Raw genomic sequence first — 144,179 nt, 5'->3', positions numbered from 1 at the left:
CAGAATGGCTGTAATCACATCAGGTAATAACAGGTGTTGGTGAGGATGTGAAGATATCAGAACCTTCAATACATTGCTGGAGACCATTAAAATGATGAAGCCACTCTGGAAAACAATCTGGCAGTTCCTCAAATGATTAAGCATTACGATATCACCCAGGAATTCCACTCTTCAACATTTACCTTAAAAAAAAAAAAAAGAAAAGAAAGAAAGAAAGAAAGCGTATGTTCACACAAAAACTCATACACTAAGGTTTATACCAGCATTACTCCTAATAGACGAAAGACCGAAGTAACCCAAATGTCCATCAATCCATGAATGGATAAAGAGCTGTGGTATAGCCACACAATGAAATATGATATGACCATATAAAGCAATGGGAATAAAGTAATGATACATGCTACAACATGAATGCACCTTGAAAACATTAGCTAAATGAAAAAAAAAAAAAGTCACATGTTATAGATATTTGCATTGTTAAATGTTTGCCTTTTGTTCATGTCATGATCTCCAGGTCCTGGGATGGGGACCTATGTTGGACTCCGGGCTCAGCAGGGAATCTGCTTCTCCCTCTGCCTCTCCCTCTGCTTGTGCTCTCTGTCTCTCTTAAATGAATAAATACAATCTTAAAAAAAAAACGAAATAGAGATAGAGATGACAAAATAGAGATAGGGATAGAGATGACAAAAAAAGGGTATGAGTTTCTTTGTGAGGTTCTGAAAATGTTCTAAAATTGACTGTGGTGAAGGTTGCATACCATGAGTACGTTAAAAAAGATTAAATTATAGATTTTAGATATATGAATATTGTACTATATGAATTAGGTCAGTAAAGTTGTTTATAAAATAGACAGTGACCTGAGAAAAAATGATAATAAAGCCAAAAAAAAAAAAAAAGGACAGACTCATTTATTTATTTATTTTGTCTACCATACTCTCATATTGCAGCACCCTCAGTATGAATCTAGATACACCGATTAGTATCTGCAAGGTATGTGCTCAGAAAGGAATGTTCAATGGTTATCATAGATAAATACCTTGTAGCCTTTGTTAGAGTAATGAGGCTCTTTAAGCTGGAGAGACTGACTTAAGTATGACAAACACATGCATTCCGTTATTCTTATTTAGAAATTAAGTAGAATGTTAGAGGTTATGTACATTGTAAAGAAACCATCAGTTTTTGAATCAGTTTTCTTATTTCATAGTATTTACTGATACTCAATAGAATAATAAGTTTAGGAATATGGAAGCAAACTGGAGTGTTCTACCCTACCACCATTTTAACCCCACCTACTACAAAGAGTCTCAGAGAGCCAAGAGGGCCTGGATTAAAAAAGCAGGATAAACCACTCCCCAGATCTGGCCTCTCTCAATGAGGCCCCACTTCACCCCTTTTCTGACATCCCAAATAGATATATGATTTTATTTTACATGGAGAGTCAAAAAGGAGCTTACGTGAGTGTGAAAGGCAGGGTGTTAAACACAGTGACTAGAGCCTTGAAAAGAAACAATGTGTTAAATCTTTTAATAGAATGGTTGAAAACATAAATGCTGTTTATACTACATTACACACAAGGAGGATGGCCATTCCTGGGTAGTTGTTTTCACTTTGTTTTACAACTCTAAAATATATGCTTGCTCAATTCAGGTTCCAGGAGCATATTTATTTTTCCAAATAAACTATTTATTGCATTGTTTTGGTATGCAGTTTATTCTAAAACTATTTGCTATGAATCTATTGCTATTCTATTTTATAATTCAGGGCGGTAGTACAGACTCAGAATATTTATATATTTCTAATATCAGACTTACAAGACAAGTTCCTTTTCGTGGCATGCCTATAATTGACTTTACTCTTTTAGCCTTCTATCAGATCAGTGTGTTCTCTTTTAATCAGGATATTCTTTTTAAAAGAATAATGAGGGACCAAAAGAAGGATATGATATTATATAATTGTAATGTGTGGAAAGCTATTTCTTAGATATCATAAACTAATAAAAAAAAAGCAGATTTCATCTCCTTTCAATATTGAAAATTAGTTTCCTATTTAATTCATTTCTTGACAGATAGATATTAGTAATTGACAAAGGGGTGGGTAAAAAGACTAAAAAGGCATTATTTCTCTGAAATAGAGCAAGAAGGGGCGGGTTTTTAAGTGGAAAAATCATATATGAAAAATCAGATTAACATTTCCTTATAGGTATTAAATGATTCCTATTATGAAGTCAGAATTTCATCCTAAAGGATGTGAATTATATGTTACTTTATTATGTTTGTCATTAACAATTCTTTCATTCTCATCAATATGTATGTTAAAACTGGGGTGCCTGGGTAGCTCAGTCCTTAAGCACCTGCCTTTGACTCAGGTCATGATCCCAGGGTCCTGGGATCCAGCCCCACATCAGGCTCCTTGCTCAGTGGGAAGCGAGCTTCTCCCTCTCTCACTCCTCCTGCTTGTATTCTTACTTTCACTCCCTTAACATTTAAGATGCCAGGTTTACCAGTCTGGTCTTATTTTGTCTGTTTTATTCTTTGTAATATGAATCTTGTAGATTATATTAGGTCTATATTTGAAAAAAAAATTAAGACTGCTGTGTTCCTTTCCTTACAATTTTTATAGGGTTTACTTAATTTATTTTTCTCTTTATAATTTTCATTACAAAATTGAATAGAAATACTAATATGAGGTCAGATTGCAGGAATGCATGTTTTATTCCTGACCAAAAAAGAATTTTTCTAAAGTTTCATCATTGAATATTATGTTTTAGCAAGAATTTTCTTGTTATTAAATATCAGTTTAAGAGTGGTCTGGCCTATTAATATCTTCAAATGAGTTTTATATCAAAAGAATATTAAAACATATCAAGGAATTTTTAATCTACTGAAATGATTTTGTTTTTCTTCATTAATCTGTTAATATATTAACTTTTGTTAGTTCTTTAAAACCATAAAATTTTTGAATAACCAATTCCTTTCTTTGAATACAACTTTATACCAATGTATTCATTTAAAATGTTTATTATTATATTTATGAATAATGTAAGACTGTCACTTTACACTTACATTCTCATACTATCCTCATCTGATTTATCAATGCAATACTAGCATTATAAAGTTATTCGAAGGGGATTCCCATATTTTTTATTCTCCTGCTACCTATGTGGTTCTTAGATGGGAATTACCTATTATGGTAGAACTTGTGTTTTAAAACATCTTAGTCTTTATGGCAAGATTCTTTTAAAACATTTTTATTTTATTTTTAAACCATAAATTGAATTGTATGTAAAAATTAATTATTTATTAAAATAAAATTTATTTAAAATTTAAATACAATTCACCAACTTTAACTGTACAGTTTTGGCATGTACATTAGTGTAACCACCACTATAATTATGTTATTGGCTTATCAAGTTCCCTTGTTCTCCTTTACAGTGACTCTCTTCCTCCACTTGCCCTCTGGAGACTCCTGCTCTGCTTTCCATCACTGTGAGTTTGCTAGTTCTAGAATTTGATACAAATAATCTTAAATTATACAGTCTTCAGTGTATGACTTCATCCACATAGCATTTATGAGATTCACCCATATTGTTGCATGTATCAATATATTTTTTTTAATTTCTGGATGGTATTGAATTTTACGTATATATTGAAAATTTTTGATTCATTTACCTGTTGATGAGTATTTGGATTGTTTCCAGGTTTTACATTTTGAAGAAAGATTCTGGGGATTTTAAAATGCAACATATGTGTTTATTCATATCTTGTTGTTACATTTAGATCTGATATATTTAGAGTTGACTTTTGAGTATAGTATGAGGTCACGTTTGTAGTTTTTAATTTTTCATATGATAAGCCCATTGCCCTGCACCATTTGTTGAAATGACTATCTTTTTCCTATTGAAGTAGCTTGGCATGCTCATTGAAAATCAATTGACTACATTTATTTGGGTCTGTTTCTAGACTCTCAGTCTTCTTCAACTGATCTGTTTTCATCCTATGCCAATGTCATGCCATCTTAATTAATGGAGCTCTCTAGTAAATCTTGAAATCAAATCATCTAACTTCTCCAACTTGAAGGTTATTTTTCAAAATTTTTGTCTATTAGGGGCACCTGGGTGGCTCAGTGGGTTAAGCCTCTGCCTTTGGCTCAGGTCATGATCCCAGGGTTCTGGGATCGAGCCCCGCATCGAGCTCTCTGCTCAGCAGGGAACCTGCTTACCTCCCTCTCTCTGCCTGCCTCTCTGCCTGCTTGTGATCTCTGTCTGTCAAATAAATAAATAAAATCTTTAAAAAAATTTTTTTTTGTCTATTATGAATTTTGTCTAGGGGTGCCTGCGTGGCTCAGTGGGTTGGGCCTCTGCCTTTGGCTCAGATCATTATATCAGGGTCCTGGGAATGAGCCCCACATTGGGCTCTCTGCTCAGCGGGGAGCCTGACTCCTCCTCTCTCTCTGCCTGCTTCTCTGTCTACTTGTGATCTCTCTGTCAAATAAATAAATAAAATCTTTAAAAAAACTTTTTCAAATATTATCTTATAATTTCCATATACATTTATAAACTATTTGGCAATGCAAACAAAATAGAATACCACGATTCTGATTGAATCTATAGATGAATTTATGGAAAATTAACAACCATGTTAAATATTCTAACCATGAACACAATATAGTTCTCTATTATTTAGATCACCTTTATTTTCTTTCAGAAATGTTTTGCAGTTTCACTCTACAAAAGTTGTACATATTTAGTTAAGTTTATCCCTAACTTCTTTGATGTTGTAAATAGTTCTTTTTCTATTTCAATTTTGATTTATTTTTTATTAGCATAAAGAAATATAGTTAACTTCTTAACAGACAAATGACCTATTCTTTAAAGCATATGGATTCAGCTTTCCTATTACTTTAAAATAATCATTTCAATTCTGTAAAATTATAAATTGCTAGTAATTCATTCATTTAATCTATCAAAATTTGCTACAGCAGCCACAGGAAACTAATACACTGCCATTCTCACCCTTCTTATGCTTGTATAACATGATAAATTCCACACATTTTTCAGAAGTCTGGATGAGTATCATAGCAAAGCATTCATTAATCATGCAAATAAATGTTAAGGTGTGATAAATCATGCAAATTAAAATTCACATTACTGAAGAAAATATTAGTGATAGAGAAACAAATTTATCAAAGTAAAAATATGTTTTAATTTAAGTCATTTCCATTAATTTTCTATATAACAATTTAGCAAAAATATTTTATGCATCAATACTTTTCTATTCATACAATTATAATTTTAAATAAAGTGTTTAAATTTAGGACCCAATAATTGAATTTTTTCTTGATATAATTTATTTAATTTTGTATTAACAAATTTTAAGGCTAAGAATCAAAAATACCATCTTCTTTATTTACAGTTAACTATGAAGTGTGAATGTGTTAAAAGTGGTAAGTTAACAAATATAAAAATACTAATCAAAATCATGGCTATCATCCAAAATGAAATGGCCTACTTGGTTTCAAAAGCAACAAACTGAGGGTTGCCGGGGGGAGGGGGTTTGGGAGAAGGGGGTGGGATTATGGACATTGGGGAGGGTATGTGATTTGGTGAGTGCTGTGAAGTGTGTAAACCTGGTGATTCACAGACCTGTACCCCTGGGGATAAAAATATATGTTTATAAAAAATAAAAAATTAAAAAAAAAAAAAAAAAAAAAAAAAAAAAAAAGCAATTTACATTAGTATTTCTGGAATAAAATTTATTTGGTAATGATATAAGTTTTAACATTTCAAATATTATAAAAAATATATAAAGTTACAATATGCTTTGCAAGTATATACATATATAAATACTTTTATTTTGTTGTAAAATCTAAAAGAAAAACTAAGAGAGATTTTGCTCACTAAGACTATAAGGAAACATTTTATTTTTAAAGAATTTAAAGTGTCATAAATATATGAAAATGAAAATTTGTGAATATGATTTCTTTATTTCTTGAACAAGTTTTACAAATCCCCTTTTATGTGACAAACTTTGTTGGTTGTTGGTGGAGACACATTAGTGAACCAAACAGCAAGTGCCTGTTCTCATTGTGTTTACATTTCAGTGAGTTACAAAACCAAAATGAATTTTAAAAGTGTGTTTTAAATAATGATTTTGAAAATTTAATTTACTTCACTGAGAAATCATTTAAAATACAATTTCAGAAGATACTGCTTTTTCACCTAATATAATTATTCTTTGTTCTTTTTTCTTTAAGAAAAGTGGGGTTTTTAAAATGATCTCTTTATACTATGTGAATGACAGCTACACCAGTCATTGGTCACAGATTTGATTTTTCTGCACTAATCCCTAATTCAACCTATTGGGGAATAACTACTTTCAGATACATGACTGACATAAGCGCAAAGCAGTATCACTGGGCTGAAATCAAGAGAAGAAGAAAGATGCTCTTCCCTAGAGGCTCTAGGGGAGAATCCATTTCTTATATCCTCCAGTAGCTGCCATCATTGCTTTGTTTGTGGTTATTTCATTCTCTCCTTTGTTGATTAAATATGCCTTCCATCATGGTAAATTTTATGTCTTACTGTGCCTTTACCAAGATTTCTTGTATACCAGGATACCCAGATGTTTGGCTAAACACATCCGTAAGCCACTTTGAAGGTATTTTTAGGTTAAGGTTAAGTTCCTTCGAAGGCATTTTTGACATTTAAATCAGTAAATGAGTGAAGAAAAGGGCCTATCACACGTGGGTAGACTCCATCCAATCAGTCAATCAGATGAAAGCTTTAAGAAAAAGACTGACTTCTCCCAAGAAAGAGAGGATTCTGTCTACAGACTGCCTTCGGACTCTAGCTACAACATCCACACTTCCCTGGAACTCTAGCCTGCCACTGTATTCTGCAGATTTTGTACTTGCTTATGTATATTTTTTTTATACTAAATATCCTGGGTTATCCCTGGATATCTAGGCAAGTCCTACATGGAATCACATGTGTACTCAGAGAGTCAACGGGAGACAAACAGAAGAGGACAAGGTTTATTGATCACAGAGAATGTCCTAACTCAAGATCCTTAACTTTTTGTATGTATCCGCAAAATTCGTTTTCTATTGCACATTCACAGGTTCCAGGGATCAGTGCTTGGATATCTTTTGGGGAGCCATTATGCAGCCTACTCCACCTAGAATTGAAAAGTTTATCCTTTCACGAAACAGTAATAGTATCTTCATCAAACTTAAGTGGAGAATGGAAACTGGCACATTAGTTTTGCACAAGACATATTTAAGTTATAAAAAAAGACTTAATAATCTGTTCTTCAATCTTTCAGTTCTACTGATATGCATGTAAATCTCATGATCATTTTAAATATTTCAATTGCTTTTTAATATATTCAGAAAAAAATGAGAATATGAAAGACAAAAAATCATGATAGGTTTTTAAGGTATGTTTTAAAAATAGTACCAATTATGAATATAAGCTTTTATTTGCTGTATCTTATATTCTATAGTTACCTAAATATTTAAGTTTTAATTAGGTGGACCTGAATAATTAAATCAGTTACATTATATAAGAGTGTTGTTTTATGGAATACATAAGAACTATGCATGGATTTTTCTATAAAAGCAAATTTTGAGTGAGAAAGAGATCCTAAAAATCATAAACGAGAGTACTGGTTAAGTGGTAGTGGGTTAGTCAATGACAATGAATGGGACACAATCACCCTGACAGCAAGATCTGAGTGGAAAAGGGATTAACTGAAAAATGCAAATGAAATTGCAAGAGGAAACATAAGTCATCTTCATTCTTCACTTATTTCTTTGAGAAGAACTCCCTCCCCAGCCTAGTTGCCAAAGAGTTTTAGAAGAACAGAGGTATGAAAATGAAGATTATTCCTGTTTCATTCCTTTTCATTTTGTAAAAGTGCCATTTCTGTTAAACAGGTGCTTGAATAAAAGTAGCTATTTTGCATTTTATGCATGCATAATGTTCTGCCATAATAATTTCATCTGAAGACTTAGATTAAATCTTTTAATAATGTCATATTCTCTAAATTCAGAACTTCATTAAATGTTCTATTTAAAAATTGTTAGGTGTTCTTTAATGCATTTATCTTTTTTCATGTGGTCAAGTAACACTATGCTGCATTTAAAATCTTAAACATTTGTAGGATACTGGGAACACAATAAAGAATTTGTTGGTTAGATCTAAGTCAATCATTGTTGGGGCTCTTTATTTCCTAAGAACCATGTTTTGTTTTGTTTTGTGTTTCTATGTTTGATTTAGTTTTTATTTGTCAAAAGCCTGAAAAATTGTTATTAAATCATTTAATCTCTTGTACCTCTTAAAGAATTTGTAAAACCAGGAAAAGAAAAAAGTGTAAAACCTAGAGCTATGACTTGTAATTAGCATTGCTTTAAGAAAAGGTTGGGGGTGGTGGGCTTCTTGTAAACCAGAAGTCAATTTCATTTGCTTTTGGCAATTCTAAGCACAACATTTTAAAAATGGATCTTAACGAAATAAATTATAATATTATTTATATATTTTGTTGAGCAACAAGACAACATAATGAGTACATAAATATTCTTAAAAATAAAGCAAAAGAGAATTTCAAGTAGAATTAATTAATAACACTATTGCAACAAAAAGTCAATTTACTTCTTCAACCGTAGCATATTTCTGTCAAGCCTCTTACTCAGTCCCATAAAAGATTATGGGGAAGATGAGACAACAATGATAAGCTTATTCATTACCTCTGAAAAGCTGATCTCAGTAAAACAGATATCTAGATCAAATAATACAATGGATTCACTATATTACACTCCTGTGATTTGTGAGGAAACTTCTACTAAATGTTTTTGTATTAACCTTTAAAATTGTTATGCTTAATATTATAAATGAAATTTCTACTTTTATTACGTTTCAGATTTAGAAAGCAATATTCAGAGCTCAGTTTAAATTGATATCTGGCAGACAGCCTGATGCAACATCTCTTAAATTCTAACCAAAATGCCTATCAAAACAAAATGAGAGCTGGGCTCCTACATCTCTACCCTAAACAAAGACTGCCGAAGCCCAACAACAGAATGGAATAGGATCATCCAGGTAGCTTTAAATTCTATGAGGGTAAATTTTGCGATACAAGTTGTGACCCACTCATGGATTTTCGTGTGAAACAAAATAGACCAGTCATCCAGTAAGAAAACAAAAGGCATTCAATCCATTCTACCTTGCTTGTTCCTTTGACTCAAAGACTTTTAGTGTTTAAGAACAAAATCCTGGGCATTCATCCATGCTTTTCACCTACATACACACATGTGGTGAAAGGTAAGTATCCAGTCACTCTTTCCTCCTCCATTCAAAGAAGAAAGCCTTCAGAAATAACTGGACATAAAAGAAAAAGATTGGGAGATGCTGACATGCCTGAGATGATTCAGGTTTCCACACACCCTTAATTTAGAAAGTTAAGTAACTAGAAATGAAGCTAAAGAAAAACCAAAATAGAATACAGATGAACAGATTTAATGCTACTATTATATCTAAAATGGGCTGTGGCCCACTCACATAAATTTTCTGGATTCTTTTGTTGATAAGAGAAGGAGAAATATCAACAACAGTGAGGACAAATAAGTAAAACTGATGTAAGTCAATATTTTTTTGGAAAATTTGAAGTTCAAATAAAATTTTTCTTTTTCAAGAATGAGTAAATGGGGAAAAAGCAAACACAATAAACTTAATTAGTCTTAGAGATAGCTAATACTGTCCCATTATGAATTTAAAAAATAGAAGGAAAGAACAATCTACCATAAAAAGCAAGATGGGTGAGAAAAGTAAGCATGGCAGAATGCTGTAATGTAAGATAAATTAAAGTCAGCCTCATAGACAAGTTGGAATTGGCAGAGTGGTATTTTAAATTATTAAGAAATCAAACCTAATGTCATTCAAAGTGCGGAGGACAAAGGTATTAGGGTGAAAAACAATAAAAGCAAAAATAACAGGTATCAAGGGAGAACTCTACTTAAAGTATTTTTTTCTATTATTGTGAAGGCAAATTAAACTGTAAAGACCAAAAGAGAATAGAAACATGAAGTATAATATTCTAAGTTTACAGAAGACATCCCAAATTATTTTTCAGATTTTCAGATGCTGACTTTTTAGATACTGTAACAATATGATAGATACTTGTTGCTTTTTATTCCATAACTAAAATAAGTCTTCCTATAGTTAGGGAGGGTACAAATCTTTTTGAAATACCATGTTTTAGGGACAAGTGATGAAAGAGGTCCATTTTATTTACCCAAAGCAAAAATTTTTAATGCTAATACTAAGAAAGAAAGTTACCAAAAATTGACAAAAAGCAGACTGTCTTTAAACCCGTTATCTTAAGGCTGAAAATGAAGAACTATTTAAAGAATATTGAGAGGGAAATTGTGATTCTAGAATTGTATAATGTAATCAAGTTGTCACTTCTCTATGGCAATAAGCAAAAAAGGCTTAGACTGGCCCATTTTGGAGAAAGATAACAACAAAAAATAAAATATACTTAAATATAAATTTTAAGGAGCTGAAATTCAATATTTCAGAATAATATAAAATTGCTCATGATTAATACAGATGGTTTTTACTTTCAGAATTAAATTAAATGTGAGGTAAAGCCTAAAAACTAAATAAATAGACCAAAATATTTCTTAAATGTAAGTTTTATAGATCAGAAAACATTAAAATGATAATAATCTATGTGGAATATACATTTATGTCCATAACTAAAGGAAAATATCATTAAGTGTCAAAAAAGATATAATTTGCAAAAAGAAATACCTTTTAAGTTGGCAACAGTTTCTGACCACAATTAACTACAAGAAGAATTTAATAATATAGCATTAAATCTAATCCTCCCACATCCTTTTATATTTAAATATATTTTTGTAACTTTGCTCAATGAGAAGAAATTGAATGTGCAGTAATGGGCTATGTATAACAAAGTAGCTTATCAAACATATGAAAAACTATAGAAATTACTTTAGTCCACAAATTTATTCCAAACATTTACTGGTCTACAAAACACTTTTGAGTACATACTTTGTTCCATGCATCATCCTAGCTTTTTCTCTACTATAGTATGGAACATAATAATACTATCTTACCTGATACAGTAGAAACACAAAAAATTATATTTCTTGGCCTAATATCAAGTTTAGAACTCAGGAAAGTAATGTGTATGTAGTAAAAGACTGCTATCAAGAATGACTGGTTTTTGGTATGTTGGTTTTTCTTTCTAAGAGTTCACAGAAATGATGATGGGAAAGATCCTCTGATACTGTCACCATATTATAAATATTTGTTGTCTTTTCATTCCATAAGGAAGGCAAACCTTCCTATAGTTAGGGTAGGTCATATAACTGCACTCTAGCTGGAGCTATAATAATAAACCATACATAATTACGATTTTATGCAACTGTTGACCTTGTAAAATTACTTAACCTATCTGAACTCACTTAAACTTTCTTCATGCATAAGTAAAAGAATTTGAACTTAGTTTCCTTTTTTATTTGCATTTTTAGGAGGTTTGTTTTAATATAGTCAATAAAATAACATACATAAATGAGTTATAAATCCAAAACCATGCAAAAACATTATTTTATTATAAATTTGTTATTAATAACAGCACAAAACAGCACTTAATACTATGTTGCATTTATATGATGAACAATGTAAGCCATTACATCGGATGTAAATATAAGGGCAAGGACCTGGAATTTGGCCTACAAGGATAGGTTGAATTTGAATAAGACAAAGAATATAGACCATTTCAATCAGCAGAAAACAAAAACTTTATAAAGACCCATAGAAAGGGTCAGCTAAATTTAGGTTAAAATGACCTAGATTTAGGAAAAAGAACTACGTTGGCTATGTGGTGACCATGATAATGTCAACTACAGACCCCTTTGTACAGAACGTAAACTTAATCAAGCTACTATATGCTCACATCCATCCCAGTGTTTCAGCAGAATACAAACCTTCCACAGGCTGTCTTCACCAATGACTTAGTGTGGAAGGGATATTAAAGTATACCTGTACCTGGGAGAAACAGGAAGCCTTTGTCTGAGTTGTCTTCCTTTGTTCAAGGGATTCCTAATGGCTTTTCTAAATCGTCTGTGGAGGGCTCAGCAGTGTAGAATGCTCACACCCAACCCTTTCTCTTTGTTCCTTCTTTTGGGGTTGGACTTGCTGGAGGTCAGAGAGCTCTTCCAGCCTTCACTGGCGCGATCTATCTTATTTTCTTTTGAACAGGCATCTCCCCTCATAAAATCCTGACATGTTGTCTGTATCTCAGAAGACACCAGGTGAAAGATTAGTAGAATATAACCTTTTTAAGGGTGGGGAAAAAAAGCTTAAAATAGTAGGGAAGAGAAGATTATTCAAGTTTATTCAGTTATTCAAGTTGAACATTATAGTGATGAGATACAGTCATTTTAACTAATTGAATTTTCATGATAATAACAGTAATGCATATTTATTACAGAGAACTTGGAAAACAGGATAGAGAAAAGGCCAAAAATATCAACAAGAAAGAAAAGTTGTCACTAACATTTTAGTGTATTTAATTACTCTTTTTTAAATGCATGTTTTTTTTACTTAAGTTCACAGTGGAAAAAATACATTTTACTGAAAACATGTCTTAGGATTATGCTACAATGAAAAGCATGTAAGAAAATTAGGAAAAACAAAAAATGTGCCTGAGGTGAGAGTTTTTATGACATTGTAAATTTTTCAAATTTCATTGAGGAGTTTTAATAATTTTATTCTTTGTAGAAGATTTGATAATCACAGTCATAGTAGAAATTTAAAAAAAAATTGAAAGACAGAATTGGTAGAAAAATCTTCTGCCCTTTATGTCTCATGAGCTCTGAGGAAGAATTTTATAATGGATATTAAAATTATTTCCACTCTTAGTTGCACGGAAGTAGGTAAAAGTTCATAGAACTAATTATTACAAAGGTGTTAGATGGTCTGTTGTTAAATGGATGACATTTGTTTCAGAGTGATGAACTTGTTTCAATGACTCCCCCTAAAAAATTCTTTAAAGGTATGCTTAAGAAAGAGTAATCCTCCCTTCTATGTAGGACGTATATTCCAAAACCTTCAGAGGATACCTGAAACTGTGGATAGTACTGAATTCTATACCTTAGTATGTTTTTTCCTACACATACATACCTATGATGAAGTTTAATTTATAAAATAGGCACAGTAGATTAATAAAAAATTAACTCTAAACAAAAAGAACATAACAATATACTGTAATAAAAGTCATGTGAATGTGGTCTCTCTCTCTAAAAATATCTTATTGTACTATATTCACCCTTCTTCTTGTGGTGATGTGAGATGATAAAACCCCTATGTGATGAGATGACATGAGGTGAGTGGTGCAGGCATTGTAATGTTAAGCTACTATGGACCTTCTGACCATATACATAAGGAGGATCATCTTCCAGAACATAGGTATCTGAAATAGCAGAAAGCAAAATCCTGGATAAGTTAAATAGGTATCTAGATTCATTTTAAGGAAGTATATTACAATTCACTATGCTGTTGATAATGTTGATTTTTGTCTTCCTCAAACAAAAGCAGTAATTCTCACTCTAATACTCCAATTGTCTTAAGAATGAATGACCTTGATTTCCTAGTCATCGCACTCTTTAAGTGATCCAGAGAAATTGTATTAAATATATATATACATAAGCATGTGATAACAACTTTCTATTCTTTAGACAAAATTGGCAGAGAGCTGAACATTTTAGTTAAGATGAAATTTACTTTAAAAAGCCAATAACAACGTTTATTAAGCTTAATGAAGGATAGTAGGAAAATCCAAGTACAATTGGAACTATAAAATTATACAAGTTGTTCAAATAGGACAATGAATGCAAGTTAGAAAATTCTTAGTGATGCATAACTGTATTTATTCTGTGGGGGTCAGTATTATGAAGAATGTAAACTTTTACTCTGATTTGATTCTTTCCTAAACAAGTATTTTTCTTCAGTTATTTTGGCTTCAGAAATCATCTTTCATCCTTGAAGTGAGAGTCATAAATTTGGGGATGAATTTTAAATCCCCTCAACACTGACATCTATTGAGTCTTCTTATTTGAGAAATGAGCTTGTAGCTTGGACATGTAATAACCAAAAGAAATGAATCTTGAAAGCCTTCAACAGTCTTTTGGAAATTTGGCTTTCCTCAATGTAGAAATGCCATTCCATTGATTAAGCAGAAATAAGGAATATGAAAAAATAAGCAGTTTCTGCTCATGCTCTACATCTAAAGTCTACATCATTTGCAAATATGGCACATTACTGGCTTTGACCTTTGTACTTTCTACTTTTTCTTATATTGGATTCTTGACTCTGAGGATTTTTTTTTTTAATTTGTAAAATTAAATTAATTATCTATTTTTCCCACATTTAAGCAGAAATACCTCCACAAGTTAATTTAACAGGGGGGATTTAATATAAAGACCCAGTTAAACAGGTGTAAGAAGATTAAAAAAAAGGAAAATCAGAGTCCTGAGATAACACACAGAGTAAGGCTGCATGAGGTACGACCCTCGATGGGGGATACACATGCTGGAAAATGTGGCTGATTCAAGAACCAAGAACACGAAAATCGGTTCCGACAAGGTTGAGGTCCAGGTCCCTGAGAACAACTGACTGCCTCACTTCATGGGGTGCTCACTGAGAAAGGTTCAGCACATTTTCTAGCCCTCATGCTAGAGCTAAATGCTGCCAAGGGAAGGAAGTACTTATTTTAGGGCAATGCGGGTAAGTATTGAAGACAAGCAGAACACAGCACATCCTCATCTTGCCTTCCAATCTGATGAGCAGGTAGACAAGAGCGAACAGCATCATAAAGTTGAGTCCAGAGGATAGATTTGAGCTAAAAGACAATGGCTTAATAACTTTACCCAACTTGTTTGAATTATTACTATTATTAGTCACTGTTCAAAGTAATAAAGCACATCATTTTTCTGCTCAGGCTTCAGTGAAATAGATCTTTCTCAGTCACACTTGTTATTTCAGGATTTCCATTAATGTGCTCTAGAACCACTCGCTAAATTATACCTAAGACTTTTTTTTTTTTACAATGTTTATCTTTTTGTTTATTTGTTTATCTTCCTCCTAACCTAAAACAGATGAAAAACGTGGCTCCATGCCATTAAATTTGGAAGCTTATGCTGTGTTTTCTGGGTATTCGTTTTCCCTCTGGCATGCTAACACACTCTTTCAAGCTTCTACCTATTGGCAAATATCACAAATTATAAAATCTGGGGAAAAAATAGACTCTGCCCTGAGAGAAAAACTGAGATTGGTGCCTTCTCTTCATTACTGTCACTCATACTAACTCTGACCTTCAAAATTCTGGATTCACCTTCTTATACCTTGACATTCATGTTCAGCTGTTTTTCCAATGTCTAAATACTGTCTCCTGACTTTTATGGTACTTAAAGTTTTCTTCTCTTGCATGAGTTCCCTTGGAACTTCAGAACTCCCCTTTTTTTGTCTTCCAAACTTCCATATAATCACTTCATTCCAGGTCTCTCTTGCTTCTCCTCGCTTCTCGGCAACCCTAGTGGGAAAGACCCATTTGCTTTCCACTCAATCAGGCAGGTTTTAATTGCTTTCTTAGCACTTCAAGTAGCTGTTTTTGTATAAGATTTTTCCCCCATTCATTCCTACTTGCTAATATATCTCTAATCTCATGGAAAAGCAGAAAGACAAGGACATTTAAATCATCATAATGCTGCTGAGGTACATAAAACAACCGACACTTCTTTCTCTCCTCAAAAATAAATCTCTTCTTGTTTTCATGGAGAAGTTACATATTGCTATCAGATACTGAACGTAGGAGCCATTGATGATTGAATAAAAGTAAAACCACAGCAATAAACATTCTAATTTATGCATATTTTTGTAGAAGTTCATTAGCAATTATTCTAGCGTTTTTCCATCTTACCTTGCTATCACTGGTCTAACTTGTTTTTATTTACAACAGAAAGTTCACCACAAGAGAAGATTGTAAACAAAATGGAGAGTCACTTCTTAGTGTGCATATGTTTGCATATGTGCTATTTGTATGAATTGTATTAAGTAATGAATGTATTAAGTATTAATACATTCATACATCTTATATCTAAATATTATATGTCTATGTATGCACACATATTCGATAACACATATACATCTATGACAATGTGATACATTTGTGTTGTGCTCAGTTTCAGGATGCTTTGTGCTATGTAGATAGGCTACAGGGTATTATTCACCTAAAAATGCTTACTAGATTCATTAACTTATTGGGACTTACAAATATATAGTGTTATGCTGTTCCTGTATTTTAACGCACTGTGAAATGTAGCAGCCGTTGATCATGGATCAAGGTCCAAACAAGCAGAGGCCTCAATACTCAGGAAATATAAAATCTTTGCTCTAGATATTAAACTAGAATTCATTTCTCCTCTCTCAATTCTCACATAATACCTTTAGCCCCTAGTAAACCTATTTTTAACTTGATTTGCATTCTTTTGTTTACAAGCCTTTTCCTCCATCGTTTTGTAAGTACTTTGAAGATAAGGACCATGTTTGATGTTTTAAGACTGCAATTTCTAATCAATTTCCATATACATCCTCAGTATTTATTGGCTTTAGTTGCAATAAGACAGGAAGACATGATAGTATTATTTAGCATCTTTAGATATTTCTCTATTTTTATACATGAATTATAGAGCGCTTATACATTCGACAGTATCTGGGACCACAAAATTGCATGCTTATTTGGAACAGCTTGGTAGGTTAAAATAATAAAAACAAAAAACAAAAAGCAAAGAACAACCTTCTGTTAAAAGGAACATTGTGGGGGCCACCTGGGTGGCTCAGTGGGTTAAAGCCTCTGCCTTCGTTCAGGCCATGATCCCAGGGTCCTAGGATCAAGCCCCGCATCGGGCTCTCTGGTCAGCAGGGAGGCTGCCTTCCCCTCACTCTGCCTGTCTCCCTACCTACTTGTGATCTCTGTCAAATAAATAAATAAAATCTTTAAAAAAAAAAAAAAGGAACATTGTGGGGTTTTGGGAATTTTTTTTAAAGGAACATTGCTGATCATATGGTAATTTTCCCATTCTATATCTTCACCTAAAATGTTCAAATGAGTGAAAACATTGTACATACAACTAACAAGGTATTGAATTTATAAATTACAATCAGAGAGTTTATTTAACCAATTTGGGTAATAATAAATAGCATACTATGACATGGTGGTTATAATGGCCAGGTATTATTTTAAGCACTTTACATAAACGAATTCATTTAATTCTTAAGACAATCCCAAAAGGTAGATATTATTATTTCCTCAATTTACAGATGAAAAGAATGGGAGCTCTGGTGGCAGATTTGAACACAGGAGCCTGGCTTAAGAGTTCATGCTGTTAAGTACTGTATCTATATATGCCTTGTCTTAAAATAGTTAATTTATTTTGGTTATTTATTTATTCGGTTATTTTTTTCAGATATAGAATATCCAAATTGAGATAAATAAATATCATCATCCTACTTATACTTAAGCATTTTGAGTAACCTTCTGTGTATCTCCATTTTCAAAGATTCCTAGTATGGAAATAGAGCAGGCAGAGATTTAGGAAGGCAAGGGCATCAGAGAACTGGAAACTGTTGCACTCCCTCTGCCCTGGGTGTCTTCTATTGGGTCCTATGCCCTTAGCAATATGCAGTGAGTGATAGATTTATGACTGAAATTCAGAAAATAGTCTCTTTGGTCACACCACTTACTAGATTGGGAATTCAGCTTTCCAAATATTTTGTTTCAACTCTCACCTTGCAAAAATACCAATCCTGAATATTAACAAGCCTCTGTGAATAACACAGACTACAGCTTGAGAAACAAAAAGGAGAGAGAAGTAAGCATATTTATATCCTATGAGGAATTCCTGCAGATTTTAAATGTTTCTATAATTTCCTTTTGTGTAGTAATAAAAACAAATTAGGCTCATGTTGTTTTTATTGACTTAGGGCTTAATGGAACTGCCACTTTTCAATAGGGTTTCACATAGGTGTCCAATTAACTATTCACTCAGACAGGAGGTTACTGCACAAATGTATATAACCTTACCCCAGACCATTTGTTTAATGTTTCCTGCCATGTGACAGCATTTATCTGATTACCAGCAGCAAAGCAAACAGGTCATGATGACCAAAACAGCCCTTCATGTGTCCTTAATAAATGCTACTCTCATGATTCTTAGTTTTAGATATAACAATTTGAAATGATTATTGTATTGCACAGTGACTATATGTACACACATACACACAGACACTTACATATAGATACAGAGAAAATTACCATTTATTTTATTTTTCCATGTTAATGATATATGAAAAGAAATTGTTAGAGGGTTTATATGGAATTTCCCTTGGTAATTATTTCAGATGAAAATTGTATTGCTGCTAATGGATAGACACATAATTCAGTAATTAAAATTTGATCTATCATTAACAATCACACAACTAGATGGCTGTTAAGAAACTGAACCCTTTTTTTTCATTTCCTTTTCTTCTTTCCTATCTCTCTCATTCTTTATTTTTTCTTTTCTTTTTCTTTAAGTATTGTATATCAACAGATACCAATTAAATAGATGCATTTGCATCCAATAGATCATATACAAACTGTGAAATTTTGCTTATATTTCTCAGATTGCTGTATTCATTAAAACATACAGATTGTAAACTAGTCAAAGAAAGTGCCCATATTTACATGAACTACTAAAATCAGATGTTATCACCATATATTATAATTGGCACTGAAACAGGTGCCTGGGTGGCTTGGCTGGTTCAGCGTCCACCTCTGGTTTCAGCTTATGTCATGATCTCATGGGTAGTGGGATGAAGTCCCCAAGTCTGGCTTTGGACTCAGCGGGGAGTCTGCTTGAGATTCCCTCCTTCTGTGCCTCCCCGACTCTCTTGCTCTCTCTTTTTAATAAATAAAAAAGCTTAAAAAATAGCACTGAAATATCCCTTACCTCTGTGTCATTGAGATTAGGATAGTAAGAAACATTTAAGATTTACAGATATAGGTTTATTTATCAGTAGAATAAGCTTTAAATAATCTCTTGAAAGAAAAGAGCACCTCTACAGATGTTATGTATATGTGTGAGTAGATAAAGTCATCCATCCCTATATTTATATGCTTTAACTTTTGAGAATTACACAATTAAGTTTGAATTTATGAGAAAACTTAGTATTTTCTGATACTATAAAGAAGTTTGGTAGTAAACAGAGCATTCCATTTTAACTCCTCATCCACAGTTTTTTAGTAGCATGAAGGGAAAAAAAGGAAAATTTTAATTACTAAATTATGTGTCTGTGCATTAAGAGACTCTAGGTGAGTTCCTGGGACTGAAGCCCATGATAGCAACTAAAATAGTCTCAAATTTCAATTGTTTTCAAGTGCAACTATGAAGTTTTATTTGTTAATTGGATATTGTAGGTTGTAGAAAATGTATAAATAATGCTTTCTGCAGGAATATCTATGTATTTCAAACATTAGGGAAAATAATTTTTGATATTATTAGACAAATAAGTAGATTCATTTTTATATTCAGAAATAGAAACAATTAAGCTGTAGAAATCCCATGAGTTGATAAGTACAGGTTGTTCATTCTTAACTCTGTCAACACCAGTATCAGATATAAGTATCATTTTGTTACAGGAATAAATTGACAATTATAATATCTTTATTTCCATAAATAAATGTTATGCTAGAAGATCTGCTTTTTGGTATTTAAAGATTTGTTTAAATTTTAATTACTTCTTTTTAAATTTTTAATTTGAAATTAATTACTTTTCAAAAAGGGTTTTAATTTGAGTTTTCTTATAAGTAAACAGAATTAAATGGCATAAGTATGTACTTTCTTTGGAATCCTAAATTCAAAATTAAGCTTGTTGAAATGTATTGTCAGTTCCTTATCGGCATACCCCACAAAAGCATGCTGATGGATGAGAGATATCATTCAGAGCACAAAGCCAACTTTCTAAAATTCTTTTTTTGTGAATACCCCTGTGACACCCTAGAGAATAGTTATTTGAGGTAGAATAATTTCAAAACACATATGTTACATTTATTTTGATTGATTATTTACACACTTTATTAGGAAAACATTTTAGAATTATTTAAAAATATTTAAGCCAATAGTTCTTCATCTTAAAACTTCTTGTATTTTATTAAAAACATGGAATCCCCCTCTTGCAGTCTTCTAATTCAAGCTGCTACATAGGTTCATAAATAAAAAAATGGAATCTTGATTTTGTAGACCTATGCACCCAGAGGGTATTATGCTAAGTGCAGTAAGTCAGACAAAGAAAAATGCTATATGATTTCACTTAATGTCAAATTTAAAAAACAAAACAAGCAAACAAAACAAAACAGAAACAGACTAACAGATACAGGAAACAAACTCTTGGTTACCAGAAAGTGGCAGAAATTGGGGAAAGGGGCATAATACACAAAGGGGATTAGGAGATAAAATCTTCCAGTTGACTTATTTAAGTCATGGGGATGTAATATACAGAATGAGGAATTTAGTCAATAACACTGTAATAACATTTTATGTTGACAAATGGTGATTCTATCATGGTGAGCACTGACTAATATACAGAATTGTCAAATCATGCTGTACATCTGAAACTGATTATACCATTGTATGTATTATATATCAAATATACTTCAATAACAAACAAAAAATTAAAGCTAACAATAAAAATAATATCAATATTAAAATTAACAATAATTATCAAAAATAATTAAAAAGTGGCTGTCTAACAAAAGGTTCATATATCATTTAAAATGATAGAGATGAATTACATGGTTCTCCAGGTCAAGTTAGCATAAATAGCATCAACATTAATGTTGGAAAGGGCATAATTTTAACATTTTATTTTACATTTATTTTATAAGTAGTACTTTGTATGGTCAAATTAAGAAACTAATTTTTATGAACACTATAGATAAAAAAGAAGTGTTTACCACATAGAGAGTAGGTATAAATATAACATTAACACTATTCTTAATATTAAATAGCTTCTAAAAATTTCCAGTTTAAAATCATCTGTAAATGACAGTATATCTCATTGCTTTGTCTCTCCTTCACATGTCTACTACTTTCTATCCTCCTGAGTTTTTCATTAAATACTAATTAGTTAGCAATATTTATCTATAGCAGTCAAATTGTTAACATTAAATATTTTCATGCTCTATGTTCACATAGGAATTCTCCTATTTTATTCCAAGTCTTCAGAGTTCGGTCTTTAATCACTCTGTGGAAAATATATAAGACATAAGCATGGTAAGAATCTACATTTATTTGTTTTTCATATGACGAGCCAGCTGTCCAAGTTTCATACACTGAATAGTCACATACTGTCTTCATTGATTTATAAAGCCACCTCAATCATATGTCAGGTGCTATACTTAGTACTGTTAGTCAGTTTGTCCATCCTTGTACTGACTCTATAATTACTACAATTTTCCACAAGGAGAACAAATTACCCCATCACATTCTTGGTCTTCAAAATTATCTTGATTACACTTGGCTCTTTGTTGCAATGGGTTTTGAAATCTCTTTGGAATTAAAGTTTATTTTTGAAAGAATGTGTCTGTAATAATTTTTCCAATCTATGAATTTAGTACAATTCTCTATTTCGATTTTTATGTCCTTCAGTACACTTACTGTCATTTTCTTCATAAAATTTTTGCACATCACTGAACTCTTTCATCGGTTTTAATAGCATGTATTTATATTCTCTTGGGTTTTCTAAGATGACCATCCTGTCATATGAAAAAAAAAAAGATGGCTTTATTCTTTTTTTCATTTCTGTTGCCTCTCTATATATTTTCTTCGCTTATAGAGGAATTTTTGCATAATGACGATCAGCAACACGCATAGTATGCCTCATACTCTTATCACAGATTTTATGAGAATGTTTCCATCCTCAAAATTAATATTTCATTTGCTGTAGAATTTGACAGGTGTCCTCTATTAGATTTAGGAAATTCTTTTTATTCCTTTCCATAAATTCTTAAAAACATCTTTAACCAAGAATGGAATTACGTGGCACCTGGGTGGTTTAGTCATTAAGTCTGCCTTTGGTTCAGGTCATGATCCCAGGATCCTGGGATCGAATCCTGCATTGGGCTCCCTGCTCTGTCAGGAGCCTGCTTCTCTCTCTCCCACTCCTTCTGCTGTGTTCCCTCTCTCCCTGTGTCTCTCTCTGTCAAATAAATAAAATAAAAATCTTTTAAAAAAAAGAAGGGAATTGTATCTTTTTAGATGATCTTAAGAGTATTTTCCTTTAATTTATGAATATAGTGTATTATTTTAATAGATTTTTAAATGTCAAATATCCATGCATTTTCTGAATAAACTGTAATTGGTGCTGATATATTATTCTACACACTTTTGTTTTATCTCAGAATTTTCATCTATATGTATGTTAGGGTGGCTTTCAATTTTATTTTCATGTAGAGGCTTTATTTGGCTTTAGGTACAGCAAAAGGTTATACTAACCTTGTAAAATGGATCAAATAGCTTTATTTATTTTCCAAACCAGACTGAAAGAAATAGGGAATACCTATTACTAGGATTTTTAAGAAACATGAGCCTGACTATTTGTATTTGTGGCAGTATTTGTGGCAACAGATTTTCAAATATTTGAGTGCAGATTCAATTGTTAAGGTAATGGTTTAATATAAATTCAAAAGTTTCATTTTGATTTTAATTTTATCTATTGAGTTCTTTCTCTATGTATTTTAAAACTTCCAAACATATGTTTTGGCTCTATTTATATTGTATTTTTATTTAATGTGTTGTTATAAAATATATTTTGTATGAAATTGATTTTTTAAAATTTGTTGAGTTTTTTCACTTAGTACTTAGTTTCATATACAGGAGAAAGAATATATATTGTCTATGCATTGGAAGCAAAATATGCTTGTACCTTTGACTTACCTGCTTTTAGGAAAAACAGATATCTTTACTTCATGTGATATAGCCATCATTTGGCACTCATTTTTTGGCACCCAGTGTTTTTTATCTTCATTTTCACTTTTATTTTATGTCTGATTCAGTGGTAGCATCGAGCTGATTTTTCAAAACCAACATGATTTTTGGAAGCTTTATGGATGCCTTTGGTGTATTTTTATTACAGACATGTCATTGACATATTTCTACATTATTTTGTATGTAATATTTATTATCCTATTTGTTTTCTCACTTTTTTTTTCCATACTCATGTTCCATAGGATTAAGTATCCTATCCTTTTACTTTCCTTGACTGCTTTATGATCAAGATTTAATATCTGGGGCACCTGTGTGGCTCAGTTGGGTAAGCGTCTGCCTTTGGGTCAGGTCATGATCCAGGGTCCTGGAATCAAGCCCAGTGTCAGGCTCCCTGCTTGCTTCTCCCTCTCCCTCTGCCCCTCCCTCTGTTGTATTCTCTCTCTCTCTGTCTCAAATAAATGAATAATATCTTAAAAACAAAGATTTAATTTCCATTTGTTACTGCATTTAATTATGCATCTAACTAATTTAAAAAACACTCAGCTACTAGAGGAAATTTTGTATGCTTAACAACTTGCCCCAACATATTATTTTTGTTTGCATTTAAGCTTAGCTTTCATAAAATGTACATATGTATTATTATTAAATAACTTTATATTCAATAATTTCCCAAAATGTTTTATCAATATAATGTGCCAATATTTTGCTTATAATACATACCTTCTATCTTTGCAGTCTTATTGATGCATATCTTTTTTTGTGTGATTTTAATGATCTTAATGCTTTTAATGGTCTTTGGGTGATAAATTCTCTCAGCTTTTGTATGAGAATGTTTTTACATTTCCCTTATTCTTGAATGAAAATTTTATATTTGGTTGCTGATTGCCAACAGAGTGATTTTCCTTCAGTAATGTGAACATGTTTCTCTAAAATATTACTAATGATGCAAGTAATTTTCATCTTTAAAGGTAAGGTAGGTTTTTTTAATGGTATCTTTTAAGATAGCCTTTTTATTGTTGATGTTCTATAGCTTCCTTGTAATCATTCTAAATGTAGATTTATTATCACTGATAACTCAAAATGCTGTTATCTATATGTTTATTTATTTACTGCATTTGAAGAATTTTCAGCAATTATTTAATTGAATATCATTTTTATTCCATTCTCTCTGGTGTCTTCTTCTAGAATAGCACCTAAACAAATGTGATTGTTTAATCTAGTTTCCTTGTATTTCTTATTATTTTTCTATTCTGTCTTTTGTATTTTTCTAATTTTATATCTCAACTTCTCTTATTTCATCTTCTGAATTCATTAGTACATGCTTTGTGTCCAATATCATATATGCTATTTTCTTTCTAAATGACTGCATTTTTCATTTTGAGATTTCTAAAGTGTTGTTTTTTAATACACTATATGTTGTTCATTTCTGATATTTTTGTTTCATACCCAATTATTTTAAATTAATTCTAGGCTTTATTTTCTGTTTATAAATTCTCTGTCATATTTTCCTGCCAGGGCTCCTGGGTGGTTCAGTGGGTTAAAGCCTCTGCCTTTGGCTCAGGTCATGATCTCAGGGTCCTGGGATCGAGCCCCACATTGGGCTCTCTGCTCAGCGGGGAGCCTTTTTCCTCCTCTCTTTCTGCCTGCCTCTCTGCCTACTTGTGATCTCTGTCTGTCAAATAAATAAATAAAATCTTTTAATTTATTTATTTTTATTTATTTTATTTATTTTTAGGTTAATTTATTTTTTAAAATTTTTTTAAAGATTTTATTTATTTATTTAATAGACAGAGATTACAAGTAGTCAGAGAGGCAGGCAGAGAGAGAGGAGGAAGCAGGTTCCCTGCTGAGCAGAGCGCTGGATGCAGGGCTCAATCCCAGGACCCCGGGACAATGACCTGAGCCGAAGGCAGAGGCTTTAACCCACTGAGCCACCCAGGTGCCCCAAAAAGCTTAATTTAGATTTGACTTTATATATACATATTTAATACAAACATATTAAATATGCATATATATACATTATGATTTTTTAATTTATTTTTTTGAGAGAGAGAGATAGCATGCAGCAGAGGGAGAGGGAGAAGCAGGCTCCATGTTGAGTAGGGAGCCCACGGTGGGGCTCATTCCCAGGACCCTGGGATCATAACCTGAGCCAAAGGCAGGTGTTTAACCAACTGAGCCACCCAGACACCTCAACAATATATAGTTTTTTCATTTTGATGGTGATCTTTCTCAGCCTTATATTTATTTGGGCATATAGATAGAAAGATTGTATGATGTGTCTCTCTTTTCCTTTTCCTTGCTTTTTACTCTTGCTTTTGCTCAGACATTTCCTATCTGCCGAGGGATATCTACCCCCTCTGTTTTGGGCTTCTAGGAAGAAAGAGGAATTTAGAATTGATTATGAATATTTGTCATTTAGGTTACTAGGGCTAACGTGGAACTAAACACAGGATCATGGCCGTCCTAATTTCTCTTTGAAAGACAGGTCTTTGTCCCTGTTTCCTTAGGCCCAGAGTTTCTGATAATAGCGGTGTACCTGAAAATAGGTTGCAGATTTTTGTTGTTTTGTTTGGTTCCCCTCCATTAGCAGGGTAGCCCAACTCAAACCCTCCTGCCTCAGTGTTTTAATCTGGTTCCCCTTCTCTCTCCCTCTGACTCCCAGAGCCCAGAAATCTTCTAGCCTCATTCTTGGTCAGTGTTTTGTGTTCCTATCCCATTATTCACTCAAACATACATTTTGCCATATCTTTGTTTATTGGTTGGTTTATGTTTTATTATTTTTTGTTTTCTCATTATGTTTAAGAAGTTGTTGTTATACTATGAATTAAAGGAAATTTTCAAACATATATTCTCTGTACCACTTTTTAAAAATTTTTTTAAAGGAAGACTGTGTGTCATTTTTAAAAACAATCTTTTCAAGTTTTAAAAAATGACATTCTGAGTGGACTGGTGTAAAATTTGGATATTAACTTTAAAAAAAATGGTCGAACTAAATCTTTCATGTGAGGTCAAGATATTTTTATATAAGATCTTTTTGACCTCAGCTTGCTTACTTATGTAAATAAATACAGTTTCTTTAGATATTTTTAAGATATTTTAGTTGCACATTTTTGTTAAAAATAATTTCAGGGATGGGATGCCTAGGTGGCTCATTTGGTTGAGCACCCAGCTATTGATTTCAGCTCAGGTCATGATCTCAGGGTCCTGAGACTGAGCCCTAGAGTTGTCTGACTCCACACTCAGTGGGGAGTCTGTTTCTCTCCCTTTCCCCTGGCCCACCCTCCAGCTGTTCCCACGCTCTCACTCTCATAAATAAATAAATAATAAATCTTTAAGAAAACAATTGGTAGGGATTTATAGATTTTGTAGATATGTTTTATTGCTCCACTATGACCCACATCACATATTAAAAAGTGCATAATTCTACTACATATTTAATTAAAGGAAACTGGAGGGTATTAAACCATCTTCTGTTTCTTTTTTGGTTTTCTTTTATGGTTTTATATTCTCTTACTTATTTTTTTCTTTTTTCTTTTGTTTGTTTTGTTTTCTGGGTTTTTTTTTGTGTGTGTGTTTTTAATTAATTAATTTATTTATTTGACAGACAGAGATCACAGGCAGAAAGGCAGGCAGAGAGAGGAAAGGAAGTAGGCTCCCTACTGAGCAGAGACCACCACCACCGCCCCCCGCCATGCGGGGCTCCATCCCAGGACCCTGGGATCATGACCTGAGCCGAAGGCAGAGGTTTTAACCCACTGAGCCACCCAGGTGCCCCTCTATTTATTTGTTTTATAAGTCTTTTTTCTCATATTAATAATTCTTAATTGGAAAATATTACATATATTACGTATTTATGATAAATTTAATCAATGTTAAGGGATAATTTTCAAAAAAAGGTAAAAGCAAGACTTTCATACAAATATAAAATTTGCATGTAAAAATAATTTTTTTAAACTCATTAATCATTGAGGGATCAATAAGATGTAATAATACATTGAAATATATGTACATATGTACACATACATATATATACAGTTAACAAAAAAATTTTAGAATTATAATGTTGGGTAAGATGAAAAACTTGTTAATAGCCAGAAAGGTCATAAAGAGCAAACACTGGGGCTACCTCTTCCCTAGACAGAAATTATCTGGCTCTCCACCTGACAAATTCTACAAATTAACCTCTGTTCCTACAGATTAGTGAATCAGCCAAGATAATAACATCAAGTCCAGCCCTATGCTGAAAGAATACTCAATAATACCTTCTGTCTATTCAAGATACTCATAATATTTTGATACCTTTATGTACATTCCCATGAAGATTTAGTTACTGATGATGAATCCTATGATACTTATTAGTATTCCCTCTATGCCTATCCTTCTTAGTGCTGTAACAGGAATGGCTGAAACAGTCTGTCAAATGTTGTTAAGCCATCAATTCTGATATGATCATGATTTTTCTTTTTTTTTATGTATCAAACTTTATTACAAAGATAGATTTGCCTGCTGACAAAAGATCTTACATTTCTCTCTTTTTTTTTTAAAGATCTTACATTTCAAAGAGAACAGAAAATGAAACTACTCTATCATATTGTAATATTATTTTATTTCTTTATTTTTCTAGATTTTATTTGAGAGAGAGAGAGAGAGAGAGAAAGGAGGGAGAGGAGTCGAAGAGGAAAGAATGTCCTCAAACAGTGCACATCAAGTGCAGAGCCCAACACAGGGCTCAGTCTCCTGACCCTGAGACCATGACCTAAGCTGAAACCAAGAGTGGAACCCTTAGCCGACTGAACCATCTAGGTGCCCCATATTGCATTATTCTTTAAAATATTTTAACAGGCTTTGGGGGAGTGATCTCAAGAACTTTGCTCTTCCTGGTAAAGTTGCTTTCATAGGGGTAGAGGTTTACATTTCTGAAACCAGTATACATAGGTACTGGAATTGTAGAACTAAATAAATAGATGGCAAATAGAAAGATCAAGGTTTCTCACTTTTGAGAGGGAAATTACAGAGAAGGAGAGGGTGTAGGCGATTATGACCCTTGTAGTAATATGTTAGAGGTAGCGATGTCAGTATAAATTCATATTTACCTTACTAAAGATACTTGTGAAGAGCACCTGGGTGGCTCAGTCTGTTAAGCATCTGCCCTTGGCTCAGGTCATGATCCCAGGGTGCTGGGATCTAGGCTGCATCTGGCTTCCTGGTGGAGAGCCTGCTTTTCTCTCTCCCTCTGATGTTCCCCCTGCTTGTGCTCTCTGGCTTTCTCATGGAAATAAATAAATAAACTTTTTCTTTAATATATTGATGATTACAAATATATATATATATATATATGATTACATACAAAAATGTTTATAAATGTGTATATATACACAGGGTTGTATGTACATAATAACCATGCCCAATCTGCTTAGAGGACCTAAAAAACAATGCCACTTCAGTTGTAAGGAGCATATATAACACCCAGTTTTGGTTTCTAATACCATTCCCCAATAAAAGGAACCAAGAGTACTTGGAGAACTGACTAATTCTGGGAATGGGGAAGGAAATAGGCAGGATGAACCTGGAGCAATTTATAGTATGAGAAAGTTAGAAATTCTCAGCACACATGCATACATACCATGAATGAAGTATGTAAAAGTAGTCAAATTATGTCAAGAAAGTAGTGTTAAGTTATAAACCAAAGTACAAAGTAAATAGCAATGAGGTGCAGCCACTCTGGAAAACAGCATGGAGGTTCCTCATAAAGCCGAAAATAGAGCGATCCTAAGACTCAGCAATTGCACTACTGGTTATTTACCTCAAAGATACAAATTTAGTGCTCCAAAGGGTCATGTACATGCCAATGTTTATAGTAGCAATGTACACAATAGCCAAACTATTAAAGGAAACTAGATGTTCATCAACAGATAAATGGATAAAGAAGATATGGTACATATACCACATATATATATTCCATAATATTCCATAAGTGGAATATTAAGCAGCAATAAAAAACAAACAAACAAAAAAATGAAATCTTGCCATTTGCAATGACGTGGATGAAACTAGAGGGTATTATGCTAAGCCGAATAACAACTGAATAATTAATAATTAATAATTAATTAAGAGAAAGACAATCGTCATATGATCTCACTGATATGAGGAATTTGAGAAACAAGACAGAGGATCATAGAGGAAGGGAGGGAACAATAAAACAAGACAACACCAGAGAGGAAGATAAACCATAAGAGACTCTTGATCTCAGGAGACAAACTGAGGGTTACTGGAGTGGAGTCGAGAAGCATGGGAGGGATAGGGTGGCTGGGTGATGGACACTAGGGAGGGTATGTTCTATGGGGAATGCTGTGAATTGTATAAGACTGATGAATCACAGACCTGTACCCCTAAAACAAATAATACAGTATATTAAAAAAGTACATATCAATGAGTATATACTCATACAAATAAATTACTGAATAAATAAATAAATGGGGGGAATAGTCAAATATCCCATGCAGAACAATATCAAATGATTTACATAGATCCTCCACTGTCAAGGGAGTGGAACATAATCTCATATTCTTCATGTATGGGCATTGCATAATTGCTTCTTCTACTGGAAGAGGAAAGAAGGAAAAAAAGAATACCTTTTTAGGAAAGCAGTCTGACAAATACTATTTCCAGCCAGGTGATCAATGTTAACAATAAGTTATATTATGTTGATAATAGGCATCCTTGATATGATGTGATAAGACTGGCACTTTTGCCCCTGTGGTACTCCTCCTAAAAACACATTTTCCTAGTTTGATTATTAAAAAAAATCAAAGCAATCCCAATGTAAGAACATTCTCTCTCTACAATACCTCGCCAGTAGTTCTCAAAACTGTCAAGGTCACCAAAAACATGGTACTAAGAGAAAGTCTAAACTAAAAGAACTCTGAACCTAGGGGAAGAAACAGTTAAAATCAAGGGGATATCTGACTTTTAAACAGTGTTATTGAATGGATCCTGGAACAGAAAAGGGACATTGAGTAAAAACTAAGGAAATCTAAAGTAAGGATTTTAATTTATAATCATGTATCAATGCTGGTTCATTAAATGAATATATTAAATGACAAATGTACCATATTAACATAAGATGGCAATAATAGAGAAAACTGGGTGTGTGGCATCTAGGAACTCTCTGTACCATCTTCACAATTCTGTAAACCTAAAACTTTATAATACATTTTTTGAAAAAAATTATCAGTGATAGACAATATATACTTTAATATATTTAAGTAAAACATATTATCATATATTTTAGTAATCTTAAGTAGCATTAATTCCAAGTAGATGTTCTTGCTATTATGTAAGTACAATTTCAAAGCAAGTCCTTTAAAACTCAATTCTGGACTTTTCAATGGATATTAAAACTCAGATAATTTTTCACATTATTTTCTTAATTATTTATTTATTTTAATTTTTAACTATTTTTTTTCTTTTTTCTTTTTTTTTTTTTAAATTTCTTTTCAGTGTAACAGTATTCATTGTTTTTGCACCATACCCAGTGCTCCATGCAATCCGTGCCCTCTATAATACCCATCACCTGGTTCCCCCAACCTCCCAACCCCCCACCCCTTCAAAACCCTCAGATTGTTTTTCAGAGTCCATAGACTCTCATGGTTCACCTCTCCTTCCAATTTCCCTCAGCTCCCTTCTCCTCTCCATCTCCCCTTGTCCTCCATGCTATTTGTTATGCTCCACAAATAAGTGAAACCATTATTTTCTAATATTGAATTGCATGGTCTTTCTTTCCTATGTTTATAATATATGGTAAAGGTCAGTAATCCTTCTCTGTATAGTTGGCCAGATAGATAGTAAATATTTCCAACTTCGCAGACCACAGAGTGCCTGCTGCAAATATTTAATTCTGATATTGTAGCTTAAAAGCAAATATAGTCAGTATGTGAACAAGTAAGTGTTATTTTTTTCCAACAAAGTTTTATTTTGAAAGACATATGGAGTCTGTGTTTGGCCTGCAAGTCATGGTTTGGCAACTCCTGATATACAGAATAAATGTTTATATCTTTTACCTTAAATATTAGATATTTTTAGATATCTTAAAAAGTGTTATCTCCTTAAAGTTTCATAACAACCAAGTATATGGATTACAAACAAATGATTCTGAAATGTAGTCTTTAATATTTGTTTTTGTTTTTGTTTTTCAAAGATTTTATATTTGTTTATTTGACAGACAGAGGTCACATGTAGGCAGAGAGGCAGGCAGAGAGAGAAAGAAAGGGAAGCAGGTTCCCTGCTGAGCAGAGAGCCCTATGTGGGCTGGATCCCAGGACCCCTGGGTCATGACCTGAGCTGAAGGCAGAGGCTTTAATCCACTGAGCCACCCAGGCGCCCCTAGTCTTTAATTTTTGAATATGTATAGCACAAATGTGGTTATAGAGAAAAGTCAGTCTGGGGCCTACAGAATTCAAAACTATTTTATCAGACCATGTGAAAAGACCAGTTATACTTTCTAATATTTTCAAGAAATGTTTTGAGAACAAACCAAAGTAGTTTTCACAACTGGTGGTAATCTTATAGATTTTTAAATTTTTACTAAAATAATGATGTTTGATCAGGTGGATGGGTTAATCCTTAGAGATGATTTAGTCCAGTGTTTCATTTTATTAAAAAAAAAAAAAAAAAGCAAACTGCACCCGAGAAGGGTATTGTTAATAAATTTTAGCCAAGGCATTTGAAAAAACTATTCTACAATTTTCTAGTGTTTACATTTAGGAATATATTATATTGGGCTGTCATTTACTCAAAACAGCTCTGGGTTAGCATGAACCTACAGTACAGAAGCTTGCTCTCCTTTATCTACTCCGAATCCCAGAGATCTGCTATCATGAACATTAGAGTAAAGTGTGGTTTTGCTTCCAAGTTTATTGAATATATTCAGTGATGAATATTCAAAAATCTAGTTGTAGAATATTTTATGAAGGTATTCAATTTTTAATAGATTTCTCTGAGGAACTGAAGTGTTACAGTTTCATGAAAGACATCATGTAATAAATAATCTCATGAATTTACAATGCCACTGTTAAGACTGTGCTAAGCAGTTTCAATCTTAAGCGGTCATGTAAGCAAGACCATGGGGACTGAAGCTTTGGCTTTTGCTATCTCTGCTGATTCACAGTTTTGTGCCAACTGAAGTATTTTTCCCTGATGGTTTGAGAATATGGTGGCACATTACCTATCCTGAAAGTAGAAATGTATATCCTCTTCCTGAAATTTACAAAAATATAGAAATTTCTACTCTGAATTAGCACCATGTGTTCTGCAGCTCAAGACAAAGAGGAGGGTGAAATTATTAAGCTAAGAACTCAATGTATTGGATTCTAGATCTAATTGTGACTTTGAACAAGTTATCAAAATTTATCCATAAAATAAATTAGTAACACTTGCTAATAATCACAGGTCCATCTACCCCTAAAATTAATAAATAAAATATATTAAATATTTAAAACAAATCAGTACATTTATATATGAAACAAGTCACTGTATCTTTAAGTTTTTACTGTTATATTATACAGTATAGTTCCAAAGAGTTCTGGAAAAAAAAACAAACAGTGTATATTAAGTGTTTCAAAGTATCTCTTCATTCTAATCAGGTTAATTTTCAAAAAGTAGTAAGGTAGAGGAGTATTGAAAAAGTATAATGGGCATATTAAGGAGCAAATAAAATTCTGAGCTAGAATTTGAACTCACAATTCCAAAATCTGCATTTTGAATATGTTTAAAACAAAATGTAAACTTACTGATTTTTAGTTGTTTTATGCCTTTTAAATCAGGATTTTGTCATCCAAGTTATAGTTTATTTGGAAATATAATAAATTTTGATTAGTGGAGTAGAGAAATTTCTCATTTTTCCTAAACATATGTTTTGGAGAGTTGAATACAGAATGGTCTCTATATAGTCTATCATGCTTTGGGAAGGCTATGGGAACGCCTTTGAGTTTTTTCAATGAGACAGTCAAGCCGACTCTTAGGATCATAGGAGAAACAAAGGCTCTAATTGTCCTGCAATAGAGGTACACATAACCACAGGACTTCACTGAAAATAATATCCTGCTTTGTTGTTTGAGACCTCCCTCAAATTCTCTAAGCTCTGTCATATGATCACCAGAACGCTGAATGAGTTAGACATGCCATTTGGCTCTTGATTTAGGCCAATTACTTGCACTCTAAAGAGGGCACGGATAGACAGCTGAATGTAAGGGGGGCCCCAGCCACACAATAAACAAAATGTGGCCTTAGTTTGGGGAACAGAAGGGCTTATTAAAAGATGAAAACTGCTGGTTAATGGGAAGCTTAGAAAAATATGTAGCCATGAGTCCTCTTTCTAGTGTTTTCTGCAGCTTCCATTGTATTTTGTTTTCTGCATAACCAAGTGACCTCTAAACCCTGTAAACAGCACATAAAACTTTTCTCCTTCTCCTCTGGGTGGATGGCTATTATTATCCTTTCATCTTGAAAGGTCATGGGGTATCAATTGAAGAAGTACACTACTTTGCTTTGAGTGCCCTCTCTGTTTGAAGTGATTTGTCTGTTTGCTTTATAAATGGTGGCCTGTTCCCAAACAAATGGAAAATTAATCATCTTTCTGTCTCTTAACGATAGATGACTTGACCTGAAACAAAGCTAAACATAAAATAAGACTGAAATATTTCAAAACGTATATTTTAGTGATTCAATATTTTATAAGGTTATTAAAATATTTTACTAGAAAATGATGCAGTGTATTCTTACACTGTATAATGATAGAGTGGACAAGGAAGTTTATCAATTAAATAGTAGGATAAAAATTAATGTTTAGATGGAACCAATATGTGCCTGTTTCTTGTATTTTATATTCTATGAAAGCTATTTCTAAAGCAAATCCTAGTCTTGGTAAAATGCATTGTCACATTTATGAAAAATGTAAAAAACACAATAAAACAGTACAATAGTCTTTTTTTTTTAAAAGATTTTATTTATTTATTTGACAGAGAGAGATCACAAGTAGGCAGAGAGGCAGGCAGAGAGAGAGAGAGGGAGGCAGGCTCCCCGCTGAGCAGAGAGCCCGATGCGGGACTCGATCCCAGGACCCTGAGATCATGACCTGAGCTGAAGGCAGTGGCTTAACCCACTGAGCCACCCAGGTGCCCAGTACAATAGTCTTTTAACATTGTTTTCAATATGGATGTCATCTTCTGACTTCATATTTTAAATCTTGAACTTTTTAAAATCAATATTGAAAAAAAAGTATAAGGTATACTAGACCTCAATGTAGAAGATGAAGCCTGAGGAATTCAGGAATGTGTTGGATACTTGAATATGAATGGGACTGTTAAACGAATTTCAGAATCATAACTCTAGGGCAGAGTCACTGGAGAAGGTATTGTTAGGAAAAACAAACTCAGTAAAAGATAATTGTATTTACAAGGATTACATATAAGCAATATTCTGAAGGGGTCCCTTTCCTAGACATATTAGAAAATAAAATATAGATCTCTGGGAGAAATTCAGATATTAATGATTGATTGAGTTTTGACTGATTAGTAAGGGAACCAGAGAATCCTTTATCAATATCATTAGTTAGCAGAGGGGCAGACTCATATTGAAAAACACGGTAATGCAAAAATAAGATCATTCCTTAGGGCCCTAATACAATATGACTGGTTCCTTATGAAAAAGGAATAATGAACCTATAGAGAGGCAGGCACACAGGGAGAAATTGGCCATATGACTGGTGTTCTGCTTCTACAAGTCATGAAGCTGCAAAAATTGCCAACAAACTACCAGAATCTAGAAGAGTATGGAAGGGTCATTCTCCTACTGGTGTCAGAGGAGATACAGCCCAACCAACTTGATTTCTGACTTGTAGTCCAGTAAATTACTCTTGTTCTGAGAAGTGTGTATTCAAGTCCTTTATGCATTTTTAAATTGGGTTACTTGGGGTTTGCTACGGAATCAGAGGAGTTCTTCATATATTAACCCTTTATCAGATAAATAATTTGAAAATATTTTCTAGCACTTCAGATGTTTCCTCTTCATGGCATTGATTTCTTTTGCTATGCTGAATCTTTTTAGGTGATGTAGTCCCATTCGTCAAATTCTGCTTTAGTTGTCTATTCTTTTGGTGTCATTTTCCAGGAAATCATGCCAATTCTCATCATGAAGCTTATCCTCTATGTTTTTTTCTAGGGGTTTTATAGTTTTGGGTCTTGTGTTTAAGTGTTTGATTCATTTACTGTTGATTTTTGAAAATGGTATTAGATAAAGATCCAATTTTTTTTTCATGTGGCTGTCAAGTTTTCCCAACACAATTTGTTGAATGACCTATTTTTTCCTCATCAGATAGTCTTGGCACCTTTGTCAAAGACCATTTGATATTACATTCATGGATTTATTTCTGGACTCTTTATTATGTCTCATTGGTCTACATGTTTGTTGCTATGCCAATATTATAGTATTTTAATTACTGTAGCTTTGTGATATAATTTGGAGTCAAAAAGGATCGGGCTTCTAGCTTTGTTTTTCTTTCTCAGTATGGTTTTAGCTTTTGGGTTTTTTTTTGTGGTTCCATATGAATTTTAGAATTGCTTTTATATATTCCTGCAAAAAAAAAATACATTGGGTTTATGATAGGGATCATAGTGAATCTGTAGATCACATTGAATAATACAAACATTATAATAATTTTAAGCCCACTGTTGAGACCTACTGCTCAGAAAAATAGATTTCTTTCAAAATATTACTGTTCATTGACAATGCCTCTGGTCACCCAAGGCTCTGATGGAAATGTACAGGGAGATTAATGTCATTTTCATGTTTGCTAATACAACATCCATTTTATAGTACATGGATCAAGAAGGAATTTTCACTTTCAAGTCTTATTATTGAATAATATATTTTGTAAAGCTATAACTGCCATAGATAGGAATTCCTCTAGTGGATTTGTGCAAAATCAACGGAAAACTTCCTGGAAAGAATTCACTGTTCTAGATATCATTAAGAATATTTGTATTCACGAGAGGGGTAAAAATATCAACATGAATAAGAGTTTGGAAGAAGTTGATTTAAATCTTCATAGATGACTGTGAGGGTTCAGGACTTCAGTGGAGGAAGTAACTGCTGATGTAGTGGGAACAGAAGGAGAACTAGAATTAGCCCTGGAGCCTGCAGATGCAACTGAATTGCTGCAATGTCATGATAAAACTTGAACAGATGAGGAGTTGCTGCTTATGGATGAACAAAGAAAGTGGTTTCTTGAAATGAAATCTACTCCTGGTGAATATGCCATGAAGACTGTTGAAGTGACAACTAAGGATTCAGAATATTATATAAACTTAGTTGATAAAGCAATGGCAAGGTTTGAGAGGATTAACTTCAATTCTGAAAGAAGTTTTCCTGTGGGTAAAACACTATCAAGCAGCAACACATGCTACAGAGAAATTGTTCATGAAAGAAAGAGTCAATCAATGAGGCAAACTCCACTGTTGTCATATTTTAAGAAGTTGCCACAGCCAGCCCAACCTTGTGTAACCACTACCTGATAGATCAGCAAGACCCTCCACCAACAAAAAGATTATGACTGGCTGAAAGCTCAGATTATGGTTAGCATTTTTAGCAATAAAGTGTTTTTAATGAAGGTACGTATATTTTTTAGACAGTGCTGGTACACACTTAACAGACTGCAGTTTAGTGTAAACATAACTTTTATAAGCACTGGGAAATCAAAAAAATAATTTGACTTGTTTTATTGTGATAGTTTCTTTAATGAGGTGGTCCGGCACCAAACCTAGATACACCTATCTATACTCTGGATACGTGGTCCAACTTTCCCTTCCCAAGGTTAAACTGGGAGTTGGGGACTTTCTTCCATTTATACTGTACTGAGCTTAGGGGAGGAACTATGGTGAGTATGTGCCAGTTCAAGCATGGCCGTGGTTCTCAGAGAATCCCCAAACTCCCATCCTTTCCTGTCAACGCTTAGATTCAGGCAAGACAGAAATCAGTCTCTCAGGCAGCCCTATTTCCATGTTTTCTTTCCATCTCCAGGAAGAAGCCAGGAGCTGAAAGTTACCTCTCAATTGTGCTGTGCTTTGCTGGAGGGAAGGGCTATGGCTCATTAGTGCCATGGGTTTTCCTAGTGGCTAGGATGCTTCAGTTTGTGCTGCAGGAGCCTCATCACCAGTTTCTCAATTTCTCAAAAAGAGAAAGGGTCCATGTGTTACTGTTGAATTGCTGCCTCCTTTGGGAGAAAGGAGGATCTGGGGCTTTTTATTCTCCCGTCTTCTAGGTTTATTTTTTAATGGTCATTTTTAACATTGATTTTAAAACATCTTAAAAATATTTGACCATGGTTTATTATATCAAGTTGCAGATATTTATAAATGAATTGTGACTGAGAATAATTGCATTCTGGCGTACTGTTAGGGTATCCACTAATGACAAAACTTCAAATAACTGCATATGCTTTGTAAATCACCTCCCCGTATCTACATGGAAAACAAAAGAGAATCAAATGAAGTCACATAAGAACTACTAGAAATGTCATGCTTAAACCTTTTAAAAACATAAAATTGGTTTGGCTACCTAAGACATGCTGGTTATATGACTTGATAATTTTTTTAGATAAATCATTATGAATATTTTATTGGTAATCCATATGAAAGGAAATAAAATATCAAAAGGAATGTTAGTTCTCTCTCTCTCTCTTTTCGTTTTCTATGAAGGAATTCAGGGGGAAATAAGCCAATCCGTTTAGATAATAAATATATGTATATGTAAAACATATATATATAATAAATATACAGTATATATGATAACATATATAAATAATATATATAATAAAATCCTTTTATTATTTTCATAACTGGAATCTTGAATGATACAAAAATGAGATAACATACTTTTTAGTTCTGTGTAAATAATGTGTAGTTTAAAAAACATTAAAAGGATTCTCTAACAGCTTCTGAAATCTTTTTTTTTTTTTTTTTTTTTTTTTAAAGATTCTATTTATTCATTTGACAGAGAGAAATCACAAGTAGATGGAGAGGCAGGCAGAGAGAGAGAGGGAAGCAGGCTCTCCGCTGAGCAGAGAGCCCGATGCGGGACCCGATCCCAGGACTCCGAGATCACGACCCGAGCCGAAGGCAGCGGCCCAACCCACTGAGCCACCCAGGCGCCCCAAAATCTTTTAATTAAAAACAAATACAGGGCGCCTGGGTGGCTCAGTGGGTTAAGCCGCTGCCTTCGGCTCAGGTCATGATCTCAGGGTCCTGGGATCGAGTCCCGCATCGGGCTTTCTGCTCAGCAGGGAGCCTGCTTCCCTCTCTCTCTCTCTCTCTCTGCCTGCTTCTCCATCTACTTGTGATTTCTCTCTGTCAAATAAATAAATAAAATCTAAAAAAAAAAAAAAAAAAAAAAAAAAAAAAAATACAGTTTTCAGTGAATCATAAAACAGATTAGTCCTTAGTAAAATTATGCGCTATATCATTACCTTGCATAATTTAAACTAGAAAGTAAAGTTTGATAGTTAGAAGACCAAGCTTTTGCCATGAAATTTAAATCAGCCAATTAAAGGCTTCCAAACATATACCTAAGTTGTAGAAAATGAGCATATAAAACACACATGGCAAGACATAAGAAGAGGAAGGAGGGGAATTGCAGCAACCCTTAAAGAAATAATATTTTGGCCAAAATAAAGTAGTAAAGTAAAAAATTGGCTTAAAAGGTGGAAATAATTCATGAACTGGGTGGAAAAGTAAGTGGAGGAATACAAATAAATACACAATAATAAATAAATTAGAAAGAATCCAATGTTGATATTTGTACCAATGGTAAATTGGAGACTGTGCCAAGTTGAAAAATAAATACATTTAAGTGAATCCTGATCTAATGATTCCATATGTTTATGATTCTTTTTTTCCCCCCTCCAAGGATCTGCTACTGAACACCAAGCTGTCTTGCTGACTATCAACTGACAAGGCTCTTAGCCAATGAATCCCCATTAAATTGAAACATTCTATCCATGGAATAAAGTTACTGACCCTTAGGGCACACTGTAGGTTTTTTGTTTTTTGTTTTTTGTTTTTTTTTTTTTTAGCTTGCAGATCCTGCTATTTTCTCCAAAGGGAACCTTTTATGGGGTCATGTATGTGAGAGAAGAATTTAAACATTCTCTTGTTTTTCAGTCTAAAACTTTTGTTTCTTTATTTAGAAGATTTCAAAGGTTTGCACTACCCCAGGCATATTCAATTTCAACTTTCTAAATGAGATCTTTAGAATTTGGGGGAATGGGTTTGGAGCGGGGGGATGGGGAGTAGAAAAAGGAAAATGCCTTCAGTTTAAATAAAATCTTTTAAAGATTTATTTCTAAAAATTCAGTCCCAGTATAATCCACAAAGTCACTTCTTTCCCCTTTGTTTTCAGTAAAAGAATAAATAGGGAAAAGCCCGACTTCTCAAATGTTTAGTGGTCTACTGAGATCTGGATAACACAGAGAGGATAATACCAAGAAATAACAACTAACTTCAGATATGTTTGTCTCAGGGTAGTGGCAGAGTTTATTTTCATGGAGCTTCTGAATTATATCCCTAGGGTAGCAGGATACCAAATTCAAAATGACAATTGCACATAATAAATGAAAAGAAGTATGGGGGGTGTGTGTGTGTGTGTGTCTATTTTGTATGTGTTTATTCAACTTTAAATAACTAGAGTCAGAAATAACCAACAATATTGAACAGTTTAAAGCTCTTCATACTGGATAAACATACTAACATGAACTTCCTTTTACCTTTCCCCTAAAAGGAGAGAAAATTTCCAAATTTTATACCATTACATAGCATAGTACCTTCTGGGAAAATAATATAAATAATTTTATATTTTTCCAAAACTCTGATACTAAACCAAATAAGAACAGAATAGGAAAAGGAAACTCTAAATTAATCTCATTTATGAGGCTCCATGCAAATAAAATTCTAAATAAAGTAAATTTAAGCCAGATGTCTATTACAAGAATAATGCATTATAAACAAATGTAGCACATTCCTACCCATGGCCAGGACTGTTGCACATTACCCCATAGTGGCCAAACATAACAGGCAGGGCAGTTCAGTGATAGGTTCACTTCTCAAAACTGCTGGCTGTTGGAACCACAACCATCTCAAGTCAAGAAACAAGGCCTGAGAGAATAGATTGCCTTCATCTTTCTAAGTATGTACCAGTCTTTTGGCACAATATATATGATAGAGAACAAAACAAATGGGGATCTAGAACAGAACAGTCATGATATAAATCTGCAGAGACTACAAAAGTGAATGAAATGACATAAAGAACTAATGGAAATAATACAAGAGTTATCAGGTTTCCAGATACAAGATCAATATACTACAATTAGTTAATTTTTTACATAATAGTTATTGGAATAGGGTTACCATATAAAATACAAAATGCTCAGTTAAATTGTGATAAGGAAGAAAACATATTTAATAAAGTGTATCCCAAATATTGCATGAAGCATATTTACACTAAAAAAATCACTCATTGCTAAATTCTATAACCTTAATTGTGAAAACTATCATACATAATTATGAGTATATACAAATACACACATATAATATAAGAATATAAGAATAAATACTCCTGCTCTGTGCCTACTACACCGCTTAAGAAAGTTTAAATCTCATTTTGTGCCTCTCTAAATAGTAGAACCCCAGCTCTCTACCTGTAGATGACCAATATCCTGAAATAATTACTCCTATGTTTTTAAATATAAGTTTACCAACTTCAAATGCATCATTATATAATTTTATATTATATAATCTATCATTAAAATTTTTCATTTTTTCTGTTTTTAAAATACTATAATAATAATGTAATAATGTTTTAATACTGGACATATCCTTGATTTGTTTTTCACAAAAGCAATGTTGGAGTATTTATGCATAGAGAAATATATTTATGCATTCACCTGGAGTTCATTATCCAATGCAATATAATATGTAATTTGAATGTACCAAAAATTATTAGTAGATTCTGCTGCTTATAAAAACAATATGATTGGGGCGCCTGGGTGGCTCAGTGGGTTAAAGCCTCTGCCTTCGGCTCAGGTCATGATCCCAGGGTCCTGGGATTGAGCCCTGCATTGGGGTCTCTGCTCGGTGGGGAGCCTGTTTGCCCCTCTCTCTCTGCCTGCCTCTCTGCCTACTGTGATCTCTGTCTGTCAAATAAATAAATAAAATCTTTAAAAAAATGATTGATAATACAATATATTCTTAATAAATTTCATATATTTAAGACATCACTGTATATCATGCATATTATATTTTCAAAGCATATACATAAATATAAAATTCAAGGCATATGTGTATGCACATGAAAATGTATGTATACAATTTCAAGATACATACACATTGAAATCTCATTAAAGTGTATACATGTTTAACTTTGTTAGGTGACTTTTCTTAAAGAATGATTGCATCAAGTTATACTGCAAGTAGACTTGTATTAGTTCATGGTGTGTCACCTCCTCACTCTGGCATTTCTTCATGCAACAATATTTACTGAATGTGTTAAAGTAATTAAACAAGGAGGCTATTAGACTAAGGTGATTCTAATGCCTCAGTAGCCTACCTAAACAAATCAAAGCCCAACCTAATCCAGAGTCAATGCACTTGAATCCAAGAAAATAAAACTAAGAGCTACCAGTCACAAACAGCCAATCAGGCTTTCCCAAATAAAGCAAGTTCCTCATATAGAGCCAATCAAATAATTTCCTTTCTTTGATAATTTTCTTCTCTACAAAGGTCTCTCCCCTAGGTTCAGTGGATAAAGAGCTCTTAACCACCTTTGGTTTGAGGCTGTCTGATTCCAACCAATGTACACTCAAATAAACTTTTAAAAAATTTAACATGCCTGAAGTTATCTTTTACCAAATGCTTCTGCATACAGGCATTGCTTTAAATACTATTCTTTCAATGTATTTTATAAAATTTTGGAATAATTTTAGATTTATAGAAAACTTTAAAGGTAACACAAAGAGTTCTGTTTTGTTTTGTTTTTCTCTTCACCCGTGTTCTCTTAAAAGACATGTGTATTTTAATATTGCCAATGTGGTGGATGTGGAACGGTATTTTACTTTATTTTGAATTTCCCTAAATAACACTAAATTTATACATCTTTATATGTATTTATGAGACATTTGTGTTTCTTTTTTGTGAAAGTTCTTTCTATGCCTTTTGAGGTATCTTCCACTGGTTTGTCTTTTATTTTTTGTTTATGAAATTATATAAGGAATATACATTCTTTTTAGTTAGTTCTTGCCATACCTTCTCTTAGTTTAGTATTTGTCTTTAAACACTATTTTTAATATTTTTATATTTGTCATTTAATATCATTGCCATGAGCAAATTTTATAGTGTTAAATAAACCTTGCTTATCTGAAATAAACCAATGCACTATGTCATATACATATGTTGCATTATTCAGTTTGTTAATATTTGGTGAAGTATTTTCATCTATATTTATGAGTGTCCTTGTCTGATTTAGGTGCCAAGGTTATGTTAGTAACAGAATATAAGTTGGAGAGTATTTACTTTGTTTTATATAAGACTAAAAATACCTGTTTCTTGAAAATTTTATATAACTTCCATTTTGCAAATTAAGATGTCCTAGGGCTTGGTTTTTCTTTATAGGGAATTTTTATAAAAGATTTATTTATTTCAGAGAGAGAGCATGGGTGAGATAGGGGAGGGGGCAAAGGGAGACGGAGAGAGAGGGAATCTGGAGCAGACTCCCTGCCGAGTATGGTAATAAGTTAATTCAGGAATTCTACTCTTATTAAGTATATTTTGGTAATCTATATATTCTCAAAGCTGTATAAGTTCACCTAATTTTATAATATGTTGACACACAATAATCACTTTGTATTTCCATTATTTTTCTTTGATAAAGATATGCTTTAAACTTTTAAAAATTCTCCAGTACTTATCTTCTGTCTTGCATCTTTTCAATTGATTATTTATATGAGAAATTTTTCACTGGTATTTTTCTTTCTAGAGAACCAAATTTTGATGCTTTGATTTTTCTTTAATATACCTTTTGTTTCACTAATTTCTGTTCTTATTTCCTTCCTTTTGTATTATTTCTGAATAACCTTTTATTTCCTTATTTTGGTATTTATTTATGTTGGATATTAGCTCATTTATTTTTAACCATTCTTCCTTTCTAATGAAGGATATATATCTATTTGTATCTCTATAGCTGATAACATACAGTTGGGCTTATATATATATTTTAAATATTTTATTTATTTATTTGACAGAGAGAGATCACAAGTAGGCAGAGAGGCAGGCAGAGAGAGAGGAAGGGAAGTAGGCTCCCTGCTGAGCAGAGAGCCTGATGCGGGGCTTGATCCTACGACCCTGGGATCATGACCTGAGCCTAAGCAGAGGCTTTAACCCGCTGGGCCACCCAGGTGCCCCAGCTTATATTATTTCTTATAAGATTTTATTTATTATTTCAGAAAGAGAGAGAAAGAAAGCGAGCACAAGGGGAGAGAGGCAGAGGGAGAAGCAGGGTCCCCACTGAGCAGGGAGAGAGAAAACTCCATTATGTGAATTTCTCTATTTATGCTCTTATATTTGTGTCTGCTGAAGACTTTTTAGGGGCATGCTGGTGAATATATTTGGATTTGTCGCATCCTATTTTTACATGTTATCTCTCCCATATTTCTGTCATTAGCCCTCCCCATGTCTCTTGCTTACTGCTGGTCCCCTTCAGTCCTTTTATTTTTTTTCCCCCTTTAGGATTCCCTTGTTACATCCTTGTTACATCATTTATCTCTCTATTTGTTATAAGAACAATTTCTATTAACTTAGTGGTTCTCCATAAATTACCTTATTCATATTTCACATGAAAATGTCTAGGGTGATAAAGGGGAAACTTGACTTGCCTTCCTCTCCAATCAATTATATTAGAACTATTTGAATTGGAATGACAAATATTGGGTATTATTCTTGGAAATAACTGTAATTCAAGTATTATTCCTATCATATTAAACAATTGGTATGGTTTATACATAACTGCAAATTCACCTTTGATGATGTTCACTGGGAAAAAAATAGGGCCAGAGAACATGAACGGATGGTAGGTGTCTGTATGAGGGTGTGGAGGGTTGTTAGAAATGGAAAGTCCATTGTGAACATGTTCATGTTAAGGAGTTTGTGGGTCTCTCAACACAGATCTCTGGGAAGCAGTTCAATTCACTAGTCTAAGGTACAGAAGAGAAATAGGATGGAAATGCAGATTTTCAATTCATTTGTATATAAATCTAATTGCAGCCATGGGAATGGATGCAAGCTCCTAAAAACTTTTGTAGAGCAAAAACAAGAGTCTTTAGGAAAGAAGCATGGATTCATGGGACAGCAGAGCCAAAAAAGATTTAAAGGGCCTGGCAAGAAATAAATTAAGAGAGCATTATATCATCAAGGGAAGGGAAGAGAGATTTTTCAACAAGACAGGACTTATTCAAAGGGAGGACAGAAGGCATATAAATAAGACTGGGAGGTTCTTCTTGACCTGCTTCTCGGGGAAGGTTCTTTGATCTGAATAGAGATTACTTGAGAGGATAATAGAAAGAAATGTGTGGGTTTTCTTGATAAAGAGAAAGGCTGTATATTATGCAACCAATCTTCCAATCTGTTCATCACTCTACAAATATATATCCATCAAAGTATGGTCTCTGGATACTACTGACTACCATCAGTAGTATCTGTAAATGTGTTAGAAATACACAACTTTGGCCACACCCTAGAAAAAAAATAAATCAGAAAGGTAGGTTAGTGAGCATCCATCAACTTGTAGTTTGACAAGCCCTTCAGGTGACCATAATGACCACTGAAGTTTGAGAACCACTGCTTTGATGTGAAGCAATAGCATTTGCCCAATTTCTCAAACTATTATCTTGCTATAGAATGCTATACATCATATTTTACTCCTCCTCTGTATTTAATGTCATTGAAATCAAGTCTTACTTCTAAATTTTATTCAGCTTTTCTTGGATTATATTTTATATTCTTTTACATTATGTTATATTAATATATAAATTAATATAAATATAAAATATTATACATATATTTAACAGTGATTTTAAGATGGAAATTTGCTATGCATCTTAAGAAAATAGCAAAATGTTGGGGCGCCGGAGTGGCTCAGTAGGTTAAAGCCTCTGCCTTCAGCTCAGGTCATGATCCCTGGGTCCTGGGATGGAGTCCTGCATCAGGCGCTCTGCTCAGCAGGGAGCCTGCTTCCCTCTCTTTCTCTCTGCCTGTCTCTCTGCCTACTTCTGATCTGTCAAATAAATAAATAAAATCTTAAAAAAATATAGCAAAATGTCAATGCCACTGAAGCCTTTTTGTGCTTATCCCCAACCATATTCCTCTGTAGCTAAAAGTAATAATCCTACCTGAGAGCTCTGTATGGATAACTCAGTTAACAGGTACAACATTTAGATAATTATTTAAAAAGAATATAGGTGCACAAAGAAAATGCATCATATATATATATATATATTTTTTTTTTCAGTTTCCAAGGTGTTTGACTATTGATGTGAATAGAACAATGTTAAACCCCAGTTCCTGAGCTATGCTACATAAACACATCACAGAAATTTTCTGATTTGCTTAAAAAAAAAACAAAAAACTCCCAAAAGATATATGGATCCTTATGTTTATTACGGCATTGTTTACAATAGCCACGATATGGAAGCAACCTAAATGTCCATCAATAGATGAATAGATAAAGAATAGGAGTGTGAAATATTATGCAGCCATAAAAATAATGAAATCTTGCTAGTTGTAATGAAAGGGATATATTAAGAGGGTATAGTGCTAAGTGAAATAAGTCAGTCAAAGAAAGACAAGTACCATATGATTTCATCTATATGTGGAATTAAAACAAACAAACAAACAAACAAAAAAGAGACAAACAAAGATAGACTGTTAAATACAGAGAACACACTGGTGGTTGCCAGAGGGGAGGTGGGTGGGAACACAAGTGAAATAGATAAAAGGAATCGAGTTCACTGATCTTAATGAGTACTGAGAAATGTACAGAATTGTTGAATCATAATATTGTACACCTGAAACTAATATAACATTATGTAAATTATAATTAAATAAAAAATAAATAAAATTTTTAAATATATGGCATATGTTTTCTGTAAATCATCTTGAGTGTGATGGGTACAGAGGTGGAATTAACTGATTTTAGAGCATTCATTATTGACTCTATTCAAAGAAGAGGACTTGCTACCTGAGTGCTTAGTAACTGTTGGTTGAAAAAATAAATTTGTATCATTCCCTTCCTTCTGCTTCTCCAAACAAAATACCTTGTTTTCCAAGCCCTCTTGTCCTGTTTTTCCCATTAAACTTTAAAGACACAAAATATTGTTTGGCATTGAATAAAATATACATTTCTTCTTACCAGACAGGCTAGGCATCTTGTCAATGTTTTTTTCTTACTGTTGAAATGCCTTTTTTTTTTTTTTAATCATTCCCCCCCTTTTTTTTAATTGGAAACTTTTGAAATTATTATGTTTTACAGAAATGTACGCAAATACCAAATGAGCAAACCGATGATTTGTCACAAAGTATGAGTTGTGGAATGACTACCGAGATCAAGAAATTGAATAATGTCATCACTTGAGAGTATCATGTTCTATTCACTTTCAGTAACTATTTCTCACTTCTGCAAAGATAGCCAGTAGTAATTCTGCATTCTTTCAAATTCATATGGATTCTTTTGTGTCTCACTTCTTTCATATGTTAATCTATTTGAGATTAATTCTTGGTATGGATTATAGAGAAAAGCCAATTCCCTCTACAAAATACCACAACACAATAATATTCCACAATGCATCAATTTTCAGTTTGCATTTAATGTTGGGTGTAAATTTAAAAAGGCTATGAACATTATGATATGATAGATATTTTTTGGGACTACATATATGAACACAGTCTGTTGAGTATTAGGTTAGAAATGGAATTGCTCTGTCATAAGATTTATTAGATACCGCCAAACAGTTTTCTAAAGTAATTCTACAAATTTGTACTTGTGTATAGGTGAAGTTGTTTTGCCCTTATCATCAAATGATAACTTGGTTTTCAGCTCTTTGCATTATTCCTATATCTTCTTTTGTTGCTATTGAGAAATCAACTGTCAATCTAATTATTTCTTTGTTGGCAATGTTTCTTTTTTTCTTTCTGTAAGTGCTATATTTCTTTTGTTGTATTATAATGTATCTGGTAGTTTTGCAACATTCTTAAATCTGAGGGTACGTATCTCCAACTAGTTCTAGTAAAATCCCATCTATTATCACTATAAAGGTTGCTTCCAAGTAGGTGCATTTTCTCAGTCTGAAACTCCAATTATATAGAGCATCATCTTCTTTCCCCAGTGTCTATTATTCCTTTTCTTTTTTATATTTATTTTTCCTTGATATTTATAATTTTAACATTTTTTAGCTCTAACTTCTTATTCATTCAATCTATCTTCTGCTGTTTATTTTTCTGTTTGAACCATTCATTCAAGTTTTAATTTCAATGACTACACTGTTTTTGTCTTTTGTTAAAGATTTTTTAAAGATATTTTTATATGTCCTGAATATTTGAAGTTCTTTTTTTTTGAAAAATTTCAGTGGCATTTTATATTTGCTTACCCTATAAAATATATTTTTATATATACTTTTTTATAAAAGACTTTATTTATTTATTTGACAGAGAGAGATCACAAGTAGGTAGAGAGGCAGGCAGAGAGAGAGGAGGAGGAAGCAGGCTCCCTGCCAAGCAGAGAGCTCAGGATCCCGGGATCATGACCTGAGCCTAAGGCAGAAGCTTTAACTCACTGAGCCACCCAGGGGCCCCAGTTTTATATATTCTTTATCTGATAAGCTCATTTGACATTTTCGCACAAATAGTTATGTCTCAAATACTTTCTTACTCTGATTACTGTTTTGTATAAATTGAGACTATAATCCTGAGGATCTCATCTTTAGAAATATAGTGAATTCTAGATTTCATCCTTTCAGCAATGATTTTACATTTGTTTCCATTAGATGCCCACTTAAAATTTGCAGAAAAAACAACTTTCTTAGATTATTTTCTCATTTTATAGGTGCTGGTACCACTGAGAAACCTAATAAGAATATTTACAAATGGCTGTAAAATACTTTCTCTCCCCACCCCCCCTTTAGCACTCAGGACAAGGCCAAGAAAGAAAGGCTTTCTTCCCACCTCCTGTTCCTAATGAGAACATTTTTTCTTTTTCTTTCAGTTCAGCCCTTCACTGAAAGTGTTGCTGTTCACATATCCTGGATATTTGTGTGAAGGCCTCAATTACAGCTATCTTCTCAAATTAGCCAAAGGCTTTTCTCCCACATGTGTAACCCTTAATTCTCAATCCCCTTAGTTACAGTGATTGAGAACATCATCTAACAGCTAGAATTTTTAGTTGTTCTTCCTTTTTGTAGTCTTGGAGATTTTCTTTACTCCATTCTCTAAGTTTAGCTATGTAGTGTAAAAAAAATACTGATTTTATGTAGCCTTTTAATTATTTTGTAATAGGGGATTTTCTGGCTATCTAGTCTGCAAAATTTCCAGAAATAGAAAACTCTTAATAGTCTTAAAAGTTCTGGGACGACTGGGTGGCTCAGTTGGTTGGACGACTGCCTTCGGCTCAGGTCATGATCCTGGAGTCCAGGGATGGAGTCCCGCATCAGGCTCCCAGCTCTACAGGGAGTCTGCTTCTCTCTCTGACCTTCTTCTCGCTCATGCTCTCTCTCACTGTCTCTCTCTCTCAAATAAATAAATAAAATCTTTAAAAAAGAAATAGTCTTAAAGTTCTTTTAGAAACAGATTGTTTCTGATTTCTCTTTGTATCCTGGTATCAAACTGCCAAGTAAATAGTCCAATAAATATCAATCAGTTTCAGCTGACAGAATGAATAAAATAGCTGATTGATTGATTGATATGTAATGTAATGTTAGTACTGTTAGTACTAGTACTGCTAGTAATGTCAGTAATGTTAGAGAATAATATGAAGGCTAGGATCATGAGAAGCTAAATATCAACAAATAGGTAGCAGTCAATTAAAAATAAATCTTGCACATGGTTTTAAGGAATGTGATTTTAATTCAGAAGGAATATCACTGAAGGGTTTAGGATTAATTGATATTATGGCAAGGTCATGGAAGAGGTCTGTAATATTCAGAGCAGAGCTCTCCAGAGAAACAGAACCAATAAGGGAATATATGATAATATTATATTGTAACTATATTATCTTGTGGATATTATATATATTTTGTATGCATATAATACATATTATACATTTATATGTATATTATATATTATTATATATTATACATTACATACATACTATATGCATATATAAAAATATATGTATATATTATATGTATAATAGAGTTTATATTTTATGTCCTATATATTATATATGTATACATATAATATATTATACATATGGATATATATTATGCACACACATATATACATGCATATTTTGTATATATAACTATATATTATACTCATAACTGTAATAGTTAAATTTATGTAATATACTAAAATAAACATACATATATTTAAGTAGATATACATTTTTAAATAAATAGACATAAATATACATATATTTAAATGTATTTAAATAGATATCTATATCACTATCTATCTCTATAGAGATAGATATCTCTATTCGATATATATATAGAGATATATATATCAGACGGGATATCTATCTCTATAGAGATAGATAGCAATATAGATATCTATATATATCCCCATATCTTGAATATATATATGCAAGAGAAGAGGGAGATTTTAAGGAACTGGCTCTGATTGCAGAGATTTTCAAGTCTGAAATTTGCAGGGTAGGCTGGCAGACTAGAAATTCACCTGAATTGGCATTTCAATCTTTGGTCTGAAGTCTATTTGCAGGGCAGACCAGCCGGTGGGTAACTTAGGTAGAGTTTCTGTGTTTCTATCTTGAAAATTGCTTCAAAATTGTTTCCTCCAGAAACCTCAGTCTATGCTCTTAAGGAATTCAATTGATTAGATGAGGCCTATGCATATTATGGACAATATGTGTTTCACTCAAAAGGTTATTGATGTAAATGTAAATTATATCTAAAGAGGCTCTTCAGAGCAACATGTTGGCAAGTATCTGGCCAACGACCTGGGCACTCTATCTAGTCAATTTCACATATACGTTAACTGTCACTGCCTGAATGCAAACAAAACAAACACAAATTTTTAAAAATAATAAATTTAACATGAAGGCAAAAAAGAAAACTAATTGTTGTCTGAAAGCATTTCCTTGATGCGCAGATATGCACTGAAAGTCTTCTCAATTCCATGTTCCACTAGCCACTATCAAGTAGCCACATTCATTGTACAAGACGAAAACTCTCAGCTAAACTTATTGTGTGAGACTGACTTACCCTAAATGGCTAGATAACATTTCAACAGTAGATAATCAATGACTTGGGGCCAAGGATGAATAAGCAGATATATATATATTAATTATATAAATATATAATAGATATAATACTTAGGTCAAACTATGATATATATTATATTGCATTACAATTTGGGGTCTTCCATTTCCCCCAGAATAGCTTTTTACCTCTTTGCTGTATTTTAGCTCTTTCACCCATGAGTATGAAAGAAAGCTTTAAAATGGTGTTTCTCAGTAGAGGACCATCAAGTTTGAATACCTAAAATGACATTCATGCAGTAGAAAAAGCTATACACTGCTGGCTTCAAGTCTTTGAAATTCAGCTGGGATTTAGGGAGTCTACATAACACAACACACTATCATGTGTCATTTTCTCTGCTCAGAGACCAGAAAAAAATGTCCCTTGCTTCTCAGTTATCACCAATCTTGTATTCTTTTTGCATAAAGATTTAAACCAAAATCCTCCAAGGAAAAATAATCTGTCAGGACGTTTTTCTATTCCCCTCTTAGAATACTGAATACAAGACATGAATTCTTAGATTGAATCTGAGGAGTTAACAAGCATGGAGCAATTTAAGAAAAACAAATGTTTCTTTTTTACAAGGGGGGCTAGCATATAGAGAGGAGTGCCAGATCAGCAGTGTATTTAAGTAATCATATACAAATTTAGATGTTGATCCAAGTAGTAACTAAACACATTCTTTTGGAAAGAGTATCAGCTGTTTTTAGCATATGAGGAAGGTGAGAGAAAATAGATTCAGACTTAATTTCAACTATCCTTATGCAATATCATAGATAAGGAAGACCAAATAGCCATGTTCCTGCTTAATTCAATAGGTCTTTGCTGTTACATTAGGTTTTTATGCTGCTCTGAAAGAGGGGTTCTATTCCCATATAACTGGAAAGAAAAGAAAAAAAGATTACTAGGTGCAAAAATTTCACATGAATAATGGAATAATTTTATATCCTTTGAGACCATGGCTATATAAAATGTCTAAGTAGTTTAAATTACATCTGTGCATTTATAAAACTAGATTATAATTATATTTTGCTTCATTAAAGACTGGTTTTTTCTTCCAGGGGAGAAAGAACACTGAATCGATGAAGTTAGCTCCCTTCCTTCTTAGGACTGTTAGCAAAATTTGATAAACAGTGGCCACTCTGAATCTCTGGAAAATCTTAATGACTTTTTTGGTATTTGTTTCAGATTAAAATATGTGATTAATCACTATCTAAGAAATTAAGAAGGTGAATTTTTTTCTTAAAAAGCAACACCTGCTGGGCACCTGGGTGGCTCAGCGGGTTAAAGCCTCTGCCTTCGGCTCAGGTCATGATCCCAAGGTCCTGGGATGGAGCCCCACATCCGGCTCTCTGCTTACCAGGGAGCCTGCTTCCTCCTCTCTCTCTGCCTGCCTCTCTGCCTACTTGTGGTCTCTGTCAAATAAATAAATAAAATCTTAAAAAATAAAAAGGCAACACCTGCTTACAGTAGTCTCATTTATAATTATACTACCTCATGCCATATACTATTGTCTCTTTCCTCTCTAACCAAATGGTTATAGCCATCTGTACTTGAGTCTGGGAGGTGGAAACACCTGGGAAGTTATTTTGTTTTGTTTTGCATTTTGGCAATGGGGATGTAATAATAGCCTACTCTGATTTCTTTAAAAGCCACTAGAATGAAATGTTCAGAGGGGATATATACTTCCCTCAGTTACTATCCTATTTGAAAATCCAGAATCACTAAAACTGACGTAGGGAATATCAATTCTTCATCGGATTGGTTTTTTCTCTTCATCTAGAGTGGTTAATGAGATAACAGAATGGAGTCAATTGACTATTTCTAATAAAAAATAAAAGAAAGAAAAAAAGAAAAGCAGAATGAAAATGGGAGGGAGAGAAAACCAAGGAGAGAGGAAGGAAGGGAGGGAGGAAAAGAGTGAGGGAAGGAAGGAGGAGGTGGGGAAAGAGGAAGAAGGAAGGGAGGAAGGACAAGGAAAGCAAAGAGGAAAAAGGGGAGGAAGAAAGAAGAAGGGAAGGAGAGAAGGAAGTACAAAGGAAGGAAGGACGGAAGGACGGATGGACGGACGAAGGAAGGAAGGAAGAGGGCAAGTAAGAAGGAAGGGGGGAGAAAAAAAGATTGAAGGTTGAAGAGACTCTGGACAGCTATTCTCCAGATTTGGAATATTTTCTTTTAACAGTTGGCACATATCCTATTGGAGGTTTCTTATTTGGCAGGAAATGTGCTTCTCCTCTTCTTCTTTATAAATCAAGCTGGCTCCTCATTTATTTTGTTTGTTTTTAGTTTCTTTTGGTTTTTGTTATGTTTTATAAATAAGAAGCCCTTTAACTAACTTGTTTGTGTTTGAATATCCAAATGTTCTTCCCTGGGCTTTGGAGAGCTGTGTTTCTCCACAGCAAAAATCTAAAAAGTAAACATGCATTCAACTTTCACTTGACCAGCATTTATCAACTTATTTTGTGTTTTGGGTAGTGTGTTCTATGTATAATGTTTAGATCATTAGTGTCAAGGTTTGGATAGCTTAAATACATATAAGATGAAACACAGTGATGGTAATGTGTGATGGTTTTAATTTGCTATCACAAAGCACATGGATCTACAAGGAACCTTGAACAATGAAGCCTGCATGGCTGTCTTGGTCCAGCAGAGACCAGGTGGCTCTATAAAATCTCCCTGCATCAAATTGTAACTATTGAAGGTTTTGGATTGTTTTGGAATTGCTGATTATTTGTGGAGATTTCAGCTGTAATTTCATCAAAATGTGTACATGTACCCTGCGACAATTTTTCAGCTTGATCTTTAATTCAACATTGAATATAAACTCCAGAGGGAACAAACCCATTAATATTTCACAAAAAAAGAGAGAAAACTTGTTGTTGCTATTCTTTATGTAGATAGTGTAAAAAGGAATGAACAAAGAAAACAACAGGAGAAGCAAAGAGAGTATTAGGGAGTAGGAAGAAAAGGTGTTTCCTTAGAAATGGTCTGATTGAAGTATTACAAAAGGAATTGCTGAGGTTCAGAGGCCTCTTTGTCTTGCAAAAGCCCCAAACAAAAAAAGGTCTACATTTAAAATTTCACTATTCAATCATCTGTTAGATTTAAGAATTCCCATGAAGGTTACCAAGAAGCTTGGTAGCACACAGCATTGTAGTTCTTCCTTTCCCGATTGCTAGTTGGCTAACTAGAGCTGAGGCAATGATTCTGGACTTGAGACTGAAAGCTTCCTAGCAGGAGAACAAGCTCTTTGCATTGTGTGATATGCTCCAAGAAGAACCAGCTGCCCCCCAAGCTTTTTCTTACTTTTGATTGAACCTTGCAATGAGCTCTCCCAGTTTTGAGAAACACCTTAGGGGAACTCAGATATATTTTTATTCTACCCATTACTGCATATTTTCCTGTATCATAATTTATTGTATATGGTCCTGGGCTTGCTTGGCAGATTGTTCTACATTGGAAGAAACCATTTTACTCCCTGGATGTACACTTAATCAGTATTTTTAAAGGAATAGGAAATTGTGAAGTATTTTTCAGAAAGCCCTCAAGACACAGTGAATTTCAGGAGAAAGCAGGGAATTTTATAAAGAAAACTGAGTAAGACTGTCAGGAAAGTAAACAATAAGTATACTGAGGAAAAAAAATAATAATAATGAACAAAGAAAACTTCACAAGCATGACAGGAGATGAACAGGACTAATAATCAGGACTAATAATCCTTTAAAAGGCTAACAATCACACAGTAGCACGTTAAGACTTCTCATTTCTTCCTGATCTGCCTAACAAGGGATGCACAGACCATTGGTAGAGCAGGTGGACAGTATTGGCAGCTGAGGAGCAGAACGTGGGACATAACTTCCACAGGCTCATCTTGTCCCAGCTCAGGTTCACAGCAGACCACTCTCTTTGCCTTGGTATCTACCCAAAGCCAGAAGACTTTTAGGGACTTGAAGGGGATGGCTGGAAGATTCCTGCATCATGACTAGAGCGGGGACCATCAAGGCCTACAAGTATCCACTGTAATGTGTTTCCTGGAAAGATGAGATTATATATATATATATATATATATGTATATATATAGTACTTCCTGCTTACTCTTATAATTTTGCTTAGCCTAGACTAAATACTCAATCAACAGTCCAGAGAAAAGCTGCCAACAAAGGCACAGTTCCCATTTAAGAGAGAAGGAAAAAAAAAAACTTGGATAAAACAGATAAATTTTCCCTTTTTTTTTTTCTTTTTCCAGCATGTGGTTAAAATTAGGATTTTGGCTTCCTGCAGATCCTTATTTCATTCATTTATACAGCTGGGCACTTTGTTTTGGAGATGTAGAGAGGCTGCCTGAAAGACCAAGAAAGCTAAGTTTTTAAAAAGCATTAAATCGGATCAGTTTAGAAAATTGTTAAATCCTAATGTGATGCCCATATCAACTTAAATGACTCCAGAGGAGTAGCTGGAGATGTTTTATACATTTGCACTCCTTAGCATAAAATAAACCAGGCACATCAAATGGAAAAATGTGTGTGGGTTTCTCCCTTCTTGGTTCTGTTCATGTCCTATAATGATAACATGTGCATCTGTCCAAAAACATAACCAAAACAAAACAAAACAACACCACCACCAAAACAACAACAACAACAAACCACCGCTCTTTTATAAGCCATCTTCAGTTCTGGTATCTTTGACTGGATAAGGTTTGTGCAATGAACTATTCTATCTTTAGAAGAACAATCTTTTCTTCATCATGTGTGGCTTTTAATGTGCCCTGTAGGCTGTTCTCTGAATGTTGATAGCTTGCCAGTAACAAGAAAAATATGTCTAGCCCAGTGATCAAAACTATCAAAATCTTTCTCAAACTGAGGGCTAGCAGACAGAGCTATTTGTCAACAGCATGTATTCCCCTCAGGTAATTCTGATTCTTTCTTTTTCTTATTTTTAGTACCTCTTTTATCAAGCCTCTTAAATTCATGCCTAGCATGTCAAAAGCACTTTAAAAACAGCTGTCTACTTCTGGCTTTGGAGAACAGCAGAGGATTAGGCAAGGCTAGAAAGAGTTAATTCCTGCAGTTTTCACACTGGAATAAAGTTAATAGGCTGCCAATAACACGGGTTATAGTTGCAAAAGCTAAAGTTATAAGTAATCCTAAAGGGAAAGAGGAAAATTGTTCCTGACAAGCTGAAATTACTTTATAAAACCTCTTATATGTTGAGAAGCCCTAGGTTGGTCAGGGCATGAAGCTTATTTCAATGTTTAACTCAGCCTGTTTATAAAGAAAATATCTTGCCCAATATCCATTTTCCTAAAGTGTGCCCTTTAACCCGCTATTTTTTGTTTCTTTTTATTGTTGGCATGGAGACTAAGAAGCACTCCACTAGACTGATCAATGCACGGTTACATCAACATAACATTTTCAGTCAAGTTCCCAGGAGCCTTCCTCCTGAATCTGTCATTTTGATTCAGATAACTAAATCAGGCTAAGCACAGCAATGATAAGGGATGACTTGCCTCATTAGCTGTCTCCCGCTGCTTTCTGCTGCCAGGAAGCTCTACAGTGACTGCCTAGGATCTTGGGAGAGATAACTGTTTTTTGAAATTATTTTGGTGCATTTTTCTTGTAATTCTCATCTTGCATTTTGACAGTGATTTTATAGGATGACATATGTACCAAATCCATATTCTGGATCTTCTTTCTTTAAATAGGTGTCATGTGATTGGTTTTATGAGGACTAAGCCAACAGCAGGCTTAATCTAAGGGACTATTTAAAAATGTCCTTCAGTTTGTCTCCTTCAAATGTCACAAATCTGATAGCATTTTAATTAATAGTATTAGCAATGCCGGGATGATCTGTTTTCCTACATGAAAGCAGATTCTGCCATAAATGCTGTCCCAGTTCCAAAGTGATATTTCAGTTGGGCCTTAGAATTCACTGAGCTTGAATATATATGAATAATAGCTTTAAAGAAAAGAACAACTATTTGTAGAAAACTTGGTATGAAGGGGAGACTAAACAAGCAAGAGACAAAGGATTCCATTTAGTCATCATAATCTGAATTTAAGAGAATCATCTTTAAGACTCAGGAAATTAGATACAATTATTCATGTAGCTGAAAGCTGCCTATAGAAAAAAAATGAATGGGAATACACAATTGGAAGCAAAAGGAGCTGCAATTATACCATGAACAACGTTCCAAGGAGAGAGAATATGGACAAAAAAGGAGGGTTGCTGCAAATTAAATATTATTTTAGCAATATTACTACTTTTCAATACAGATCTGACTATAACCAAAAAGCTAATCTTTATTGTTTTTTTAAAGATTTTATTTATTGATTTGACACAGAGGGAGAAACAGCAAGAGAGGGAACACAAGCAAGGGAGTGGGAGAGGGAGAAGCAGACTTCCCACTGACCCGGGAGCCTGATGTGGGGCTCTATCCCAGGACCTGAGCCAAAGGCAGACGCTTAACGACTGAGCCACCCAGTCACCCCCCAAAAGCTAATCTTTACATCTAGATCTAGAATAGCAACATTTAAGTTTCCAGATATCCCATGGCATCTTTCTCTTGACCTCAGCTAATAGACATTCTATGCAACAAATGACCCAATTACCGGTTTAAATTTTATCCACCCCACACTCACCCACGCCTTATTTGCCAAACACTAGTTTAAAATGAACATGTTTCCTGAGCCTACAATCTCATTTTAACGAAGAAAAACTTACAATAAAGTTATGTGGATATTCCTGTTCAAGTATTTTGGTCAAAGTTATATTTTGGCACCCTTCTAGATAGAAGTAAATAAAGGTATTTGAGTCATAGTTTTGTCCTTGATATCCTAAAGAGTCAGTTTGGTGATCCTACATCCCCATGTATGGAGTAGTAAGATTATCTAAACATATTTTGCTGTTAAACATTTAATGTTAAACAACTCCAATCCAATAACTCTCCCCAAATCTCACAATCCATGCATACATTGTGCTGTTCCTTATACAGATTATAGTCTATGGTCCATCACCATAATCTCTCCCTTACAAATATCCACGAATGCCCAACTTGACAAAAGCCATATTCTGTTTGGAAAAAATATATTTTTTTTCTTCTGCTCATACCTTAGCAGTTGAACTTTACAGGACAAATTTATATAAGATTGGTGACCAGTTTTATTCTAAATCAAACCTCAAGTGGATATTAAACATTATAGACTCTGAAAACTTCTGAGAGAGCTTATTTTGAATCTCTGTAAAAAAGCAGTTTTATTCATTTCTTCTTAGCTGTGATCAAACATCCCGTCTACACTTTGGCCCCCACTATGATTATAATCCCTTTTATTTGATAATGTGTCATAATTTGTGGAGAAAATAGAAGTCATTAATAAAGGACTTTTAGAACTTTTTAAAAGACTGAATTTATTTATTTATTGAGGGAATGTACCCATGAGTTGAGAGGGATTGGGGGTTAAGGAAATGGCAGAGAGAGGGCACGAGAGAAAACCTCAAGCAGACTCCATGCTGAGAACTGAGCCTAATGCAGGGATCGATCTCAGGACCTTGAGATCATGACCTCAGTGGAAATCAAGAGTTGGAAGCTTGAGTACCAAGAGTTTTAGAACTTCTTGCCACAAACTTTACTATTCTACTTGAAAGTATGCTTATGCTTCCATTGTTACAGGGAACTAAATGTCTCTTTAAAGGTCAGTATTCCCACTTAGTCTGTAGGACATTTTCTCTTTTATTATCCACATTCATCTAGACATTTTCGATTTGGCTGTTTCTACATATCATTACCTTAAAATTATGTATATATTCAAATACTTCTCATTGCCTCCTTCCCTTCGATCCACTCTCTCATTCCCTTCACATCAAAATGGCTTGGAAATGTAAATGATACCGCTATCTCAACTTCCTTCCCTCTCATTATCTTTCCAAACTTTTAGCACCTGGCTCACATCTTCACACAGCCACTGAATATGCTCTGTCCCAATCATCAAAGGACCTGAGGATTTGCTAAATCGAATGGTTACTCTCAGTTTTCATCATATTCAAACTCTCAGGACTATGCTTCATAGTTGACATTTATCTCCTTTCTTCTCAACATAATCTCTCTGAATTTAACTGATACCAAAATTATCCTGGATTTATTCCCATTTTAGTCTCCGCTTTCTTTCTACTTCCCTGATTCTGTATCCTCTTTGCTGAGTCTAATGTTTGTAGTTTCTCAGAACTTTGCCCTGGGCTTTTTCTCTTCTTGGGTAATCTTATTCATTCTTGTCGCTTAATATATCTATGTACCAGCATTGCCCAAGTTTATACATAGTCTGAGACTTTCCTCCAGATTTGTCGGAGATATATATTAGACTGAATCCATGCCATCACCACTGGAAAGTAACTCAGACATAAAGGAGAAGAAAACTTTCAAACGATTTTCACTTAAGTTTTACACTAAATTTATTTAGTGTCCATTAACTCCATAATACATGTTAACAGGCGCCCAGACACTTCTTCCCACTAGTCAATTCAAAACTCATCAAGTGTCATTGATATTTGTTCTCAAAAACATTTGAGATTTCAAGTACACATTATAAAAACAGATGAAATATTAATAAAAGAGGGCTGTCATTTAGTGAGAACTGACTTTAAAGCTTTGGAAAGATTTGAGAAATGTGAATTACTAAAAACAACTTACCCAATGACGTATGAATTAAAAAGCTGAAAAGCTTAGGAAAAACAAAGCAACAAACATCTAGAAGGATTTAGTTCTAAAACATAAGTGCTAAGGCTCTTAGATATTTTTCAGATTTCAAAGGAACCAGATAGAGAACATAAAAAAGAAAACTAGTTATGGGGGCACCAGGGTGGCTAAGTCTATTAAGCATCCAACTCTTGATTTTGGTTCAGGTCATGATCCCAGGGTCCTGATCCAGCCTTGTGTCAGGCTCAGTGCTCAGTGGGGAATCTGCTGGGGATTCTCTCTCTTTCTCTTTGCCCCTCCCCTCATTCATGCTCACTCTCTCAAATAAATAAATATATCTTAAATATAAAAAAAAATGTTATGGGTGTGGTTGATGCAAAAAGGAAAATAGAAATTTTATCATCAGGTTGTACCTGAAAAAATAGACATATGTGTTTATGTTTCTATGCTATAAGTCAGGCTGCATGTTTGAGGTGTATATTGTAATCAAATATATAATGGAATGAGTTTAATAAAGTCTTTAATTTTATCTAATTAAACATGCTTTGAAAACCTCCCTTCTCGTGCTCGCTTCAGCAGCACATATACTAAAATTGGAACGAAAATCTCTCTTCTCAATATCTTGCCAATATCAAGTAGATCTCATGGAATTTGAGTCCGAATGAGTCTGGTGTGGACTGATTTTGAAACACCAATCTTACTTTCAATGTAAATATTCTCCCTTTCCCCAGCAAAAGACTAATCCATAATTGGAAACCTCATTGGGAAAGTGGGCATGGTTTATCCTTTCAATCTGCTTTATTATTATTTTTTTTCTCCTGTGACTGCCACCTCCATGATCAGGACTGAGGGGAGAAGACAGAGGCATAAAAAGTCTACACGGATGATAGTCTCAAAATCTGATTCAATACTTTTTGTGTGGTAAGCCCTCACATTGCAGTTCTCATGCATCCTGACAGGAGGATTTTGCAAGGGCTCTGGAAAGATGCTTTCTTGCGAATCTTTCTTGCAAGGTTCTCTGATGTTGGTGATGCAATATCTGACTAAACTAATTTATTTCATGGTACTCCTCTAATAGCTCCTTGCTGGAATCCTTCATTCCATCAAGCAGATATCTATCCTAATAGATGATAGATAGATAGATAGATCGATAGATAGATAGATGATAGAAAAATAGACTTAGCACAAATATAGAAATGTATGCAAAAATACGAAGCTCAATGGTTTACTACCAGTGTTTTATTACCATCACCGAGGTCAAAAGATAGGATACTGCCCACTAAAAAGCCCATTATATTCCACTTCCCAATTGCCATATGTTTGTTTCCCTGTTTGTTTCCATAAGGTAATTATTAAATTGACAATAAGAAAAATCACTTTCTTGCTTTCCTTTATATTTTACCATTCAGGCAGGTATATCTAAATACTTACTGCAGTTTGGGTTTGAGGGCTTTCAAAAGAAAACAAACAAACAAACAACTTTTTACAAAAGAAATCAGGAGTTATTTTAGTACATTTTTATTATACAGTAATTTAGATTTACAGAAAAGTTGCAGATAGTTCCTGTATTCTTGTACCCAGTTTCTCATGCTCTTTATATTTTATACAGTATGATATACTCATCACAACTAGCAGGCCAAGATTAAGACCTAATTATTAAAGTGCATACTTTCATTTCTTGGTTTTTATCTAATCTTCCCCACTCCCTCGCTATTTTTTTTTTCCTGTAACATGATCCCATGCAGGATACTACATTACAGTTAGCAGTTTGGTCTTCTTTGGCTCCTCTAGACTACACTTGTTTCTCAGATGTTCTTTGTTTTTGATGACTTTTACAGATTTGAGGAGCACCTGCCAGGTATTTTGTAGAATGTTCCTCAGTTTGGGTTTGTCTGAGGTTTTTCTCATTATAAGACAGGGATTATAGATCTTGAAAAGGAAGATCACAAAGGTGAAGTGACATTCACATCACATCATATCAAGGGAACACACCTCAGTTCCTAAGCAGATCCACATGACGCAAATGTTAAATGGCACATTTCCCAGATGAACACACTCCCTAATCTAGTTTTTTAATCTTTGGTTAAGATAACCAATTCCTCCTCTTCCCTACTCTAAGACATATGACTAACTGCTAATGGAAAGCAGTAAATAGGCACTGGGGTTATAGCATTTCAACTCCACTCCAAGATTCAAGATTTAGGTTCTCTCAATTTTTTCCTAACAGAAGTTCCTGAGTGTAGTATTTACAATACTATAGCACTTGCAGTGCAGTGTCTACAACTCATCTTTGTCTGATTAATCACTGATATTTGATCACCTGATTGAAGTACTGTTTCTCCACTGTAAAGTTACTTTTTTTTTTTTTAAACCCTATTTCCATAATGGTCTCTTTGGAAGGAAGTCATTATGTGCAGTCTACATTTAAGGAGCAGGGAGTTAAGCTGTGTCCCCTTGATATAAGAATACCTACATAAATTATTTGGAATTCTTCTGCATGGGTACTTTAGCTCTTATTCCCTATTTAATTATTTATTCAAGCATTTATTTATATCAGAGTAGATTCATGGATATTTATTTTACACTTTGGGTTATAATTCAGTACTCTGTTATTTAGTCATTTAAATACATCCAGCTTTGGTCATTGGGAACTCATTGGTTTCTGGGTCCTTTTGATATCCCTCTCCATCACTGCCTTGGTTTTTGAGCACTTTAGTACTTTCTAACACTGCAACATACTCAGGCTCTTTTTATTTTTCCCCGTCTTCTGGGTCTAGGATATGTCATTTCTCCTGGGAGCCATGGTTTTATTTTATTAGCATTCTGATTATTTTATGATTTTTATAAATGTCTGTCTTCTGTTCAACTTTATATTTGTGCAGGGACTCATCAATGTTGTTGTGTTTAGCTATAGTTTTGTTGTTCGTTTGTTTGTTTTTCTCTATAGCAAGATCAGCAAACTACTGACTTCAAGCCAATTCTGCTATTCCTGTTTTTAAAAATAAAGTTTCAGTGATACACAGATACTCATTTATGTATTGTCAATAACCGTTTTATGCTACAAGAACACGGCTGAGTAGTTAAGTCAGAAACATTATATCTCCCAAAGCCTAAAGTATCTACTGTCTGACTCCTTATAGAAAATACTTGGTGACCTTTGCTCCACAATATGCTATTGTATAAATGTATTATAAATGATAGATGTATTCACCCTCACTTGACAATTGCATTTTTCCCAGTTCAGAGTTCTCAAGAATTACATTACTGAGATATTCTGTATGTATTTTTTACACACACAAATTTATACTTTGCTTAGGTTTTCTACCTATGGATGGCAATTGCTTGGACACAGTCTGGTTTCAGTTGCCATATTCAACACATTTTGTCAAAGTTATGAGTTTATGATTTTGATTCTATTCTTTCATATCTTTGCTATGCTGGAATTTTCAGAAATTTTTAAATGTTCACAATATACATCTAATTTCCTTTTTGTGATTTTAATTTTACTTCCCTAATAATGAGGGAAGTTTAGCAACAGTTCATATGCATATTAGATACTCTCTTTTATGAAATGATTATTCAAAAACTTTCTTTTTCTTCTGTTGGGTTGCCCTTATTGATTTGAAGGTATTAGAAAGACACTATCGAGAAAAACCCTTTGTCTTTAAATAATTGTCTTTTTTATAAAACATCTTTTTAAATATAATTTAGAAATATATTTTCTCTCCATTTTCCTATTCTTAACTGGAGAAGATAAATTCAATTTCATTTCAGTTAATATTATCCTTTTATATTTAATCCTTTTTGTTTCCTATTTAAGAAAACTTCTTATGTTCTGAATCACAAATATATCCTCTCTATTATTTTGTCAGACTTTATCTCTTGCCCTTTCTATGAAGTTCTGTAGTCCAGCTGGAATACAGTTTTGTGTTTGGTTTGAAGTTTAGGTATGGACATCTAAACACATCAGCACCATTTATTGAAAAGTCCTTCACTTCTCCTTCTATTTTGTCACTTTTTATTAAATCACAAGTCCATATGTGTGTGAATCATTTTCTAGGCTTTCTATTTTATTTTGTCACCTTTCTATATTTGACAACTCCACATTATCTTAGTATACTTAAAATAAAACAAAACTTGGTACCTGGTAGATCAGGTCCATAAACTTCAGTGATTTACTTTAATATATAGCTTTAGCTATTCTTGATCTAGTATATTCTACAGTTATCATGAGTAAACAATAGAAACAGTAATAAAACACAGATTGGGATTTTGTTGTGAAGAGCACTGAAACTGTACCATATTGAGGAAATTGGTTTACTTTTGTTTCTCTCAGTACATAAACATGGTGTATTTCTAAATTATTTATGACTTACTTAATTTCTGTCAACAATATTTTATAATTTTCTTTGAAGAAGCTTTCCACAACATTCATCAGACTTGTTCATAGATACTGAAACTTTGTATGTGATTATAAAATATCTCATAAAAATTAATTTTCCACTATTCTGTTGATGGTTTTAAAATGTAATTTTAAAATTACTGAGCTCAAATATAGAAACATTGCTATAATTCTTTATAAATTCTAATTATATAACTTCAAATTCTTTTGGTTTTCCTATTTAGCCAGTTATATTCTCTTCAGAGAAAGAGACTTTTTTTTCATTTCAGTTGGAATATTACTTCTTCCATTTCTTTTTCTTGTTTTATTACACTTGCACAATAGTAATGACAGTGATGATGGTAGTCTGTCCTTTTTGCTGATTTAAAAGAGAATGATCTCAACATTTCACAATTTTGTATAATATTTTGCTAAGATTTTTCTTGATAATCTTTCTCACAATAACAAGTATAAATGATCCCATTTATACTAAACTGGCTAAAAAATTTTTCTAACAGATTTTCAATTTTATCAAATGATTTCTCTGCTATTGAAAATGTTGTTTTCTTTCTTTTTTATAGTGTCACTGCTGCAAACCATACTTTTTTTTAAATACTAAATCAATATTGATTCACATAATCAACTCAACTTGCCTGCTGTCGTATATATACGTATATATATATTATTGTCAACTTAGTATATAGTATATATGTATATATACTGTATACATATAAATACTATTTACTATAGTATATAGTATATATATGTATATATACTATATATGTATACATATGTATGTATGTATATATACGTATATATACTATATACTAAGTTGACAATTTATTACCATATATATATATACACATATATATGTATATATACATATATATGTGTATATATATATACATATATATGTGTATATATATATACATATATATGTGTATATATATATAAATTTTTAAATAAATTAGGAATGCAGTTGTAACATACTTAGATGAACTGTTTTTAGGGTCTTACTCTTTTCTATAAATAAGTTTAGCTTGTAATTTTCCTTTATATTAATGTTCTGATTAGGTTGTAACATTAACGACAGGCTGGTGTTTTAAAATACATTGTTCAGTTAGTCTATGTAGTCCATACAGTACATCATTAGTTTTTTATCTAGTGTTCCATGATTTATTGTTTGTGTATAACACGCAGTGCTCCATGACTAACATAACACAATAAAAAAAAAATAAAAAAACAGATATGTAAATAAAACAACACTGCATATATAAAAAAATTCATTGTTCAGTGTTTCCTCTTTTTTAATTTCTTTGGGAGAGTTCATGTAAACCTAGCATTTTAAAGTACATATTGTTAGATATGTTAATGAATTTTTGATTGATTTATTTTTAAGGGCAGGTTTTCAGTTGTAATTCCTTAAATTTTATTTTATTGTGGTGAGAACACTCTACTTCTAATTTTAAGTGTACAATAAATTATGTTTACTGTAGTCTTTTTGTCAAAATTTTTATTTCTTATATTATTTATCAAGATGGATGCTTATTCATTGATTTGCAGCTATTTTATTTACTAACATATATTTAAAAACTATATCCTCTCTCTAGATAGTTTAAGCTATATCAGAATTGTAAATTCATAATCATTATATCTCAATGATGAATTCAAAGTTTTTGAGTTGCACATCACTACTTGCCTACACATCTTTGGCATCTAATGCCAAAATACATACAGCAGTTTGCTTTCACTATTATTTTCATGCTATACTTTATACTGTATATTTTGATCCTTTGATTTTGTTTGTCTTACCCTATCCTTGTGTTTCAGAGTTTTTTTTTCTCTTTTCCATACCACATAACTGTATATTATTTTCTTTCAGTTTTCACTGTTGTTTAGACTGAACTGATTATCCCGCACATTTAGAATTCTCTCCAGGTAAGGAGGCAACACCATTCACTATGATTCCTCAAATTGCAGGTGACACATGCCAAACCATTGAAAGATCTCCCCAACTACATTCTGCTCTGCTCTGTGAGGGTGGTATTTGTGATTTTACAGTTCACTAAGCAACTATCTGATGAAAGAAATGCTAATCTACCATATGTCTACATACCATCATACTCAATCGATGATACTTATTTAGTGCCTTCTTTCTCTTAACTTGTAGGCCCATAATGGGGGAGAAGAAACACCACAATTTACAGCAATAAGTTGACAATTTATACCACAAATTAATTCTCTCTTGTAACTAATGCTTATTCTGATGAAGTGAAGGGATGAATCAAAGGAGTGTTATGGTGAGTCATTGCTAAGCTCTAAACAGTGTCAACTCTTCTGTAATGTCAATAAAATGCAAAGGTGCTTAGTACTGATTACCATTAGTTTTAGAACTAAATATATGATATATGATATATTGTATAATATATGAAAGATCTATGTATTATTCCCCTGTGTAATAATATTTTATGATTCATTAATTTACAAATTTACCATAAAATTCTCTGTTTTGTGTTGCTTATAAGGGCATTTGCTGGATTTATGATAGTTTATTCTTTCCTTTTCCTTGTATTTCTCCTCTTACTCACCCCAACCAGTCTTTTTAATCTCAATATACACACCAAAATTCCACCATTTAGGTAGACCAAAAATCTATTATTTTCCTTTTAGGTTTCCTTTGTCTCTTATATCTCATGATCAATATATGGACAGGTTCCATTGGTTCAAAATGCATCTTCTCCAAAATATATCTTCTTTCTACTTCTTTCCATGTCCTTTTTTACAATATATATTTAAGTTCATATCATTTACTATATGTTCTCATTCTATCATGCTCTACAGACAACATTAATTTAGTGCCTTCTTTCCCTTAACTGGTAGTCCAGTGTAGGGTGAGAAGACTCAGCAAAATTTACTTCATTCGCTTTAATATTAGATAAAATCTGTCCTTTATATTACTATCATCCATGTGTCCTAAATGATGTTTGTCATGTTCATCTTCTAAAAGACATATTATGGTGTATCACATATGTGTAATATAGTAAGAGAAAAAATATCAAACATTTAAAAGTATATATGTCAGATTCATCTAATTTTTCTAAAAAAAAATTTACCTACCTGTGCAAATTCATCTCTTAAAAACATAATCTTGGTACTACTATCTGTATTTCACTTTTTTGTTTGATTGTTTTGTTTTGTTTTATCTGTTTGACTTTTAAAACTAAATATATCTATTAGCTAACATTTACTAAGTAATACATTGAGAATTAGCTAACACTTACTGATTTGCCAAACACTGTTCTAAAATTTTTATAAGGTGTAACTCATTTAATACTTACATAATGGCTGTGAAGTAAAAATTATTGTGATCCACTTTATAGATGAAGAAAGTAAGTGGCAGAATTAGAATTTAACTTCAGGGGCTCTTGCTTCAGATTACATAGTTTCAACAGCTACACTATAGCTACTGCTATTCGATAGGTGTATTTCTGAAGGTATATGCATTAATACATGTTTGTATATGTATGTATGTGCTTCTCTCTGCACATATGCTTGTGTATTTATGGTGTATTTTCTCAAATATTATAATCTGTGTGTTGTATTTCTAAAATGCCTGTCTGACTTATAATAAAATATGAATTGATCTATATTTTTCATTTAAATAAATTACAATCAATTTATTGTATCTTTATTCCTTAGGGTCTTAAAAATGCCTAAATAATTCATTCTTAAGTATATCTGAAAGACTACTTTATCTTCTAAGTTCTACTCTGAGACTAAAACTAAAGAGCTATTTTGTAATAAAAAGATCTTTTGTATAATAATGTTTCTTATCTGGGAAAAGGAAAAGTGTATTTAGATCAACAAATTTGTCATTTCTATACTTAAATATCAGGATCATTTTCCTCAATTTAAAAGTATGTTTTTGTGGATTCATGAGTATATTCTTTCTTAAAAATCTACTAATAGTAAAAATCACATATGTATTTGTTTTGCAGAAAAGGAGCATGTTATATAGAGATGAATCAATGTTTTCAACCCAATAATGATAAAAATAAAAAGTACTCTTTCTTTTCACTTGAAAAAATAAATGAACAAATGATTCAACACAGATTACATGAGCAGAACAATTCACTAAATTTTTTACCATGGATCTCAGGAGTTCAGCAAAGGAAGAGATGAAGAGTAAAACAGAACTATAAATGCTAGCACCAGGATGGGCTAAGGGGGTACAAAGGCAAAAAGCAAAACAATACTCCATCATACTGTTTTTAGCAAGGCAAACACACTTTATAATTCTGTTTAATTTATGATCCACCATTAAATGCTGAATTACATGAAGGAAAACCCTCAGTTGTTTCCTTTCTTCATTTCCCTTTCCTATTTCACCTTTAAAATGGATATAAATGATTTCTATTTTACAGAATCACTGTGCATTGATGAACTATAATATGCTGAGAAATAATCACAATTCCTAGTACTTGGTAATAACAAAATAAAAATCAGGTTTTTAAAATTTTTTTCATTATTCTCTTACACAGATGAAAGATTGAGGGCCAGAATAATAAAATCTGGGACTTGGAAATACATTTCTCTAGATTAATAGTTTAGGCCTCATTGCTTTCGTGCAAGTAACAGGTTTCCATAGTTTAACACAGCGGCAGGCCACTTTCAAATATATACCCAAAATGAAGAGAAGTTGTGATTAATATGCTCAGTGGACTTTCTAACTGCCGATATTGCAATATCACTTCATTCAGTCAAGTAGGAGGTGAGTAGCAAGTGAAAATGAGACAGCCATATTGACCATACAACAATGTCTTTGGAATGAAGTACAGAGTGTGAAAATGACTTCTTGACTTCCAGCTAATATAAAGAAAAAGAACAATGCAAAGTAAAATAGACCCTGGGAAGTATTTCCATATTCATATTTTTAGATATTCCCATGTTTACATAATTTTATATAATATGTGCAGCAAGTCTTAAGTATATTTACTAGAAAAATTTAAATGCCACTAATAGCTAATAAACACATGAAAAAATACTCAACATCACTCAGCATCAGGGAAACACAAATCAAAAACCACAATGACATACCACCTCACACAGGTCAGAAGAGCTAACAACTCAGGAAAAAATAGATGTTGGCAAGGATGTGGAGAAAGGGGAACCCTCTTACGCTGTTGGTGAGAATGCAAATTGGTTCAGCCACTATGGGAAATAGTGCGGAGGTTCCTCAAAAAGCTAAAAATAGAACTACCTTATGACCCAGCAATTGCACTACTAGGTATTTACTCAAAAGAGATAGACATAGTGAATAGAAGGGGCACATGCACCACCCCAATGTTTATAGCAGCAATGTTCATAATAGCCAAAGTATGGAAAGAGCCCAGGTGTCCATCAACAAATGAATGGATAAAAAGAAGTACAAATAGGGGCACCTGGGTGGCTCACTGGGTTAAGCCTCTGTCTTCCACTCAGGTCATGATTTCAGGTCCTGGAATTGAGACTCTCATTGGACTCTCTGCTCAACAGGGAGTCTGCTTTCCCCTGCTCTGTCTGCCTCTCTGCCTAATTGTGACCTCTGTCAAATAAATAAAACCTTAAAAAAAAAAAAGAAGTAGAAATTAATAATGGAATATTACTCAACAATCAAAAAGAATGAAATCTTGCCATTTGCAACAACATAAATGGAACTAGAAGGTATAATGTGAAGCAGGATAAATCAGTCAGAGAAAGACAAATACCATATGATTTCATACATATGTAGAATTTAAGAAAGAAAACAGATGAACATAGGGGAAGGGAAGGAAAAACAAGATAAGATAAAAACAGAGAGGAAGGCAAACCATAAAATACTTTTTTTTTCTTTTTCATTAACATATAATGTATTATTAGCTTCAGGGGTACAGGTCTGTGAATCATCAGTCTTACCCTATTCACAGCACTCACCACAGCACATGCCCTCCCCAATGCCCATCACCCAACCAGCCCATCCCTCTCACCCCTTTCCCTTCCAGCATAAACTGTAAAAGACTATTAACTAGAAAACAAACAGGGTTGTTGGAGGGGACGTAGGTGGGGGGATGGGGTAACAGGGGAATGGGCATTAAGGAGAGCACTTGATTTAATGAGCACTGGGTGTTATAAGCAACTGATGAATTGCTAAGTCCTACCCCTGAAACTAATTATAATAATATAAAAAACTTTACCATCACAAGCATATAAAAATAAAGACATATCTAATACCATATCAACTTACAAAAGGAGAGAGGAACCAATAATTTTTAGGAATTTTTTATAGAAGCTATTATTGACATTAAATATACTAAACAAAAGTGTGAGTCATATTTAATTTTTTCAACAATTTTTATCATTAAATAATGACTTCTTGTTTATGGTAGGGGTTTAGCATACTTCTATTGTTTCACTTAATTTCAATAATATGAGCTTGTCATTTCCATATTATGAGAAGAAAAAAATTATTTGGCCTAAGATAATAATGAAACTTCAAAATTAGATTTACTTCCTATTTGTATCAGAAGCTCAATCTATTTAACAGTATTTAATATCTAATTATGATTAGACTTTTAATTTTAAAAGAAACTATGTAGGAGCTAACAAAAAAAAAGAAAAAAATATTATGCATCTCAAATGGCTAAATCAACATATAGAATCTTTTATTATAGCCCACATACATGATTTGATTGAAAAAGAATTCTTGAATATAAAACATGGTGATTTTTAAAATTATTTTCTTTAGCTATTTCTTATTCTTCGTTGGCATTCTATTCATTCCATGTCAAAGTAGCTGATCATAAGATAGTATATAGATTGAATAATTCTAGATTATATAGAATATATTGGAGAGCATATAAAATATTTATTGGTAAAATTATCTAATCACCATTATATTATTGTTTAAGTCAAATTTATATTAATAATCCCATCTCCTTTTATATTGCTACTCAAACATAAAAATAATATATGTTGTTTAAATTGAAGTAGAAGTTTAGATAATTTAAACTAAGATTATATATAATTAAATATTTATAATGCATAAATAAATGTGGTATGCATGTATGCAGTATATGTGGGTGGATTACTGGACAGAAATGTAGATAGAATTCAAAGGAAGTAGGCTAAGAGTGGTAAAGGGATGCATCTTAGAACTAAATTAATGTTAGAGCTAAAGAATTCAAACAATTTAAACCTATTATTTTTCAAGTAAGAACAGTGAGGTCCAAACATAATCTCCCCAGGATTTTGTGAATACAGTTAATTTTATAACAATAAAATACATAGCCCCCCAACCAAATTCTCTAAAATAGTACAGGTATATCCTCTGAACTATGCACTACTAAAAATGATACAAAATTTAAGGGGATGAGTTCTGTTCAAAATGATAAACTTCAATTTTGGGGACTGCCTTTTTCTCTTGGCCAGTAGTATGCCCTAAAAAATTTTTCCGATAAGTGTTTCAGAATAACTTAAACTTATCAAAAAAATGTGCTTTGTCTGCTCAATTTTCTCTAAGCAATTCAAGTGATATGTACTTGTAAATATTCCTAAAAATTTATGTTTTAGTCTAGTCATTATATTCTAGTATAAATTCTTCAAAAAATAATGTAAAATAATTTTTTAAAAAATTTTATTTATTTATTTGACAGACAGAGATCACAGGTAGGCAGAGAGGCAGGCAGAGAGAGAGAGGGAAGCAGGCTCCCCGTCGAGCAAAGAGCCCAATGCGGGGCTCTATCCCAGAACCCTGGGATCATGACCCGAGCTGAAGGCAGAAGCTTAACCCACTGAGCCACCCAGGCACCCCCAAATAATGTAAAATAAATTTTTAAAACATCATAACCAATACACACCTAAAATCAGAGTTATCTGCAACATGCACCAAACACCTACCTATTCAGATTTGCAAAGACAACTTTAAAATCATAGCTTGTTCTTCCCTAAAATATACTCCAACATAGAAGCTCTACTATAGTAATTAAAATTAAGGGAAATTCGCAATATACTTGAATAATTCAATCATTTCATCAATAGAATAGAATGATAGAAATGTTTATCTATTTATCATTGTATTCGATATGAAATAGAAAATAAGAAAATATCCACTATAGGGGCACCTGGGTGGCTCAGTCGGTTAAGCTGCTGCCTTTGGCTCAGTTCATGATCCCAGGGTCCTGGGATTAAGCCCCACATCAGGCTCTCTACTCAGCAGGGAGCCTGCTCTCCCCCCACCCCCGCCTGCCTCTCTGCCTACTTGTGATCCGTCTGTTAAATAAATAAATAAAATCTTTTTTAAAAAATCCACTATATATTTGACAGCTTAAACAAATGTCCTACAACTAGTAAGTTAAAAATATACTTATCCTGACCTTATTATGTTAAAAGTTTACATATACATTGTGTGCACACACACACACACACACAATAGCCCATGGTCTTGATAAATAATAGCTGAAAATGTCCAAAATGCAGAATATGCAACCTCAAACATGCATGCTGTTTCAAGCAAAGTTTAGTGCCACATTAAAACATATTTTGGTACATATTTTTAAAGATAGTTTAAGCATTTAGGAAGAAACATACATACAACACACACACACAAAATACCCAAAGCTTGCTCAATAGACAAAAAAAATTAAAAAGGAGAAAAATTGAGCTGGCTGACTTCTCAGCTAGCCCTCATTAAAACTCAGAAAGAGGGTGCCTGGGTGGCTCAGTGGGTTAAAGCCTCTGCCTTCAGCTTGGGTCATGATCCTGGGGTCCTGGGATTGAGTCCCGCATTGGGCTCTCTGCTCCACAGGGAGTCTGCTTCCCCCCTCCCCTCTCTATGCCTGCCTCTCTGCCTACTTGTGATCTCTGTCTGTCAAGTAAATAAATAAATAAATTTTTAAATAAATAAATAAATAAAACTCAGAAAGATAGAACCATACCTGCAAAACATAAGACAACTGATATAACATCAAGATTCTATAGCCAGAAAATGTGTGTATGAAGTGTAAATGCATAAGAGAGACTTAAAAAAATTACTTAAACAAAGATTTCCTCTGCTGCCTAGAAAATACTAAAAAAATATATAGTTGCAGAGAATGGAAAATAATGCATATAGTTATAACAAAATAACAACAAAACACAAAATTATGATAAAGAATATATAATATTTAAGATATCATTAGAAATACCAGAAAATGTAAGAAAAACATTTTAAAAAGCAGCAATGAAATTGTGAAGAATCATGAAATGGAGATAATTTTAGGAACTGATCAATTATTAGAAATACTGTGTGTGTATGTGTGAGTGTGTGTGTGTTACAGAAAGAGAAAGGGGGGGACAATATTTGGGACATGTTCCCATGAATGAGATGCAATTACATCTCCTGCTCTTCTATCAGTCAAATCCTATTATATGGTATCCTTAGAATCATATTTATTTCTAACATGGTAAAACCATATGCTATTTTTATAACAAAAAGTACATGAGACAATAAAAAGGTTTGATTATAGTCTCCAAGGTTAACCTTGTAAATATCTGCAACGTGAAAACAACAGAATTGTCAAAAACCATTAGAATGTCTAGGAGTCAAAGAAATGGTAGGAGCAAAATGGGTATCATTACATAATTTACACAGCAAGCAGTCAAGAGATAAAATATAAAATCAAGATCTGAAGAGTCATTCTATTGTTAAATGTATAAAGGTAGTGAATAAAGTATGCTGCTTCTAGGAACAGCACACTAGGTAAGATGCATCAATCCTTTTGCTCAAAACAAACAAATGGAAAATGAGAAAATCTGGGCAAAATATTGTCTTAACATCTACCTGAAGGCAACAAGAAACTAATAAGGCAGTGAAAATTTATAAAGACAAAATTTTCCAAGAAGGAATCACAGTAGTATGACTAGCATTCTGGAATACCTTTTCCCTAAAGCTGCACTGCCCCTAGGAAAGTGACTAGCCTCACATTGGGTATTTAAATTTTAATTAATTAAAATTAAATAAAAACAATAGTTCTTTAGTTGCACTAATTCCATTTCAAGTGCTCAAACATACATGAGGTTAATGGCTACTATACTGTAAAATGGAGATAGAAAACATTTCCATTGTGACAAAAATTTCCATTGGACAGTGCTACAGAGAGGAGAGGTGTTTCTGTCAGAAAGGAAAGAAGAGAAGAGAAAAATCAGAAGAGAAAAATCAGCGCTGAGCATCCATGCAGAGATTTAGACAAACTCATGGAGTTAGGGGAACTAAATTTTAGGTCAGTGTCAGCCAAAGACAGTGATCCCTCCTAAAAAATACCCCTGTTTTTTGTTTTGAGATCTCCAGAAGCATACACCTATGAACAAAGTGTAAGGGCCATTTCAGCCAGAGCAGCCCCACCCTGGTTGAACTGCCATTTTGTTGTAAAACTTGGGTTGACATTGCCTATCCCCCTAACCCCCCCACCCCCCACCCCACCAGGGGAACTTATTTAAAAGCAAGTCCAGGAAACCAGTCCCACATAACAAAGTCCAAGTACAAGGGTGGGTCAGGCCAGGTGGAGGTATTCAATCAGTGGGGGGCACATGCTGTCTCCTATCTACCAAGAAGTATGGGCCCCCGCCCTTTGGGAGCCTTTTGGCGCCAATCCTAACCAAGGTGTGATAGGCTGGTTCAAATATCTACTAGGGTAAATTATAATTCAGTTGGTCGCCTAGCATCACTGTCAAGTTTCCTGTGTGTGTTACAATCTCATTGGTCACCTGTGTGTGGCCAGGCCCAACCACATGGCCTTTGCTCTATAAAAGTTAGTCTAGAGCAGGGAAGAGTCGACCTCTCTGGAGGGGCAGACCGACTGGTCTGTTTGACAGTAGGTATGATTCCTGATGCTTGGTGCGAAATAAAGCTTTGCTTGATCTTCGCTTTGATTCAGTCTTGCTCCTTTAATCATGGACCCATTGTTGGGATACTCAATTTTGGGGGACCCAACAAAAAGTAAACCAGATATGATTTACTCCTTGTATGGACTGCCCACATGTTCAAATCATCTCAACACCTTTAACTATATTAGAGTAAACTTGCTTTGTCAAAGCTTCTAGTTCTCTGACATAGAAAAAAAGAAAGAGAAAAAGGGCAAAAATTAACTAAATAAATAATGATAAGTTCTTTCTGAACAAAGACAGAATTTGTTCAATCATGAAGCTATTCTTTCATTTTTTTAATATCTAACATATAATTGAAAAATCAGATACAGAAGGGGATATAAAAATACTTATAAAAACCAAGAGAATAAAACCTTAAAAGGGGTGTGCTGCATCTGGGTGCCTCAGTTCCTTAAGCTACCGTCTTTGGCTCACGTCATGATCCCAAGACCCCTGGATCCAGCCCAGTTTGGGCTCCTCCCTCTGTCCCCTAATCTGGATCCTACTAGTAGGTTCTCTCTCTCTCTCTCTCAAATAAATAAATAAAATCTTGAACAAAAAAAGGAAAACTGACATAATACTTAATCATGCTTAATACTCTCAAAGATTAGGAGATTTTTAGTAGAAAAACTAAAAACTATTTTTAAAACAAAACCAACATTAAGAATGACAGTTTCTACCATTAGAAAAAAATGAAATTAAGAAATCAATGTATGAATTTAATATATTTGAGAGAGATGAATTGAGAAATAGAGAATGAAAGATAGGTCCAAAATGTTGTCCAGAGTCAGAAAGAAAAACATAAAGTAATTGAAACTACAGAAGAAAATTTGAGATTTAAGGGATAATGTAAAAGATTTGATTAAGGTCTAAACAGAATTCTGAAGAGAAGAAATAGAATGGGATCTAAGCAATATTTGAGGAGATAATTAGTGGGATTTTTTTTTCAAAAATATGAAATAAATCAAGCCACATATTTGAGGAACTCTACAAACCTCAAACAAGATAAGTTAGTATTTACTTTATCTGCCCTAACGCAATATAAGGTACTGAAGATACCGCTGAAGATGAAACACAATAAATTCCTAACAGCACTCCAATACCTCCACCTCTGAGAAAAACAGTTTACCTTCAAAGGTGACTTCTCAAACAATGAAAACCAGAAGACAATGAAAGAGAAAAATAACTTAATTTATAAGTATTTATACAGTAAACATAGTTTCCAAAATATAAGTGAAATAATTTTAGACGAAAATATAGCCTAACACTTGGGGCGCCTGGGTGGCTCAGTGGGTTAAGCCTCTGCCTTTGGCTCAGGTCATGATCTCAGGGTCCTGGGATCGAGTCCCGCATCGGGCTCTCTGCTCAGCAGGGAGCCTGCTTCCTTCTCTCTCTCTCTCTCTCTCTGCCTGCCTCTCAGTGTACTTGTAATTTCTCTCTGTCAAATAAATAAATAAAATCTTTAAAAAATATATATAGCCTAACACCAAGAAACTTGTAATAAAATAAAGAGTACTTGATGAGCAGAAGGGAAATGATCCAAAATGGAAATTCAAAGATGGAGAGAAAAAATAAAGAAAATGGAAAGAATAAATATGAGGATACTCTTATAACCTAATTCCTATAATGTCCTGAAGGGTTTAAAATAAATACATAATTAGAATATATGATCAGAATTGTGTATAAATTGGAGTGGAGTCCATAGAGTATAATGTTGTAAGTCCTGAATTGTCTATGAAGAAGTAAAAGGAGCAATTAACATTAGCTAATGACATGTCAATTTAAAGTTAATAATTCAAGAAAGAAATGTATAAAGCTATTTTCTAGCATCATTAAGGTAATCAGTGTAGGAAATGTAAAGAGAGGAATAAATCTACATATGCCATAAGGAATTAGAATTAGCCACATTATAAGTTTTTCAGTACTGGTGTGGTTTTAACTTCTATGTATGCATTACTTTTTTCATAATATAATATACAGAATTTTTTAAAAAATTAAAAAAGAATAACCAATGTTGATGTGAGCTGTGGGAATATAAAGATTATTGCCCAGATCCTAAAGCCTTAATACATGTTGAAATGTATTTGGAAAGATAGCTGTCATATACAACAAAGTAGGCTAAATAACATAAACAATTGGGATAAACTTTAAAGAAAAAAAAATGTTTTAGGAGGATAAAAATTAGATTATCTAGATTTTTGCAATAGAAATCTAAGAAAATGCCACTGCTGTGTATGAGCCAATTGATGCTGAGTATTGAAGAATTATGAGCAGTAATAGTGGTGTTTTCGGGGGGAAAGTAGGGCAGTTTTAAGGCAAGCGTAAAAAAATGTAGCATACTTTGAACTATAGGATAACATATTTGTACCAGTTTGAGGACTCCATAAGGCAGAGTGGGAAAAGTTGGTGGTGGAGGAATAGGCAATTCTTAGCAGAGTAAGAAAGTGCTATGATGCCACTGAGTATGTCACCATATACATTCCAGTGGGGTTTTGACTTCTGGAGAATCAGAGATAAAAGTCTCTACCCTCTAGGTTCTGGTGAATCCATATCAAATCTCTGTGCCTAACAGAGCTACAGGAAAAAATCTGTGATAGGTCTGCTTCCACAGGGTCTCCTATTCTGTTGGACGGAGATGAAATTTACAATTTCAAAACATGCTCATCAATTTATAGATTTAACAGTGGACCACAGTGGATTAGAAGATGCAAGTAATGCTTAATATAGGAAACCATATTAACACAACTTATTATAGACATTTTTGCTTAGTTAAACCAAAGCCATTGACAACCTATCTCAATTCTCGCAAGTTTTTCTGCCTAGCCAAAGAGGTTTCCTTGTTTCAATCAAGATCTCAACTTCTGGGGAAATAATACCAGCACCAGGACTGAAGGATGTCCAGTTCTGTCCAACAAAGATGTGAGGGAATGCCTTTTGGATTCTTCAGAACTTCTTGAATTCTTTAAAACTTCAAAACTTTCCCCTAATGACGATACAGTACAGACCCAGAAATTCTCTTTCACACACTGCGATATGTTTCTTGTTTTAAGAATGTAATAACTAGGGCTGCCACACTCAAGTTACAGCCATGAATGAATGGAAGGTTAAAAGGAACACAGTGATGTTGACCATGATATTGCTAACCTGCCAAATGAATATTTGAAACTGCTTATAAATTAGTTAATTAATTAATGCTGCCATTAAACCATGGGCAGAACTCTAAGTCTCAAGTCCCTGGCTTAATTTAGTTTTTCAAAGATTTTACTTATTTGACACACAGAAAGCATGGGAGCACACAAGCAGACTGAACCAGAGAGGGACAAGCAGGCTCCCTGCTGAGTAAGGAGTCTAATGTGGTCCTAGATTCCAGGATCCTGGGATCATGACCTGAGCCAAAATGCAGATGCTTACCCAACTGAGGCACCCAAGCACCCTGAAATCCATGTTTTTAGAAGGGCCTCTTTCTGTCCCTTCTCAGGACACACCCCATCTTCTTTTCCCCTTCACCCTAGCACACATGGGTTTTGTTTTTATTTTTGTTTTTTAGTGGTGGTTGGCTAGAGTGATTATTGTCTGAAAGCTTACTGTTTCTTTAGGATGCTTCCTTTTAGTTTCCTTGGCAACAGAGAGCAGGCTTCTGTTGGGACATTTTTGTTCTGTGCCAATTGACATTCCCTGTATGCCTGCTTCTTTAGTTCAAAGTCTGGGATAGAAAAACCCAGGGAATTTATTGGATCATGCCATTTCTTGGGTCCTGATATTTCTAGTGGATCTTTATAGTTTGCTACCTTGCAGTCTTCTTTATTTATTTATATTTATTTATTTATTTTTTTGCGAGAGGGTACATACACACACACAGGCACACGCATGCATGATCCATGCTGGGGGAGTGGTTGGAGGGATGCAGGCAGAAGGGCAAAGGGAAACAGAGAAAGAGAACCTTAAGTGGACTCCACACCCAGTGTAGAGCCCTATGCGGGACGACCTCACAACTCTGAGCTGAGCTCATGACCTGACCTCATGATCTGAACTGAACCCAAGAGTCAGAGGCTTAACTGACTGAAGCCCCTCCAGGGCCTCCCTTCTTTATTAGATATAATTGCAGCGTATTTATTTGTACTTATCTCTCACAGGAGAGACAGAAATCTCCTCTGCAGCCTGAGGTCCAAAGAATTGTCAAGGGACATCTTTTTGTGCAGTATGTGGCTTGTGCCTTTGCATGCGAGCCGGGGTTCCCAATTAGTGTACAATAGGACTCATGGTTTGTCATGGAGCCTGAAACGGAGAACTAATGGGAGCAGGATAAGGACTAATGGTCAACTAGGCAAACACTACTGAAATGAAATTCAAAACAGTATCTGAAATGAAATTCTGAACAGTAGGAGAAGCCTAAATTAAAACCTCATCTTTAATCTCTACTAGGGCCTTTGGTAAGAAATGAGATTTAAACATATTTTAACAGCTTATTAAATTGACTTTTAACTACCAAACACATATGATATGTGGGCATACATGTATCTGTGTGTGTGTATGTGAGAGAGAGAGAGACTGAGACAGAGAGAGATGGAGGAGAGGACAAGAGAGACAGGCTTATGGATGAGTATTCTATTTCAAAATTAATTTTAAAACTAGAAAAATGTTGCATGCTTAAATTCTTGTGTAAGAACATTAAATATCCTACTCTGGTTATTGCATCATTACAGAAAAGCTTACATTTTAAAGGGAATTTGAAAGAAGAAATCAATATTATCCCCAAAGGGGAAATACTGGCCTTCATGCCGAGTCCAAGATTTCAACACATTTTTCTACACTTAAGGTTTGGGCTGTCCCAGAAAATAGTATTTAAAAGCTTAAAGTTACTATTCCACAATCTATTTACTTTTAACATTAACACATACAAAAGTTTATATTATCCCTGTGAAAGAATTGTTTCTTTCACAAATATTTCTTAACATAAACCAGATCATAATGCATTTAACATGCAAATTTAAGTTAGCAAGGAATAGTTCAAACTAATTGCTTTCTAAGCCCAATCAGGAAATTTAAGTTACTTGAGAGCTGACAGTTTTGGAATGCAAAAGATTTGTCTTTACATATTTTAACTAATTAAACTTGCAATTATTCAGTACTTTCCTCCTTAAGCACTTAAAAACACTTTTTAAGTCAATTTCCTGTGGAGTAGAGCACTAAGTGATCATCAGCCACATTCCTCAAATAGAAAACATGGGGTAATAAAAATTATTGATGGTTTCTCTTCTATATTATGTTTATATTAACATAGCTGAGGCTTTCCAATAGACATTGAAAATGCTCCAAGGAGTATGCATTCAATTATTTCCCTTAAACTTAGAAACTATTTCAAAATGCATATACATTTTTTTAAATAAAACTATTAGAAAACCATGAAATGTTAATGAATATATGTGGAGATTCTTGCCAGCATGAGTAATGTTAACATTATTCTTCCACAGAGATGTTAAGGGTAGCTGCCAGGGCCCATCACATGTCTGACCTGGGTATAAGTCTGTTTCCTTGACTGGAGAAGAGAGAAAATATGTTCAGGAGGTGATTGGCATGTTAGAGTAACTGATCTACAGGTCTCAGGTTGTTTAGAGATCTCACATTTAGAAAAAAAAGCACACACACACAAATTGGGAAGAAGAGTGGAAGCTTCTCAAATAACCATTAACATAAATGGTTTTCATTATTTTTAAATATTACAACCATTATTTATATAGGGGGAGATGTTGATCATGTTCTAAATTGCTTCTCAACTATAGACTTTTGATCTAATTCAATGTGAATCTTTTCTATTCCACTCATAATGTTGACTGGTGAGATTTTTTTATTGCATAAAGTACCTCCCTTTTAAAGATGACTGAATAAAAACAAGTACCAAAATATTGTGGCCTATAATCTAGAGGCAAAGTAAGCAAATCTCAAAAAAAGATAGTCTTCGTAATTGGATTTGATTAGACCTATTGTTACAGAACCACAGAAGACAGAACTATTTCCTCACCTACGAAGGAGGTTTCAACATCAACAATATCAGTGGAACAGCTGTAAATAAATTTTGAGGGCGCCTGGGTGGCTTAGTGGTTAAGAGTCTGTCTTTGGCTCAGGTCATGATCCCAGATTCCAGGGTCATGGGATTGAGACCAGCGTTAAGCTCCCTGCTCCGTGGAGAGCCTGCTTCTCGCTCTCCCTCTGCCTATTGCTCTGCCTACTTGTGCTCTTTAACTCTGTCAAATAAATAAATTAATAAAATGTTTTAAAAATAAAATAAAATAATTTTGAATGGTTCTTTTGCCCTAACTAGATGTACTTGTTGCTTTCCCATTACAGATGCTCAGCACCTGGATTACTGGATGAGCTTCTAAAGAAACAGAATAAAGGCAACAATTTACAAAAAGGAAAAGGGGTTATAGTGGGAATTAGTTTGTATGGAGATGTAGTTTGCCCAATTCCAATTTTCTGTAGTTAGGAAAATTTAGTCATTAAATGATATTGGCTACAAAATTACAAAAAAAAACCATGCTATCATAAATTTACATACTTTAACTTAAGGAAGGTCATATAAAAATCTCTCTGGAAAAAAAAAATCTCTCTGGATTTCTCTTTACATGATTATAAATGATATCTTTATCTTCCCTATTTTAAAGTAATAATTGTTTAAATCATTTCATTTGTTAAAGAAATTATTCTCTTACTAAGGGTTATATTTATAATTCTTAGGATAGTGTGTTTTCTCTATTTATGGGAGGTAGTAAAAACAGATCTATCCTATTGGAAAGTGAGTATAAACATATGAGTCAACTGTTATTCTTTCCTAAGGAGAATAATCACTCCATATAATTAATATACATTGGAATAATATTAAACTTACTCATTTATTAATTAGTGAGGTCAAATCTTTATTCTATAACAATTTAGTGAAAATATTCTCAAATTATGTAAATTAAAATACATCCTGACATTGTATACTTAATTTATTCTACTTGGGCTAAACTACATATCCTCATTTAATGCAGCCTTTGAACATCTCCAAAATAACATGTTTATTATGTTCATGTATAATTAATGCATTTTAACTCTATCAGTCAGTCTCGTAGAAAATTAATTCTAAACTGTCTTTTTGGCATAGTTTTAAAGATATTTTTTATAGAAAAAAATTATCTTGCAATAAATATTCCATTTTAAAACAATTCTATTACTTCTTAAGGTTTCTTTCTTGTTTTTCTTATTTTACTTTTCTCCTCCTTCTTGCTTTCCTCCTCCCCCTCTTTCACTTTCTTCTTTTTCCTCTTGCTCCTTCGCTTCCTCCTCTTCCCCCTCTTTTTCTCCTTCTCCTTCCCCTTTCCCCTCTTCCACCTCTTCCTCAGACCCAATATACTTTAAAGGATTAAAATCATACAAAATGATATGCAACAGGATAGAATCAAATTAAAAATAAGGAAGAAAAATAAATTTGGAAATCTACATATATTTGGAAATCAAACACTTTTCAAAATAGCCCATTATTCAGAAAATAAAAGACAAATAATGATTAGAAACTATTTTGAAAAAAGAAAGAAAGAAAGAAAATATCTTAGGAGGTCTGGGTAACCCAGTGGCTAAGTGCTTGCCTTCCGCTCAGGTCAGGATCCCAGGGTCCTGGGATCAAGTTCTACATCTGTCTCCTTGCTCAGCAGGGAGTCTACCTCTCTCTGCCTGCTGCTCCTCCTGCCTCTCTCTTTATGCCAAATAAATAAATAAAATCTTGAAAAAAATACTTTGAGATGACAGATGAGAAAAACACAACATATCAAAATTTATGGGATATAACTAAATCATCCTTAGAGAAAATGTACAGCTTTAAATGCTTTAATTTTTTTGAAAACATGAAGAGGAATTTCAATGCATAATTTAAGTTTCTACCTCAAGAAAGTAGAAGAAAAAGAAAGAAAGAAAGAAAGAAAGAAAGAAAGAAAGAAAGAAAGAAAGAGAAAGAGAAAATTAATGCCAAAGGAAGATGGTAAGATTACAGATTAGAGAAGAAACTGAAGAAATATAAAACAGAAAAACAATAGAACAAGTCAATGAAACCAAACATTTGGGTTTTTTTTTTTTTCAAAAAGTACAATAAAATAAGAAACTTTTAAACTAGTCTGAGAGAAAAAAAGAGATCAAAGACACTAATCACAGAAACAGGCATGACAGAGAAGTCTTCACTACTGATGTTACAAAAATTGAGAGGATTGTAACAAAATGCTATGAATAACTTTTTGGTGCCAACAAAGTAGACAACTTAGATTAAATAGACAAATTTCTAGGGGAAAAATACCAGACTGATTGAAGAAAACAGGAAATTTGAATAGATCTATGAGCAGAAAAAGTTTTTTAAAGTAATTTTAAAAATTTCCACATAGAAAACCCTACATACATAAAGCTTTACTGGGGATTTCTGTCTAATATTTAAAGAAATAATTCAAATCATTCACAATTACATAATAATGTGTAAGGCATTTTACAGAGTCTCAAAAAAATTGTTATTAAGGTAACTGATTTTGGAAACAAGAGGTCACTGATGCCTTTCTTTGGAACTGGTATGAATTTTAAAGTCATGATTAATTAGAGGGAGATATTCCAGATCATTCTAAAGTAACAGTTCTTTGAAGGAAAGAAGAAAATAAAGTCTTTACCTTGAAATCTTTCTCTCTAGAAAACAAAATTAAATAAATGGTAACTGTTTATTAAACATTAAATGTTTACCCTTTGTGTGTTTATTTTGTTTTGTTTTTTGAGAGAGGGAGAGAGAGAGAAAGAGGGAGATGGGGAGGAGCAGAGAGAGAATCTTAAGCAGGCTCCATACCTACTCAGAGCCAGACATGGAGCTCAATCTCACAATCGTGAGATTATTACCTGAGCTAAAATCAAGAATCAGACCCTTAACTGACTGAGCCACCCAGGCACCCCAATATTTCCTTTTTCTTAAAGGAAAAGGACTGACCCACTCAAACAAAAATGATAAATAAGCATTTTCTATGGTCTAACATAGAAACTACAGAAGCACATTTCATAATACAGTTTTAGATGTCATTTAAATAGTAGAAATTGGTTTTTAAGCTTTTTAAAAACTCACAACCATTGTACAAAATCCTCTGATTATCTGTCACCACTATTAGATCTCACAAGAAGCTCTATTTTGTCATTCCATTCTTGAAGAAAATTATGAGTGGTTAATTTGTATTCTTACCAATGGTTGTCTCCCCAGTGCATTCCCTGCTGATTTATGTAAGTATGGAGTTCTGTGGTAGCCAAAGAGAGATTATGATTATCATCTTCAAAATTTCATATCTAGCACACTTGAGTGTAAATCATACTTTCTAAATAAAGCTGTCATCATCTTTATTACATTTACACTCAGTAAATGATGCCAGGATGGCTCTATATTTTTAACCAGATTAAAAATAAAACTGTATTCCTAGAATAACCAAAAAGAATGAAGGGCACTTTCAGTACTTGAAAAGTGTTTTGCTTCTTAACAAAATAAAATAAAACATTCAAATGCTACTACTTACCTAAACTTCTACAAACTCTCTTGGTAATGTTGATTTAATATTTTTTCCTCTGAAAATTGACTTGGATTATGTATTTTAGTTGTAATGATTTAGATATACAACTTTCTGAATATCACTTTATGTTAATAAATTCTCAAGAGAAGAGATACTATTTCATCAAATAAATTCTGTAATTTTAGAAACAGCCACATTTTGCCAACCTATTGAGTATATCTCTATATTTGATTACTCTGCACCTGTGTGAAATGATCATTAAAGCAATGTGTATCCTGAGTAAATTATAGAGTTTGCTGGTCTTATATTGATATTATCCTCATTTATTTATGTTAAATCTACTTAAAACATCAAACTCATAATAAGGACCATGGGACACAAATTTTTATTACATCTACAACTGGTATATAAGCCAAGTGTTAAGAAGTAGGTGTGGGTATTTTATGTTATCTTATGTTAAAAACTTTCTATTCTCTCTTTAAGAACTAATAAAAATGCTGTAACTTTATGATTATGTCATTTATCATTAGTTGCATAACAAAATTGTGTACATACTTGGATGATCTTGAAAAGTTCCACAAATGATTTTCCAACTCTGTAAATATAATTTCATGAGTAGAGTCACCAGTATTACAAACCCTGGAAAAGTTGCTTGTGTGGGTACTATTTTCTTTACATGGAACTACATTCCTCTGCATTTTGAAACAAATGAAAGGGAAATGCCAAAGGTGACTTTTCACTTCATAGCACCAAAAAAAAAAAAAAAAATTATTTATCCTTAGAGATAAACAGGGATTTCATGACAAGAAAAATATTAGGGAAAAAAAACCCAAATGATCACATTTTGTTTTAGAAATTTTTACTTAGTTTCTCTTTTGTATTAAAAATTAGAGTTTAACCCTCTGGATATGGAGTTGACCTGAAAATACTGATATGTATTTTCGTGGTCCATGTGAACCTTAGATGTCACCCAGGTTCCTCTGTCCTCAGAATCAAATGGAATTTTAGCTCAACCTCCATTTCACATGGATAGACTCACCCAATGTCTCTCTCAACTTCTCAGAGAATTTTTGAAGAAATTTGTTGTATCAAGGGTCACAATGTGTAGTAGTTCTGGGATCCTGTGTTCACTGATTTTTTTTTTTTTTTTGGATCCTCTCACTATCCACTGCCTTCCTTTCTCCCTCTCCAGTTGCTCTGCATCAAGAGCTTTTTTTTTTTTTTTTTTTTTTTTTTAATAAAAAGTCTACATGGCCAAATTTTTCAGCAGTTTTTTTTTTTTTAAGATTCTATTTATTTATTTGACAGATAGAGATCACAAGTAGGCAGAGATGCAGGCAAAGAGAGAGAGGAGGTAGCAGGCTCCCTACTGAGCAGAGAGCCCCATGCTGGGCTCCATCCCAGGACCCTGGGATCATGACCTGAGCTGAAGGCAGAGGCTTTAACCCACTGAGCCACCCAGGCACCCCATTTTTCAGCAGTTTTAAAAAAACCTTTTAGATATGTTCTACAGAAACTCCTTTCATTTTGTTATTTTATTTTTACTATTTTCTGGGCATTTGGCCCCATTTGCTCACTCTCATTACTTTCTTATGTGGCGTTTTTAACCCCTGAGGTGTGCAGTAGTCTCTATTTGTCCTTTTAATCCACTCTTCATTTTTGGTCACCTTTTACGGTAACCTGGGAGTCTAATGTATATAGACTATATTCCCTAATATCAATGTAGCTTCAACCAGTGGGATATACTAGGGAATCGAAAGTGGAAAGGGTGGAATCAGAGTATCTGTTCCACTCTTACCTTACCAAATGTCCATGTGTTTGCTAATATCACTTTACATTAGAAAACTGCCCCTGTGGGTGGCCATAGCCATTCTCCCTCCAGCATTGTCTTCTCAGCCTTGACTTCCATGCCAAACACAGTCTATCAAGATTTTTTTTTTTTCTCAGTTAAAGAACTCTTGCTAAGAAAAGTTATGGTGCCTGCAGTTAGCCTAACATTTTTTTTTTCTCACCCTGATGTACACATCTCAGGATGTCTTTGGTTTGTTTATGATGATGATGTTTTTGAAGTAAACCACAGAAAAGCAAGTGATGATTATGTGGAGTTTTGTAGATTTTGACTCTTATGAACTGACAGAAGGATCAAAAATTAATGTATCTAATTATACCAAGAAAGTATAACCCAATATTTGCTAATTATATGAAGTAGAAACTCTTAGAGAATCATTTTCTGAAAGAAATCTTCCCCTAATGGTATACTTTTGTCAGGAGAGCACCTGACACCTGAAAGAGAGAAGACTAAGGGGGGGGGAGGGGGAGAAAGGAAAAAGAAAAAAGAAGGTGAGATAAAAAGAGGAAACTTGAAATTAAGCGATGTAATTATGGTTCATTATAAGGTTTAGTATTGATTTTAGCTAGTATGTTAGTAAAGAGGCTGACAGACAAGATAGACTGGAATTTCTGTAATTTATTAGATTTCTGTTGCTCCTTAATGCTACCACAAATGTAGCAGCTTGAAACAACATTAAACTAGTTATTTTTTGAAAATAGTTATATTTCTGTGGCTCTAAGACCTTGGCATTTCATACATCATTTTAACTTTTTCTGAATTATTTCCTTAACATTGGATCTAAACACCCTAATTATATCACATGTATTTACTGATTTAATGAACACTTTAATTAAACCAGTATGATATAATTCCATGTGTCTTGATTTTTAGTTAAGAAAAAATATGTTTATGAGCAACAATATTCAACATGAAGCAAGACTGAATGACTAAAAGATTGAAGCTACTTTCTTTCTACCACTATTACATGTATTCATTAGACATGATTTAGGTGGTCTAGGCACATGTTAATAAGGAACACTGGAAGAATACATCAAACACTGGGTGTTTATGACATCAAAGGCAAAGTTATATAGGAGTTCATTTCACTGCCTTGGCTTCTCAACATCTTGAACTTAAATCCATTGGATCTCACCTGCAGGCTCAAGATGGCCTGATTTCTAAACTAATAATAGTAACAGTCAATGGTTAAATGTTTAAAGAGATAATATTTGTTAGCTTATTACCACTTATCATGTGCTGTGTACAATTACTGTCTAACTTAAACCTCAAACAACCATTCCATACAGTTGCTAGTTATTATTCCGGGTTTATTGACAGAAGAATAAGGCATAGAAAGATTGTATAATAGCCAAATCAATCAGTAAGTGACTTAATCTGGGTTTTACTGAATTGCAAAATGCCGTTTTTACTGGGTTTCCACTAGGCCCTTGAACATTCTCCACTGAACTTTGAGAACTTAAAAACACTTACAGATCGAAAAATCCTCCTTTCAATTTGTCTGCTCTGTTGGCTGTTTTTTTTTTTTTTTTTTTTTTTTTTTTTTTTTTTTAAAGATTTTATTTATTTATTTGACAGAGAGAAATCACAAGTAGATGGAGAGGCAGGCAGAGAGAGAGAGAGGGAAGCAGGCTCTCCGCCGAGCAGAGAGCCCGATGCGGGACTCGATCCCAGGACCCTGAGATCATGACCTGAGCCGAAGGCAGCGGCTTAACCCACTGAGCCACCCAGGCGCCCCTGTTGGCTGTTTTCTAAGACGAAGTGTTAATATGTTGAGTTTGGAGTCAGACTTTCAAATCTTAGCTTCATCATTTCCTGGCTTTGAGATCATGAGCAAGTTATTCAATTCTTCTTAGCTTTGGATTACTTTTCTGCACAACGAGGACAACAGTATTTAACTCACCTTTTAACACAGGATTAAATAGGGTCCTGTGTGTTAGGAGAGTAAAATACATCTGGTACATGAAATACTGTGTGGCTCTTACCAACTTATTTAATTAATAACTGTATTTCCCCTTCTAATGTTACAATGTTTTTCCTTTAACTCCCTGGACCCTACCTGACTCCAAATGAAGTTGGTGGTCTTTCTTCTCTCTCTTTGCTGCACCACACCACCCTCCCCCTTAGGTATATATATATATATATATATATATATATATATATATATATATATCTATCTCACACAGTAACTTGCTTAGTGATGGGATCTCTTAAGAACACATTCCTCAGCAAAAGTGTGTGTGCCTTGGGATCTTGCTCCCCAAAATTCATCTCCCAGTCACATTCTTCACTGATATAACAGATGGGCTATAAAAGTTCTGCTGAGCATTACTTGAATTAGTATTTAAACCAGTGAAGTCCTCAAGAGGCTCAAGGTGGATTTTGTTCTTTTCTGCCAACTGTGGCATCATAGCTGTAGCTAGAAATCAGACATGGAAGACGTTTATCATAAAAAATAGGATAAAAATATATGTTTATAAAAATAAAAAAATTAAAAAAAAAAAAAATATTAAAAACAAAAAAAAAAAAAATAGGCAAACACTACAAATCAGGTTTTTGTTTTGTTTTCATTTCCTTTTTTTTTTTTTTTTTTTTTTTTTTTTTTTTTAAGAGCTGTTTTACCCACTGGCCATTGATTAGGACTAATAAGTATTAACAGATCAGGGCTACTCAAATTGTAGCTCATAACTAATATCAATCACTGAATGGTTTGTTATTATTTTACCTCCGATTAAGTGTAGCAATTGGTAATAAACATTTGGAAACAGCATTTTTATATTACTACTACATTAAAATGCATGATTTTTTTTTAGGTAATTAATTTGTTCAGTTTTACAAATGCCTCAGTCTGTGATGGACTGGGAAAAAAAAATAAGCCTATTGATGCATTGCTATAGACATTATGCTTAAGTAGTCCCTCATTCCTTGGCATCACTACAACCAGATCACTTTCAACTTTTGCCCTGCCATGGAAACTGGAGCTCATCCAATCCCTTGCTTGCTTCCCCTTCTCACAGTTTAAAGACCAAGAATGACTGATGTCTGAGCCAACTCAAATTACTGTAGTGAACTTTAGTAAGCTCACTCATTGCTATATTCTATGCCTGCCATTTTCTGGGAATTCATTTTTACGAAGCAAGTAAGAATATTTCTCTAATGTGGAAAGCTATCTGAGAATCAAAAGGAAGAGATTGGCTTGGACAAAAAGAAGAGAAAATGGTGTTGGCATATGTGGCCAAAAGTAATTCTGCAGTGAAAAGCTTTGTGGATCTTAGAGAGCTGCTTGGATGTTCTAGTGCAAAATATCTTTATTTTTAAACCCAAGCTTATTTTGAAAGCCATAATTTACTTCAGAAACATTGGCCCATATTTCAAGCACTTCAAATAACCTATTGAATATTTTATAGTTTCTATTTTCTCTAGTCTATATTTATACTAAAATAAAAGCTTCAGTGTTATTTTAAAAGTCAGAAAACAGAGGTGGAAGGAAAACCTTAGGCCAAAGACTGGGTACATTTATCTCCTGTACATCCTATCTGGTTATATTACTACCAATTTCAACTCTGGACTAAATTAAGTGAACCAATTTATATTCAGTATCTCCCATCTAAACATTATATCCACACCCTACACCTCCACAAGTTGTCATCCCAGACTCCTGACTGCCTCACCCTGGTAAAAGAAGAGGAAATTAATATGTATATAAACACATTTACATTTAGCATTGCACTTAATATTACAGTTATCAAATAGGAATATTACTAGCTTCAATGCAGTCAATATATGTGAAACATACAGAGGTCTCACAATAAATGATAAAACCAGGGTTAAATGTAAGTCTTTCACACTCTGCAACATGTACTCATTTCTCAACCATAGAATGCTTGTCAATCATTGAAGCCACCCTAAGTAAAAGGTCAGTTTCTAAAATTTGCTTAATTCCAGGGATGACCCTATGTTTATAACGAATTTCTGTCCTTTGTATTTCCTTTCTGCCATCTTTGACTCTTTTGTAGAGTCCTCATTTAACTAATTTACAAAAAATTCTGTATCATCTTAATTCTGATTAGTTTTTCTGAAAGCAAATCCATTGTAAAAGCAGATAGAGGAATAAATAAAGTTCACTCTGGAGACTACAGATACTGTGGTATTTAAATGGTGAAAATAATACTTAAACAAAGGAAAAAAACAAAACAAAACAAAACCACAAAATAAAAACACAGAGAAAAACTATCATGGTTCTAACTAGATCTCATGCATTGACTATCATAGTTCAAACTAGATTTCAAGAATAACATCACTTTATATCAACTAAAACCATTATTTCAAAACTGAAAGTGGCCTCTAAGAGGAACAAGGTGGAAAATTGTGGGAAACAAGGAAAATCCACTTATCTTTTTGATTGAAAATAATGCTCTGCATAAATGTGCTTATTTTGTTTTCTGAGTAATCAAAAGAAATAATAGTTAGTGACTAAACATATTCTGTAGAGAAAAAAATGTAAAAATGTGTAATCAGTATGCAAATTTTTATTGAGATATAATTTATACATGATAAAGTTTACAGATTGTAGTATACTGTCTGTTAAGATTCACAAGTGTATATAACTAAGAAAGCACCACTGAAGTTTATATATATATAGAACTTTTCTTTGGCTGCACAAAGTTAACTATTGTCCTTTTCCTGTCAATTTCCACCAGTATCATGAAAGACTTCAATTTTGATATATAGTATTATGGGTTAATTTTACTTGTTATTCATCATAATATATAGGCAATCAAATTCTATTGTGCCTGCTTCTATTTTTTTGTCATAATATTTTTGAGATACTTCCATACCAATACAAGCTTCAATATGATGTCACATTTTATAGCAAAAAAGTATTTATTTTATATCACAATGTAGTTAATCATTTTGATATTGATGGGCATTTGACTTTGTTCTATTTTTGGCTATTACTAATAAGGTATCTATAAACATTCCTGTATATGTCTTTTTTGTTTTGTTTTCTAGAAATAGCCTTTTATTCTCCCAAATAAGTAGTGGTGGGACTGCCAGGCAATATGATAGGCATGTCTTTAACTTTATTCAAACAAACAAACAAACAAAAAAACACAACAGTTCTTCCGAACAGTTCTCCACACTCACAAATCTAATCGTAATCTGTGAAAATTTCAACTGCTTTATAGTCTCCTCAATAGGTTATCAGTTTTTTTAGTTTGGCAATTCTAGAAGATGTGAAATGGTATCTGACAGAATTTTCCCTAAAGATTAATGATGTTGAGCATCTTTTCATGTGCTCATTGACTGTTCCTTTTTGTCTGCTTTTTTCCTCTATGTTATTGGGTTGTTTTATTTTAATTAGTGAGTCATAGAGGTGTCCATATCTTGTGTATAAATAACTGTTGGATATACATAATAAGAATTTTCACACAATCTGTAATGCACTTTTTATGTTCCTTATGGTGTCCTTTAAGAGTTGAAACTTTTAATATTTATGAACCCTAATTTAGCACCTTTTCTTTTATATCTAAGGCTTCAATTTGTATCATATAAGAGACCCTTGCTTACTCCAATTATTAAGAATCTGTTATATGCAACTAATGAATCATTGAGCACTACATCAAAAACTAATGATTTTAACTGAACTGAACATAATAAAAAAAGAATATTTGTATAAATTTTCTTTTAAAATATCTTTGTGCTTTGTTCTTAGGTTCAAATTAAAATTACTTTCTGCATATGGAGTCAGGTAGGCCTTGAAGTTCATATTTATTTCTTACAGATATACAGATGATTCCATGGGATTTATTGAAAATACAACATGTCCTTTTTCCCTTTTAAATCTCCTTTGGTACCTTCATTCAAATATCTATTCATCCTGTTAGTGTAGGTTTTTGCTCAACTCTCTATTTTAGCTCATTAATCTTATTTGCCCAAATTTGATCACTGTAACTTCTTAAAACTCAAATGTGTAAGTCTGGCAAATATACTTTTTAAGAATTTTTGGCTCTTCAATGCCTTTTGCATTTCTATATACATTTTAGAATAAGCTTCTCAAGTTCTACATATTAAGCACATTTGCATTTAATTTTCAATTTTTGAAACAGGGTATAATTTACCTATATTGAATTACACAGATATTAAAGTCACACAAAATTGATGAGTTATGACAAATGCATATACATATGTAACAACCCACAACCCTCTCAAAATAAAAAACATCCATTACCTCAGAAATTTCGCTAGTCCTTTTCCCAGGCAACCCCTCTCTTAAACCAGAGAGTGTATCAATATTCTGATTTATTTCACCATAGATGGTTTTCTTTTTGTCTAGATTTTCATATAAATATATCCATATGGGAAGTATCTATTTTTGTCAGTTTCTTTCACTAAGCACCATAAGTCAGTTTTAGAGATTTATCCAATGTGTTTTGTGGAATTGTAGTCCAGTTCTTTATTATTATTATTATTATTATTATTATATTATTATTATTATTAAAACTTAAACCTTAGTGGGGATTTTTGTTTATTTAATTTTTTAAAAAAATAATTAGCCAACATATAGTGCATCATTAGTTTTTTGGTGTAGTGTTAAATGATTCATTAGTTGTGATTAACACCCAGTGCTCATCACAGGATGTATAGTCCATTCCTTTTACTGGTGAGTAAAATGCCATTTTGTGAATGTGACACAATTTGTCCATTCTTCTGTTAATGGTTCTTTGGATTATTTCTAACTTTTGGTTATTATAAATAAGTCTTTTATATTTTAATTTTTTGTATGGATACATGTTTGTAAATTCATTAACTTCTTAAGTAACTTTAAGTCTTTTCTATTCATTTATTTCTATTCTTATCTTACATTCTGGACCATGACAAAAAAAAAAAAAATCATTGCAGTGTGATACACTGTGGGTTTAGCAAATTATAAAATTTTCAAAAGAATGATTCTAGGAATGATCTGAGAGATGGAGGGTGGGGATAGAGGGTGATCACTTGTCTCTTCTCTAGGTTTTCTAACATTATTCGTAATCGCCCTAGTGGAAATAGCCATGCTTGCCAGAAGCCTTACTAGGCTAGTAAGGCTTCTGACTACAGAGGACGACTATGGCAGTGGTATGTTTTACCTAATAGATTAATCTTCATGATGCTCTGGACCATATCAGCCACTATATTAGGTACTGGGGTTACAATTCTGAAAAAAGCAATTATAACCTTCAGGAAAGTAATATTCCGAAGACAAGAGAGACTTTACATAGCTAATTACTATGCCAAGTGGCAAGTATAATAATAAATTATTTGCCAGGTAATATAGCAGCACAAAATGGAAATAAAGAATAGTGGTTGATTCCTGAACTAAATCTTAAAGTGTGAGTGGGAATTATGTAGGCAGAATGTAGTGTCAGTTGCAGGATCCCAAGTCTAATGAAATTAAAGGCAAAAACGTAGGCTAGAATTAGCATGGTGTGTGCAAACACAATGTATATATTTTTATTTCACTTAACATAATTTCATTAACATTTTCCATATTTTTACATAATCTGCATAATCAACGTGTTTAAGAGTTGCATAATAGTATACCAAGTTATCATTTAAAACATGTTAAGGGTAGTTAAGTTTCTGTTTTCAAAAGATATTGACAATTTTAAAAATAAAAGCTTATTAAAGCTTACTCATACAATGGATATAAAAGATGTACACTTTTTAGAATGATGCATTTATTATGTTATTTTTACTCTATATAAAAGTTATGCATATTCATCTTCATAAATAAATGATACACTGCATTTTCTTAATCAGCATACCCTTGCTATTTTGAACTATAGTAATTACAATGAAGTATTTTGACTACATGTGCCTCACCTATATCATCTATTCATTGTTGAAGTTATGACCAGTTTGAATTAAAGTTGTTATAACAAGTTCCGAAAACCAAATCCTGTCTGTTAAAAAAGATGTATTAATGTTTACTATATTTTTTCTCTTTTTTGGTGCAGATATAACATGTAGTTCCGTATCTTTACACAATTGGTTTATCCACCAATCTGCACATATATTCACCCACTTTTCATCTGTTTACCATACATGCATATTTTTACTAAGGTTATTAATTAACTAGGTTCTCAATTAGTATAGCAGAAGAAATAATTTTATATTCTCTGTGCCAGTGTACTTTATAAACTAAGAATATAAGATGAAAGAGACAGGAATATCAAAGAACAAAAAAGCTTTACTGCCTATACCAGCATACTCATAAATTTGTATTTACCATCAATAAATTTGTCATTATTTGAATAAATAATTTCATGAAGTTAGGGAGCTTAAATTGAAATCCATTTATTTCTTATGAAATGAATTCTTTATAGAATAAGGAACTCGGTATTTCACTTTAATCACCTATAACTAATATACTATGTGAAAAATCATTCCTAGGTATCTATTTCATCCATTGCCTTGATGTGATTTCTGTTTTCTCTCAGTTATTTAAAGCCTAAGTAAAATCAAATTATGTTTCTTATTTTGGAGGGGAGGAGAAGGGAATGGTCAACATTATCTTTCAATAGCATGATAAATAAATTATGTCTATGTTTCTGACTTATTATTTCTATAAACTACCTTATGAATTCTAGTACTTAAAATAAAGATGACACAGAAGAGAAGAAGTTAGAACATTAAATTTAGAGCTAATAAGAAAATGCTATCAAGGCCACCTAATTCTATAAAAGAAAATATTCACATAAATGTTGATGTTCTATGCTCCACAGAAGGGTTTCAGGTAAGAGGAGAATTGATATGCCATCTTATGTCAATCACAAAAGAATCAAATCTTTCCTTTTGGTGGGGGGTTATGAATGCAGGATACCAGCTGTTATTAAGGTTATATTTCTTTGGTTTTCTGGAACCAAATTTAAGTTTTATTTTCTCATTCAATTATGCGTCTTTCATTTTTGTTTCATGATATTTATTTCACTTATGATTGCAAAATATTAAGGTAGCTTGGGAACTTGACATGCCTACATGATCCAAAGATATTTGTGAAAAGTTAAAATTTAGTGCAGCCTGTTATTCTTAATTTCTCAAAGAAACTTGGACCTACTCACTCTGTACTGCTATAATATGAAGCTTTAATGTTTTGTTACCAGAAAAATAAATGAGGAATATGGAACAACTAAATTGTCATTACCAAGTGACTTCTGTTTCCCCAAACTCACTATGTGTCACACTACACAGTACTAATAGAATGAGCAAATAACCCAAGGCTTGAAGGAATTGTGTTGTTCTTAGCAATAAAAGAACATTGCAAAGGATTTTAAATAAATGTAGATCTTTAATGGATTTTAATTATCCAGGGTGTCCCAGTTTATTTTGTGTCATTATTTGCTCAGTTCACATATTGCACTGATATGTATACCCCAACACCAATGACACAGGATCTTTCATTCAAGTGTCATAACCTTCCTTTAGCAGTTATGTACAACTTAGTTTTTTTTTTTTTCTTTTAGCAATGGAGTCTATCATAATTTGGGCCAACATTTAATGCAATTAATCATGAACAGGAAGGGATGTAGTTGGAGCAGATTAAAATAAATGAGGATGTTGGGTGGGTAGGGAATTGAAAGTTTGTGCATTAGAGTTAACACAATTTACATTATAGTTTATCATTATATTTTAATTCATTATATTTTCAGCAAGAAATATGTAAGAAAAAATAATGTTTTTATAAGCACATCTTTTCTTTTAGTTCCATTCTGTAAGGACTCTTTTCCCTGCTAACAAGTAAAAAGACAGCAGACAACAAACACTTGCCTCACTTGTTAAAGCATAGCATGGCTTAGCGTATTATGGTCCCATCATATAGAGGAAAACAGAGCACTGGATGTGATAATTCAATCAGAAAAATGTTTTAAAATATCCATGTTTTATTTCATCTTATAAGAAAAATGCACACATAAGTATCCTGATCACATGCTGATCATATAATAATGTTTCTCATGTAATTTTTTCTTCCTACTAACTCAGAGGCTTTTGTTTCAAGTGCTACCTTTGCCTGTATTAACTGCTAGATCTTTCCTAAAACACCTAGGCACATTTATCCATAAAACAGAAATGAATAATCATTTTGTCTGACCATAATTCATATTACTATGAGGTTCCTGTTTGGTAATAGATATAAATATACACCAGTTAAAAGTGTAACATGTTAACATATTTCACTCTAATTGTAATGGAATTATAATCATTAGGAGCACTTTCAAAGGTACACCTATATGAACACTTTTGGCTTGCTGAAGGTTATTTCATTGACAAAAGAATGACACTGAAAGTAGAAGATAAGGAAAAAGGGAAATGTACACAATTTCAAAGCTACACTGGACAATTCATCTCCCGAGGCATAAATATAGTTAGTCATACAATGATCTATTTCACACAGCTTTGTAGCTCTGCTATTAATTTGGAGGATTGGTGATTCATGCATCTTCTCTTTTCTTGCTATTTACTTTTATACTTTGATTTAAACATAATGCATGGTAGACAGTTGACATGACCTAACAAAAAGCATCAGATACTGGAGAGACAACAAATAGTTCTTTATTGCATGCCAATGAAAAAGGCATATATTCTTTTGAGCTGTCACACTATAATTTGTCACTTTTATATAATGTCATATTTTTACACTAGAAAAGATAGTTTGCATGAAATTCTAAGGTTGGGAATATTAAATAGGCTGTTACCACACATACACACACAAACAACAAAGTCAAAAGCCCAGATACAATGCTAAAATATACATTAAAATTGTAAAAATTAAAATCCAAAATATCTGTTTAGGAACATTAAGTAGAAGTCTATTATAATCATTCATATCTCTGACTTTTTTTTTCATTTCTCTGACATTAAAATGGTTGCCAATACAGAAATAACGTGGTAGGAATTTTACAAATTTAATTATCTCTCATATCAATAATTTGCCTGTTACAAAACTACTCATTGAAAAACAACATTTTCTTTGAGAACAACTAGAAACCTCCTAGTGTTTTTAAAGGTTTTTACTGGTATTGGAGAGCTGAGGCAGCCAGGACTTGAGGGGACAGGAGCTCATAAAAAGGGAAGCTCATTAAAGTGGGTTAAGTTTCTATGTCATACTTTTGCCCTTGAGCCACTTAGTAAGTTGGAGTTGTGCCACACAAGAAACTGAGTTTAGTAGAAAGCAGCTAAGATGCAGAAAAGTCAGCTGACGGGGTTTGAAGAAAAAAGGTCAACATAACTTTAGAGGCTAAGATCTCAGAGATAAGAAAAGCCCAGTGAAGTGACCCCAAAAATCTACCCTATTTTACAGCATGAGGCATTTGTCTTTCTCTACTATGCAGTGTTAGAAAGCAGCTGAAAAGCTGACTGCAATATTTGAGAGTTACCAGGGAGACAAAACTAGCTAACAATGGGTAAAGTACCCCAAGCTCTCAGTTCAGATCTTGGAAGGATACACTGTAAGGATCAATGTAAACCAGAGATAGAAAAAAGCCCAGTCAAAAGACACCAGAAAGAGAATGAAAAGTCAAATAACAAAAGAGAAGATATTTGCTATATGTGTATCCAATAAAGAATTTTATATTCAGCATGTGTACACATTCCCATAATTCAATTAAGATATATACATAATCCCATAAATCAGTAAGATAAGTAACCCAACAGATAAAACAGGTGAGGAACTTTAACTCAACATTTCAAAACAAAGAAAATCCAAGTAATAGTTAAACATTGAGAAAATTGCTAAAAGTTTATGAGTATCAGGGAAATAGAAGTTAAAACAATAATAATTCACCAAATACCTATCACAGGAAAAAAGTTTAAAACAGCAAGTGCTCCTGAGCATTTGGAGCAGTTAAGACTCTTTTGTGAGGGTATAAAATAGTATAAACACTCTAAAAAACTACTGGAAACAAATCCATCTTTTATGACCCTGCATTTTAATCCTAGATATATACTCAAGAAAAATTTGTATGAGTAAAAATATGGGCAAAAGGAGTTATAAGAGAAAAAGCTACAGGAATTTTGTAGCACTGATATTTATTTTAAAAATGAAAAAGAAAAGAAAAACCCAGAAACTAGCTAGAAGTCTATTAACTGATGATTGAATAAATACTTTCGTATATCTCTTCCAGGGGTCTCAAACAGAAACATTTAGTGACGTTGGGAGATATTTTTAATTGTCATAACTTATGGCAGAGGGAAATAGTATTACAAGAATCCAGAAGGTAGGGACCAGGGATGTTGTTAAACATCCTGGGTAAGCAATTTAACAATTGTTAAACAATGCACAGGACAGCCCCACGTCCAAGTGATATCTGGTCAAAAATATCAATAGTGCCAAGCTTGAGAGGATATGATCTATAAAATATTATATTGTCCTGAGAATGAAAAAAATATGCTGTATATAAACCACCAATTTATTTCACAAACATAAGATTTAAAAAAATAAGCCAGGCACAATGTACCTATTTTATAAACTCACTTATATGAATTCAAAAACCAGCAAATCCAATAAATGTTGACAGAAGACAAGAATGCTGTTCCCTTTGTAAGGGAGTAGTGGCAGAAAGGATACAGTTATTATTTTATTTCTTGATCCAAGTCCATGGGTATATTTGTTTCTTAAAAATCACAAGGTTATGATATGTACTTATATGCTATACTGACACAAAGTTTACTGAATTTTTTCGTTGAATTACCAGCTTGAGATGTTTATGGAATGTGTAAAATCATTAAGATTTCGTGTATGTCTTTAGTTTGGAATTAACAAAACAATTTCGATTTCTAAAAAAGGACACAGACTGCTATTTAAAGTGAAATAAAATCATCCAAACAGATGTCATATTTTCAAGGTGTGTATGTGTGTCTGTATATGTGTGTATGAGAGACACACATTATCAAGGGGGTCTTTCAATACAATGTTATAATATTTAAGAAATCATTTCAACTGCTCATGCCTACTTTTTATTTTCTTCCAAAGACAAGATTCTTCAAAGTGTTTTTCATTTCTTAAAAAGTAACTTTGCTTCCAAAGAATAATAAAATAGACAGTGTACCACGATAGCCTACAGTAAAATACCATGGCAACGGATACTTTGGCTGAGTCTTTTTGACCGTGGGCAAATCTGCCCAAGTCTGTCAAATCCAATATCTTCAAATTGTCATCAGAAATATTAATATTACAAGAAGAATAGTACTCCATCTTAGTCATACATTTATCCAAGAAATATAACTTGCTATGGGTGAATCAAAAATAAATCACCTGATTGAGGATTTTATATATATACAAAAATAAACATTAAATATAAACCATTATATAATTTCACTGAATTACTGTATGGTAAAAAAAAATATGGATCAAGTGAATCAACATAGAAATTTTTATGCTTACATGTGATTACACATTTCTGACAGAACAAATATTAGAGAATTAAAAATCTGAGTGGTAATTGGTAATTGACTCCGTGGTATATATCTGCATATATAAATCAGAAATAGTAATATATCTACTAGTATAAAATGTATTTATGTGCATTGTGTTTAAAGTGAACATTTATCTTTTTAAATTCAATATGCTCAGATGTATTTTCTGGTTGGTCTGTTCCACTTATGCCTCTCTATTCAAGGATTGTGTGGCTCTGTAGAAAAGTGTGGTCAAGAGAAATTAGGAGAGGGGGAAAGGCTGAGGAGGGCTGGGGGAACAAAGGAATGGAATTAAGTAGTAGTAAGAAGAAGAAGTGGATGTAGAAGGAGTCCTTGAGGAAGAGTGGGGAGGACACCCAGAGTTAGCACTGAATTCTCGGCCTCCACCACAAACAGGTAAGCCCTGTGACTAAATTTTGGTGTTACTGGAAATGTTTTATGAAACTCTTGATATTTTCCTTTAAATGACATTTCAGGCCCTCTTCCCATTTTCCTCAATCCTGGGGTGACTTTGTGAATGGAAACCACATACAGCAGAGAAGTAAGACAGAAGACGTCAAGAGACACACCACTAAGCAACCATTTTAAAACCCCATTACATACCCTCAGGTTTTTTATGTAAGAAAGAAAGAAATGCCACCACTTTTAGTTCTACCTTCCTTGCAGTTAACCTATTCTAATTAATATGATGCTCATTTAACCTCCTATGTGCTGAACAGGGAGCTGGAAATTTGGGATAAAAAGTACAAGTCACAGCCCATTGTGCTCAGGAAGCTTACAGTCTGGGATCTGAGGAATAAATATTAAAATTAGTGCAGTAAATAGTTATAAATATTGCAATGTTACCCATAATGTGCAGTACTACAAACTAAGGTCCAAAAAACTTCATTCTTCAGTTGACACATGTCAGTTATTCCCAAGTGGACAAGAGATCATTCAAGACAAAGCAGCCCTCATATTAGGAGCTATAAACGTAATGAATACATGATTCATATAAATGTCAGCAATTCTTATTTCAAAATTATGGAGCTTGAATATGAGAGAAAGATAGGAAAAGCAGTTAACACTATATATTTAAGTGAAGGCCAAATACGGAGACATTCAAGGATTGACTGTAGAATTTAAACTTTTCCCATAAGCAACAGTGGAATATTTGAAGCATTTTAAATATTGGAAATGAGTCGATCATACACTTGTTTTAAAATATCCTCTGGGAAGATGGACTGAAATAATGAGATGGGAGACAGAAAATCTAATTAGCTTGCATTTAGATAGGACAGATACAGAATGTTGAATTGATATTAAAAATGATAGTTTGTAGAATCAAGAAGTTCCTTTTCCTTTATCACACTTGCTGGAATATGCTTATTGAAACTTATTATTATCAGAGGATGACTTGTCTGTGTTTGAAGCTGCTATCTCCTTAAAAATAAAAAAAAATAGTAGCTGTGTTTCTGTATTAAACTTCATTCTCCTTGTTATTTCCAAGGAGTCAATTATTGAATTTCTTCCTTTACATTATTCTCTTACATTAATGAGATTTTACATTAATCTCAAGGTGATTTCAGCCACCTCAAACCTACAACCACCATCTCTACCTTACAGTATTAGAAGACTATGTGCACATAGATATCTACAATAGAGATGTTATTTAATGCATACATATTTAATATTTGAGCAAAGCTAATAATGCAAGCATACTGCTTCCAGACAGAGATAACTTGTTAAGCCATTACACTGAAAGTTCATATATCATAAGTATGTAACTCAGCACGCCTGGTTAAGTTCAACCAAATCAAGAAACAGAATGTTGGCAAATTCCCAGACAACTTGTTTACACCATTCCCATTCAGAGCTCACTTCTCCCCGAAATAAAGCTTCTAAAGACATAAATTCATCTTTCTAGTTTGAATACTTAATGTAAATAGAATCATATGAAATACAACCCTTTGATCTGGTACCTTTGCTTAATATTTTATTTGTGAGTTTCACTCATGTTATTTATGTACTTGTAAAATATTCTTTCTTATTTCTGTATACTATTCTATTAAATAAACATGTATTTGTCTAGTCTATTGTTGATAGGCATTTTGGACTATTATGGATAATGCTATGACAAACATTTTTTTTATTTTATTTATTTGACAGAGAGAAATCACAAGTAGATGGAGAGGCAGGCAGAGAGAGAGGGGCACCCAGGCTCCCTGCTGAGCAGAGAGCCCGATGCGGGACTCGATCCCAGGACCCTGAAATCATGACCCGAGCTGAAGGCAGCGGCTCAACCCACTGAGCCACCCAGGCGCCCCTATGACAAACATTTTAATACATGTGTTCTGTTAATTAAGAATTAATGTCATAAAGTTGGAATCATACAGGATACACCCTTCTTAGATGGACTCCTTTAGTAAATAATAGTAACATACACTGAAGATGTGTTCTAAGTGGTGTGTGGCCACACTTTTTTGGATATATAGCCAGGAATGTGTCATAGATATGCATATGTTGAGCTTTAGCAAAGACTGCTTAAGGGTTTATGAATTGTACAGATAGTTCTAACTAGTTTTTCACCTGCATCCTCTAACAATTTTAGTTTCTTACCAAATTTAGCATTGTCTGTTTCATTTTAGCCATTCTGGTGAGCCTGTGTAAGTGTGGTATGGCATTTTCAATTTTCATTTCTTTGATGACTAACAATGAGTTGTGTTATTTTTCCTTATTAAATTGAGATCTCTGTATGTTTTAATTAAGAATTCTTTATCAGATGCATGTGTTGTGAATATCATCTTTTACTGCCTGGGGTGCTATTTATCTTTCTCAATGGTGTCTTTTGAAGAACAGAAAGTTGCAAGTATAATATAGCCAGTGTTATCAATAATTTTCTTCTTGTCCATACTTGTAGGTCCTATTTATGAAACATTTTAAAAAGGGAAAAGGAAAAGAAAAGAAAAAAAATTCGCCAATCCAAAACTCACCAAATAACCTTAAAGGCAAAGATTTTTACTTAGGGATTCAGTTAGTGTTATTTTTTTTATCTTATGTAACTTATATATTTCAAGTTTTCATTTTAAAAATGTTGTCAAATCTAGGAATACATAATATCCATATTGATTTTCACCTTTTTAATTCCTGATATTGGTCTATTGTTTGTGTTTGTGTATGTTCTCTCTGTCTCTGACTCACTCTCTCTTTCTGTCTCTTGGCCAATATTCCTAGATATTTAATAACTTTAGAAATCTTTACAGAAAACTTATTTTTGGCTTTTCCATAGATATGCCTTTTCCAGAATGTCATAAAGTTGGAATCATACAGGATACACCCTTCTTAGATGGACTCCTTTAGTAAATAATAGTAACATGCACTGAAGATTCCTCCATATCTTTCCATAGCTTGATAGCTCATTTATTTTCAGTGCTGAATAATATTCAACTTTCTAGATGTAAAATAGTTTATTCATTCACCTAATGAAGCACACCTTGTTTGATTCCAAATAGCATCTCATTGTTTGTTTTTTTTCTTTAAATTTCCATAATGAAAGGGGATGTGAAACTTCTTTTCATATGCTTATTTGCCATCTTTCTATATCTTCTTTGAACAGGTGTCAAAGTTTTTGGTCCATTTAAAAAATTTTTTTTTAATTGTTGAGTTTTAAGAGTTCTTTGTATATTGTACCTAATGATATTTTGACAACTGGTCCTATCATTTATTGAATGAGATATGTTAAACTTTCCAAACATTACTATGGGTTTGTCTATCTCTACTTTTATTTCAGTCATCTTTTTTTACTACATAAGTCAATTCAATTTATAAAGATATGTGAATTTAAAATTGCATAAGTTCCTGTTGAATTGGTCTATTTATTTTTATGAACTATCTTTGTTATATATATTTTCAGTCATTTTATTTTCAATTTATCAGTTGAAAATATTTCTTTGTGTTGTCTGATTTTTCAAGCTTTCATATGATTGATGTTTGTATTTCCTCTATTGTGTCATTTATTTTAACTATTTTTAGTTTTTTGCTCTCATCACAAAATATTAGGATCTATTTAGGTACTTTTCAAAACATATATTTGATTATCAAATGATATGTGACATATAGATACTATGAGGTATGGTTACTTTATTTTTATAATCCAGTACATATCTTATAAAACATTTTACCAATATTATTGAAGCTATTCATATTTTTTCCCATTCCTTTCCTTTCACACTGCTCCGTTAGTAGCAATTTTGAATTTTTTGCGTGTCATCCCTCACATTTTTAAAATAATGAATCTTGATGTGGAACTCTTTGACTATATACCAATATGGGGCTCATTGCATTTTTTAGCCATTTGAATTCAGGTATTTCATCAAATGGAAGTTTTCAGTCATTACTTCTTCAGAAATTCTTTCTGTACTTGTATCTCTCTCTCTTCTCCTTCTAAAACCCCCTTAATGTCTGTGCTGGTATCCTCAATGGTACCCATTAGGTCTCTTAAACTCTGTTAAATTTGTTCTCAATATTTTTTTTTCCTGTTCTCAAATTGGATACTTTCAATTACCTTATCTTCAAGATTTCTTATTGTTTCTTCTGCCTGCTCAAATGTGCTGCTGAACCACTGTGATTTTTTTTTTTTAATTTCAGGATTTGCAGTTTTCACCTCCAAAATTGATATTTGGTGCCCTTCCTTATAATCTCTACTTCTTTACTAATATTTCTGATTTGTTGATAGGATTCTTCTGATTTTCTTTAGTTCTTTGTCTATGGATTCCCTTAGGGTGAGCACACTTGAGACACTTGCTTCAAGTCTTTAAGTAATTCCAATGTCTGGGTTGCCTCAGGGCCATACCTTCCTGTTTCTCTGCATGTCTCATATTTTTTGGTGATGAAAACAGGACATTTTGAATATTATAATGTGGTGACTCTGAAAATCACAAGCCCTCCTTCGTAAGGTGAGCATTGTTGCTTATGAGGTGTAGTTGTCTGCTGTTTTGTGATTTTTCTAAACTACTTTTTGCAAAGGTTGTATTTTTTGACATGTGGCCACTGACTGTTCTGCTCCATTATATCAGGTCACCCAGTGTCCTAACAGAAATTTTCTTAAATATCTGAAGTCAAAAAGAAAAACAAAACAAATCAAAAAAAGCAAAACAACAACAAAGATTATTTCTTGATCTTTGTAGATTGGCTCTGAGCTGTGGAAAGCTGACTAAAACTCTGCATTAGCTCTAACCTCTTCCTTATTTATACAGACTTCCAAGACCAGCCATATGTACAAGCCTCCAGTCCTCTCTGGATTCTCTGGGGATGATTTATACACATGGCTCCCAGGATTCCCTGGTATTCATGGAACCCTTTGAAACCCTTTATCCTCCATACATCTTCCTCCTCTGACCAATCTTTTAAGGCTATTTGCTGCCACATTTGCTATTTTAGCTCCTGATAGCTACAGGTAATATATACTTTTAAATGGTTTCAACCAGTGCTGTCCCAGAGGGTGTTTCAACCCTAGAAGTTTTCTGAGGAGGAAAGTACAAAGGAAAGCCTCTAAGCAGATCATTAGGGAACCAATGTCAAAACACAAAATCATAGTTCTTTGAGAACAAGGTCTCTATCGTTCACTGTGGCACCAATGATACACACCAAAAACATGAATCATGACCCCATGACTACCATTCAGCTGCAGATAAGGGATGGCACATGGACAAACTGCCATCATGCTTTATTACCAATATTTAGTTGCCTTTTTCTTCATTAAGCACTCCCCTGGTTGCTATAAGTTTTTATCAGATTTTTGAATTTTGAAAGGGTTGGTTCTGATGGTTTTTGCCAGCTTACTCATTGCTTCCGTAGAAGAGCAGACTCTTGGAGCCATAGACTCCACCATTTCCCGTAGAATCCTCTGCATTCCTCTGCTTAACATTGTTCTAATTTCTATGTATGTGTCACCACAAGATGTGTAATATTTCAAATGTTCTTTTTACTCAACATTGTAGTTTCATGATTCTTCTGTGTTGTATGCATTTTTGTTTAAAATTGTAGTTATGTATGTTATGATATATATATGTGTGTGTGTGTATATATACATATATATACGAATATTCCACAATTTATTAATCCATCCTTTTTCAACTCACATTTGTGCTGTTGTTTTTAGTGTTTTACCATAACAACTACTCCCATAAATATTCCTACTTTTGGTGCACTGTCAGTTCGCTCAGGCATGTAATTGGCTGTTGAATTGCTGGGTTGTGAGGTATAAACATTTTCAGCTATACATGATTATTTCATAATGCACTCAAAGGCTTTCTGCTAAATATTCTGACCAGCAGTAGATTCTTTGGCAGTAGTAGTTCTAGGAGGCTCCCAAATTCTTAATGATGAGAGTCTTCTTAGAGAATAATTTAACAGAATGTCTTTTATATTTGAATAAAGCATCTCAGTGTACATTTATAATTTTTACTTAGGAAGAAGGACTTTTTATTGAGATGTTGTACAGTGATCAGTGCTCTTCACTGAATAAGTTCCAATCAAGTGGAATAGGTCATGATTACCAGGTTGTTTTTTTTTGAAAAAATTTTATTTCATTCCAGTTGTTAACATACAATGTAATATTGGTTTCAGGTGTACAATATAGCGATTCAACACTCCCATACAACATCCAGTGTTCATCACAAGTTTTTAATCCTCATCACTATTTAACTCACCCACCTAGCCAACTACCCACTGATAACTATCAGTTTGTTCTCCATAGTTAAGAGTCTGTTTCTTGGTTTGCCTCTCTTTTTCTCCCTTTGTGTATTTGTTTTGTTTCTTAATTTTCATATATTAATGAAATCATTTGGTTTTTGTGTCTCTCACCGATTCATTTCACTTAGCAAAATACTCTCTAGCTCCATCCATGTCAAGGCAAAATTTTGTTCTTTTTTATGGCCAAGTAATAGTGTATTGTATATCTATCTACCATATCTTCTTTTTCTGTTCCTCAGTCAATGGACACTTGAGTTATTTCAATACCTTGGCTACTGTAGATAATATTGTCATAAACATTGAGCTTCAGGTATCCCTTTGAATTACTATTTTTATATCTTTCGGTAAATAACTAGGAGCGCAATTGCTGGATCATAGTGTAGTTCTATTTATTTAATTTTTGAGGAACCTCCATACTGTTTTCTAGAGTGCCTGCTCCAATCTGCATTCCCACCAACATGGCAAGAGGGTTCCTCTTTCTTCACATCTTCACCTGCACCTGTTGTTTCTTGTGTTGTTGATTTTAGCTATTCTGACAGGTGTGAGGTCACTATAGTTTTGATTTGTATTTCTTTGATGATGACTGATGTTGAGCATCTGGGTCTGTTAGCTATATGGATGTCATCTTTGGAAAGTTGTCTATTCGTGTCTTCTGTCCATTTCTTAAGTGGATTATTTGGTTTTTGGTGTTGAGTTTGATAAGTTATTTATAGATTTTAGGTACTAACCCTTATCAGATATGTCATTTGCAAATATATTCTCCCATTCTGAAGGTTCCCTTTTAGTTTTGTTAACTATTTCTTTCAATGTGCAGAAGTATTTTATTGTACCCAGAGGTGAACCCACAACTATATGGTCAATTAATCTATGATAAAACAGGAAGGACTATCTCATGGAAAAAAATCTCTTCAGCAAATGGTATTGGAAAAACTGGACCACTTTCTTACACCATACACAAAAACAAAATAAAAATGGACTAAAGACCTAAATGTGAGACATGAAGTCATAAAAATTCTAGAGGAGAGCAGGCAGTAACCTCTTTGACAACAGCCACACCAGCTTATTTTAGATATGTCTCCTGAGGCAAGGGGAAAAAAAGCAAAAACAAACAAATAGGACTTCATGATTACAGTTTTACTCTATCCAAAGTGTACCGATAAATTCAAGACAATTTCGTAACAGTAGAAGTGTAGAAAAATTATACCTAGTTATAATATTCCTCGAGTTTTTTACCAAGATGTTGTTTATCTTCACAGAAATTCACAACCTTACATATATTTGTTTAATCAATCATATTTACCTACCATATCCAAATAATGGCAAAGCTACAGTTTTTATATAATGACACTCCATCTTCCTAATTCATGTCTCAGTGTTTTAACTAATATTTAGTCTACTATGATTGTGTATAAAAAAAGCTAAAACTAGTATAAATAGGCATGAGGATGAACACAAGTTTCATTTCATATATAAACAAATCAACTGAAGTAGAAATGATGAACTATTAGCAATTATCATGCTGGGTGGAATTTGCATGATATGTGTTATGTAAGATATATGTATTAAACTTATCTGTCAAATGAAGGGAAAGAGTTTAAAAAAAAAAAAAACCTTACTGTGATTGTTACATGAATGTGATTTTTACCATAAATATAGTATAAAACCACACTATTTTAGTCCACTTTTATTAATATTACTTATTATTTTCATCAGTGTGGAAATTATAGCTAAAGCAAAAGTCTGAAAAAAAATGTGTCCAGTTTGAGGGGTGTCTGGGTGACTCAGTGGGTTAAGCCTTTGCCTTCAGTTCAGGGTCCTGGGATCAAGCCCCACATCGGGTTCTCTGCTCCATAGGGAGCCTACTTTCCTCTGCCTGCTGCTCTGCCTGCTTGTAATCTTTCTCTCTCTCTGTCAAATACATAAATAAAATCTTTAAAAAATTGTATCCAGATTGAAATAAAGATATAAAACTGTCTTTGTTTACATATGAATTAATTATCATATAGAAATACTAAAGTAAAAAAAAAAGAAGAAGAAGAAGAAGAAGATGATGATGATGACAGCAAAGAAAAAGGAAGGAAGGAAGGAAAGGAGGGAGGGAAGGCAGGAGGAAGAAAGAAAGAAGAAAAGAAAGAAGAGAGGAAGAAGAAAGAGAAAATGATAAAAAGAAAATACCAAAGTATAAAGTCCTGGAACTGATAAGTAAGTATGACAGGGTGACTGTGTTCAAGAGCAGTAAACAAGAGTCAACTGCATTCCTAAATATTCACACAAAAATTTATATATTTAAATTTTTTAAAAGTAACAAGATTATTTGCAAGAAAACTAAATACTGTGGAATATCTTATAGATTAGAAGTTTATAAGTATTTTTAAGATATAAATTCTTCAAAACTTACTTGATAAATTCAATTTAATCTCAACCAAAGTCCCAGAAACCTATTTGTCAATGGTGAAAAACAATTTCTAAAAAATATATTGAATGACAAAGAAGTTAGAATAGTGAACAAGTATGAAAGACAAACAATAAAGCTGGAGGGCTCACACTACCTGATTCATGATTTACTAGAAAATCACAGTAATCAAAACAGTATAGTATTGGTGAAGTAATGGGCATATAGGTCAATAAAACAAACTAGAGATGTCAGAAATAGAACCACATGATATAATCAACTGATTTTTTGGATCAAAAAGGTGCAAAGTGTATTCAATATGAAATACTCTCCAACAAATGTGCAGGGACACGTGAACATTCATATGCAAAAAAAAAAATGAACCTAAATATAGACCTTATACCGTTCACAAAATAAACTCAAAATGGATCATGGACCTAAATGTAAATGCAAAACTACAAAGCTTTTAGAAAACATAGTAGAAATCTAGATGAAAATCTTGGGTTTGGTGATCGATTTTTAAAAGTATAATAATAAAACTGTAATATATAAAATAAAAAATGTAATGTGATTGTATTAAAATTAAAGCCTTCACTATGAAAGACATACATCAAGAGAATAAAAAGACATGCCATAAACTGGGAGAAAATTTTTGTAAAACACATATCTAATACAAATTTGTATCTAAAAATGCAAAAAGCTCTTCTGCCAACAAATACAAGCCCAGAATTGAGCAGCTTCGCAGACAAATTAAAAGAACATTTAAAGAAGAGTTAATACCTATTCTTCTCAAACTATTCCAAAAAATACAAAAGGAAGATAACCCAATTTCTTTCTATGAAGCCAGCATTACCCTGATACAAAAACCAGATAAAGACACCACAAAGAAAGAGAACTACAGGTCAATATTCCTGATGAACATGGATGCAGAAATTCTCAACAAAATACTGACAAGTTGAATCCAACAGTACCTTAAAAAAATCATTTACCATGTTCAAGTAGGATTTATTCCTGGGATGCAAGGTGGTTCATTACCTGTAAATCAGTCATTGTGATACAGCACTTCAATAAAAGAAAGGACAAAAACCACATGATCATTCCAATAGATGCAGAAAAAGAAAGCATTTGCAAAGTACAACATCCATTCGTGATGAACACCCTCAGCAAGTAAGTTTAGAGGTAAATATGCCTCAACATAATAAAGGTCATATATGAAAAACCCACAGGTAACATCAAACTCAATGAGGAAAAACAAAACGCTTTTCCTCTAAGGTCAGGAAAAAGACAAGTATGTCCATTCTCTGGACTTTTATTGAACTTAGTACTAGAAGACCTAGCCACAGCAATCAGTAATAAAAGGCATCCAAATTGGTAAGGAAGAAGTAAAACTTTCACTATTTGCAGATGACATGATACTCTATATGGAAATCTGAAAGTCTCCAACAAAAAACTACTAGAACTGATAGATGAATTTACTAAAGTGGCAAGATTAAAAAAAAAAAATTACTATACACAAATATATATAATGGAATATTATTCAGCCATAAAAAAGAACAAAACCTTGCCATTTACAACAACATGGATGGATCTAGAGCCTATAATCCTAAGCAAAATAAGCAAGTCAGAGAAAGACAAATACCATATAATTTCAGTCATGTGTGGAATTTAAGAAACAAAACAAATGAACAAAGAAAGAAGAGAGAGAGAAAGAGAGAGAGAGAGAAACCAAAAAACAGACTCTTAACTAAAACAAAACAAAACAAAACAGAACAACAAATTGATGGTTACCAGAGGGCAAGTGGGTGGGTGGATGGGTTAAACAGGTGAAGGGGATTATGAATACCTTCATCTTGATGAGCACTATGTAATGTATGGAACTGTTGAATCACTATTTTATACATCTGGGACTAAAAGAGTCAATTATCATGGTTTCACTTGAGGAATAACACAGAAGACACTGAAAGATGGAGAAGAGAAGTGAGTTGGGGGAAATCAGAGGGGGGATGAAACCATAAGAGACTGTGGACTCTGAGAAACAAACTGAGGATTTTGGAGGGATGGGGTGAGCCTGGTGGTGGGTATCATAGAGGGCACATATTACATGGAGCACTTGGTGTGGTGCATAAACAATGAATTTTGGAACACTGAAAAAAACAAAATTAAATTAAATTTTAAAAACACTATATTAACTACATTGAAATTAAAACTTTTATTAAAATTTAAGGAAACAAATACTCATATAATTCAATAATAAGACAACCCAGGGAACCAAAAGTAATGAAAATGGGCAAAAATATGATCAGACATCTCACCAAAAGATGTATACAGATGGCAAATAAACATATACAAAGATAGCCAATACCATTTTTATTATTACATAAATAAAAAATTTTAAAAATGAGATATCATTACACACCCATTAGTAAGACTGAAATCCTAAAACTGAAAATATCAATAAGTGGTAAAGATGTGGAGCAAAAGGGACTCCCATTCACTTTTCATGGGAATACAAGTGGTATACCCACTTTGGAAGATAGTTTGGCAGTCTCTTACAAAGTTAAACACAGTCTTACCATATATTGTGATCAGCTTTCTGTGTACTTACTCAACTGATGTGAAGACATATCCACACTATGAAACTTTATAATGTGAAGTATTGTGTGAATATTATAGAAATTTTATTCATAATTGACCCAAACAGGAAGAAACAAAGATGTCCTTCAATGGGTGAATCTATAGAAAATTGCTATCCATTTATAATATGGAGTATTACTCAATTGTAAACACAAATGCAGATACCATAACAAAAATACATAAATGAACTTTTAATACATACTGCCAAGTGAAAGAGGTCAACTTGAAAAAGCTATATATACTGTATGATTCCAATTATATGACCTTATGCAAAAGGCAAAGCCTTAAGACAGTGAACAGACCAGTAGCTGCCAGGTCTTTGCAAAAGGTGGAAGACTGAACAGAAAAGCATAGGAATTATTTTATGGAGGTGAAAATATTTCATACAATACTGCAATGGTGTACATATGATACTATATAACTTTTAGGTGCAAAAAGAGACTCAATTTATGCGTTATTTGGGAGGTTGGTGTATCACAGGATTGGATGCAGATTATGACAAAAACATAAAATAATTGCTTTAAAATTCATGAAATAATCTCACTGAAGAGAGTAGGGAAAAATATGTGATGAAAATAATTCTGGAAATGAGCAATGTCTATAAGACTACAAAAGGAACAGTACATAAGCACTGTATTACTGCTGATAAAGTTGTGTCACATGGGAGAATAGGTTAATAATTACAGAACCATTATTCATGCATAAAGGAATTGAACAACAAGTTAATGGTCAGTGGATGGTGAGAGCCAGGTTTATCACCACTAGAGGAACAGCTTTAGGAAAGTAAGGGAAGAAGTCAGAATCATCCATGTGGTAATGGATTTGTGTACACACTCATATTTAACTTTGTTTAGATATAGATGATACATATAGAAATATTTAAAATATATGTATATGCAATGATTAGTACACATCTGTATACTTCCCTGTTCTGTCAACTTAGATAGCTGTCTTAAAAGAAACAACAGTCGAAACAAGCATACTTTAGCAGTCCCAAATCTTATTTTCTTAATGGCACTTCTCTAAAAAAAGGCTTGTGGGCTACTTGGAGAATTGAATGATTTTGAAGTTTGGTAAAAAACATACAAAATGAGTTTGATGCATCATGGAGTGCCTGAAAGTAAGGCAATCTCTCTCTCTCTCTCTCTCTCTCTCTCTCACACACACACACACACACACACCAGGGACAGGTGTATGTCAAAAGAACTTGGGAATCAATTAAACAACTTCCACTGGCTGAATCTGCAGCAATTTGAACAATAAAATAAATAAAATAGGACTGCCTACATCCCAAAGTATGAAGTGAATAACCTCAAGTTCATATATAAACATGTGATTGGGGAGAACAGACAAATCTCCTGTGTAGAGGACTTTCAAATTATTTATGCAGATATTTCTATTTCAAGGAGATGAAACATACTCCCATCATTATGTGCCAGCTGTGCATAGTGACTTTCTTCTGAAGGACAGAAAATAAGAACTTCGCAATAGGAAAAACAAACAAACAAAGAAAAAACAAAAAACTGACAGACATTATTTTAGCCAAATAAGCTTAACATCATAACTGATAGATCATTTTGCTAGCAAGTTCCACAGATTTGTTGTGAGAGCGGTACCTTTTTTCTCAAATCCATAAACCTCATCTAGAAATGAGGAAAACATCAGGAAAAAAAAATTGAAGGGCATTCTACAAAATATTTGGCAGTATTCCTCAAGTGTCAAGGTTATCAAAAACTAGGGAAGACTGAAATTGTGACCAAAAGAGACATAAACAATGACTAAACATAATGTGGTATATATATATATACACACACACAAACAGATGTGATACACATATATACATATATACTGTATGTATTCATAATTTGTAAGTGTTTATCTTTTGTTACAGTTTTCTTATTCATGGGTATGGGATATTTTTAATTATTTCAAGTTAACACTGCACTGAAAATCCATATTTCTATCTTAGTGTGTGCATAAGGTGAGTGTGTGTTTGAATGGATAATTTAAAATGTTTTGGACATTGTACCTTACTTAAAGAACTACCCTTATTTTACACTGGAGTTCTTGCAATTCAGTGGTTTTATTAATTTTACATTGAATTCATTGCTTTAACTGGAAATTATTTTTTAAAGTGGAACAGGGAAGTAAGCCATTTTTTTTCTTGTTGACTGTTTTTGGAAAACCACCTATTGAGCAAAAACTCTTTTCATCATCGACTTGGAAGTCATCTTTACTATATACAAAATTGCAATTATTTTTAATAACTCTAAATTTTGTTTATATTTGAACTGCACCTCCTCTGTTTCTAGTAAGAAACTAAATATGTAATTAACTTTGCTAAACAAGTGACATTAGTAAAAAAAAAAAAAAAAAAGAGTGAATGGAATTGATATTTGCAGAGATATTTAGATAAGATACATCAAAAAACTGGGTGCCTGGGTGGCTCAGTCCTTTAAGCATCTGCTTTTGACTCAGGTCATGACCCCAGGTGTCCTGGGATTGAAACCTCACTGGGCTCCCTGTGCTCAGTGGGGATCTGCTTCTCACTCTCCAACCCCCCTCATATGCATGCATACAGATAAAAATAATAAAATCTTAAAAAAATATATGTCAAAAAATTGAGAAAACCTTAGGAAATGACTTAATGGAGAGCACTACTTGTCTCGATCACTGGCATACTGAATAACAAAACACTTAAGCTTCTTAGTTTTAATATTATTTGGCCTGTTTTTATGTCCCTCCTATAGGTTGGTACTTTTTTGAATTAGAGTTCTCTCTTTTGCCATTATTGAGGTTTATGTTTAGTAATACAAAAAGTCAAACATTTGCAAAGGGGATATATATACTACTTTTTCCCTTTGCAAACATATATATATATGTTTTTTTTTAATACTATTATAGAATAGTATATATAGGGGTACCTGGGTAGCTCAGTAGGTTAAGCCTCTGCCTTTGGCTCAGGTCTTGATCTCAGGGTCCTGGGATCGAGCCCCACATCGGGCTCTCTGCTCAATGGGAAGCCTGCTTCCCGCCCCCCTCTCTCTGTTTGCCTCTCTGCCTACTTGTGATCTCTGTCAAATGAATTAAAAGAAATATAGTATTTATACTAATTATGTATATATATATCTATACACATAAGTTCTGTGTGTGTGTATCTATACACACAGACATACACACAGAATTGCATTATATATGTATACATGGACTTGCTAAGAATTTATATATCCTCTGAAATATATTCCTGAAATACATAATCTTCCCAAGAATATATTTTAAACTACCTCCATATTTTAATACTTACTTGAACCAGTGAATAAGCATAATAATTAGCTTCTTTTCATCAATCATAATTTTAGTTTTATTCTTTTAATTTTTAACATCCAAGAATTGAAATTATAACTTACCAGACTTGTGATTGTGATTAATGGTATTTTCTTTATAGTGTTAAGAAATCTTCTGCCAATATTTTTTAAAGGATCTCAAAAGTAAACTGCTTAATTTCTTAAGCCAGAATTTATCTGTCCTTCCTTTGCTTTAACACAATTCTTCCAACTTTCTTTCAATAAAATGAAAGATGACAGAACTGACACATACAGATGCTTAAAGTGCTACATTAATTATGCTTAGCTCTTTCATCCATCAATGCTGGGAATTTATAAATAAGGAATATTTCTCAATGTTTCTTCATGTGGAGCATAACATTTTTGCTGCGTGGCCAGTTGACGTATAGGCCAAAGTCCTTTGGATGTGACAACTACATAGGAATATGCTACACTATTTACTGATCATCCATATAACTGGGTTATTCTAGGCACTCTATGACTTCATAAGTTTAAAAGATAGGACTAGTGAGAATATTTTCATATTATATTATTATGTTGAATATGGCTCTTTTATGGGATAATTCCTTCTAGATTTATAAATAAGACATTTCTTTATCACAAGATAGGAGAAAAAGGAAACACATTCCACAAAAATATATCATATGCTAAATTTCTTTTTAAGTTGTATTCTTCACAGAACATCTGTTTTTATATTACTAAATTAAGATAATAGTTGGAAAAATGCATTTTCTCATATCACCAGGATAATTTAAGAGAAGAAGTGTATATACCAACCATATTCAAAGAAAGCAGTAAATGGGCACTTCCTAACAAATGTATTTAAAAACCATCTGCCTAATATCAGGTGTGTTTCCCAGGACCATTGCATTAAAATTTCATTGAATTAAAATGAAAGCTGAATCTTAGTTTCTGATTGATATTTAACTCTCAGTGATATGTTTTCTTGAATTACTAATCTGTTTGTCACATATTTCTCCCTCTAATTTTTGTTTTTTCTTTATAATAAAAAGCAATATGTATACACAAAATTAGATGAACTAAGAGGATAGATTAATATTAAAAAGATCCATCAGTGAGTTCTTTTTCTTGAATAATTAATCAGGATGGGTAGTATTTTATCAGGATGGGCTAAGTTATGTTTCTGGAAGAAACAGTCCCCAAATCTTAGTGGCTTCACAGGAAAAAAATTTTTGTTTGCTCTACGTGTCCAATGTAGGTTAAAAAAGAACTGTTTATTTCACTCACTATGAGACAGACACTGTTAGAGCCTCTCTCTTATCACATGCATCTGCAGTGTTTGGTCAAGATGAAGGGAATATGGTGAATTACATGTTATCTTTTAAGGTTTCCAACTAGAAGTGAGACATAATCACGTTTTTTCACTTTGCACTGATCAAAGTAAGATATTCAATCAAGATAAATTTCAATCAGGCAGGAAAGTGAAATACCATCATGTGCTTAACGGTGGGAGAATTAGAGATATTTGGTACACAGCCATAATGTCCAGGGTCAGCATTTTTAGGATCAAATATTCAATCCAATTTCTGCATCTCAGAAAAAAACACTCAGATCTTCCCAAACTATACAATCTCAAATTCTGTGCAATCACAGAATCAAGTCAAAGTTCATTAATTTTGGGTGATCCATGGTAGTGGCGCCTCTCGATTAACTAAGCCAAGAAAATTGAAACAAATGAACCATTTCTTGATGAACTAAAACTAAGTGTTCTCTTGATAAACTAAAATAAATACATTAATTAATTAGTAAGTAAAATTAACTGTCTCTGAATTCTCACAGAAGTCTTGCATCTTTAAAAAGACATACACAGTAAACACTGATATGCAACAATTCTGAAACTTACTAGGAACATTTTGAGACGTTTTTTACCTTAAGTGTGGGGAACGTTTCTTGAAAATAGTCTTTCTTTTTTCTCTTGAAACAGATTCCCTAGACGAATTTTTCCTGAGACCATTGTTTTATTATCTTTTTTAAAAAAATATTTTATTTATTTGACAGAGAGAGAAAGATCACAAGTAGGCAGAGAGGCAGACAGAGAGAGAGAGGAGGAAGCAGGCTCCCCACGGAGTAGAGAGTCCGACATGGGGCTCGATTCCAGGACCGTGGGATCATGACCTGAGCTGAAGGCAGAGGCTTTAACTCACTGAGCCATCCAGGCACCCCTGTTTTATTATATTGAAGATTCTTTTATCCATATTTTACATTGAATACATCTAAATATATGCAGTGGAAAACAAACATTTCTTGGGGACTGACAAATTTTAGCATTATTTCCACATATAAATTTGGGATCTCTTGTGTCTTCCTAAGTCTCAAGGCCTTTCTTACTTTGAGGGTCTGGTTTGTTTGACAGGATAACTTTCTTAAACACCTCCTCAATTTTTTATCTTTTGGATTCCAATCAGAATATGGGACAGGGGCGCCTGGGTGGCTCAGTGGGTTAAGCCGCTGCCTTCGGCTCAGGTCATGATCTCAGAGTCCTGGGATCGAGTCCCGCATTGGGCTCTCTGCTCAGCAGGGAGCCTGCTTCCTCCTCTCTCTCTCTGCCTGCTTCTCTGCCTACTTGTGATCTCTCTCTGTCAAATAAATTTAAAAAATCTAAAAAAAAAAAAAAGAATATGGGACAATAACTACACCTATAAGTCCTTTCTAGACTTAATTGTCATAATTGCTACATTTCTTCCTTTTGCCCTATACTTTTCTCAATATAACTGTGGGAGTCTTTGATGAGAGAGCAACAGTTTAAAGATTTTCTCCACCACTGACAGGAATCCAAATGAAAAAAATAAAAATAAATTACTGGCACTAATTTAATCCATACAGTGTCTTCAAATTTATTTGGCACTCAAAACATTTTTAAATTTTATCTCTTACTATATTTGACTGAAAAGCATTTGCCTTACCTAATTCTAAAATTTCCTGGGATTGTGTATCTATGAATCTCTCCATTAGTCTTCATATCAGCTAGCAAACCAGTCAGTTCTTTTTAAAATTTATTTCTCATATGTAATGCCTTGCATTATTCAGGAAATATCAAAAAATCCTTGCTAAAAACTTTATTCTCGAAACTGTTAATCAATGAATGCAAGTTCTTTAAGTACACAAAAGTTTTCCAAGTGATTATAGGCTACAGTGATTATAGGCTACAGTTTTGGCCACTGCAAAACACTGATCACTATACATTTCAGACTTCTATGACAGATGTTTACCATCATTACTCACGTTGTAAACCAACACCACCCCATCCTTCAGTGTTTGTTTTCTATTTGTTTCATGTTTTCTGTTATGAAATCAGCTCCTTCTTGGTGATTCTAAATTCCCCATTATCTAAATCAATTACAATGGTCAAGATTTGGCTTTGAAAAAACAGGAAAAAATACTCAGTGGAAAAAAAATGGTGCTGTGAAAACTGGGCAGCTATATGTAGAAGAATAAAACTCGACCATTCTTTTACACCGTACACAAAGATAAACTCAAAATGGATAAAAGACCTCAACGTGAGACAGGAATCCATCAGAATCCTAGAGGAGAACATAAGCAGTAATCTCTTCGATATCAGCCACAGCAACTTCTTTCAAGATATGTCTCCAAAAGCAAAGGAAACAAAAGCGAAGATGATCTTTTGGGACTTCATCAAAATCAAAAGCTTCTGCACAGCAAAGGAAACAGTCAAGAAAACAAAGAGGCAACCCACGGAATGGGAGAAGATATTTGCAAATGACAGTACAGACAAAAGGTTGATATCCAGGATCTATAATGAACTCCTCAAACTCAACACGCACAAAACAGACAATCATATCAAAAAATGGGCAGAAGATATGAACAGACACTTCTCCAATAAAGACATACAAATGGCTATCAGACACATGAAAAAATGTTCATCATCACTAGCCATCAGGGAGATTCAAATTAAAACTACATTGAGATATCACCTTACACCAGTTAGAATGGCCAAAATTAGCAAGACAGGAAACAGCATGTGTTGGAAGGGATGTGGAGAAAGGGGAACCCTCTTACACTGGTGGTGGAAATGCAAGTTGGTGCAGGCTCTTTGGAGAACAGTGTGGAGATTCCTCAAGAAATTAAAAATAGAACTTCCCTATGACCCTGCCATTGTACTCCTGGTTATTTACCCCAAAGATACAGATATAGTGAAAAGAAGGGCCATCTGTACCCCAATGTTTATAGCAGCAATGGCCACGGTCGCCAAACTGTGGAAAGAGCCAAGATGCCCTTCAATGGGCGAATGGATAAGGAAGATGTGGTCCATATATACTATGGAGTATTATGCCTCCATCAGAAAGGACGAATACCCAACTTTTGTATGAACATGGACGGGACTGGAAGAGATTATGCTGAGTGAAATAAGTCAAGCAGAGAGAGTCAATTATCATATGGCTTCACTTATTTGTGGAGCATAACGAATAGCATAGAGAACATGGGGTGTTAGAGGGGAGAAGGGAGTTGGGGGAAATTGGAAGTGGAGGTGAACCATGAGAGACTATGGACTCTGAAAAACAATCTGAGGGTTTTGAAGGGGTGGGGGGTAGGAGGTCGGGGTACCAGGTGGTGGGTATTATAGAGGGCACAGATTGCATGGAGCACTGGGTGTGGTGCAAAAATAATGAATACTGTTATGCTGAAAATAAAAAATAAATTAAAAAAAAAAAAGATTTGGCTGCCGTAATTAACAACTCCAAATCACAGCACTTCACAAAATAGAGTTTATTTTTCATTCTTGCTATATATGGAATTACCTGCTTATTATGCCTACTCAGCTAAATGTTGTACACAATTGATACAGTTTCCAAGGTAGGAAAAAGATTAACTGGCATATCTCCCACTGGCTTTCAAAGTGCTTGCATGGCCCTGACACACACCCCTTTCACTCACAACTTCATTTTTTTTGACTTTTATAAACATATATTTTTATCCCCAGGGGTACAGGTCTGTGAATCACCAGGTTTACATACTTCACAGCATTCACCAAAGCACATACCCCTCCCCAATGTCCATAATCCCACCCGCTTCTCCCACAATGGAATACTATACAACTTCATTTCTTTAACAGACTTATTTATTTTTATTATAGAGAAAGTGAGCAAGGGAAGGAGCATAGGGAGGGGGACAGGGAAAGGGAGTGAAGTAGACTTCCTATTGACCACAGAGCTGGACATGGGGCTGGATTTCAGGACCCTGAGATGATGGTCCTATGATCATGACCAGAGGTGAAATAAAGAGTCTGATGCTCAACTAACTGAGCCACCTAGGTGCCCCTCAATCACAACTGCTTAAGCCATATAAAGATCACAGGACTATATCTAATTTAAAAGTTTTAAGAATATATTAGCCCACCATACGCATAGAAAGGGAAAACAACAAAATTTTGATGAGTAGCAACCAATGCTAAAGTTTTTCATGCTCTTTATTATCTTTATATAGGGATATTCCATGTTTATGTGGAATATATATATTATATGTTACAGATATTATGTGGAATACATAATATATAGTAATGATATAGCAGTTACTGATTTAGGGCTGCTGGAAATTTTCTTCCCGTTGATTTCCAATATTTGTCAAATAATCCAATAATAATAATGTGTGGACACTTAATAGAATTCTAGGCCTCTGCGAAATGATTCTGATTTGACAGACTAAGACAGACAGCCAATATTTTACAAATATGCCGTGATATTCTTACTTTTAAGATATTATTTATTTATTTGACAGAGAAAGAGCACAAGAGAGAGAGGTTGAGAGAATGAGTGGAAGGAGGGGCAGAGGAAGGGAGAAGCAGACTCCCTGCAGAGCAGGGAGCCTGATTTAGGACTCAATCCCATAACTCTGGGATCATGACCTCAGCCAAAGGCAGATGCTTAACCTCCTGAGCCACCCAGATGCCCTACAAAGTGACAGGCATGATCGTGTAACTGGGAAATATTTCTCTCCAACAAAATGTGGGTGAAAATTATTAGTCTTCTAAAAAAGATTTTATAATTTTCTTTTATGTTTTAACTTATTAATATTTTTAGAATTTTTAATTTTATTTTAAATGATCAGACTTTATATTTAGCAGTTTTAAATTTACAGAAAACTGGACAGAGTGCAGTTTAAGTTCAAAGGAATTTGTTGTGAGTATCATAGATGAGAATTTTTTTCCCCCAAATTTGTAAAACCTTAAGTGAATTTCTGACATTCTATTAATAGATACCTGGGTGTTTTTAAACAGAATAGTCTAAATTTTTTATTAACTTGCATAATACTGGAACATTTAAGAAGATAAAGGAAGCCTATTATTCAAGGAATTTGTCTCCTAGCATATGCAAATTATATTTAAGAACTATTTTAGCATAAATAATTAAGATTATGAATGTAAACTGTATTAGCTTATCCTTTGAGTAAATCAGAGATTTACCTTCATTGTTAAAAAAAAAGGGAAATAGATTAAGAGTGGTTTTTCCATATCTACAGAACTTGGAACATAGCAGGTATTCAACAAATATTTATCAGTTTAGTATGTTCTCTGGAGTGGTAGATCTTGGAGTTGATCAGATGATAATATAGTCTATAATCTTTTCCACTTAACTACATGTTAGTTCTTTTACCAAAAAAAAAAAAAAAAAAAATGCAGGAATAGTTTTGTTTTGAGGAAAACATAGATAAGTACAAATTTAACAAAATTTAACAATAAACCATAATACCAGTGATAAAATGTTATGTCAAGTTAGCATCTATCACAAATACTGAATTAAAAAAATAGATATGGGGTGCCCGGGTGGCTCAGTCCTTAGCGTCTGCCTTTGGCTCAGGTCATGATTCCAGGGTCCAGGGATTGAGCCCCACATCAGGCAGGCTCCCTGCTCAGCAGAAAGCCTGCTTTTCCGTCCCCCACTTCCCCTGCTTGTGTCACTGCTCTCGATGTGTCTCACTCTGTCAAATAAATAAATAAAATCTTTTAAAAAATAGATAAATAAAAATTTAAAAATAGAAACAATGATTACTAATTAGGTAGTAAAACTGGGGGGTTGTTGCTTCTGGTTTAATTTCTGTATAGAGACTACTACTGTCACAGACTTTTTTTTTTTTCAAATGCAACTGAGCCTAAACAAAATTCATTAATATTCTATCATAGGTATAGTGAGCTCCCTGAAAGCCAAACACTTTCCTATGATATTCAGGAAAGGAGGATGTTTGCCTAATGACCTGACTCTGAATTCCCACTTTTGCCTGCATTAATTCAATATATGGATAATGTCTCTAGCTCACAAACCCTGTCTTTTTTTAGCACTGTAGAAATGTGTAAATTTACCTCTTTCCTTGATATCCTCAAAAACAATGACTTTCCAAACTTTATGCAAGTTTTTACGTGTGCAGTACAATTTATTGTGGTGATTCTTTATTAAAACACAGATATGTTTGAAATATAAACATATTTGAAGTTGAACATAAGAATCTCTATATGTTTAATTAATTAGGTTTAATTGTTTAATAGATTAAATAGATTAGGTCTCTATAATGTGAATATTCCTCCCATTACTCCACAATAAAAAACTCACTTACTAGTGGTAAGCACTAGTAATCTACTTTCTGATAATAGAAATTAAATTATCTATTTTTAGATTTTCATTTAATATGATGTAATGTCAATTGTTTCATATATATTTATGCACTTTTTTGTCTGGTTTATTCAACTGAACATAATCTTTGTGATAGTCATCTATGTTTTGCAAGTATCAGTAGCTGATTCATTTTCATTGCTGGGTAGTATTCTATTTTATGGATATACCACTTTATTTATTCTCCAGTTCATGGACAATTCTCAACTATTATGTTTAAAGTTTCTTTGAGTATTTGAATATAGTTCCTTGTACAGACATAGTTTCTTTTGTCTTGGATAAACATCCAAGGGCTAGAAATATGGGTCATAATGTAATTAAATGCTTGCCATTGTAAGAAACTGTCAAACTATTTCCAAAAGTAGTTTTCTTCTAGAAGTTTTATAGGTTTAGTTATTGTGTTTATGTCTATGAGCCACTTCAAGTCAATTTGGGGATACGCTACAAGATTAGAGTTAGAATTTGTTTTCTATATGGATGCACAATTGTCTTATTACATTATTTTGAAAGGGCTATCCTTCTTTCACTGAATTGCTTGGGTACTTTTGTCACAATCGATTGACTATGTCAGTTTATTTCTTTTCTTTTTTCGCTCACCCATATTTCTTGATTCTGTTCAGTTCTAGTCTGTCTTAATAAGGCTAACTAGAGGCTTATCAATTTTACTGATTTTTTTCAGACTCAGCTTTTGATTTCACTGATAGGACCAATTTTTTTCTATTTTCTATATCACTCATTTATATTCTTATCTTTATTATTTATTTATCTCTGATTATTTTTATTTAATTTGGTGACATTTCTAATTTCTAATTTTGATCATGTATTTGAATAATTTTATTTTACCTCAATTTCACAAAACTATTATTTTTAATAACCTTTATATTTTGAAATAATCCTCTATATACATAAAAGTTGCAAAGTTAGTGCAGGGTTGCCATATATTCTCCTAAATTCTCTTATTAATATATTATCATGGTACCTTTTTCAGTGTTATGAAATTACAAAACCAACATTGACATATTACTGTTAATTAAACTGGGTTTAGTTGTACATAGCTGGTTCTTCAGTAATTTCTTCTCTGTGTTCCGTAATCCAATCTATGTTATCACATCTCATTTGCCCGTCATGGCTCCTTAGCTGCCTCTAACTTTACTATGGAATCTCAGCTTTTTCTTGTTTTTCACAACCTTGACACTTGAAAAGTACTATTCAGGTTTTTTGTCACTTAATACCTCAATTTCACTTTGATGGTTTTTGTCTTAACTACATGTGGGTCTTGTGTCTTTAAAAGGAATAGCATGGAGGAAACAAACGGTTATCATTACATTATTTCTAGGGTTACATGATATCATTGGTGATATTAACCTTCATCACTTGATTCAGGTGCTGTTTTATAGGTTTCCTTACTAGGAATAAAGCTACTGTTGTTATGGGGTACCTGGGTGGCTCAGTGGTTAAGCCTCTGCCTTCGGCTCAGGTCATGATCCCAGGGTCCTGGGATCGAGCCCTGCATCTGGCTCTCTGCTCAGCGGGGAGCCGGCTTCCTCCTCTCTCTCTCTCTCTGCCTACTTGTGGTCTCTGTCTGTCAAATAAATAAATAAAATCTTTAAAAAAAAAAAAAGCTACTGTTGTTACTTTTCTATATTCTTTTGATGTGAGTCCCTAAGTTTACCACACACATATCCACCCGCCCTGGGAGTTAAGCTCTACCTCTTGGAGGGGGAATATCTAGATATATTTTTGAGGTTATTCTCTAAAAGGATTTGCATCTTCTCCCACATTTATTTATTTATTCAGTCACATAATTATATTAGTATAGATGCATATGTATTTATTTTATACATTAGGTTATAATCTAATATACACTATATTTTTGTGCTTAATTTTGTGTTAAGCTATAGCCATTGGGGAATAGTTTACATTGTTTCTTCTACTCCCACATTGTTGTTGGTATTGTTCTGTCATTTGAGTACTACATTACCTTCCAGTACTACTTAATGCTCAGGGCTTATCTTGTATTCTCCCTGTTCCAGTCCTAGATTGTGGCATTTTCTCTGTCTCTCTAGCTCCTTTCAGTGGAGAATGTAATTTAGAAACCAAGTCTTGGCACCAATGTGCTTATTGCCACTGGAGTGTCATCACTTCTAAGATCTCTTGATGGTCAGAGAATGTATTATACTAATCTATATATACTCACATATACATATACTCACATATTGTATACTTATATATATATATATATATACATTGCATCTATATGTGTATATATGTATATATGTGTATGTGTGTACATACACACATACACCTGGTTTAGTATCTATCCATCTGCATATGTATATTAAGCTAAACATAAATTCATTAGAGGTGTCTGGCTGTAATCATGTACAATGGGGTTCATTTCAGCTTTTCTTTCTTGACTACTGATAACTTCCTTTTCTGAAAAGGGGAAACCTGGATCCTAAAATCAATTACCCTTTTACATACTTGTTCAACCTCAATGTGTGATGGTTTCAGAATTGCTACCCCATACCTTCATCAAAACAAAATTTACCAATTAGAGTACAGGGTGTACAAATAGATCCTTTTGTTTTTAGCTTTACCATTTTCAGTCAAAACACTGCCTTCCAAAACTATATAGGTAAGCTCTTTTTTGCATTTTTTGTTTACTTTTCTCCTACCCCTTCAGTGTGGTCATATCAAATATCTGTAGTACAGTTAGATTCATCTGTCTTCCTGTATACCATCCCAGTGGCCCATGCCACATGCTGGTTTACTTTTTTTTTTCAATGTATTTGAACTTTTAAAAACTCTAAGTTAAAGATTTTGATTGTCTAAGTGTGTGCTAATTTCAAGCATGTATGTGCTCATACACTTATTCAAAAATTTATTGATCTCTTAGAACATAAATTTTAGTAGGAAGACATAGAAAATTACCATAAAAACAAAACAAAACAAAAAACTAAAACAGGACAGGTAGTATTCACCCTAGGAAGAAAATAAAAATAGTAGGGTATGTAGACAGAATGACCTGTCAGGAATGCTTTATTGATAGGCTATCAGTGGAAGTTTTCTAATAAGGTAAGAATTTAATAGGGATTGAAGGAGGTAATGGTTTGGGTTCTGTAGATTTTTCCTTGAGATGTTTATCAAGCAAAGCGAATAGTAAGTGAGTGACTTTGAAATTGTAGTCAGGTTGTGGGTATATTCTAGAAATAGGAAGAATATAGGGCATTTAGGGCAACAGGAACCATGGGGGGAATAAAAACAGATGTGAGGTGAGGGAATTAGTAGCATAATAAATCTTGTAGATACCACTGTAAGGACTTTGGAATTTTTGTTTCCCTAAATAAAAGGAGAATGTAATGGTTTTCAATACAAAAACTGTTGGTGTGATGGTCAATTGAAGGATGTACTTCAAGGAGAATATGAGAGTTGAACCTTGTATGGTGTTGCTAACAGGATCGGTCAAATGTGCCCTAAGACCTGAGAAGAAGAAGGTCAATGAAGTGGTGAGACAAAAGCCTTAGTGAATTAAGTTCAAGGGATGTTACAAAAACCAGGAGTAGAGACCAAAAATATGGTAATACTTTCAGAGTCTTGTTCTAATATGGAACAGAAAAATGGAGTGGTCACCAGAGGAAGATGCGAGCAAAAGGAAGTATTTATTTTAAGATGAGAGATGTTATACTTGGTTTCTATGGTGATAAAAATAATTCAGTAGAGAGCCAAAAATGTTGGTTTGTGGGAGAGATGGAATAAAAATGAATAAGCAGGAAAGGATAGAATCAGGTGTACAAATGGGGAAGTTCACTTTAATTCACTTTAAAAAACAGAGATGCGAGAAGCATGTATGAATATTTGTTGATACAGTGAAGCATGGGTGTGGATGGGAGAAGAGTGTAGAACAACTTCCTGGGGTGCCTGGATGGCTCAGCTGGTTAAGCATCTGACTCTTGATCTCAACTCAGGCCATGATCTCAGGGTCATGAGATGGAGCCCAGCGTTGGGCTTTGCACTAGTTATGGAGCCTGACAAAGATTATCTCTCACTATCCCTCCTATCTCCTCTCTTTCTCTCTCTCTCTCAAAAAAAGAAAGAAAAAAAGAAAAGAAAAAGAAAAAAATTCCTACCAGTGAAATAAGATTATCAGTTGATGATCATAAATAAAAAGAGGCATGAAGCTGAAGTTTTGAGAGAAAGAAGATGAACGACTGTCATCAATAGGAGTGACTAGTTCGTAAACAAGGTGACCAACAGTGTATTTGTCAGCACTGAGCATCTGCTGAGTGCTGGTGGTCATAATTTAATGTGAAACAAATCAACATGGAGTTATGATTTTCTCTAACCATGTTCAGCTTCTTGGGTGTTGGTGTGATGTGTACAGAGTTTAATAGAAATAGGTTCAAGTTTACTGAGCATAAAGGAGAAAGAGTTATAAGAAATTGATGGTATATATAAGGTAATTTTTTTTGCTAAAATATAATTTGAGGCAGTGTAATATGGGTGAAATGTAAGACTATCAGTAAATGAAAATAAAAATAACATCCTAGTAAGTCAGGCAATCAGAAGTCCTAGAAGTGTAAGGACAATACTGCAACTGGATAACTGGAGGAAATAAGTTGACATTGTAGTCTGGCTCTTAATTTAAGACTGTGGAAATGTTGCAGATCTAGAATATGATCCTTATAGTAGTGATTAAGATGGACCATGTGAAGTAGGGAGAGTCAAACTAAAAGTAATTTAGATCATTTAGTTAATTTAGATATTAACTCCCTAAAAATTATGACAATAGTGGTAGAAAGAAAAAGAAAACAATTTTCAAATCTTTGAGGAATGAGAAAGAGTGAATTGAATGTTTGCTATGTAGACTCCCAAAAGAATGAGTACTGAATGCTATACTCAAGTATCAGGAGGTGATGAAGCGTGTCTTTGGTTTGTGGTGGTGGTGTGTGTTTGTTTATTTGTCGGGGAGAATTACAAAGGGGAAGGGATGATTTAAAAGTAGCAATGAAAACAGCAAGAAACACAATGCCTTGTTTCAGAAGCCATGGTATTAAAACTAAAGAGGAAAACAGCTTCCAAGTACAGAAGTGTTCTCACAGGTTGGACTGGTTTCAGTTAAAGCCATAAGGTGCAATCAGGCCTACCCCTAATTTTGTAATTAACAAGAAAAGAGTACGGTTGGAAGACTTCATATCATATGTCTAAGTATTTTTAACATTAAAATCAAGCTCACAAACTGTTAATAAATTGCATTCTATTATCTTTAAATGTGCATTATGATAATATGTGTAAAATATTTTAAAATGACCAAGAGTTTACAAAATATTACAATTATGGAACATAATTATTCTCTGAGTGTGTGTTCTATTGATGGGACAGATATATTTTCACAAGTAATAAAATGAAGATATCCATTATTCTAGCATTATTCTGCATTTGTTTCACTAAATTTATTTTCTCATTCCAGCTAAATCATTATTTATACTGTTCTAATTAAGATTGTCACATAAGTTCTGTGACTATAAAGAAAAGTGATGGAAATAATATTTGTTATTGACTGAATTGTGTCCTCCCCAAAATTTATATATTGAAACCCTAGGTTCTGATAACTATATTTGGAGATAAGGCTTCTAGGAGGGTAAATGAGGTTATAGAGGCGGTGCCCTAATCTGATATGATTGATGGTCTTATAAGAAGAAAGCAATCTCTCTCCCTCTCTGAGCATTCACTGAAGAATGCCCATGTGAAGACATAGCTAGAAGGTGTCTTGTCTGCAAGTCAGAGAGTCCTTACCACAGCCCAACTATACTGAAACCTTGATCATGAACTTTCAACCTTCAGAACTATAAGAAAATAAATGTCTGTTGTTAAATACCCACTCTATGATATTTAGTTATAGATGTTTGAGCAGACTAATACACAGACTTTCATAAAAATATAAACTATGATGATGTAAAATTTTAAAAATGTATTTCATGTCTTCAAAAGTACTTTTTTCTAAAATATTCAAAATTACCAACTATTATTGAAGAAAAAGCAAATAAATAAATCAAAATTACTTAAGAAAAATTTATAGGTTTTTTCGGTCAAAATATTTTGTTTTGAACACATCAAACATATTGTAAAAAATAACATTTCTATCAGGCAATAATCATCTAGCTGCCAATACAAAGAATCAGAATCAGTCTACAGGTGTTTAATCTAGACCCCAAGTATAAATCTTTTATATAATATGAAATATATAATATTGTGAAATAATTCTTATCTATGAATTATTGTAAATCATTTACTAAGTTAAAAATTATTTGCTAATTTTCAAATACCTCTATAATGATAACTGTAACAGAATAAAATAGGAAAATAGATATTTAGCACGACTTGGAAATGATACTTTCTTATGCAAGAATCTACTGTATTCTTGCAGAGTAGAAAATTTGGAAGTTAATCTTTTGGGTTTTTTTTGTTTGTTTGTTTGCATGGGTTTTTTTTTTAATTATTTTAATTACAAAGATATTTCTTCTGTTCAAATTTTCCCTGCACTTTATATCAGCATCCATATTCAAGATTCTTGGAAGCATCATCCACAGAACCCAGTGCCATTTAGATGTAATTGAAATTTGTTTTTTTGTTTTTTTTTTTTTGAAATTTGTTTCTAAGACATAGGACAAGAAACATGAAGAAGCCTCTCCCTGAAGTCTGATCCATGTTATTCAGAAGAATTAATGTTTAGATTTATAGGACATACTATGACAGTTCCTAGCTCCAGATACAGCCCCTTTATATATATATATATATATAATTATGCGTGCATATGGCTGTGGGTTTGTGAGATATGGGTTCTTCAAAAGTAGTGCTTCTAATGTGAAGAAAGACTTTTTTTCCCTCAGTCTAAGAGGACAAGCTAAAATATAAAAGCCCACTGAATTCACTGGACTATATCCAATTCAATGATTAGATTTGTGAAGCACTGGGAATGATGATGACGTCAAAGAAGCTCTAAGTGTGCTCAACGTCCACTTACAGTTCCTCAGCATTAACTCAGAGAAAAGGGAAGGAGGGACCTGGGAGAAGGGAGAAATAGAGATCATCCTTGCATCTCCGATGAAAGAGCAAAGTCTAGAGGAAGATCTTTTCCAAGAAATATTCCAAATTTCCTGGGCCATTTTAATTTCCATCTGATGACTATGTCTATCTTCTCTTTTGAATACTTCAACTAATATTTTTTTACATTTTATTGCATTATTTGGCACTTCTAGAACAAAGTTAAAATCTAGTTTTGATATTGTGCACTAATTTATATGAAATAGCAGATGAAATATAAGTATTCTATAAAAGAATAATGCTAACACTCCAGCATTGAGCATGGTATTTTCTACTTAACTAGTCTTACCATGATGATAATGTGGTTGTCATCATCATTGCTGTTCTGGTCTATGTGAGTTTCTTCTCTAGACTTCACTTACACAATCGCCTTCCCTAAGAGAATGACATATTTGTTCAGATATCTAGTCTTCTATGCAAGTTATGTGAAATAGGAAAAGCTGACTCTATCCAGACCAAAGGAAGATATTTTAGTTTACAGCTGGAAATTGTTGAAGGTGGTGCCCAAAAGACAAAAATAGCAATGTATCTTATCCCCCAGCTGTCAGGAATTGTGGTATCATGATGAAAACCACTCTACCAACAAGGACAGCAGGCCATGAAAAACTGAGAAATGGAGTTTGAGCATTAACAGTATCATATAATTAATCTATTTATCAAAGCTTCCAGGTAGATGATATAACATATTTCCACAGTTTGTGCTGGTTTTCCTCTTACTTGCATATAAAAGAATATTAGCTGACAAACACATAAAGAGAATACACTTCTATTCTAAAACAACACGGATATCATATAATAGAAGAATAGTTAAGTTTTGGAAGCACCATAGTATGTTGTATGTTATTAAGAACAAAGAAAAAAAAAGAGTAATATATACTATTACAGAAATGCCTTGGATTAAAAAAAAAAAACACAAGATCTCTACTATTAAAATCTAAAAGATACTGATCAATAATTCTTTTAGTAAACAATTAAATTTAGCTTTCTATTATTTACATATGCTTTTTTTGTTTGTATTAATAGAGCAAAATTGGTCCATAAAAATCTTTAGTTTTCTTATTACTGTCTGTCTTTGTTGTTGCTAACAGGTATGTTGACTACATAAAATGAGTAGGCTACTTTACATTATTTACTATAATCTGAAATAAGCTTAATTTTGATTTAGATAAAGTTGGTAGTGCATATCCCTTAGAATTTGAAGAACGTTTTAGTAAACCCTGGGTACCTTAGAAAATTTTATTTGGGGAAAAAAAGGTAATACTTTAAAATTTACTAAGCAAAGACCTCTTTGTGGTCAGTGGCTCCGACAGTTAATTCTCTTTGTGGTCAGTGGTTCTGAGAGTTAACGAACCTATGTTTTACAGCAAACCAAGAGAAATGGGCCATTACCTAACTGGGTCATAGATGATTTGTTTTATTAGTTGACATCCTTAATTTTTAATTGAGTGAATCCAGAAGATAGTCTTATACAATAAGTACCATAAATATGTGCAGACAATTTTAGAGTCAAAATACTTTCTTCTTTCCCATCACAAAACTTACTAGATTTTTTGATGTATCAATTCTCTGCTATAAAAATGTGTGTGTGTATAATATATAAATATATATAATAATATACACATATACTCCTGTGAGGATTCTAAATATCAATGTTTAAAATATCTTAAGGAAATTAAGAAACATTTTTTAACTTTTATTTTAATTCTTTTTAAATTTATATGAGAAGGTAAGTTTGTAAGGTATTTCTTCAGTTAAAAGGAAACATATATTTACTGTTGTTCAATTAGAAAAACTAATTAACACCTAATTAATTATAAGTATATTGTTTATTTTATTTTTAGATTTTCAAAACGGAGCATACCCATCAGAACTTCTATCTACTAAAGAACACAGAATTATTTTTTTTAAAGTCTGTTAAGGATTGATTGAAATGTGACTTGACCTAATGAATCTCATTCAGCTATAAATAAGTAAAAGAAAGGAAACATATATTTGCTTGTCTTCAAGTTTGAAAATTAAACTTTGATCTACAATTAAATTAATGTCTCCAGAGAACAACTTCTCTTAACTTCCTAAACACTATTTCTAAGAAATACACTCATTAGCACCAAGGTTCATTGTTTTTATAATGATAGAAGCAATAATCATTTTTATTGCTTTCACTAAATACACTTTATCAAAAGTCACTTGCACCTGTATTCTAGAGGGAATGTGAATTATTTGTGCATATTTGTAATTCAAAATTACATAAAAATATTAAAAATATTTATCTTTTAATTCTTGATTGAATTTGAATAAAATTAAGTCAGATCATAGCATGAGAAAATAGCATGAGACCAGGAAGGGGAAAGGAAGTAATTGGCACTTTGCCTACCATAACTTGGTCTTAGTAAAATGGAATAGGGAAGACGATACAAATACAGGATATTACCAAATATGTAAATTTATTCATTCACTCATCTATCCATTCATTCTTTAATATATTCAGCACTTATATAATGAGTATCTACTACGTGTTAGGCATTGTGCTGGCTGTCATGTAATGTGCTAATGAGAAAAAGAAAAAGACAAAAGACACAGTACAGTCATGGAGATTATAGTATTAGGAGTGTGTAAAATGTAATAAAAATCATCAAAATAAATGTGAAATGTACAAGTGTTATAAGTGCTATAAAAGAGAGCTATATTATGCTTTAAGAACTTACAGTGCAGTCTATTTAACCTTGCAGGAAGATCAGGGAAGTATTCCTGAGGAATTAAATGATTAATTCTTTTCATTATATGTGGTGCTTATAATATATCAGAATTTTTTCTAGTTCTTAGTATGAATTATCTTATGTAGTCCTTACAACAACTATATGAGCTATATACTTTTATTATGTTCCTATTACCTGTGAAGACCTGAGGCTCAAAGAGATTAAATAACTTGCTGAAGGTTGCACAACTGCTAAGTTATAGAGCCAGGAGTGGGATCTGTGCAGTCTGGTGCCAGAGCCTGCAATTTTAACCCCTATAATACACTATCCCCCACTGAGAATCTAACTATAATGTCAAGAGGAGGAGTTTATTAGGCAAGTCTCATCATGTTGATTAAGCAACAGTCATCAAGGGAACAGTAAAGATAGTTCAGAAGAGAAGTATAATTATAATAATTATAACTCAAATATGCAGCGACCTCATGAATTAGGAAAAGCATAGTAAAAAGAAAAAGAAAAAAAATGTATAACTAGGCTTGAATCTACTTGATGAAAACAATCAGTTTTCTTGTAACTTTGCATAAGAATCAATATAAACTCAATTCATGGAATGCAGATGAACCATGTTAATAGAAAAACCCTACTCTATGACAGAATACTCTGCATCTTCTCCTAACCTTACTTCTTAAAACTGAAGGACCACAAGTGGGTCATTAGTCTTCAAACTTTAGTCTCCCTAACGGTATAACAGGAATTGAACCACCTTTCCGTTAGTCAAAGGTACACAATCTTTTCCTCACATATTTCTAAAACTGAGTTTGCTTTGAAGCTAAGATGTATGCTTATATTTGCTTTTGACTTTTTGAAAATTTGATGTTAAATCAATGTTAAATCTTAAAAAGAAACGTTTGCATTTAAGAAATATGAAGGCCTATTAACGACACTGGGCAGATGGCACTGAACAAAATAAAGCTTACTTTCCAAAGCAGATCACAAAATTAGCGGGTAAGCCAAATTATAAATAAAGTTTAAAATAATAATTGATTATGAAACTTACAGAAGTTTCTATTACGTGGATAATTCTTGTGTGGGTGGAAATCAAACACCTCTTTGTCAGATACATCAACTGGAGGTAGGCCTTAGTCGAGAAACACACAAATATTGGCAATAAAAACATAAATCATGGAATAAATACTTATGTGCTTAACTTCTTCTCTTTCTGAAAGCCATATGGTAAAGAAAAATGTATATTTTTAAATTATTACTGCTTACATTATTTTTGTTGAATATTTATCATACTTATATAAGCTACTCTACTGAAATAGAACTTCAAGAAAAGAAAAGCAATTGATATTATAAATCTTTTTATAAACTTCCCTTTTACTTTAAACAAAACAACTCTAATATATTTTGTGCAAACTCATTTTTTTTTCAATCATTGGATTTAAGAGACATAACTACACTTCTAGTCTTTTCTACTCCTTTTCTTCTCTGAGAATTTACCACCTCATTCTCTCAAAGGGATCAAAATTTATTATCATTTGAACACTAAGGGTCTCAGTAACATCTAACATGCAGTATTTCTAGTAACCCCTACAATAAAAATATATCTTCAAGATCTTGTTTCTCAAATTTCCCTTCATTAATTTTCAGAATTCTTTTTCTTTCAGATGAAAAAGTCAACCATCCTTCAGGTGTTGGTTCCAATCTTAACTCTTGAGAAGTCTTCCCTAATTTAAATATAAATCCACATGTATTATTCTCTTTGAGAGTACTCTATTGAAATAGTTTCCTTAATTCATCTATCACATTTTTTAAAATTATTACTTATTTGAGCCCTCCTCTGTTGAGTACAGACTTCCCTTCCCACTAGTTGTAGTTTCACAATGTCAATGGCCATACACGTTTTGTTCATTCTCCTCTACCCAGGGTCTACAACAGTGTCTTGTACAGAGTATGAAAGATGTTTTCTAGAAATGAATGAACATTGGATTTGATAGTCCATAGCAATGGGGAAAATCCTACTCCTTGTTTGTTACCTTCTCTTACATAAGAAATATTTCACAGTTGGGCACCTGGATGGCTCAATTGGTTAAGCCAGGATCCTGGGATCAAGTCCTGAATCGGGCTCCCTGCTAAGTGGGCAGTCTTCTTCTCCCTCTGCCCCTCACCCCATTCAAGCTCTCTCTTTTCCTCTCAAAAAGCTCTCTCTTTTCCTCAAAAAAAAAAAGAAAGAAAGAAATATTTCACAATTATCTACCACTAAGTTTCAATATATATCCCTCTTTGTGCTATTGCTGAGTTCTTCCAACAGCAAAAGACAAGGATGCCTGTGTATGACAATAATTTGTTATGACTATTTCCACTAACAGTCTCTTGGTGCAAATACAAAATAAAATAAGAGAATAAAGACTGATTTTTATCTTCCTAATCTATGGTTTTATTATCCTTGTGGATTAATTTTAGAGGCCAACATTTAAATAAATATGTCTACTGAGATTTTTTTCTTCTATTTTCACTTTATCTAATTTTATAGACCCAAAAGATTTCACTGTGTTAATTAATTTCAATGGTAGAATTTCTAATCTTTCCATTTTCCCTAAGTAGGTCTTTAAGGGAGTAAAGTGAAAAGACATCAGATATCTTTTTCCCCCTTGTTCCAATGTATTCTCCAATGCCTAGAAAGAAGATGCAGTAAATATTAAGACTATAGAATATGAATATAGGTCAAGGATATTACACATATTTTCTGGTGGACTCACATGCAATTTAAGAATTATTCAATTATTCACTTTTATTGTGTCTGAGCTCATATATATATATGGTGTGTGTGTGTATATATGTATATATACATATTTATACTCACATGCAATTTATACATATATATACTCACATGCAATTTAATATATATATTCACATATATACATATGTGAATATATATACATATATACATATGTGAATACATATATGAATACATATATACATATGTGAATATATATATTAAATTGCATGTGAGTATATATATATATATATTTATATGAAGCTTATAAGAAGGAAACTGGAGACAGAAGTAGGAAGAGTGACACATAAAAGAAATAAAAAGGAATAAAAACCAATCTAAGGGTATTCTTTGAACTGATTTTGACTCTGATCTGCTGGGACTTGATCCTTCTGGAGACACTGCATAGCTATACAAAGAATAGAATAGAATAGAATAGAATAGAATAGAATAGAATAATAGGATAGAATAGAATAGAACAGGGTGAAGCAATCACATAAAATACATTTGAGGAGTTTCTGCCTGAAACATGGGAGATTTATACCCATTGTATCCCCTGTCACTTCTTGGTTAAAGATGAGTGAGGTGGTACACATGCACCAACACAGCTGAGCAGGCGTGGCAGGCTCCCCATGCACGGAAGTACAGAAGCCTTAAAAAAGACGGCAAGACCAAGTTGAGGTGCTGTGAGGTTATCACTCTTTCCTGTGTTCTGCCAGATGCCACAGGAATAGAGAAAAAAGGTGAGCTAAGAGACTGTGATATGTGGTATAAGATGTCTGCTCAACACTATGATTGAAAAAGTGATATATTTTAATTATAGTACATTATACAGATACAAGAAAGACAATCAAAAGAGATCAGATAGAACATAAAAAGAATTGATGATACCATCAGTGACATAAAAGTCATTTATAACTGGGAAACTCTACAAAATACCTGACCAGTACTCTACAAAACTGTCAAAGTTATGAAAAACAAGAAAAAAAACAAAACAAAACAAAACTGAGAAGCTGCCAAATATCAGGGGAGACTAAGGAAAAATGATAATTAAATGTAATGTGATATCCTGGACTGGATCTTAGAACAGAGAAAAGACATTGGTAGAAAGACTGGTAAAATTCGAATAAAACCTATAGTTAATACTGATGTACCATGTTAATTTCTTAGTTTCAACAAATACATTGTTACATAGGAAGTTAACATTAGGAAAACTGGTTGAAGGAGATATGGAAATTCTTTGACTATTGTTGCAAGTTTTCTCTAAGTCTAAAGTTACTTGTGTCTTAAGTCTATTTGGGCTGTTATAATAAAATACTACAGAATGGGTGGCTTATAAGAACAGAAATTTACTTCTCACATATCTCAAGGCCACTAAGTCCAAAATCAAAGTGCCCACATAGTCAAGTTTTGCGTCGGGTGAGTACCTGCTTCTTGGTTCATAAATGGCCTTCTAGCTACAATTAACATGACTGAAGGGGCAAGGGAAATTTGTCTGCTCTTTTACAAGGACACTAATTTCATTCATGAGAAGATCTGCCCTCATGATCTAATCACTTCCCAAAGGCCACATCTCCCAATACTCATTTTGCTGATAAGGTTTCAGAAGGGAACATATTCAGTCCATATTAATTCCAAGAAAAAAAATTGTATTTAAAAATCAGATATAAACACGACATTCTTCCTTAGAACATTCTTTTGCAAATATACATGTAAAATATTTTGCATATGTGCTTACTAATTGTTGTCCTGCTGTAAATACCACTGCTTTGTGTGTGTATATATATATATACATGTTCATATACATACAGTCATATGTGTGTACATACTTCCTATTGACATGTGCTTAAAAATTTTCAAATTACAAGAATTGATATAAACAATAGACTTTTAGTTAAATTAAAAGGGTAAAAATTTTAAAAGGGTAAAAATCTAAATTAAAATGGCTTCTTTGACATGATTGACATTTATTCCTATATTTTGTATCTAGATTAGACCTCCGATTCAATAAAATAGATATCTGGAGTTTGGACCACAGGGAAGTTCTGATTTTCTTTCATTAGGCTTCATATGTTTACACTAAACATCTCTAGTACTTCTGAAGGGAACTTCTGGAGCTTGAGCAAGACCACCAGCTCAGTCAACCAGATCATCACAACTGACACCCAGATAGTGCTCGCTTTGTCAGACACTCCTCATAAGAGATTCATGTACATCAAGTCATTTAACCCTCATCAGAACCATGTGGAGAAGTTCCATCCTTGTTACCAATAAGAAAATTGAAGAATAAAAATTTGCCCAGTGCCACATCGCTGATAAGTGGTCGATCTAGGATTTGAAGCAAGCTAATTTGGCTCATGAATTCAGTGTTTTCCCCACAAAAGTAAACTGCCACATCAACTGTGAACAAAGTCACTTCTTTTTCAGGAACAATTAAAATATTCCTAGGAAATGCTGAATTTTTTTTCTTGAGCACTGAATGAGGCAATTTGATAGTATTTAAAACCTAAGAAAAAGTTCAGCTTATCCTAGTGGATAACCATAGGAGCTAGATTCTTTTTTTTTTTTTTTAAGATTTTATTTATTTATTTGACAGAGGGAGTAACAGAAAGAGAGCATGAACACGGGGTAGTAGCAAGGGGAGAAGGAGAAGCAGACCCCAGCTGAGCAGGAAGCCTAATGCAGGACTTGATCCCAGGACCCCGGGGTCATAACCTGAGCAGAAGACAGATGCTGAACCGACTGACAATAAGATTAACAATATGCCTTTGATCACATGGTTTTGCTTACTTGTGGAGCATAAAGAATAACATGGAGGACATTAGGAAAAGGAAAGGAAAAGTGAATTGGTGTAAATTGGAGGCGGAGATGAAGCATGAGAGACTGTGGACTCTGAGAAATGAAATTGAGGGGTTTGGAGGGGAGGGGGTGGGGGATGGGTGATCCTGGTGGTGGGCATTAAGGAGGGCATGTATTCATGGAGCGCTGGGTGTGCTGCATAAACAATGAATCTTGGAACACTGAAAAAAGAAAATAAGATGAATAAAAAGATTAGTAATATACACCATATTTATGTTAAAAATGGATCACAGATTCATAGAGAGTTAATCAGAAAGGACCAGAGCCTGACATCCTAGATAATTTAAGCAATAGGGGTTCTGCCTAGGAGAGAAGTACAGAGGCAACAGTTACAACTGTCCCCCTTAAAAATACATAAGCAAACAGGATTGCTACATTTGAAAACAGTAACACAGAACAAAAATGTTTCTTCTGGAATATCTGCACAGTTAGAACAAGATAATACCCAAACATTTTACAAAACAATTCATGAGGAAAGTATTGTCGTTATTATATTAACTTTTTTCTTCAAAATAATGGAAAGTTCAAAATTAGTCCAAAAAAAAAAAAAACTGAAAACTCTCCTTTACAATATGAGAGGAATAGATGATTATTTTAAATTCTTCCAAGCCAGGAAGACTGCTTAGTAGTTAAATTTACTTTCACTGACAACTACAATGAAAGGTTTAAAATATAATTATGAGTTCAGTGAATATTTTCTTAAATCAGTAAATTTGAGAAATGTAGCTAATTAAATAATTTTTCTGATAGCATACTTATGATAAAAGAGCCAACCGGAAGAATCTCCTTGATAATTGGGTTAGGTAGAGCCATTACACACATCACGTCCTTTTGCAAAATTACTTTGGCACCTAGGGATCATTTACAATTACTGATCTTAAAAAACAAACAGGTTTTTTTTTGTTATTGTTGTTGTTGTTTGTTTTGTTTGGTTTTACCAGCAAAATGAGTTTATTCAGGAATAGGAGAGGAATTATAATTCAGGACAAACAAACTATGGCAAACTACAGGCAAATCTGGGGAACAGAGAAGATGGGCTTGCTTTTATAGGGGAAAGGAGGAAGCTGGGAAGAGCTGTTTTGTTGGCTGAGCTGTTGATGTACAAGGAGAAATCCTTCATTTTGCTGGAGTCTGTAAGGTAGCTTCTTCTAGTTGGCAAATGTGAGGTATGCTTTTTATTATCAGTGTTAGTGTGTGAGAGGTATCCCTTCAGGGCTTGCCAGCTTCATTTAAAAATGATATCCTTTAGGGCGCCTGGGTGGCTCAGTGGGTTAAGCCACTGCCTTCGGCTCAGGTCATGATCTCAGGGTCCTAGGATCGAGTCCCGCATCGGGCTCTCTGCTCAGCAGGGAGCCTGCTTCCTTCTCTCTCTCTCTGCCTGCCTCTCAGTGTACTTGTGATTTCTCTCTGTCAAATAAATAAATAAAATCTTAAAAAAAAAAAAAGATTGAAATTAAAAAAAAAAATGATATCCTTTACTTTTATGATTTAGTAATGTTGGCTGGTCAAGTTCCAAGGAAAATTCTAATGAGAGGTTAACTGGAATTCAATTTAACAGATAATTTTTTGGTGGAGAATTTTTTTAGTATTTTTATGTAAATACTATTATTTTAAATATATTTTATATTTTAAAGTATTTTAAAACATTAAAGTATTTAAAATATTAAAGTATTAAAGCATTTTAAAGTATTATTTTATATAAAAATTATATGTGACTTTTTAAATGTCTTCAGTCATGTCTGATCATTTTCTCTCTACACAAGTTTAATAATATTTACATCATATTTATTTCCATATTCTTTATGCTTTATATTGAAAAGCATACAATTTTCATATACCATATCTCAATTTTGAATTTTAAATTACCTGGTATGAAAACTATTGAACTTTATATATTAATATTTTGTCTAGTAACCTTGCTAAAATGATTATTAGTTTTTTAGTGCATTTTCTATGTGGGTAATGTAAACCACAGTCATGGGCAGTGGTTTCTACTCCTCTTCTTGCATAAAGAATTGCACCGTGTGTTTCAATTTTAAACACTGAGCCTTTCTCCAAATGCCCATCTCATACGGAATTATTTTGGCCATTGTTCTGTATAATCCAAAGCTCTGTTACATCTACCTGCTTCCAGACTTGGAGTTTGGAAGACCAGAAGGTTCAGGTCAGCACAACTCACTGCTTCATGTCTCCTTTCAATTTAGTGCCAATGGATTCTCTGGAGTTCAAACAAGAATATTATTTTCTTTCTTTTTTTTTTTTATCTTTTTTTAAAAATTTATTTCTTTTCAGCGTAACAGAATTCATTGTTTATGCACAACATCCAGTGCTCCATGCATTATGTGCCCTCCATAATACCCACCATAATAATACCCACCTGGGTCCCCCAACCTCCCACCCCCACCCCTTCTAAATCCTCAGATTGTTTTTCAGAGTCCTTAGTCTCTTGTGGATAATCTCCACTTCCAATTTCCCTCAACTTTCTTCTCTTCTCCATTTCCTTATGTCCTCCGTGTTATTTGTTATGCTCCCCAAATAAGTGAAACTGTATGATAATTGACTCTCTCTGCTTGACTTATTTCCCTCAGCATAATCTCAACCAGTCCTGTCCATGTTGATACAAAAGTTGGGTACTCGTCATTTCTGATGGAGGCATAACACTCCATGCTGTATATGGACCACATCTTCATATCCATTCGTCTATTGAAGGGCATCTTGGTTATTTCCAGTTTGGCAAATGTGGCCATTCTGCTATAAACCTTGGGGTACAGATGGTCCTTCTGTTCACTACATCTGTATCTTTGGGGTGAATATCCAGTAGTGCTATTGCAGGGTATTGGGAAGCTCTATTTTTAATTTCTTAAGGAATCTCCATACTGTTCTCCAAAGCGGCTGCACCAACTTGCATTCCCATCAACAGTGTAAGAGGGCTCCCCTTTCTCCACATCCTCTCCAACACACGTTGTTTCCTGTCTTGCAAATTTTGGCCATTCTAACTGATGTAAGGTGGTATCTCAATGTGGTTGTAATATGAATCTCCCTGATGGCTAGTGATGATTAAAATTTCTTTCATGTGTCTGACAGGCATTTGTATGTCTTCATTGGAGAGGTGTCTGTTCATGTCTTATGCCCATTTTTTTTGGACATGATTATATCGTTTGTGTGTGTTGAGTTTAAGAAGTTTTTTGTTTTTGTTTTTTTTTATATAATTTTTTATTTTTTATAAACATATATTTTTATCCCCAGGGGTACAGGTCTGTGAATCACCAGGTTTACACACTTCACAGCACTCACCAAAGCACATACCCTCCCCAATGTCCATAATCCCACCCCCTTCTCCCAAACCCCCTCCCCCAGCAACCCTCAGTTTGTTTTGTGAGATTAAGACATAAGACATAAGTGAACTCTTAATCTCACAGAATATTATTTTCTTATGTATAAGAAATATTTTATTCTTTATGTATATATCTTATATTTGTTTCTGTGAGTTTTATGAATAAAAATGTTTACTGCATGAATTTACAAAACTAAAATGAGCAGAAATTCCCATGAAACTTATCACTTAAATGTATTATTCCATAATAATCAAATCTTTGCAATGTTCCAAAATCTTCAGCATAATAGGCTAAATTTAGCATTTTAATACAGAAAGAAATACTCTGGTTCAAATCTCAGCTTTATTACCAATCAGATATGTTACCTTACAAATTATAGTTTCTGTCCTTAGTTAAGATTAATACCTTTTTGATATTCAGTACCCATCTGTGAAACAAGAACAGAAATGGTCTTACAGACCCTTCTAGTTATTAATATACATAAATGTTCAAATATGAGCTCTCTTAACAGTGACCCTTTTAATGGTGCCTCAATTGAATATTCAGAAAAGCAAATATACTTGAAGAACAGAAAAACTTGATTTAGATGACATTGTTGGAAAGGTGGCTTCCTCCTCTCTAACCAGCACCAAGGTTTATGCAGATTCTCTAGATCGTCAGGTGAAGCATCCTACAAAGCTATCTGAAAATGAGAATTGAGGTATTGTTTATTGTTGTTTTTATAAATGTAAGAGAGGAAGTCTGTGGGAAATAGATAATAGGAGTATATTTTTATGTTGTTATTAAAACATTTATTTATAAAACAAGATCCAGGGATTATTTAAGGGTGATTTCTATTAATTTGAAATAAACAAGTACAAGATTCTCAGGCTTTGAAACTTAATATTAATAAATGAGAAACCTGAAAAAATGCATATGTAATGACATTAATATAGTATTCTGTGTTGATTCATATTTATGTGGGTATTTGGGATCTAGATTTCATGAGAACTTGGTTATAAAAAAATGTAATCTCTTTTGAAATAAACTTAGAAACAAATTCATTGCAATTTGAAATGAATTTAGAAATCAAAATACAGTATCAAGAAGTCAGTTAAAATATCAACAATTTATTGAATCAACATGTTTGGGAAGACACAAGAACAATATGAAAAAAAGGGAAAATATAATTTGCCGAAGTCCAAGAGAATGAAAGTAGAGTTATTTTATTTTTTTCTTGTTGTAATTTACACCTCTAACATTAAACTGAGAAGCAGCATTACAGACACCTGCTTCAGTATAGTCATTGTTTCCATGGTGCCACTTTCCATCACCTATTTTTAATAGTTTACACAACAAGATCAAGGGTGTCCCAGCTGTTACTGTCACTGTTGCTAAGCAACCTTTAAATCGGAGTTCAAGAAGACAAAGAATCATGCTTGAAAAATTTCTCAAGTGTCTGTTTTATGCACCCCCACCCTTGCTTTCTTCATTTTGCACCATTTTTCAATATTTATACTCAGACACTTGCATTTTTTAAATTCAGTATTCTATATATGAATCCACCATTCCAAGTGCTACTAGGATTAACTAAATGTTTTTGTTGATTTTCCAAATGTAATATACATGTTCGACTACACGCTACATCTAACATAAACAAATTTGAAGTGTTCATTTTATTAATCAGAGTGTGAGGCTGTTTCAGTTCTTCATAATCTGCTGTAATACCAGGATTGCTGTCCCTGAGAGCCTAGTGAAATAACACACATTTCAATGGCTGGAGATTCACTGCCTGCAGAGAATTACAATACCCTCTTGTGCATTTTAATATCTAAATATCACCTGCAAAAGACAGAGAGGTCAAAATTCTATAAGAAACAGAAGAAAAAAATAGAAGTGAAGAAGTTAGGAACTTTGACCTTGGAATCTCTGACTGATACAAATTGTCATTAATTAAAAAGACAGAAAATAATTTTTAAACATTTCTATAAACAATGATTTTTTTCTCCAAAAGTAATTATTCAGAAGCCACTGGCACATCTGCCTAGTTAATAGACTGGTAAACATAAATCAGCAGCATGGAAAATAAATAAAAAAGAAAGAAAGCATCTTAGTTTTGCATTTGGTATTTATAATAAATAGGGATTTTAGGAGCTCTCAAGTCATAACCAAATATTACTGAAAAATCCACATGACAAAAAAGGCATCTTGATATGATTCAAAACTAGAGATTTGCTAAAGCTGTACACTATGTACATCTACCAAAATTAGTCTATCCAGCAGGAGTTTACATCATTGCTGAGAATGTAGGTTCTGGTCAATATTGTACTGGCCCAAAGCAATGGTCTATTCGACCCAATATCCAGATCCTCAGATTTTCCTCTCTCTTTCTAACCAAACAGAAAGCCATAATATTTTCTTGCTGAAATTTTTCATGTTGTTTTCTCCAGTCAGCTACTATTTTCTGGTTCTCATATTAATTCTGCTAAATCTCTAGATATCTATGGTTTGTGGTAGTGTTTTACAAATTGCTAAAGTTTACTGAATTTAGATAAATTACTTACTTTTTGTCCTGGTTCCTTTAGTACTTACTTTTATTGCTATCTTTTTGAAAATGTTCTCCTACAAATCTATGTAACTATTAAAAATGTCAATTCACTATTATTGACCATATTTCCTACTCAAAGCTATGAATGTAACGACAATAGATTTGAGTTAGATATATGTGAAAATGACCAAGGGGTCATCAAAGACAAAAGAAATTCTCTTGTGGGCACATCTATGTAAGTGAAATAGTTTAAAGTCCAAACTCCCTGATCAGTAAGTAAATTGTGGAGTGTTGGAAATTAGCCTGAGATGTTCAAGATTAGTAAGTAGAGACTGAAGTATAGTTTGTGTATTGATATGGCTAATGACTACACCTGCTAAAAAGCTATTGCAGTAAGATTTGATAAACATGTTCTCCATTTCTTACCTGGTTACTCTGCCTCCTGACACATCCCTTTACTACCTTTCTGACTTTACTACAAAAATCGTCTCCATTTCTACAGTGTTTCAATTCATCTTGTTTCTTCCATATTTTCCTTTTATTTTGAAAACATGCTGTATTGGTTTGCTAGGGCTGCATAACAAAGTAACACAGAACAGGTATCTAAAGCAACAGAAATTTGTT

The sequence above is a fragment of the Mustela putorius genome, unplaced genomic scaffold (genome assembly GCF_011764305.1).
Source record: "Mustela putorius furo isolate JIRA1106 unplaced genomic scaffold, ASM1176430v1.1 tig00003863_pilon_pilon_pilon, whole genome shotgun sequence".
Taxonomy (NCBI): Eukaryota; Metazoa; Chordata; class Mammalia; order Carnivora; family Mustelidae; genus Mustela; species Mustela putorius.
This window is presented reverse-complemented; position numbering follows the sequence as displayed.